This window comes from Phaseolus vulgaris, chromosome 1 (assembly GCF_051622355.1).
Source record: "Phaseolus vulgaris cultivar YP4 chromosome 1, ASM5162235v1, whole genome shotgun sequence".
Classification (NCBI taxonomy): Eukaryota; Viridiplantae; Streptophyta; class Magnoliopsida; order Fabales; family Fabaceae; genus Phaseolus; species Phaseolus vulgaris.
Genome location: NC_143498.1, coordinates 4,925,698 through 5,052,624, shown reverse-complemented (window position 1 = coordinate 5,052,624; position 126,927 = coordinate 4,925,698). Strand labels below are relative to the sequence as shown.

Sequence of the window (126,927 nt, the reverse complement as noted above, 5' to 3'; positions counted from 1 at the left end):
TAACGACTCATTTTATTTAACTCTTACTCAATATTGTATTTCTCAGTTGGTGATCTTTAATTTAATCACATTTGTTTAAAATTCAAAATATTTTTTACTTGCAAACTAATATTATTTATAAAGAGAATGAAGAGTGTAAGAGATATTTTTTTAAGGATAAAAATCGATATTACATTTAAAAGGGATTAACTTGCATCTGCATTTAGTTTGACCGAAAAAAAAAATATTTTTTTTTATCAACAAAGAATGAACTAAATAAATTGTGACCTTTATAAGGGATGTCTACATCCGTGTACATAAAGATTCCTACTTCAAATAAGAGTTATTTCTATACCTTTATCCAACTCCTCTTCACTCGGGGCATCAAATCCCTCCCTTGACAAACTAGTTACAAATACCTCATTGCAACAAATGAAATGATAATAACTTAGTAGATAATGTTCATCTAATGTTATGTTGGAGATTTTTGAGTAAAAGTACGTAGGCTTCAACTTCATAGGTGTGCATAAGTGTCAATATTACACCACAAGTTCCTCTCTTGCTATTTTGCAGTTGTTATGCCCATATCTATCATTATCCCTCATTGTTGTATGCCTCATTGTCTCCAACTATTGTATATGTTTTGGTCTACAAGTAATTCCTTTCATCCACTTTTGCAATGGACTATATTGGTCTAGACTGGCTTTGTTTATGATTTGTGAATAACTATTCGAACTCTTCCTTCCATCATGTGTCTTGTAACCATCTGCCAATTTCCTGTACAAAATGGTCCTATACATACTAGCTCATTCTCTACCTTTGGTTACCTCCTAGGTTGTTATTGAAGTAAGTGGTGCACTATTTACAATTGTCCTTAAAATTTTGATGTAGCTTAGTGCTTATCTCCAAATCTTCAAAGTGTTTTTAAACAAATAATTGGGCATAGGCACTAATCAGAAAGAGAAAAAATTGCTTTAGGGTACATATTGGTTATCCAATCCAACATTTTAGTTGTGTCACTATAAAGATCTCACTCGGATCCACCACACCATTTCTAAAATTTATATTATTTTTATGATTCTACATCACCTAAATCACTCTCATCCATATACCTCTTCATGTCAAATTTTGTCTATTGTTTAGGTCGTCTATACAGAATTGAATGAAATGTTGTTTAGCTTTACAATGTTACGTGTTACTGATTCCTATCCACCTATTACACATATTTCATACCTCTCATGCAACATTACACATGAAGAACAAATTATTAACACTTTATTCTTCTACTTTACACAGTGGACATATCTATTTTCCACTAAGATCCCTTTTCTCTCTAACTTATCCCTACTAAGTATTCATTCTATCATAACTGACCATGTAAAACGATGAGCAGATGGTACTAGAAGGAAGAAAAGTTGATATTTTGGTCCATGTTTGGTTCGTTTTCTGTTGAGGCTTGGTGGGGTCTGGTCTTGTATGCTGAAATAACTGACCTAGTTGTGAAATTTATGTTGTGTCCTTGGTCATCTATTTTTCGAGTTGGGTTGTATCATGGTAACACTTTAATTCTCCAAAGCTTTATGAAAACCTCCTATTTCTCCCTGTAGTAGATTCTTGCAAAATTCTATTTGTTGCACGCAGTGTGTAAAAATTATATTTTGAATTCTTTCGCTTCCACTCATCACTTTTATTTCTATTTAACTATTTAGAAGTAATATTATTTATCATATTATTTAATTTATCCACTTCTCAATCAACTCATTCCCTTTTCCATTCCAAATTCCAAACTCATGTGACATTATTCCACTCGTTTACCTCTCTCATTGTTGTTTCTCTATTTACTCGATTAATATAGAGTCTAGGTTAACTTTCAGCCAACATCACCTCCCCCACCCACCTATCATGCCAAAAATAGATTTTGTTTACATTACCTATTATCCACTCAATATTATTTTGAAACCATTTTCCTTGTTTTGCTTCACTTCTTATTCTTCTCAAATCCCTCCACCATCTCGATTCCTTCTTCCCATTCTCGCTATTGTTTAATGTTCTCGAACTCCCATACTTAGATTCTAAAATTTTCTTCCACAGTCCTTCTTTTTCCATACCTAATCTCCACCTCCATTTCTCAATTTTAGTCATCTTCTCTCCCTACATATTTCATCATTTCCACACACACACACACACACACATATATATTATCAGTAAAGAATAAAATAAATTAAGAGGGACATTTCAGGGATGTCCCAACCCTTATAGTTTAAGGCTTCCAAACCCAAAAAAAAAAGATGAACAGCACAGTAGACCCCTACACGAGTGGGGTTCCAATATAATTTTCACACATATATTCATGTAAAAAAAAATCCATTCTTGAAGTTGGACCCTGATTTACAAAAGATTGTAACATACTAGACCTCCTAGGATACAAATGCATTCCCAACCGGAACCACTTGCAATTCCTCATACAAAAAGTTGTCTTCTAATATGATAACAAATTCATTTCACCCATATAGGAACCATTAAGAATTAGTTGTCCTAAGTAGATGCACTTATGGATTATGTACTTGTGATTTTCTTGTGTGATTTATTTGGCAAAAGTTGATGTCGTTCTTAATTTTTTGTCTTCATACATTTTCCTTTGCCCTATTATATCATTGGTAATTAATTGGTAGTTAAAACCTTGGTAGCTAATTAGATACCAATTTAAAAAGTAGTTTATAAATTTTATTAATAGTAGAAACTACTTTAGATATCAATACTTTTTTTAGTTTCTAAAATAGTATATAATTTTGTCAATATAGCAACTAATTATTTTTTATCTCTAAAATTGGTTTTTATTTAATGATTTTCTTGTAATGTCATGCGTAATTAGTCTAAAACAGTAATGCAATAGAAAACCAAATATGGTGGTATTCAACAACAAACATGACTTCATTGTGCAAAGTAAGGTTGCTTGATTTTCCTAACTAATAAATTCCCCTTCCTAGCCATTTGTGGATCTACAAGGATTTGAGACATATCAAAGGACACAAATCTAAGTAGGAAAATTTGGCTTTAGGATATTTATTAATTATCCGACCATAACACCTAAGTTCTGCAACTATGGATACCTCGATACAATCTTGTCACTTCATCGTTAAAAATAATTATACCATACCTATGGTTCCATATGACTCAGATGATGGTCATCCACATACTTTTCCAGATCTTATTATGTTTAGAACTCATATCCACTAAACTAGATTAGTTGAGATGTTGTTTTGCTTGTGAATGCATAATATTACTAATACCAACTCATTTACTACATATGTCCCACACTTCCCTAGCAAAGGTGCATGTAAAAAATAAGTGTTTGACCTTTTTGCCACCTTGTACACAGAAAGGATACAAACTATTGTCTACATTAGTATCTCTCGTGGCTAATTGATCTTTGATAGGTAACCTATTAAGCATAATCCTCCACAATATTGAGATAGATGTTTATGTTTACGATGTATCTTAACCATGATTATCTCTTAAATGTATATGATGAAAAAATATGCATAAAAGATGAAGTTTTCTATTCCAATAATACATTAAATATAAGAGTTTGTATTTGAAAACTCAAGAATCACTTATCTTATCCACTACTTTTAGTAAATATGAAAGTTGTGGCTTAGAATTGAATTTATAAGAATAGTAAGAATTAAGGATATTTATAATATTTGTGGAGTATGAAGGAAGAAGAGAGTGAGGTTCCGTGGGATGGTGGTACCATTGGCGTACCATGTTGGTGCATGGTTTGTGGTGGGGTCCATTGTTGGTGAATGAGGTTTTGGCATTTTGGAGAAGAAGAAATGGAAGTAGGAATTTAGGGAAATAAGCATAGCACGCGCGTAAAGTTGGGGTGTTGTGGTGATATTGGGGCGACATGTACACGTGGGCACCAAAAGTGACACTTGGAACACAGTTGTTAGAACTTGTTTCAATCCAAAGGAAATTTTAATGTGGTGGGGACCTATATATATATACATGTATGCATCTCCATTAATCATATTCCACCTTTTAATATAATTAACAAACTACCCATTCATTCACTTATCCATTGTTGCTTGTGTTGAGGTTGAGGGTGGTCAAGCCAACCTTTGATAATACCACCCACCATGCCTTCCTCTTGTCCATAGTGAGTCTAGATAGTGGGGTGAACTATATATATACTATCCTATATATTGGACTTCTTATTCATCTACATAAAATAATTAGTGTATAAGTTATCATTTAGGGTTTAATAAAATAGGATAAGGTTATTAATAAATAATTTACAAATGGTCTCGACCTCAAGTTCGTTAAGATAGTATTGTTAAGATTAATATCACATTCAATATATTGTTTGTTTTGAAGTTCGGAGCTTTATCATAATTTTATTTTTAAAAGACGTCTTGAAGGATTTAGTGAGGAATGTGTATTTGAATTACAATTGACCTTAATTCCTAAACGACGTGAGACTATTGGACATATCAGATAAAACTATTAATAAATAATTTATATATTGTTCCGACCTCTAGTCCCTTAAGATGATATTACTAGGGTTAATACCACATTCGAGGTATTATCTGTTTTGAAGTTCGGAGCTTCATTGCAGTTTTGTTCTTACAAAATGTTTCAAAGAGTTAAGTGAAAAATGTGTATTTGAATTGTTCTTAACCTTGACTCCTAAATGATGAGATTCTTAGACATGTTAAAAATCAAAGAATATTAGATTATTTCTAATTAAATAACAATATAAAAAAGATAAATCATAAGGATTTTAATCATGTACAAATTTTAATTTACTCGTGTTGTTTGATTTGCTGATACCTACCTAGAGTCTTAGTTTCTTTTTTAAAAATATTTATCCCAGCAAAAGAAATGAAATACGTTAATGATTTCTCAAATGACACTTTTGTTGATATCTTACATTTTTTTTTATTGTCATAGTTAAAAAATATGTTGTGATATAATAAGTAAGTTATGCAATGAAGAATTTTATGAAAAATGTGAAAGTATTAGTTGGAAAGATAAAGAATGCAAAAAGGTTAACATTGAGGACAAAAAGAAGTGAAAAAATGTGTTATTGAGATTGGTATTATAATGAAAAAAAGCAAGGGAGTGGCAATTAGCATGGATGAAAAGGAGAAGTACTTGGAATGCACCAGGAAGAAAGGCGTGACTTTATTAGATGTGTGTGGGAATGATAAAATCGAAACGTGGGTATGAAAACAATGTAAAAGTAGTTAGAATAAGATTTGGGAAAATGAATGTGTAGGGCCATGAAGGCAATAGATTGAGGAGTTGAGTTGAGCGTGGGTAAAGTCCACTATGGATTTTGTGGAGAATCCACTCTTAAATTTGCATGTCCTAGCTAGTGACTACTTACTCACTTCTACTGTCCTTATTCCTCATCATCACCAACAAACTCTCTTTTCCTGTCAAAACAAATTCCATTTCTTTACCTCTTTCTCTTTCAAAATTATATACCCCTAATAACTATTTATTTATATATATATATATATATAAATAAAAGACTCTCGATAAGTTCATAGTAAAATAGGTTGTTATATAATACGTCATTTGAGTTTGTATCTTGGTAAGGTCCTTCAGCTTGATGACAATGATCTTGTTTTGTTGTTGGATGTATGTCTTTATTTGAGGGTGTGACCGCTTTGGTGGGGTGAGACAACTGTATCTGGTGGGTTTCTATATCTTGGTTTGGTTTGGTTTTTTACCTTGATATGTAGTACAATGTTTGTCGGATCCTTAGTTGGTAGGGTTTTAGGATCATGTAATTTGGGGTTTTGTATAAGGGTTGAGACACGCTTGAAGTATCTCTTTTTATTTTATTTATTATTTGCTGATAAAAAAAATATAATATGTCATTATATAACTACTGACGTAAACAGAAAAATTAATTTTTTACTGAAATGAGAATCTTACTTCGCGATTTTTAATCTTTTAAAATTAAATTATGTTCGTTGAATAAAAAAATTATTTTTTATAAGTCAATAATCTATAATAATATGTAATATAGTGAGACATTGTACTGTTCAGTTGTTAAATAACATTTTCGATGAATAAATTATAGAAATTTTACAAAAATATTTTATCCAAATATATTGTGATCATAAAATATGTTTGACACTAGTCACATTTGGAAGGGGTTTTCTAAGAGATATTATCTTAAATCAATTTCAATATCATAAAAAGTTAGTTTTAAGTGTACGTTAAGTGGGAAAATCAGGTTTAGGGTTTCTTATATTTTTCGTGAAGGGAATGCGTGTGCTGATAAGTTGACTAATTTATTATTTATTTATAAATAATCATTTCATTGGTATAACATGTTTCCATCTAGTCTATTTTTATAATTCTTTATGAATAGGTATAGTTTACCTATATATCGTTTTTGTTAACATATGAGTTTTGGTCTAGTCCTCCATATTTTTGTATTTTTTTTTAATAATATTTTTTTATGTGATGGCAGATGATTGTTGTTACTTGAGGTGTCAACCTAACTGAGATGTCAAATTACATAGTAATACCTAACATAAATTTTTTTTATAAAAAAAATAGTTAAGAATCTGATGATTTTCTAGCAACAAAGAAAAAGAAAGAAATGGAGGAGGGAAGAAAATATTAGGATAAGTGAGACACTTCTTTTTCTTATTAGTGATTTTGAAATTTCAATTAACTACCTCAGTTTCATGCTTCAAGAATCTTTGAAGTAAAAGTTTTTGGAAATGGTGGTTCGAGAAGAGGTATTTGTGCGATCAACAACATAGAAGATTGTAGTAACAAGGACAAGAACCAGATATTAGTTGCTATGTTGGTGGTGAACACTTTATCAAAATCACAATAACAATAATCATATAAAGAAAAAAAATTGTAGTGGGGAGTACTATTAGTAAAGTGATAACAGTGAAATGAATGTAAAACTTGTTTAATTGAGTTAGTTTGATTTAAATGATAGAGTTTGCAGATTCACATCTTTTTAGCGATAAGACTAAACTAAATTATAACATTTTTTATCGGTAAAAAATAATTAATGTATATAAAAATTATATTAGCTATTTTAATTCATGTACAAAGTAGTGGAGAAGAGGAGTTGACACCAATTTAGTCAATTTTCTTTTGTTATCCTTTGTATTCTATCTTTATATTTTAAGTACAAAATAAAATTTATTAGATTTTGTGTCATCTCTTATGTATTTCTCAGTCTCATAAATACTACAACATTGTTAAAGGTTGAAAAAATCTTTAGAAACATATGGAATTTTCTTTTACTATTTTATAACTGCCATAATTAAAAAAATTAGCACACTATGTGACATATTTTAAAACTTTTTAATTTCTTGAAATAAAAATAAGATTAATTTTTAAATAGAAACTTAATTATGCTTATTTTGAATTTTTTTTTGTATACTTATTTTCTCATTGTTTTGTTTAAACACTATAACAGAAATTATTGTCTAAAATAAGCAATTAACTTGTAAATAAGTTTTAAGAGGAGTGGCACGTATATTATTGACCAGTAGGTCAGCATGTTTTAATTGGAATTGTTATATTATTATATAATTATCACATTCTTGTATTGTATTTTATAGTTGTGTGAATTATTATTATTATTACTATTATTGTATCAATTAATTCATTCTAATACCTTTTATTATTTATGATAAAATATTTGCATGACGATTATATAATTGTTCTCAAATTTCGTGAGAACTGTTTTCAGATATAGATATCTATTAATAGATAGATGATTTAATTATTGTATGATTAAAAAAATGGTAAAAAAGACTTATGTTTTAGCTTTTGAAATTGTTTTTCTTGACCATAATATAAAAATATATTAATTCTTAAAACGTAAGTAGAACATTTTTATAAGTTATTATTCGTAAATAACGTACAACGGCTAGTTCAACAGCTACGCGATATGAAATCAAATACAAATTCATTTATAGTCCATGAATATTGTTTTAAGTAGGATAAGCACAAAAGTCTTAATAAAACAATTCAAATTTATTAAATTTTAAATTTTTATTTTAATTACCACAAAATATAATAAATTATTTTAACATTGAACAATATATATATATATATATAATAACTTAAAAATGTCAGTTAATGATGTCTTTCAATTTTGAACTTATTTTTTTATAAAAGTCTACAAGATCTTTTTATCTATTATTAAGAAAGGTTTTGGTGTTATTTTTATTTGATCTAACACTGATCAACTTATTTTTCTTCAAGCTTTTTTGACCATATTTTGATTTATTTTGATTAAAGAATACTCCGAACTAAAATTTACCAAAATAATCCTAGTTAAGAATGACCGAAAGTTTCTTAATGTTAGGTTAAAAAATTCTAACCAAATTAGATAAAAAAAAAGTGGTGACGTGGTTGACGTTGATAATTAAAAATATAATCTCTACAACATAAACTAAAAAATAATCACAAAATATGTCAACTAGAAAAAAACTTGTTAATATTTGTTAAAAAGTAGTTCTATCAAAATTGATTGAAAAAAATTCTGATTAATGTTTACCCAGAAATAATATTGGTTTTCTTTAATAAAAAACAATTCCAATAACATGAAAATTATCAATGTTGACCAAAAATCATAACCTACCTAAGGCGAAAAATAATTTCATTGTCAAATCAATAAAAATAATTGGCTAATATTAGTTAAAAACATTTATGTCAATATTAGTAGAAAATCCAAATGAATATCAGTCACGAAATAATCTAGATCAAGCTAGCGAAAAATAACTTTAGATGACATTGGCTAAAAAAATAACTCTTATTGGTATCAATTGAAAATAATTTCAATTGGCATCAATTGAAAAAATTGTATTTGAATGTAATTGAAAAAAGTTGTTGAAATTGACAAAAAAAATTAATAACTAATTTTGATAATGCTGATCGAAAAATAAATACGATCTTCTTTAATTTTAAAACGAATATCGTTAACATTAATCGAAAAATATATGTCAAGTCAGTGTTATTTCAACTTTAATCGAATTGGGGATGTCTTATTTTTAACCAATATTAAACATCAACTAATTAAAAATCTTAGTCTACATCAATAGATAAATAATTTCAATAATGTCAACTAGAAAATAATTCATATCCACCTCAATTAAAAAACTCTAACTTACATTAACCAAAAAATAGTTTCATTTGTCTCAATAAAAAAATCATAGCTGACATTTGTAAAAAATAGCTCTACAATGTTGGTCAAGAAAACTCTTATTAAAATTCATAAAAAATAACCATAACTTATATTTTTATCAACATTGGTCGAAAACCATCTTGACTAACTTTAATTGAAAATAACATAATATATATATATATATATATATATTGATGTTAACTAAAAAAATAATGTTTGATATTGTCCAAAATCACAATTATTGTTAACAACTTTTTTTTAACTAATGTTCGTTGAGAAATAATACTAGTTTATATTGGAAAAAAATTAATTATGACGATAATAAAATAAACATTATTGACTCTAACATGAAAAAAAAAATTGTCTTTTAACATCAATTAAAAGAATATGTCAAATTAATGATAAGTTAACCTCTGTTAAGCAAATAATATTCTAATCAAAATCAAGTAAATTAAGTTGATGATGTTCTGACTTATATTTACTTTATATATATATATATATATATATATATATATATATATATATAAAAAAGAAGGGAATATAAAAATTTTCAAATTCTTTCTATTTAAGTTAAATTTAAAATTCTTTGAACTCGAGTAATGAAATTATTCTTATAAACTTTTAAAACTTTTCTTTTCAAATATCCTATCCAATCAATATATTAGTATTTCATTTTTTTCTAACAAAATAAACTATCTCTAAAATTTCTTATTAAAAAACTAAGTAAATCTTTTAATATTTTAATTTAAATGTACACACAAATTTACTTATATTATGCAATATTCATTTACATATTTATTTCCAATATTTTACTTTCATCCTGTTTCTAACAAAATAGATCATAATTTTTTTATCTAGTGTTAATAATAATTTTTTTATTGTACTTTGTTCCGGTATCATAAATATACTTTCACGTCACTAAGGAGTTGAGGTTAAGGGTATTTTATATACTCCTTCCTCCTCCAACCCACTCAGACACTTTTTAAAACAAAACTGTGACAGAGCACCAATCAACAAAACAGTGACGCCGTTTGTAGGAACGAAAATATGTCATAAGCCCTTAGCTAGGGTGAATACATTCCCCTTAGATCTCGACTAGGGGGCTTGTTCCGATATCACTAATATAGTCACACATCGTTCATTGTTCCAATGACATTTTATATACTCTTTCCTTCTCTAATCCACTGAGACGTTTTTTAAGGAAAAAACCAAAGTAGAAATATAGTTAAACTTAATAAGTGACACTAAGCTACATTATGTATATTGGATTTTCTAACCACTAAATGTGGGTATATATTATTATTATTATGTGTAGATGAAAGTAAAAAAAAAAAATATAAAAGAGTGACGTCTTTTACACACATAATTGATATTTTTTTTTATCTTACACTAATAAGGATGGTTTAAAAATGAGTTAAATATATTTTTCGTCCTAAAAAATTTTCACGAAATTGATTTTTGTTTCTAATTCAAAACTTTAAATTTCTTGGATACTTGTAATTTGAAAACTATTGAAATTGGTCTTTGTCCAGTTTCATTTTGTGTACGTGACAAATAGATTTTCACCATGGATTTGAATGTTGAAATATTTTATGCTGACTCATCACTGAAGTGAATGTTATAATATTATAATACAGTTTACACTAAAAATTCATTTGTTACGTAAAAAGAACACGATTCATTCCAATAATTTTTTCACCATAAGTATTTAGGAAGTCTAAAGTTTAGATTAAGAAAAAAACTAATTTCATGTTATATAGTACAAGGACGAAAAATATATTTAACCCTTTAAAAAATGTGTATATAAAAATTGCTGAAAAAAAAATACAATAATAGAAAATTTTGTGTAATGTGAAAACATATTGACTAGTTTGATGGATTTTAATTTAATTAATGATGTGGTAGATGAAATAATGAAAGAAGTGTAGTTGATGATAAGAAAGATTGTAAAAGTGATTAATTAGAAGTTGGAGTTTCACACGGGTTCTTTTCCTTGATAATGTGGGGAGACAAAGAGTGGAAGGACTTTTGAAGACAAATCCACAAAACACAAAAGGTTGTGTGGTTTATTTGAACCTTGCAAAACAGCCAGAATCATTTTCACCAACTTTATGACCAAAATTCAATTCAAATGCTACAACATACTTTTACACACTGTCTCCCTAGAGTCAATGCCTTTCATCATTTTCTTTTACACATTTTAATATGACTTTCAATTTTGTCAAACCTTTTCTGATTTCACTTTCTTTTCAAATATCATCAATAACTTTCTCTACATTAGCCATTAATTGGTGCTTCTGTTCATTTTGTGTGCGCTACACAATACAACTTGCTTTACTTAATTACACATAATCATATTAATCTTTAAATATATGCTCTTAGATTCATTGCATTTTTCTAATTTCCCATAAGTTTTAATAAACTATAGTGTATTTTAAAACAAGTGCTTTTACTATTTTTATTCTTCATTTAATAATAAAACATACTGTGCCGTCCTATTTTATAAGTTCAGGAAGATAAGATCAAATAGTACATTATATAGATTTTTTTTTAGATATTATGAGAGATTTTATGTTTATGCATGTACCAAGGACAAAGATTAATTTCGTAGTACAAATCAAATCACTAAGGAAACATTATTCTTTTGTTATTATAACCAAGACACAACAAGCAAAAAAAAAAAAATACTTCAATGAAATTATGTGGGTGGTGCCTACTTCTTAGAATCGTCTAACATTGAAAATAAATTAGGTTAATTCGATTTGGCTCAATAAGGAAAACAAAACATGAAAAAATATATAAATCATTAGATCTATATTAAGCTTGTTTTTATTTTAAAATTAGAAAACATTGATTGAAAAATATTTGAGTTGTGGTCGGATTTGACCAACCACCAAACTAAACCAAATCATAAAATTTAGTTTTTAAAAAAGGCTAATCCACTTGATAACTTAACATTTTATAGATTTCTTGTCACCTTGTGTTTTTTTTTTAATTTTTTAAATATTTTTAGGTGAAAATAAGCATTCATGCTCGATAGAATATTAGAACTGAGAAATGTGAATTAAACAATAACATGTAATTTTCATTCATTGATTAGAGTTCCATATATAGCTTGTAAGATTCTTTGTTGAACTAAATCTTGCCGTGACAACAAAGACAGATTCCACATTAATTTATTTCATTTGTTGAAAACAAGAGAAAAAAAATTCTTAAAGTACGATTGAACATTTCTACACTTACGTAGGACTAAATCAAATTTTAATATAGAGTAGAGAATATTCATGAGTATCTGCAAATTGATGGTTTGAAATCCAACCACAGCAACTTTAATTATTTGAGTATAATCTTGATAGCACTTGAAAATTGAATTTCCCATTGATTTTCGTATCTTGCATGATGTCAATAACAAATATATATCACATCCAAGTTTATCTTCTATCCAAAACTATTTTTCAAATCTTCTTTCTTCCAACTCTCTCTGTCAAGGAATATCAATTTTTTTTTCTCAGCACCAAGGAATATCAATCTTACAACCGAATCATCCCAAATTCATTAAATTTACAAATGCTAATTTGTTGAAGTAAAGATTGGATTAAGATATTTTCTTCGCTAAAAACAAAACAAAAACCCTAATGTAAATGTCCTGTTAAAGAAAGATGCTTAGGTTTAGTCATTAATTATTTATTGTGCCGCCATACTCAAGCAAATTACTCTATTAATGGTGCAGAATAATATTATACACATATACATCTTCCTTCTGGTACCGCCAATCTTATACATCTTTCTTCCGGTACCGCCAATATAATTTAATATGGTTTAGAAATCAAGGTTAAAGACAGATTAAATATATATTCTTCCCTTAATTCATCTATGTGTTTTTTAAGGACAAAACTATGATGGAACACTCTCGAGTTGGACAATACTTCAAATGTGATGATTGACCAAAATATCCCGAACTTGAGGTCGAAAAATTGGTGTCATCTGTGAGATTGAAAAGGTTTCTTAGTCCTTCCACTAGGGAAAAACCAGTTCCCTTAAACTTCGACTGAAGAGCTTGTTTTGGTATCGTCAATATAATTTCACATCGTTTAAGAGTAGAGATTAATGACAGTTTAAATACACTTTCCTCCGCAAGGTGCCCATATATATATATATATATATATTAAATTGTTAATATTTTGATATTAACTTAGTGATTACGCAAATATAAAAATAGTCATGTAATCTTATACTATTTTTAAAACTATATCATTACATTAAATTGAATTTATCTAATTAAATAGTTTCAAAAAAAATTAAATTCCATCTATTCAAAATGATTTTTCCTTTTAATTCGTTGGTTCAGATATTAAAATTTAGTAACTATAAGAACCTATTGAGTCGCTGATAAATAAAATAAAATAAAATAAACTATTGAGTAGCTTTACGAAAGATTACACGTGTTAAGAAATTTAGAGTTATAATGTTCTAAAATATTCATAATCAAATTATATATATATATATATATATATATATATCAACGAAATTTGCTAAATTAAAATTTGATAATTTTTAAGAAAGCTTCCGTACATGGGAAAATTCTATTTTTTAATTTATATATATATATATATATATATATATATATATAGACACACAACTTTTATATTAACTTAATATTTCATTCATATACTCTAGAATTAATTTCATATAAAAATATTGTATGTAAAGTATGAATTTTATTATCATTATTATTTTATTTAAATAAAATTTAACTGAAATGAGTATTTAAAATTTGACGTTAGATTAATAAAATATGAATTTTGTGTTGAAAGGATTAAGAAAGAATATTTTTGATGATATTAATATTAAAATAAAGAAAAGATGGATTTGAGAATGAATTTGGTTATGGAGATTTGTGTGATGAAATATGGAGCATTGAGGTATGAACAGCAAGCGTGCTTGGTGCTTACTGGTTACTGCTTTTCTGCTGTCTGCCCACTATCTTCCTTACCTCTCTCCACTCCCAACATCCCTTTCATAAATATCTCTTTCTTTTCTTCATTCTCTACAAATATCCCATTCACTCTTTCAATCACATTTTATCAAACTCTAATCTCTTTTAACACTTCTATGGGTTGGTGAATCATTCCATCATTTTTATTTTTTAATATCTTTACATATTAAACTATTTTATTATAATTAATAATTATAATTTAGTTTCTAAGTACTAATAAATTAAATAAAAAATTTATTATGAATTTGTATCACTCAAATAAAATAATATAAAAGACTATTTTTTTAAATTATTTTTTTATTCTACAAATATTTAAAATCAAAACATAATCCTACAAATAAGTAAAATTACTCTATTATCTTTTAAGTTTTGATAACAAGTTTTGTTCTGATCTCAAATCCGAGTGATAGTATTGTAGTATCAAAATAAGTATCTAAATTGATATTTAAGGGAAGTGAATTCTTCTTAATTAAAAGACTTTGCGTCATTGTTCCGATCTTAAATTTGAGAAAGAACATAATAATCACATATGAAATATTGTCTGCTTTAGAGATCGTATTTCATTACACTTTTGCCATTAAAAGATATCTCAATAGGTTGGAGGAAAAAACATATATTAACTATTATTAATTTCAACTCCTAAATGATTCTATTAAAGATATAGAAAGATATTTTTTTTATATGTACTTTTTTTTTATATATATACAAAGTGGCTATAGAAACAGCAAACACGAAACCAGACAAAGTTGTTGTCTAAATTCTTGCTTTCACTGTGGTGGCTGCTTAGTGCTTCTTTTGGGTGCTCCAAATGCAAATTTACATGTTTCATGTTTCCTTTTTCTTTCTTTCTTTATTTATTTATTAAATTGTTATCTCATTGAGTTGTTGATTTTCAGTGACGCGCCGTCAATTTGTCTCCACACACACGTGCTGCTACATCTTCATCTTCCATTTAGCCTTTTCAATAATCCATGCTTATTACTACTACAAAACATTCTTACACCAATTTTTTTGACCAATGACGTTCTGTTTTTAAATTCGTTTGTGTGTTGAATAAACAGGTTAAGTGCATTTGAATTTTGCCAAAGAATGTGTTTTATTCCTTAAATTTAGAAAAAATGTTAAAAATTAAGAATAAAGTAATATTCCACTAATCCAATATCATCAATTTATTTTGATAATTAGTTTATAAGATCCAACATCAAGAGCCTTTTTTACTAACCAAGGGCATTTATATACTCTCAAGTTTTGGATTCGATTCGATTTGAGATCAATTCATTAAACACATATAACATAATAGTAAAATTTAGCTAAGGTATATTTGGATTAGGAAGGAGATACGTAAGAATTTGAGATAATGAATTTAGAGTGGTTTGTTAGAAAAGTGTGAAAAAATATCAGATTATTTGTATTGAGGTCACTAGTGTACAAAGATGAAAAGAATGCAATTATTTTAAATTTATAAGGGTGGTTGTATAGTCGCATTTGATTAGCGCACACTTGTAAATCAAAGAGATAAGAGTGCAGCTATATAACCGCACTTGAAAATATCATTTATAAGTGCGACTATTTCTTATAGTCGCACTTGTATATGCCAAAACATTAAAAAAAAATTCAAAAATTTAAAACATCGTCAATCTTGTGTGAAGGCAACGTTGATGAAGAGTGGCACGAGAGTGCCAGCAACGACAGCGGACAGGGAAGTAACGACGGAGCAAACCAAAAAAACCCACAAGAACCCACGAAGGGAGTGAAAGAGTACTGAGCAATGCAAGAAACCAAACAATGTAAGAAAAACAAAAAAAAATGTATACATGAAGAGTGGCACGGGAGCACCAGCAACGGCGGCGGCGGATAGGGAAGCAACGACAGAGCAACGAATGTCAGCCAATGAAATAGTGCTTCGAGACCACCAATGCAAGAAAAAAACATATATAAGAAAAACGAAAACATCTATGCATATATTTGTGAAGATGAAGAGGAAGAAAGAGAGCTTAAGAAACTTACATTGACACAAATGGAATGCAGATGCAGCAGAAGGAGATGAACTCAGAGCGCAAACTCGAAACGAAAGCAAAGACGAGAAAGAAAGTATGAAATTGTGTGTGGCACGCTTCAAAATTTAGGGTAAAAAATGATTTACGAATGCGGTTAAAGGTAAAACCGCATTCGTAAATCAAAATATTTTGATTTACAAGTGCGGCTATACAAATAGCCGCATTCGTAAATCAAAATAATTTCAAAAATGTCACCGCATTTTTTACGAAAGCGGATAGCGAACCACACTAAATAAAGAGTACCTTTTTCTTCTTTTTGCACGGGTATGTTAGACTTCAAATTTATTTTCTAACAATATTACGAAATGGACTTTAAGCCTAACTCAACCCCATAAAACCGGCTCATGAGGTTGAGGTTTGCACCCACTTATATATTATGAAATGTCTTTATCTCTAGTCGATGTGGGATCTCCAACAAACAATTTTTATATATTATATAATTCTTTGAAAAAAGAATTAGGAAATATATTTAAATCATACATAAATCATATGCACTAATCCATAAATAGTATTGATTGAAAAAGGAAATTTTTAAAATTATTAGTCAAATATATTATTTATTGAAAAATTAAAAAAGGGCATGTTGTGTTGTGTGAGGGAAAATGTTTAAAACTACATAAACTAAAGAAAGCAAACCCTTTTCTTAATCAACATGACTTTTGATACAATGTCAAACTTGATAAGATTTAGTGTTAGGCTAAGTGTATGGTTGAATAAACGTAAAATCACATTAGGGTTTGAATCACCCAAACTAGAGGCTGAAAAATCTGGATTGAGATGTTTGTAAAGTTGGTCCAGAAACAACATGATCCCAAAATAAAATATGATAAGATTTTGATCTTGATTTTGCTAAACCTAGCTAGCTTTCCTGAGCCACCAAGCGTCACAAAAAAATTGCTTAATGCAAGATATACTCAGTGTGAGTGACATGAGCATCACCCTCTTACTACTTTTGTGTTTGTTTATTTTGATTTTTTTAGTGTGGTGTTGTGAAATTTATGGAAGAAAAATAGAAATTGGCTTTTGGATGAAGTGGTTGATGTGAAGTCGATAAGGTGTATGCATTGCAGAGGTCTCCTCGGACACCAAATAATCACTATGTTTGGTCTCTAATTGGTCACTGTTTCTAATTTATGAATAAAGTGACCAAAAACAAAGAATATGGCCTTCCATGACATTCACCATCACATACATTTTTTCATTCCCTTCGCTTTTCTAGTGCCGCCCACCCCAATAATTAATGCAATTTGTAATTAATTAATCAAAACACCAAATTTATCTTCATTCTTAACTGTTAACGCGTGCTACCATCTACAAACATATTCAAACAATTTTCATATTCCTAATAATTTTACATCATCAAAAACAGATAACACATAAATTGAAAAAAAAACATGATGTGTTTAAGACCATCAAAAAGAGATAATAAATAAATTTAAAAAAAAAACATAATGTGTTTAAGGTCATGTAGCACAAACACTAATACGACAAGAATATGGATACGACACGAACATGGATACAACACGAATACGGATATGAAAATACGTATAATCACTGAAATGTAGGACACGAAAACACAATCTATATATTATATAATTATGAAATTATATAAATTGATAAGTATCGATATCCAATATGTGTGTCTGACTCGTCATTTAGAGAGTTAGACTCATAGCTTCAAGAGCTTGAGCCTAAAAATAAAAATATTAGGGAATGAAGCATGTCCTTCCAATTGCCGTCCTAACCAACGTTGCATCTTAAACAACTCTCCACTTTCTTCATATGAATAATTTGGAAGAAAAATAATAATGGGAATCCATCACATATTTTAATTTTCTTATATGCAATATTCATTTTGGGCACAATTTTCTTGCTATGCCGTCCCTGCTCAAGAACTATTAATTTTAATGTCTCAATCAGACGATCTTTTATTCATATGATGCAAAATATCTATAGAGAGTATTTGACATTCATTTTGAACCAATTATGAAACATTAAACTCTGTCCAAGCAGCAACTCAAATAAACACTTTTTTTGTTTGCTTCACCTATAAACATAAGCAGCTATTATTTTATGGTTCGGAATAAAATAATGCAATTTTGATTGATTTGTTGTATATAATAGAGATAAATTTTATTAATTTTAATTATATAACGCATAGAAGTCAATTATAAACATTAATACCTATCTACTATAGACAATGACACGGACATTGATACAACATGGATACGGAGATACGTATAATCTCTAAAATATAAGACACAGGAGACATATATTTATATAGAACCATACTAAAATTGACAAAAATTTAACAAATATTTTTTAAATTGAACACTTTATTGATACGTGTCTTACGAGTATCGTATAAGTGTATGTATCTGATACGTGTGTCCGACATGGACATGTCATTTAAAAGAGTGTCTGAACCTCATAATTAATACACTAAAAATCATTAAATAATAATTAATTATAGAGACTCCAAGTTATATATATATATATATATATATATATATTCTTTATTCTATCTTTTTCTAATGAGACTCGAAGTTTAATGAGTAGTTTTCATGATGCAGTGAGAAAAACAAAAGGCCGAGAACAAGCCACACAAAGACGTAAGTAGAAGAAAATGAATAGTAAAATTTGTTATGTTGTATTTTGCATGCCTTGAAATCAATAGTCCCAAAGATATATACAACAATAGTCGAACAACAAAATGAGTTAATAAGAGTTCGAACCTAGAAAAAAAAAACTAAAACAAAATAAGACTAAAAACAAACAAATCAAGTTAAAGGATGAAAGCTCATCAACCCAAATTTAGAAATGATAGCGTTGAACATGCTTCAAACTACTTTAAATCATTTTAGAATTACTTCTAATAACCATTTTAAATCATTGTTAAAAACAATTTCTACAGTGATAAGTTATTGTAGTCAAACTATAATCAATTATAGAAATTGATTATATATCACACTCAATTAGTTATAACTAAATATATCATAAGTTAGTAATTAATTAAATTTTTAAAATTAGTTTTAAAAATATTATATATATATATATATATATTTTTTTTTTATATATATATATTTTTTTTTTTTTAATTCAATAATTTCATATACATATGTTATTCATTACATAACAACACCTCTTTAGTACTTTAAAACATGTACCTAAAATGAGAGATATTCCTCGCTTAAATAACTTATCTTACCTAAAACAAGGAAAAAAAAAATCATCGCTCAAGTTATGAACACAACTTAAGCAATACCTCTTATCCATCCCTTTTCATTGTCATCCCTATTTCATATAAAGTATAAATATAACTAAATTGAGCATGCAAATATAAATATGTCTATCTGTATATGTTTGTATGTGTTACACTACAACAAAATTATGAAATAAAAACCAATTTTTAGAGACAAAAAATAATTAGTTGCTATAGTGATTAGATTAGAGACCATTTTAGAGACTAAAAAATATTTTGTTTTTAAATTAGTTTATATTATTGTTAAATAATTTTTAAATTGGTATCTAATTAACAACCAAGATTTTTGCTACCAAATTTAGAAACTAAATAGTAGTTAGAACTTGGTAGCTAATTATATATCAATTTAGATATTTTTCTAGTAGTGTAGGGTGATTCCTTACACCTACTATGAAAAATTATTATCTAAAAATTTCATTTAATTTCTCCCCTTATAATATTTTAATCTATATAATTTAAATTAGTAATAAAACTATAATATCTCATTTCCGTAATAATCTTTTTATAATTAAATAAAATTATGAACATAAGTGCCACGACATCACAAGTAACAAACATTTCTCAAATTCAATCATCTTCTTATATATAACCAATTCATCATATAATTTCATATATACACATGTTACTCATTCCATAATAATACACCTTTAATACTTTAAAATCAGAGATAACTCTTACATGAATGACTTATATTATTAACTGATTATTTTCTATCTTTAAAATTTATTTTATTATAATATATTTTTTAATTTGATTATTAAAAAATATTATTTGAAAAACTTATTTTAGAAAAATTATTTATGTTTATTAAAATTAACCCAATATATTATCCAGTAGTTAACAACATTATTATTTTTTATCGGCAAGCCAGTGATTAACAATATGTATTTGACCTATATATCAAAATAATAAATGTTAAAAAAAATTAAACATTATTATTAATATCCTGTGTAAATAAGTAATAATAATAATATTATTATTATTATTATTATTGATAGAGATGTAATTGTTTTTTGTTAACAATTGGATGACATATTAACAACTTATAAAAATTGCTTAATTTTGAAATTAAATAAGAAATTATTTTTTTTATAAAGATGACAAATTTATAATCCCGCATTCAAATCTTGGTAATGATATTTTGAGGATGAAGTAAACAAGGTTAGAAGAAGAATATTCCTCTTATCCGTGTTCAAGATCTCCAATAATATTAATTAATATCATCCGCACAAAATCATGATTAAAAAAGAATTCAAATCTTATTTAAATGGAATTATAATTTTAATTAAAAAAACATTATAGTAAAGAAGTGCCAAAATTAGTTCCGTTTGGTAGAAGGGCACTTGAAGAAGTGATTAATTGGACAGTTAAGGCTAAAGATGTAAAAGCACTTATTTTGTAGCCATAAACGGCATAGTCACTTCAAGTCAACTATATTTGTTTAAGGTCACCATTCTTTTGTTCAATTTTAGTTATACTGGTAAGTGGGCTGGTACGGTTTCGTTATCCTATTTTGAATTTATTTTTAAAAGATTTTCATCATTACTTTCGATTTTTGCTAGTCGGTCGTAATCGATTCTAATGATCTCCCTTTAATCTTTAGTCATTCAAATTTTGGAGAATTTTTTTTTTTTCTACGATGACATTCTGACGTTTTAAGTCAATAAGAACACAATATGTAATAAGTATAAGAATATGAGTTGAGAGTACTCCATTTGTTGTGTATTAGATGTTGTTTATTAGATGATTCATTTTTAAGAGTGTAATCTGGTATATATAAACTGAATTATAACTTCTTCATCTTTAGTCATGATTATGTTTTAATTTAGTCATTAAGACTAACTGATTGAGATCTCTTGATTTGTGCTCTCTCATAATGTTAGAAACATAGATCGAGAAACAATCATAAATGACTAACTATCGGGTTAGGTCCATGACCTAACACTTTCATATCTTTTTTTATGATTTTTTAATCTCATTCTCATCTCTATCAGAAAATGGATATACACGTATATACATATTTTTAATATTAATTAAATAATTTTTATAAAAATTAAAAACCATAAATAAATATGATATTATCAAATATTTAATGTTAATTTTTTTTTCAATGTAAAATGTCAAAAAAAATAAGAGTATCAAATAGAATAGATGTCAAATAATCATGTTTTAGAGTAAAAACTATTAAATTTATGACATAAAAATAAGTTCAAATAAAAGAGAAGTTAATATAAGTGTTGTTAGATTTTTTTTTATTGGTGTCTTCATTCATTGATTTGTTTGTTTATGATCAAGAGTTTTTGATAGTTTAAGTAGGTTAGTTTTGAGTTGACAGCTTTTGGTAAGCATTGAGGGTTTCTCTTTTGAAAGGAGTTGTTAATTGTTTCTGTTTTGTTATATAAAAGGGTTGGACCACCCAAAAAGTGATTTTTATTTATTTATTTTTTCTTGCTGATAAAAAAAATGTTGTTAAATTACCTAATAAATTAAAAGTGTTTTAGTAAAGGATGAGAATGCGTATTAAGACGAGTACGGGGACAGGAACAAAGCAAATATGTATGTACACATCCTCATCTCCATACCCCTCCATACCCAATTTAAAAATTTGAATATCACTCATATTTATATTCGTACTTAATCAGTATCGATATTTTCTGTTAAAATTGGAACGGGTTGAGACAATACTCATGATGATGACGAGTTGATTTGTAATTCATATATATATATATGACAAGCAATGTATTAGCGAATGTATAAGTAATGTTATTTCTCATAATTAAAAAAAAATGTCTAATTATTACTCAGTCAAGAGAATAATAAACATGATACATGTTTTTAAAATATAAAAAATATAATTAATATTTGTTTTTACAAGTATATTACTTGTCAAACATAAAAAATATATCGAAAGAGAGATATTAAACCTTATCATGTGACATGTACTAGTTGCAAGAAGATTCCTTCGGGTGCACAAGAAAAAGAAAATTAAAATATTATGCAGATCATTTATTGTACTTGAATATTCTTTTTCAACTAATCTCATTATAAAAGAAATAAAAAATAAGTAAAAGCACCTTAGGGGAAAAAAACTTATTAATTTGAATAAAACTACACCTGAATGAAGAAACACCTGAATGAAATTTGACAGATATTAGTTATTATAAATTTGTTGAAAACTCGTCTTCTTAAATAACCTTATTTGTTTATTTCTCTTGCCATTTGTCGTATACTGATGCATTAAAAAAACAAAAATACATTTGTCTTATACTCGTATTCCTAGGTTATTTATGTATAGTTTTTTATATAATTCTTATATTATCCTTGTTGCATACATAATAAAATAAAAACAAATTTCAACACAATATATTTTGATTATTTTTCCAACCATAATAAAATAATTTAGAATTTTTGTTTACGGGAACGATTCAGAAATTTAATATGCAAATAACAACGCCTTTCATGCTCCTCTGCACTTTCTCTATCGATACTGTTAAAAGAATAAGGTAATTTTTGTCGAATTTAAGAAAAAACAAATTAAAATAATTTTTTTAATATAAAATAAATTTGCATACAAGTTAAAAATAATTAGAGAAGTTAATTTTTATTTTTTAAAAAGAGTTTATAGAGAAGTTATTCCCTTTAAATTATTTCTAAAATATAAAATTAAAAAAATAAATTAGTTTATCTTTGTTAGTTAATTATTACAAATATTCTTTTTTTTCTAAACTTTCATTCTAATTTTGGGATGTGTTGAACAAGTTTTTTTCACAAAGATTTCTAGGAAAGAAAAATAACAAGAAAATAATTAAATAAATTTATCCAAAAGTCCAAATTTGTAAAATCCTTGTAGTATAACAAACATTGATTAGCATAAGTAATAACGACCTATTTTATTAATGAAGTTATTCAAATTCAAATATTGATAATAACATTTAGGTATGAAATAAATTATGTTAGAAGGAGAATACTTATATTTTATTGTTAAAAAAGTTATAAACAAGCATTACAAAATAATAGAAAATTTTAAGTTTTTGAAACAGTGTATTAATATTTCTAATTGGCTACTTATTTCAATCTACCAGCCTTTATACAAATAAATTTTAAACTTCTTTAGGTTTGATAGTTTTTTTTTTTATTCTATTTTTTTTTAACTTCTTCTCATTATTTGTAAAAAGTTTCGATTCTATTTTTTTAATTACTCAACTTATTCTCTCTCATTAAATTATTGAAAACATCATTAAGATAATGAGTACATCTTTCACTACAACAAAATCATGAAATAAAAACCAATTTTTAGAAACCAAAATAATTAGTTGCAATAGTAACTAGATTAGAAACCATTTTAGAAACTAATAAAAAGATTGGTTTCTAAATTAGTTTCTATTATTGTTAAATAGTTTCTAAATTGGTATCTAATTAGCAACTAAGGTTTTAACTCCCAATTATTTAGTTTCTAAATTTGGTTTCTAAAACCTTGGTTGTTAATTAGATACTAATTTAAAAACTATTTAAAAATAATAGAAACTAATTTAGAAACGAATTTTTTTGTTAGTTTATAAAAGGGTCTTTAATTTAGTTACTATTGCAACTAATTATTTTGGTCTCTAAAAATTGGTTTTTATTTAATGATTTTCTTGTAGTGTTTCTATTCTCTATGATGTGTTAATTTATTCCAAATGAAAAAATTAGAAAGAACTAAATCAAACTAAGATAAAGATATTTTGATAAAGAACTCTAACAAATCATTTTTATGGGTTTAACACTACAAGAAAATCATTAAATAGAAACTAATTTTACAGACCAACATAATAAATTACTATATTGATTAAATTAGATACCATTTTATAAACTAAAAGAATTATTGGTATCTAAAGTAGTTTCTAAAATTGATATATAATCATTAGCTATTAATTAATTTATATTCTAAATTAGTCTTTATTAGTCTTTTTAGAGACTAATTTATACTATAAAAATTTTAGTAGGTAAAACCTTGGTAGTTAATTTAGATACCAATTTAGAAACCATTCTATAAATTTTTATCAATGACAGAAACCACTTTAGATACCAATAATTTTTCAGTCTCTAAAATAGTATCTAATTTAGTCAATATAATAAGTAATTATTTTTTGTCTCTAAATTTAATTGCTATTTAATATTTTTCTTGTGGTGTAAAGACTACATTCCAAAATCATTCAAATTCCAGCTTCTCCGATTAAATTATTTAGCCCCCTTCTTTTAGGGTTTTTATCAACAACTTTTGTTACCAAATTTTTCATTGATAGCATTTGCAAGAGCAATATGTGAGCATAATTTTAATTTTCTTTGTTTTTGGTATTGTGAAGATTGGTTCAGAAACATAGATGTTCAAAGGTTCTTAGATAGTTTCATAGGTAGTAGACTGTCTAGGGGCTTTAGACCGTTGAATGGTTCAAGATTGTTTATTTGAACCAGGACTTTTATTCAAACCCTTTACCATTTATGTATAACTTCCAAGCGTTAATTGACGTTTTGCGCTCCTCAATCTATCATTGTACACATAACTTGTTTCTATTTTGAATAGTACAAAATCTTCATATCTTTATCTTTTTCGTGTTAGACGCTCATTTATTTTCGCTTCAAATTTATTTAAGAAACTTATCCAAAAGTATTTACAGTATGGGTAAGTATGAACAAATCAAAAACATAATAAAAAAAATCATATCATTCCAAATAATGTGTGATACTTAAACAAAGTATTTTGAGATTTTCATTTTTTTCAAATTGTCTTTGTTTAAAAAAGATTTGGAGTTATTCACAATATATCAAGAAGATACTTGCAACACTTATTCGAAGACAAATATTTAGAAAAAAATGAATTTTAAAAGATATAAGAAAAATAGGGATGAACATATTATTTGCACTAATTCAAATCTTTGTGTTTTTTGGCATAAAAACTCTTTGATTGAATGCATTTTCAGTAGATATATGATTTCAGAAGATTTCGTTTAACATATGTAATCAAAACATATTACTCTTTCAACATGTTCGTTAGACCGTCTAGCATGAACAAAATTGTAGATGCTTGAAGGGATTATTATATTCGAGTTGTACAAATCATGGTTAGAACCATGTAACACATTCCATCTAAATTATGTTATGCATTCAAGAATGTTTATCAGTTCGTCTAATAAATATAAGTTATTGACATTCATACCGTCAATTAGACCGTTTAATATAAACACTACAATTATAAAAAAAAATTATTAAGATCCTTTTATACAAATTATCCAGTTAATTTTTATTATTATTAAAACATAATATACAATATTTTGACCATCATATTGTCTAATGGTTTGTGCAATAACTAGTGTCTCAACAAAACTATTTAGGAGCTCAACCACACAAACATGGAAGAGGATTCTTTGATATTAGAATCAAGAACCACCACGCTATGGTGAATGAAAGAGTATTTTGTGTGAGGAAAGATGTGTGAGAGAGTATACCCTTGTCTAATACTTATAAAAAAAACATTTTTTATGAGAAATACACATGTAAAATACTTGTTAATATAATACTTTAATCTCTCAAATAAAAATAAATAATATATATATATATTATAGCATAATTAAATAATAACAAAACAAATTTTTTTAAAAACGTTACTTGTAATAACCTCGTAAGAATGGTAGTTTAACTGAAATGAAAAAAAAAAATATTCCTTAGGGATGTAATTACCCATCCTTTAGTCAATTGCTAATGATAGCAAAACTTCTATCACTCGGTTACTTTTATAATTTTACGAAACTATTATTGCAATAAATAAATAGTTTAAATTAAAATAATAATTAAATATTAAGTTAAAATGACACATTTTATTATTAAATATAATTAATAACCAATATTTTTTATTTTTTAAATTCTTATTATCCATAAATCTATAATATATATATACATTAAAAATAAAAATGGTGTAAAATAGGTTGTCAAAAATTACTGTAACCTCGTGGAAGATGAGTTATATTTAAAATTTGTTATAAAAGTATTACAATATACTCTTTAATTTTTTCATTCTTACGTAACATCGTGAAAATTATAAATGGTAAGTAAGTGAGACTAATTATACAAACACAGTAAGAAAATTATGAAATAAAAATCAATTTTAGATAAAAAAAAATAATTAGTTGTTATATTGACTAAATTAAAGACCATTTTAAAAACTAAAAAAAATAATTTTTAAATTAATTTATATTATTTTTAAATAGTTTATAAATTGATATCTAATTAGCTACCAAGTTTTAACTACAAATTATTTAGATTCTAAATTTGGTAACAAAAACATTGGTTGCTAATTAGATACCAATTTAAAAACTATTTACCAATAATATAAACTAATTTAGAAACCAAAAATATTTTTAGTCTCTAAAATAATCTCTAATTTAGTCATTATAACACCTATTTATTTTTTGTCTCTAAAATTAATTTATATTTCATGATTTTCTTGTAGTGAAATGATTCTAAAAAAAATGTTACAAAGTTTAATAAAATTTAGATAACAGTTAAAAAAATTCTGATTAAAGCATTATCAAAAGGAATTACAAAGGATGTTAATAACAAGTTGTTATTTTGAAATCTAAGTGCATGAAATGATTACTGTGAGTGGGGTAAATATTAAATGAAATATATAAGCAGTTCTTATGATGGGTATATGGACTCTTTACCAAAGGATGGCATTGTTGGTTTGTTCTTGTGAATGTTGATGGCTGAGTTTGAAAATGTGAAGCTGTAAAAGACAACATTTTTCTACATACAATCAATAAGGGAAAGAAAGCATGGGTATATGTTGAGCAAGTGACTCACAACCCTGTCACCCTAACCAACTTTAGTGCTGTAACTTCCTATTGTAGGTAGGAAGTTTCCTAACTAGAACTCCCAAAATTAGCACTAGGTGTATGGATGAAACCATGGTAGCTTATTAAGATTGAGTAAAAGTGTCAAATAGAGTTCGAATATTGAATATGGAAAGCTATATGAAATATTTGACTCTCTTCAAATATGGTAGAAAATATTCATATAAGAATTTTGTTTGTGAAATATGTAACATAGACACTGATATGATACGGATACCGCCACCAAAATACGTATAATTTGTAAAATATAAGACTCGGAAACACAATCTATATATTATATAATTATGAATTATATAAATTGACAATGAAAATTTATGTGCACAAATATATTTCAGTTTTTCTGTAGCAGAAAGATATTTTGATGACTAATTCAAAAAAATTTGTTTCTTATTTTTATTTATAATCATACTAAAAAATTAATGTGTTTCTTTTTTTTAAAATTGTGTTAAAATCATACTAGAATTGTCAAAAATTCAACAAATATTATTTTGAATTGGACACTTCAGCGATACATGTCCTATAAGTACCTTTCAAATGTCGGTACACGGACACGTAATTTAAGAAGAATGTCCGAACATCATAGTTAAAAATTCTTTGGATCAATCACATGTACAATTGTGTGAAAGGAATAGTTTTTAGTGCTGGATAGATTGGTGATAAGATAAAAAAATATTAAATATTTTATTGGAAAGATGAATCTCACTAAAATAAATTAGTTGGATCAGATTTAGTTCATTAAAGAATTTACCTGACTTAAATTAGTCCTGCACCCAATCAATTTGAACATGAAACTTACCGATTTCTGAAATTTCAGAATTGCTTTTGGTATATTTAAGAATTGGAAATTCAGAATTAGGAAATACGTAAGAAAATCCACAATAAATCGTTTTGTGTTCTAAAAATGAAATTATGGAATAAAACTGAAAAATCAAAATTTCATTCTTAAAAATAGAAATTCTAGGAAACCAAATCCAAAAACATATTTTGGAAAAACAATTTTGGAAAGACTATTTCGAAAAGGGAAATGATGGTTTGACAATGTAAGAGTTGTATGTAAAATGTGTTTAGATATAAATATATATAATAAAGAGTAAATTTATAATTAAATAATATAAAAAATATTAAAATAATAATATTAAAAGTTGTAATATGGTTTAATAAAAAATGTGGGTTATAAATATATCATTACCCATTCCAAAAAACTATTTTAGAAATAATTTGTAAAGGTGTTCTGGAACCCAAATCTAAAATTTTATTTAAGAACCAAATCTAGAAAACATTATGATCTACATTCTATCTAAAGAGAACATTTTTCTTTTTCATTTCACATTAGTGATATCGTACAAGTTTGAATTTGATAGGGTGCAGGAAGAAAAGGCATTAATTTGTTTATCAAATGGGTCAGATGTAGGGCTGCTTCTTCATGCACCTCCATAAATTCTTGCCACACCCCCATACTACATGTGAAAATACTCCTTTTTTTTCCTTCAATAAAAAAAAATTAACCTTTGCAATCCCAAACACCCTTTTTATTCTTCAATTTTATCTCACCCGAGCACCCAAGGACCTCCACTCTTTTCTTGCATTAGTTTTATCACCAATTTGAGTGTCTTTCATCTTTTTTTAAAAAAACATTCCAGATTATATAATTCAAAAAAAAAAATCGAATCCAAAATTTTTCTCAAAATTTATAAAATAAAATCCACAAATTTATATACAAACATAATTCAGAGAAGTTAATCTCAAATAAAAAATAACTTCATAATCTGACATATATACAAATTTATAAGATGTCTAAATTACGTTGACATATACTGGATTTGTATCCTTCATTTTATAACTTGCACATATAATTTGAAATTTATTAACCTTCGTGATCATCTCAAATTTAAATAATATAAAATAGTAAAAAGAAAATGATCAAATAAATTAACAAAACTTAAATTGAAATAAATAAAAAATTATATATTAAACTACATCAATGAAGATGACAAAAATATTTTGAAACACTAACTAAATAACAAATTCAAATTGTTCAGAAATGATTTACTTACAAACTGTTTTTAATTACGTACTTTTTGTCTCACTTCATTAAGATTTTAACAATTTATGTATTTCTTATTTATATTTTATTTACCTTTTTTTATTTACACTATCTTTTCCATTTATATATTTATATGCATTCTATTTTTACTTCTTTGTACTTCGTACTATCCATGCTTATTAAATTTAGAAACATTTTCTCACCTTTTATATATTAGTTCAACTAATTATCTTTCAATTTATAATAATTAATACATTTTTAGCAAATATCTTAAATGTGTAATTTTAAAAATGATTTATTTTTAAACTTAAATAAGTTAGTTTCATTAACAAAATTACCATTTCTCTACAAGACTTAACCCTAAACTATTTATGAACACGAATGGACCCTCACATCTCTCATTTGAATGTGAATGAAAGGGAGAGGATCAACATAAATAAACAGTGAAAACCATTACCTTCTCCTTTCATGTGCACAATGTTTGCAGATTCAAATGCACATTCAGATCAGAGTGCTTCTAATGTTTTCACTAATCTATCCTTCTTGTTTCTTACACTTTCATATTTATATACAAACATTAACTTTGCAAATATTAAAAAAAAATAAACTTGAATAAATTTTATGTTTTTAATTTAATTATTCATATATTTATTAAAACAAATATTTTGTAAACATACATTTTACACTTTTGTAAAAAAAAATACAAATTTCTCACAACCAAACTTATCTAGCAAATTCACTGTAATAGACTAAATCCAAACATTTTCACTTTCATTTAGAAAGTAAAAAGCATGACTAACTCCAACAAATCTTTATTTTAAGCATCATTTTCATTATTTAACTTCTCTCAAGACTAATGAAAACAACCAGAGGAAAGAAAAACTCATAAGATGATTATTATGGAATATGGGAGTATATTCCAAACTCCAAGCACATCTAGAACAGCACAAGAAGCCTGACTAACTCCAACAAATCTTTATTTTAAGCATTATTTTCATTATTTAACCCCTCAAGGCTAATGAAACAACCAAGGAGGATAGCAATGCTCATATATGTCAAGAAGTATATGCTAATCTTAGCACATGCTGTACAAGAAAAATTATACATGAAATGTGAGAATATATTCCAGATTTATAACAGTAGAGTAGAAGAAGCCTGATCAACTACAAAAATTAAAAGAAAATGTTTGCAAAAATGAACAATTATTTTAAAAAATAAACCGATCTTAAAACACTCATTGGTAACATACATTTTACACTTTTATAAAAAAATACAAACTTTTCTAGCAAATTCACTCTACAAATTCTGAATCCAAACACTTTGACTTTCTTTCATTTAAAAAGTAAAAAGCATGACTAACTCAAACAAATCTTTATTTTAAGCATCATTTTCATTATTTAACTTCTCTCCAGACTAATGAAAACAACCACGGAGGAAAGAAAAACTCATAAATGTCAAGATGCAGGTTTGTAAGATGATTATTATGAAATATGGGAGTATATTCCAAACTCCAAGCACATCTAGAACAACACAAGAAGCCTGACTAACTCCAACAAATCTTTATTTTAAGCATTATTTTCATTATTTAACCCCTCAAGGCTAATGAAACAACCAAGGAGGATAGCAATGCTCATATATGTAAAGAAGTATCTGCTAATCTTAGCACATGCTGTACAAGAAAAAATTATACGTGAAACGTGAGAATATATTCCAGATTTATAACAGTACAGTAGAAGAAGCCTGACTAACACAAAAAAAAAAAACATTACTTTCATAATTGAATGCAGCCAAAGAGGACAAAATGCTTATATTTCAATAATCTATGCGCTAGAATGAATTTTCTCTCAACCAAACCATTACAATCAAAAGATCCTAGAATCGAGTATTGGGACCAAGATCCTTAACACTAAGTTTGGAAAAACAACCCGTAATTTTTTTCAAAAATTATTGAAAATGTTTGCAAAAATAAACAATCATTTTAATAAATAAACTGCTCTAAAAACACTCATTGGTTTAGATTCTCGGCAATCACGAATTAAACTCTTATTTCAAATCGATAATTCTAACTTACATTATGTACTCAAAATCAGAACCATCAAATCTTTAATTGAGAATGCGAGAATGCAAAAAACGATTTTCGAACACAGAAAATGAAAATGCATTTTACATGTCCAGATACATCGACGCACCATTGTAGAATCAAACATGAAATGTAGCATTGGCACTAAAAGCACAAGGAATGTGCAATCCATTTCGTTCCTCGAGTAAACATCGCGTCAATGAATGTGAAAACACCATCGTCATCCTCAGACACGAGAAAGTGTTTATAAAGAACAAACTCGCTCTAAAGATGACTTAGGTTTTGGAACTTGAATTGCAGCAAAATGAAAAAACGATTTGACAGATTAAAATAGTTGAATAAATTAAAAGACGTAGAAAACATTTTACCGGTGAGATCCAAAATGAACCCTAAACGAGAGCGTAATTCTGTAGCCTAAGAATGAGAGAATATCATCAAACAGGTTATGGACAAATAAATTTTACAGAAAATAGAACCAACAAACAAATTAGAGAGAAGAGAGAGGAAGAATCCATCACCGTCGTCATTTGGATTTCGATTCGAAAGATCGAGAACATTTCCCTGCGATTGAGGTTTCTGCTTTAACCTTTATCCCAATATATATAGTGGAGCGCGACGGTAAACCCTAGGATAATGCCGTTACCTAGCTTTCAAATAGTAAATATAAATTAATTAATTTTTAATACTTTTTTTTATAGTACGGTATGTTTCTCTACTGCGTCTTTCATTTACTGAAAAAAATAACACAAAGTAAATTAGCGAGGAAAATGTAATTAATATTCTTATTTACATATATATCAGCATTATTTATAACTTTATAACATGTCTTGCAAATTAGGGTCTTAAGGCACTAAGAAAATTAAGAGAGAGAAAAAATAGTTAGTATTAGCATTTGGCCTACAATGTATCCTTCACTGTTGTTTCTTTGTACTTGTGATAAATGTTTAAAGTCTGTAAAAAATAAGGAAAAATTAGAATAGAGTTAACAAAAAAGTTATTAATACTATTTAAAGCTTCCAAAAAATTAAATAAATAAATAGAATTTAAATATAAAGATAAAACAGTAACATTAATATAAATTTAAATAATCACATTTACAAAATTTTCTTTTTTTAAAAAATCATTAATTTACATAATTTTAATATCTTTTATATGATTATCTACGTCAAATCACCAACTTCAATGAACACATAAGAGTATTCATTTATAAATAAATAATACAAAGATACAAGTCAAACCTTATATATTTAATATTTTTTTAAAGTAGGTGCATATAAATCATATTTATTAAACTTTTTATTGACATAATCAATCTTAGTTATTATAAAGATTTAGTAAAAGTATTTATTAGTTGATATTTAAATTAATAAACTCAATATTAACATCTTCAAATCCAATATTTTTTAAGATAAAATGATAATCACTCTTAATACATTTGAGCTAATATAAAGAGAGTATAATTATCATATTTAAGTGTTATTTGAGTGACCTCTCTGAATTGTAATTTCTTAAGTAAATATTTAAGTCAAATGAACACAATTAAATGAGATCACACTAGATCTTTGACAACATTTTGTTGCTTGCTCTTCCAAAAACACAAATTATCACCGATGGAGCCACAATATCCGGAAGTCAATATCAATCTCCTATTGGAATGAGATCTTGTCCAATCAACGTCTGAATAACATAACATTTTAATATCTTTATTAATTCATATAACAAGTTTCGTCATTATTTGTCCATATAACAAGTCTTTCCTAGAAATAACTCAGAAATATTTTTAGCTAACCAAACATAACCTCAGCAATACAAACAAAAATTCTTTTAACAAAGACCAGTAGAAGGTTAAAAGAAAGAGAGAGCTCGCAGAAATTGCTTCCAACACCAAATCAACATTTAAGATTCTAAAACCGTCGTTCATTTAGGAATTAAAAATTTATTCAAAAAAATAAAATCTAGATTTTTGTATTTCAAAAATAAATTTCTCAAATAAAATTGGAAAACCAAAATCTCATTTTGCATAAACCATTCCAAAATACCAAAAATACATTCTAAAAAACATAATTCAGAAAACAAAATCCAGAACCATTATGGATAAAGAATTTAAAAACTACATAAAACATTTTGGTCATTTCGTATTAAATTTGTTGGATACAGGAACCTACAGTTCGCATATACGCCAAACTGGGCCTATTATAAGTGGCTCTCCATTGGTACAATTTCACTTTTTCCACTTCCTTACTAAATTTGCAATGAATAGCGAGAAATTAAATAAATGAAAATACAATTTGGGAATAAAAATGCATCCCTTGTACAAGGAAAACCAAAACAAGCCGTCAAGGTCGGACGAATACTGTAGTAGTTATTATGTTTCTAAAACTAATTTAGCAGCATGATTGTTGGCTTATCTCAGTTGCCCCACTTGCCGTGGAAGACACAATTGATTCAGAATCACCATGCAGTGATAGTTCTATTATAATGGTTACTTTTTTTCCAACAACAAGAATATTCAATGCAATAAATATTATACTAAAAAATATGAAACTTGAACCGCAGGAGTGTAATCAAATTGATTATTGACATCCTAATACAAAAATGTTCATACAGTCCTTGTCAGATCCAGGATGAAGAAAATGTTGCCTTTGATGCTATCTTCTATATATGTACATAAAGGGGAGCTGATTCTAGAAGTCTGAATGATATACACAAACTAGACTCGAGTGTGTTATGGGGGTGCGGCAAAGAGGGCACTCTGGCTTTTCGTTGCACCATTCTGTGATACAGTTCCTAAATGGATTACATAAAAAACAGAAGATGAGACAGGGAGAGAATCATGCAAATGGAAAGGAAAGCAGTAAGAAAGCACCAAGACATACCAGCAGAATACATGGCCACAGGAAGTAGCTGTTGGGTATTGACGATTACTAAGGCAAAGTGTGCACTTGCTAACCCCACTAGCTGCATGATGCTGCAAATAGAAAAAGGATTTGTGAAACACTTGATAGTCGAGATGACATGATGGAACAACCTATTCTCTGGAGGCTCTTTATTTAAATATGCCATGTGAAATTCCATAGATCTTAGCATTTGTCGATGAAAATAATTAAGTGTTTTCTTTATCAACAGCATTCAACCTAGAGTAAAACGCCAAAAGTGTGAACAATTCGAATCATAAGAAGAGCACTGATATTATGGCCCATACAAGTTGAGGGCAACCCACAACATAGTAACCACAAAAACGATTATAAAAATTCTAATTCATCAAGAAACAAAACTAGTTGAAACATATCTATATAATCAAAGTATACCCTTTATTTTTGTTACTTCCATCCACCTATATATGCTTTAGCTAACTAGTTTCCCAAGGGCACTGATAAAGAAGTTTAGTAGTTCCATTGAATGATTCTAGTTACATAAAGAAATAAAGTGTTAACTGAATTTTTTGCGTTCTCAAATCTCAGGCGAAAAGAAATTAAAAAAAAAGCATTTAATACTCACCTGCTAAAGAATCCATTTCTTATATATCTGTCTAAAAAATTATCCTTGGATTTCAAAATTTATACTTCTGATTCTATGATTAAACATCAGCATTTCAAACACAACTATGAGCCTGTTGGATGAAAATTCTCCTTAAGATTTCTAAGCTATGAAGCTTGGACACACTTCTTAAATGGTCATTGTGTCCAACACGCATTAGTGAATTATCCAATCTAAAAAAACATTTTTTTGGGTCTCTAACATAGTTCTGACATGGCTCCGACACAATGTTAATAAAGGCAAACACTGTGACATTTTAAAAACTCAGAAACTTATTGTGTAAGTTTCTATTGTGTTTATAGATTAAGGAGCAGATCCAATATAGTTAGGAATATCTAGATTATATATGTATTATTAGGAATTTTTTATTTATTCTTCTGACATATCTTTGTATAATGTGAGATTTTTTAAAGTTGTTAATTTGTCTTTAGATAAATTTGGTTAAAGTGTTTTTTTCAATGATGATGATCAAGAAGGGGATGACATATCTTAAATGAATTAGATCCTCTTTTCACTTTTTGGATTTTAGATAGATAGATAGATTAGATTCATTTTTGTATTAGATGACAATATGTTTAGATTGTTATATTTGACTAATCTTGATTATAGATGATTTTGAATATAAAAACCTTGATTGTCAATTTAAATAATTTGTAATAATGTTCAATATATATATATATATATATAATCTATGTCATGTCCTACATTGTGGAGATTATACATGTCGCAGTATTCAGTATTCGTGCTACATAGCTTCCAAGAAAGAAAAATGAAATCAACTTAAAGCTAATTTAAATAGCTTCTATAATTTACTTTATACATAATCTAATTTTAGCTTATAAAGAACTAATTTCATTTTGTCTTCTCATTTTTCTCCTGTGGAAATACTTATGGAGAAGTTTCTCCAACCAGAGCTTACGTAAGTCAAACGTGTCTATTCTATCCCATTGCATTTTCAAATAATATATTGCATACCAAGCCTCATTTGATTTACCTCAATCAGAGCAACAAGCATGGAGTAAAAAATTGTCAATTAAAAAGGGGTGGGGAGGACATAATAATGTAATGAGAGAACTGAACCTCAGAAGATGAAGAATCAGAGACCCAATTTCCTCTGTCAGTATCAGGAGTTGCCAGAGTACCCTCTTCATTTAAAACAGGTAAACCATGTCCTGTAGTACATGATAAGAGAATCAGGTTATGAAAATAACTAACTGGAAAGGCAGAAAAATCCAACTCGCATATTGGTAGATATATAAATTACAAAAATGAAAAATAATAAAAATAATTGAATAAAAAATCACCAATAACCTGCTGATCTATCGTGGGATGCAAAGGATGCTTGATTAACTGAAGCAGCAATTGAAGTAAAATTTCTTCGGCGGAGACTTTCAGCAGCTATTATACAAAGTTGAATCAACAGAAATACTCCTAGTATTTGGTATCTGCCAAGGACCAAACAGACCAAAATTATAGAGAACAGGATCTGTAAGTCTAAAATCTGAAGAGAAAATAACAACTAAAATGAAAAATGATAGATTAAATTGCGTAGCTGGAACTAAAGAAAGGTAATTTCCATCTAAAAAAATGTCAAATTTATGCTTTGATATGAAACAAACCAAGTGAATAAGAACACAATTTGTCATTCATATGACAGACCTTTTACAAAGCAATTTCAGGGGGTTTCCCAAATTATACACATATTTATTAAATCTTAAAATTTCAAAGACATTACCTAGGTCTTTGGTTTGATGCTTTTCCGATAAATACATAACGGATGCCAGCAGCACGTTTGGATATATGATAATAAAGGCCTGCAAAATGAAGGAGTGGCAAGATTTAGAAAAGTTGTTTTTAGATTTTCCACATTACACAACTGTCATGAGCCTATCAAGTAAAGAATCACCTTCAAAGTAGAATAACATAAGGTTAGCACGAAGAGCCAACTGCAACAACTCACGAACAAAAGGGAGCATCTGGTGGCAGGGAATAAAAACTAGATTCAGGGGAAGGAAACATATAAAGAATTGCATTTATCTACACCAATTAAATTAAGTCAAATTGTTAGAAAACAGATTCTAAGGGGATGACAAAAGCTTTGTCATAGGAGTGGCCAATTATAACCTAACTAGTAAATTCCCTGATAAAAATTATCAAGTCTTCCCAAAGAAGAATATATTCACTTCCAAATCCATGTTTAATGTGAAAACTATCTGCAGGAACTAATATACCGTGGGCCATCTCTGAACCAAATGCAACCAAAATGCACTCAGTTTCCCCTTCAACCTTGACAGAGTTGTAACAGATTGTCCCGACGAGGATAAAGGACCAGAGTCAGAAATCTGAGAACCAGGGCTCCTGTGGGCATTTTCTCCAAAACCCTCGGCAGACTCTGAGTCAGCAAGGACAATGCCTCGTGAAGCAATTCTAGAGCTGTGGAATTAACAAACAATCAAGTCGTCACGAAATTTGACAGGCACACAGCTCAATCACATAAACTGGAATGAAGAGTAAACATCCAGTGAATCAGCAATAAACAAACCTAATCCGTTCTGCCATATATGGAATAGCCGACTGATATACAATGAAAAGGGCACGCCTCGCAGGCGTAGGAGGAAGTCCATAAGTTCCTGCAACCTAATAAACCAATCAACAAGATTCATATAAGAACAATAGGCGAATTCATCAAATCAATTCATGAATACAACAGTATCAAAGCCTTAAAAAATGAACTGTGTAATAGCAAATAAGACCGCACCCTCAAGGTTTTTGAGATATTTGCATCCTATCGGTCGTATTTGTCCACACTTTTTCTCAATATTAAAGTTCGCAGTGAAATCAACCAGTTAAGGCAATTGAAAACCTTGAACAGGATAAAAAATAAAATGCAAATTCAAAACGCAATCCAATCCTCAATCGAATTTCAAATTTTCGAGTACGAAACCTGAGTGATGTCGCAGTATTCCTCTCCAAGGGTTTGTTGACCAGAGCCAGTTGTCAGAACGTAGTAAAGCATCTGCCCTAAGAGCTTCGTCTACGACGGAATCAATACGAAACTGCGGTTACTCACTTCACATTCAAAGTGTTAAAACGCAAATCTCGCCCTAAAGGAAAGAGAGGTTACCTCGTTTTGGTAAGCCACCGCAACTCTGGTACCTGTAGCAAGAGTTACAACAACAACAACGATTAATTGAAACTTCATTCGGAATCGGAAGCATTGTCTTAACGGAAGAAAGAAAAAGCATTATATTAACGGAAGAAAGAAAGAGAGAGAAACCAAAGAGGTGGCGAAAGGCGTCACGACAGGCTTCGTAGACGAAAGAGGCGTATTGATCATCCTTCTCGGCGGCGCGCATCATTTCTGGCTGAGCCGCCAGTGGAAATCGCCGTGGCTCAGTGGCGGCGGTGCTCGGACCAGCCTCCGTGTCGACGCCTGAATCTGAGCCATGCCTTCCGAGGTGACCCCACCCCATGGCCGTTTTTTTTTATAACGTTCTTATCCTCCACTGCTAGTTTTGTAAACCTTTATTAATTTATGAAAAAAAAATGTAGAAAAGTTAAATTAAAAAAATTCGCCGTTGCCGGGGATCGAACCCGGGTCACCCGCGTGACAGGCGGGAATACTTACCACTATACTACAACGACTTCTTGATATACTCTTTAACAAGTAGCTATAAGGCAGTGCAAACAATATCATAACATATTTATACTTTTTCCAAAAACAAAAGGGCTTCAAAATAGCATTATTTATTTTATAGCTATATTTTAAAAATTCTTATTTAATTTGAATTATTTTGTATGTTTTGTCTTCGAAAAAGAATCTTAGTAGAGAATTTTATCCTCACTCAAATTGTTGGGAGCATAACTAACATTTTTTAGTGAATAAATGAGAGACATGTAAAATGACAAAAATATATAGTAAAGTTGGCCAAAATGAAAACCGGTGCGTGTCAATTCTTCTTTCAAAACAATGTATTAAACCCTTTTACAATCCTCATAAAACTAACAGTGTGAAAACTTCTTATTTCACTTATATTTTTAGGAGTTGACAATTCTTGTATTACTTTTACTTTCTTTCTATCTACATGCACTAACCCTAAATCTGAAGAAAATATAATGATCTTCACAAAAAAATTCAATTTTCCAAATTGGAATACAAAATTTCTTTTCTAATCACATGCAAAACAAATTTCAAATTATACAAATGCTCATCCAAAACTGTATTATATAACAACGTTCACATCAAACTAAATAAAAAAAAAATTCTAAGAATTCAAACATCATTTACATATTCAATAAATAATGGTCATGACAAAGAAACAACTTCAAAACGTTGAACACACCCCACAAATACATCATTATATGGACAATCTATCACATCTCCATGCATCCATAACTATTTTCCATGTTTCTACAAAATCCACTAACATTTTACATTTTGTTTTAACATTCTTATTAATATGAAATTAACATAAAAGATTTGAAACTTCATAAAAAATAGTCTTAAATTTGCATTTGTAATAAGTCAAAGATCTTTATCACAAATAATTACTCGGAAGAAGATTTTTGCTCTTAAAAACAACCATCTAAGTCTTTCAAAAATCCAAATAAAGTTGTATTCTCATTTACTTGTAAACAACACAGAAGTGTTAATCAAAGTCAACCATGTGAATGTGACACGAAAGATGTCAAAATATATATATATATATATATATATATTTTGTATGTGTATAATACAATACTAAATGTATTTAGAGTGTGTCAATAAAATATTTGTAAGAATTCACAATGTTTTGTCAAACATAATATAATATAAAGAATACGAATGTACTGGTGCAAAAAAAAAGTTTTTTAATAAAAGAAGAAGAAGAAGACAGGGTGCAAAAAGTCATTGATTATTGTGTTTATAATTCAAGTTTGTTAGGTTAAAACTCAATATTGTATTTACTTCTATTAGATATAGAAGATGCACTTTAGTTGAATTTAATTCACTCCTAGACACTCCTTAAAAAATACACTCCGCAAATTCAATTTTCTAGCAAAAAATAAAAAATAAAATTGCACTAAGTTTTCCAATTTAAAAAAAACAGAGAGCATTCCCAAAAAAAGATAAGGATGTAGTTAATGTTCATATTATTTAACATATATGCACATTATAGTTAATGTTGATATTATTTAACGAATATTAATTGTTTCATATTTAATATAATAATTATAAATATATATATATATAATAAACACATTTAATAAATTTAATAAATTTTTAAAAATATGAATTAAAGTTAAAATAAATCGTAAATTAAAAGAAAATTATTATAAAACCTTAATAAATAAAAAGTAATATATTAAAACAAAAGTATGTTAAAATAAATAATCAAAATTTAATTAGTTTTATTTTATTTATTAATTTAATATTTGTATTTTATTTATTTAACATAAAACATATATTAACAAAATTCTAAATTTATTTTATTTTATTATAAATTTAATTATTATATATTATAAATATTGATATTTTTAAAATAAAAAGTAATACTTGTCACCTCTTTTTAATCTGTTTTTCGATCTTTCCTTGACTCTTTTTTTTCGATTTTTAAAATGAAATGGAATATTATATTCTGCAACACCTTCACCACAATGTATTCTGCCCCAAATAAACAAAAACGCAACCCTAATAACCTAAATCACAAAGCAACCCCCACACCACCCAACGGCACCACCGTCGGCCTGAATCCGCCACAACCGCGCAACGTTGTCTGGCCAACCGACACCACCGTCGCACTCGTTCGGAGAAGACGCACGAACCGCCACCACCGCGCGACCTCCTCCGCTCGATTGCCACAACCGCCGCACTCGTTCAGGTAAAGGCATGTTGTCTAATATGATTCTGAAAGTTCATACTTATGGATGTTGTTGAGTACCTACCTTGTATGGTATTTGGTGATTCAGAAATAGAGAATCTGTTTGATGGATTCTGTTTTGAGGCTACATTGTGAAAGCTTGATACAGCATTGGTAGTGATGGTGGCTGTGGCTGTCCTAGTTTGAAGTGAAAATACATTTTGCTTATTTCCTACGGAATAATAGTGTTATTAAGTCTACAATCAGAATATTTTGTTGTGAATTTTTTGTGGTATAACTTGTTTTGCTAGAATTGACATATTACTGATATGAGAACTGGAGTTTGCCATATGAGTTATTGAGAGAATTCAGATAGCATAATTCTGAGTACGGTATGAAAACCAAAAATAGTGTTGAAAAGGAAATAAATTATCAGATAAGGTATCCTTCTCTGCCACCCCAAAACTACCAGATGATTGTTATAACCAAATTCCCTCTCCTGTCGCATACACATGGGTGCCTAACATATTGATTTACTTCATATTTTGTTCAACTTTCAAATGTAGATTGTAGACACTACTTACTGGTTATATACATATGTTCAGTGTCTAGCAGGTTGTTGAAAACATGGCCAAACATCATCCTGATTTGATTATGTGTCGAAAGCAGCCAGGGATTGCCATTGGAAGACTGTGTGAGAAATGTGATGGCAAATGTGTGATCTGTGACTCCTATGTGCGTCCTTGTACACTTGTCCGAGTTTGTGACGAATGCAACTATGGGTCGTTTCAGGGTCGATGTGTCATATGCGGAGGAGTAGGAATATCCGATGCCTACTACTGCAAGGAATGCACGCAACAGGAGAAAGATAGAGATGGCTGCCCCAAAATTGTTAATTTAGGGAGTGCCAAAACTGACTTATTTTATGAACGCAAAAAGTATGGTTTTAAGAAAAGATGATGAGGGTAGATTACTGAGGAGCGTGTATCTCTTTAAACTTTTTGTACGTGTTTTGTTCGGATATAAGAACCATAGGATGAGACCTTGAGTTTGTAAACTTTTATGTCTTAAAATGCTTGTTTAGATTGCTGCTGAAAAAAGAATTAGAAATTATGGAAGCCATCATCAACTTGAACTACCGTAAGACCATCGTTTGTATTAGTTGCTAATCAAAACAAATGATCTGGCATGTGGGTTATTTACTTGTTCCTTCATTGAGGAGTTGGTTTTGTTTTGAAGTATGGTTATCTCCTCTTTCTGTTCCCTAGTTTCTTTTCCTTGCATGATATTATTGAATTTTTCCTTTGGTTTGGCCATGTGGGTTGGGTCATTGGGGGATAAGTAGGTTTTTTCGTATACATATTTTTGGGACCTTTTCAATTCCCAGGCCTCACCCATTTTTCTAAGCAAAACAATGTGATAATCTTACAAAAATTTAAACAATTCACTTTTAAATAATAAAATTTAAATCTAACTCAATTTTACTAATAATTAATTAATATGAGATTTAGAAGTTATTCTCAACTTTACTTTTTAGTTAATTCGTTCAGTAATTAAAAATACAACCAACTTAAGGTTTTAGAAAAGGTTCATATACTTTGGTGAATAAAAAGAGACTGCCAAAATCTTAGGAAAAAGCTTAAGAAAAAAGTTAACGAGTAATATTGACAGTTACATACTTTTCAATAATTATATTATTTTTTTGTTCTCTAAAGAATGAGATGTATAATTTATGTATGTGAGTTTTACTTTTTATCATTTCGATAATTTTCTATTTATTTATTTCAGTTACAATAATAAAAATATAACTTTGTATGAAAATACATATTCAGTACATGAAAATATATTAACGTTTTTAAAGCATATTTAAAATAATAACTTTAAATTATCTTAATTTAAATATCGTATTATAAGAATTTTTTTCATTATAAACTCAAGGTTGAAAAGGTTTAAACTATAAATTAGTGAAGTTATAAATATACCGGGCCATGGCCCATTAGTAAAGTTGATGCCCAACAAAACTTCGGCTTTTCTTCCTGCATCCCTTATCTTTCTTCCTGCATCCCTTATCTTTCTTCCTGCATCCTCATAATTTTAAATGACCATTTACTTTTTTAAAAGTGATTTTCGGATTACTTATTTTGGAAATTTTTTAAAACAAAATTTTTTTGAAATGAAATTTCTGAAACTCATCAAATATATTATGAAATAAACTTTTTGGAAGTTATATAATACTTTTCAGTTTGAAATGAGGTGATGGTGCAGTAGTGGTGGAAACAGTCACAATAGTGAGGGAGAAACGAACGGAGAACAAAGACAGTAGCAAAAGGAGTAAATGTAAAACCCATGAGAACATTTTTGTCATTTCACCAATTGAGGGAGTGGAGTTCAAAATATAGGGGTTGCAAGAAGGAAAAGCCCAAAACTTTTTCTGTCGGCTTTTTTGGACTCTAATTGTTCTTGAAAGTTTTGTTACTTTATCTCCTTTTACGCACAGGTAAAATAGTTGAAAATAATAAGATTAATCATTTCATCCTCGGTAAAAAAAAAAAAACAATGACAGGTAAAAGTAATTTATTAGAGTGTTTTGCGTTACTTCTGTCATTATCAAACAAATCATAATTGCATACATAATTTGTGTTTTGAAAAAGCATAATGCAAAACAAGGATTCTTAATGCGCACAAAAAGCAAACATGAGTTACAACTTAATATATATACTTGTTCAAATAATTATGTTTCTTTTCCCTATTGATGTTTGGGATCATGTTAAATTTCTAAGGTAATGTTCTAAAATCATTGCAAAAATGACTAACTTGCATACATCATGGGCCCGTTTGAACACTCTCTTTGTTTGTGAATTTTTAATTAATTACTTGACTTTAGTTCATCGACACACTTTGTTTTTATGAGGGTATAATTTTTTTTTCACAAAAAGGTATAAATTTCTATAAATGCGACTACGCAACGGGTCCCATCTAATCAAAACACATGATGTTGATTATATTTATGATTAAATGCTATATCTGAAACATTATTTTAAATTATTAATATGTATATATTTAATAGTTGTCGTTTTGTTGTCAATTTAATATGAATTTAGCGTAAACTTGTCTAACACTAGATAAATGATAGTATAATTGTGGTCAGATGATATCAAGTTGTCTTTCAACGAATCCAATAGTAAAATTAGTTAACTAAATTCAAAACCTATATGCAAACAATGAAAAGTTAAAAATAACAATAATAATAAAAAGGAATTGTGATTGTTAAGCAGAAAAATATAAATGATGATTTAAAACAGTAAACAATGCAAGTTGACTCCCAAGTTCTTAGATTTTGTAAAGATTAATCTTTTCTCAATCCTCCAACAGAGTTACACCAGATTGAACATGCGCCAATCTAATTCAACTGAAACTCACTAGTAAAACATGCATCAACTGGTTTAATCAATACCCACTTTGTTTCATGCGTATACTTCATGGAAATGCTTATCTCACTAACTAAGAAACCAAAGTTTAAGATAAGCAAGACTCTCAATCATGCGTTCAAGTACAACCTCTCAGAAAAAAACTAGTTTTCCAAGAGATTAGACAATAAAAACAATTGTTATAAAGAATTAAAAATCGAAACTTTTATTGATCAAAACCTCATAACTCAATGGAGAATTACAAAAGAATCAACCAAAAAGGTTTAGCCTTCTATGCGAAGGCAAAACAAAAAGAATTACAAAGAAGAAAAGAAACTAAGAAAACCTTATGAAGCTCTCTCTTTTCTCCTTGATGCTTGTGTCCTTTTATAGACTTTTATGCTCCAAGGATCCTGGGAAAATATTGTAGTTTATATTTTGTTAACAGTTTCCAAGTTTCCAACTTTACAAAATTCTTGTATTTTGCAGAAAATTTGCTTCCAATTCTGTTTATGAGATATCGTAGATTTTATTTTCTTTTTCTTCTCCTCAGAAATTGTTTTCTATTTTGGTTCAAGAAGCAACTTGGACTTTTGCATATTTGGCACATTCTTAAAGGTAGATGTTTCCTCCGGATAATTTACTTTAAAAACACAAAGTTAACAATAATAATATTTAAAGTCCAAATAAATCCAATTATATGAATCTAAATTAAAACAATGGAATTATTTATTATTTTAGTTCAATAATCCATTAATAAAGCTATTGAGTGCGAATAAATATATGTCCATCAATGTTACGTGTATGAAAAAATATAAACCATTGTTTTCATCAACAATAAAATAATTATCGTTTCCATGTATTGTGAGACGTGAGTATCTAACTCCTCTAAAATGTTACTTAGCAATAAAGTAAATAATTGATCTCAATCGTTAATGAAAAATATCATTACTAAGTAATATTATATGAACATACACAATAAATCAAACATTCGTTCATCAATTAATTTATTTATCAACAACAACTGAAATTATTTACCGTACTTAGACAAGTTCATTTCATTATGAAAGATTATGGAATAATTTTATTAAAGAGTTTCAGTCTTATAAATTCAAATCATAAAGTAAAATTTGCATTCACTTATATTTATGAGACGTCATTATCTCTAATTGATGTGAGATCTCCACCACACTCCTCACCCCAGACTTGTCAACTCGTACATGAGTTATAGATTTGATATCAGGTGACTTGATAAATTATTTTGATAACATGTTAAGAAGTGAAGTGAACTGTGTTAATTAATTGGTGATCTTAAGAAGTGATATTAAAGAATTATGTGTGTTGATGCATACTATAGAAACTGTGTTTATTGTTGAAATTATTATGTTCAATGTTGGCTAGTATAGTTTATGTAATTATGGAAGATTAAACAAGAGGGTAATTATAATGATTAAAGTTGGCTAGATGTTTTCCTTAGAAGATATGGTCTAATATTTTAGCTATTTGTGTATATATTTATGTCTGATAATTTTACTTTTAAAATATTTTGTATACGAGTTGGAACCTCTCTTACTTGTTTCAATTTATTTAATATTTTTGTCAATAAAAAAATATTAAAAAATAAACTTTAAATATAATTCACATTTATAAAACATGATCATAAAGTAAAATTTACATTCAATAATATATATAAAAATGTTGTTATCTCTCGCCCACTTATAATCCTCAACCAACTTTGCTAATTAATAAAGTAATAAACTCATTCAATATCAAACAACTATTTATAATTTTTTTTATAAGAAAATTTAAATGCAAGAAGAAGATCTCTCTGTAATATGGTTGTGACATGAGGATCCATCATTTAAATATAAATTTCAAAATTATCAAAACAATATCTTTATACTACTACTTTGTTCCCAACGGGATCACTAAGAGAATATAATCCCATTAACTTGAATGAGGAAGTGGGGTTCTTGCCAAACTCGATTGGAGCATAGTGAAATGTAGTCACACTTCACCATCTAAGAATCTCCTTATCTTATATATACAATACAAATTGATAGATTTTCTTTACACATATAAATAATATTTAATTTATAATCTAAATAATAAATTTTATGAATGATGGTTTTTTTCAAATGCTTAAAAATGAATTTTCTGGTTATTTTGCTTTGAAACTTTCGCATGTCTTATCCCCACCCAACCTCATCAACTCCACCAAACTGAGTCCTCATGAGTGGCTTGTGGCATTATTAAGATGCATACTTTATTCAAAAAAACACACTGAGATACAAAAAAATATCATCTCAGTGTTGCTCTTTCTCTTGAGAAAAAAATCATCACACCTCAAATTCTCACAAAATCTTTGACACCTTTCGACACTCAATTGATATCTTCTCACCTTTTATAAAATTAGGAAAGATATTAAACCCTAAATCCTAAACTTAATATATCATATCAAGTTTAAATAAAATATATAAACAGAAAGATACTTGATAGAAGTGTACCGATCGGTCCCGGACGATCGAAAGTTACACATTAAATAATAAAATATAATAAATATGTTTGTAAGGAAACGATTATAATCAGTGTTGAATAAGTCAAAGACACTATGAGGAACACTCCCTTAATACTAGGAAGCCACTACACCCAACTCAATGACCACTACATATGTCTTTAGTAACCGGTTACCTGGCCCACACAAACCAAAGCCCAAGTCAACCTATAAAAGGAACTTTTGAAAGGGGGAAATGTACGTTTTTCATAATATCATAGAAACTAAACTAAACACTGGCAATGACTTGAGCGTCGGAGTGCAATTACAGGTACCCTCCGACCGGACGATCGCACGCACGAAGGAAGAAAGACTCGAAGAATTAGGTAGCTACAAGCACGACAACAATTGTGTATCGACGTGGATCAACATTACTCTGACCCTAACATCCACACAGGTACAAAAAATAATGATAAATAAACTCTAATTATACTTCGACTAACTTGAACATCAAGAGTATTTTTGTAGCTACCACAATCTTTGTAGCACAAGAACTCAAGAGTTGAAAGGTGAAATGATCGAAGAACTATGGAGCCCAAGAAGCACTTACGTTGTAAGAACATGTAAGGTTTAATCTAAGCGTGATGTTGAAGCAGTTTTTGAGAAGTGTTTTTGGTGATGATGTACTACTCTGGATGAAGATGGTTAGGCAGAAGTAGACCAAAATTCTCAGTTCATGCGTTTAGATTATTGACCTACGTACGATGTTACATTGTGGCATGTTTTAGATTCATAAAAGATCTCAATCACATCACTAAGATTTATTAATGTGTTTGGATTGAAAACTCAACTTTTACGTTTAGTTAGGTTCGAATGTTAAAGCATGAAAGGTTTTTTGTTTGCAATTTGTCAATATGTAGTCACAGTCACGATAACACGAGCAACCATACATGTGAACCTCACCTATTACTTCATGCCATGATTGGTTCTTCTTTACATATTCATAGCTAGTACTTTTAATATTCTCCACTTTTCTCCCTTTTTCCTTTTCTCCATCCTCATTTTTTCTTCTTCTTTATTTCTGCAATCACTTTAGCTGTATCAGACTAAGGGAACATTTCATATAGAATTTCTTCACATTTACATCAAGTTTCACCAATTCTTTTTAAAGACACATATCGTGCCACCATGTCAATGGCACTTCAGATGGGTGTAAAATACTCAGTTTCCTCTTTCACATTATTCCTACTTTTATTTTCAACAAAGTTGCATACAAATCTTTAATAGTGTGCCAGCTCAGAAAACCCAAGTTTTCAAAAAACTTGACATGTTAAAAATTTCTATTATTTTCATTTTCATTTCTTAAAAGTTTATTATTAATAAATTCATTCAAACTTATTAACTTTTAAGTTCTTAATTTGGTGGGACAATTTAATTGTACCATACAATAAAATATCATTTTTATTAATAAACTTCATGAAGATAAATATAAAATACCTTTTTAATACTTACTAAGTTAAAAGTATTATTAGCTTATATTAAATACTTAAAATAAAAATATTGATATTTTTGTATATTGAAAAAGGAGACGAGTAGAAGAGATATATGTGAGAAAAGGGAAAATATTAAAACAATTAATTTTTTATACTGTTGTGTAATTTTAAATTTTATAATTTCATCAAAATATTTTCATAAACTTTTGGAATTTTAAATTTTCTTTCAAATAAAAATGATTTTTTTAAATATTTTAGTATTAAAAGAATGAAAATTCCAATTTAATTTACAAGGTCATTTTGTCATAAAACTCTAATATTTAAGCACCAATTTAACAATAATTTATATATTTTGAATGTCAAATTGATATCAAATCATAAACAATGACCAATTTTTCTTTAAATTGTAGAATGGAATTGTCGTATATTTTACATTGAGAGAATAAATTAGAATTTTTGTTTCATAAACTGAAATTATCATTAATTTATATATTTTGAGACCAAAATGGTCATTTATGTTGTTTTCCAAACTATATACTTCACCACTAACTATTTTAATGTGTGTAGAAAAGTAAATTTGTGTTTTAGAATTCTTCATCTAAAATTAAGCTAAGTGTTTTTGGCATTCACTTTAATGTCATCTTGCTTATTTTAAAAATGTATGCAATAAATAAATAGATTATGTATGTAAATAATAATGAAATACCTATACATAATCGATTATGAAGTTTAAATTATATCAATTATAAATATTATTTTATTAATAAACATTCTATATTATAATAAAATAAAATAAAAAATTAATATTATATTAATATATTTATTTTAGCAATAAATAATTAAAATATATATATATATATTGTTAATAGATATGTTTTATATTATAAAAAAACATATAACTAAAAGAAAAATTGGTAGCTAAAATCTTAGTAGCTAATTAAATACCAATTTAAAAACTATTTAACAATAATAGAAACTAATTTAGAAATAAAAAAAGAATTTAGTCTCTAAAATAGTCTACTATAATAATTAATTATTATTTTTTCTCTAAAATTAATTTCTATTTCATGTTTTTATGTAGTGTTTACTTTCCACTTCCTTTCTCCCTTATCTTTGCACTTTCTTTCTCCCTTATCTAGCCACTACATTTTTTATAAGGTTTTGAGATATGGTGGAGGCTAGCTGGTGAATTAAGTAAATTTCTAAATCCACATTTTCTTTTTCAATAGCACATTCTACATTTATTTATAAACTAATGCACCATTCAAAGATTTTTTTAAAAAAAACTATCGATGCATAATTGTATATTCATATGATATAATTAAAAGATTGGTCATAAAGCCCAAAGATTATATTTTTGAATAGTTCAGAAAAATAAGATTTTTGTTTTGTGCAAAAATGTTGTTAGAGTGGGTATGGAAGTTTTGTGTCGTCATGTGGAGGCTTTGCAACTTTTAATAAATTAGTTAAGTGTGACTATTATTGTGATAGATTTTGTAGGATATTGTTTAGGTTCGTTAAGATATGCACATATAAATAATAAAAATGTTTGATGTGATTGAGGTTGAAATTGCTGCATCTACGAACAGGGATCTTAGTTGTGTGCATGTTTGTGACCAATTATAAGTTGATTTTTCAGGGAAACTTAAACCTAAGTTTTATAGATGAGACATTATTGAACTAATCAAGAAATAAATACAATAAAAAGATACTCCCTCTCTAATAAAACCCATTTTATCAGCACAGTAATTTTAAAGGACTTTTTGGTTTCTGAAGCATAAAAGAGTGACACGTTTCTGACGTAGACCCTGTTTAATATTTGTACTACACACGTTGTACCTGTCAAATAATGTCAAAATAAATGTTAACTCATAACACACTTGTTCATTTTTTATTTTATATTTAACTTTACAAAATTTAAACATAATATTAAATATTTACAAATACATAACTAATATAATCTATACAACTCTTATAGTTAAAAGATATTTTTCTGCAAAACCATTTAGTTTAGTTAGAAATAATGATTTTCGGTTAAATTATTGTTATGTGTCTCTCTCTTTATATTTTTTTTTTAAAACATAAATAAATAAAATAATATGAAATATTTTAGAAATATTTTAACTGTTATACAACACATTCAAACATTTATCATCTACTACTATTTCACCAACTTAATATCACATCATAAATAATAAATCCCTTACATTTAGTAGTGTATCTAGTTTCATTTTTAGTTATATTCTCAAATTAACTACAATCACACATATTCATATTCAGTCAATTTCTACTATCACTTCTAATAAAAAAAATTATTATTTTAAATCGACATTATGATCATTTTCATTACACACTACGAGAAAATAATTAAATAGAAATTAATTTTAGAGATAAAAATAATTAGTTGTTATAGTAACTAAATTAGAAATCATTTTAGAGATTAAAAAAATTATTGGTTTCTAAATTATTGATAAATAGTTTCCAAATTGGTATCTAATTAGCTACCAATGTTTTAACTACCAATTATTTAGATTCTAAATTTGGTAGCTAACTAAATACTATAGAAACTATTTATCAATAATAGAAACTAATTTAGAAACAAATAACTTTTTTAGTCTCTAAAATATCTATAATTTAGTTACAATAGCAACTAATTATTTTTTGTCTCTAAAATAAATTTTTATTTAATGATTTTCTTATAATGATATTATTAGATTTGATTCATAACCTAAAAACATACACACACAATCTTACATAAATCATAAGTACATTCTCTATATGTATGAGAATGATTGCTTGTTGTAGTTTAGGTTTTTTTAGTACTGCTAGTGCTTTTATTTTGTGTTAGTTTGGTGGTTTTAGTTAGAAGTTGGTTATTGTATCTTTTGTATATGGGTTGAACCACCCTTGAAGTGATTCACATTTATTTATTTGTTATTGTTGATGAAAAAAATTCTCTATAATTTTATTTTTTTATTTTTTCAAACATTCTCTATAATTTTACATAGTCATTCTTTTGTTACAAATTCAAATTTTTTCTTGTGTACATGCATCCACGTTCCATTAGAGAGTGTGTAATTGTTTTTGATATTTTTTGAATTGAAGGGTTGATAGTGCAAGGGTTGTTATTTTCAAAGTTGTGATGATGCAGTGTTTCAAGTCTTTGGGTGAATCAAAGATGGTGGGAGAAAATAATAGGTAGTGGCTTCTCATCTTGATTCTTCCTATTTTGACACGTTACAACATATGTCCTGAAACGAGCACAAACTTGTCTCATCTATTCGTTCTCATATGAAATTATCTCTTTAAAAAACCATACTGGTCGGAGTCAAATAACTTCTCAATCCAACAACCAATAATATCAACTATGCATATTTCACAGTCCAAATCCAACAGACAAGAGCATATAATTGATAAGTCCTTTTCTCACATATTCTTATCCACTTATCATTTCTCACATCGCAATAATTATTTCACAATTCAGTCAATTTAGAAGCTTGTCACTTGTCAGACCCTATTAAACATAATCATTTCTACCAATGTTAAAGTGCTTCATTTCTCACTTAACCAATGCCTTTTACCAAATCTCACAAACAACGTGCATTTCTTTATGCTATTGCCTTCAAAATTATAAAAATCTCGCTTTTTCATTCTATAATACAAAATTAATTTTTTATTTTTAGTCTAAATTATTGAAATGAATCTTTTTTGTTAGATATAAAGTCAAAACCAATTAGGTTGGACTGACTAGATATCTCATTGTGTCTACTTTATAATTTCTATTTAAAGATATTATTGTAGTTGTAATTGGTGTGCAACAGTACATAAATGAAATCTAATAGTTGTTCGTGTGGATGTAGGTTGCAGTTGACGACCGAACCACATTTTTTTTTATCAGCAAAAAAACAAATAAATAAATATGAATTACTTAAGGGGTGGTCCAACTCATATGCAGAACACAATATATAAGTCCCCTCATCCCTTCTAAACAACCTAACCTTCTAAAACAAAGAACAACAGACACCCCAACCGAAAAAGTACCTCTTATAAAAGCTCACTTAATTGAAAACATGGTATCTAGTGTTTATCCTGTGTTGTTTATTTTCTGCAGTTGACTCGTGATTGTGTATCTTGATTTCGCGTGCGTTTTTTTCCATCATCTTTACCACAAAAACTCATTTCAATAGTTTCATTATAAAATCGAAAGTTTGGGAAGAAAAATAAAACTAATTTCACGTGAAATTATTTAAACCTAATAATTATAACCTCTCTTGTACCTATGACAAAAGAAAAGTTTATATTTCATACTAATATATTATTATTGTATTATTGGTATAATTTGCAGTTTGTTTGTTTCTCGGAGTTGAATGATTGAAGAGTTTGAGTGACTAGCACTTTTGTCGGTAATGAGATAAGTAGCACAAATTTCTTGTTTGTTTTGTTGTGACATTGGTGAGTTTTTTCCAAGTACTGCACCATCTGTTGTAGTTCTCTCATTGGCTATTTTGTGCTAGGTTTACCATTGGAGATTGGCCACCAAGGTTTTCCTTGCTTTGCAATGAAAATGCAAACAAATTATGTCTTATTTGTTTTGTCACCTAACTTACCGTTTGATTCTTCAAAAATGCATATATGTGTATTCTTCTCATTGGCTTCTTTTCATATCAATATATATTTTCATCTAAAATCTTCATCACAATTTTAAGAGGGACGTGTGCCAATTTAAACGTCTAATTTGTGGGTCATGTGAACGTGCCTTTCCCTTAACAAGATTCCACATAGTACTATGCATGCAACTCAAATCTAACCACATCAACTCCATTTCTCATGCTTATTATTATACTTCTTTTAATATAAGTTCTTTATAGATATCTTTCAAACAAAAATGAGATCCCACTCTCATGTTATTTCAATTGTGTGTACTTTTCATTTTTTATTTGTGTCACTGTTTGGCAATGTTATTTGCTACAATCACATTTTGAACTTTCTAATTCTTTTTACATCGATTACAGGTAGGTAGAGTGTATTATAAGAAAATAATGAAATAAAAACTAATTTTTAGAAACTAAAATAACTAAATTAGAGACTATTTTAGAAACTAAAAAAAAATTGGTTTCTAAATTAGTTTATATTATTGTTAAATAAGTTCTAGATTGGTATCTAATTAGCCACCAATGTTTTAACTACCAATTATTTAGTTTCTAAATTTGATAGCAAAAACCTTGGTTGCTAATTAGATACCAATTTAGAAACTATTTAACAATAATAGAAACTAATTTAGAAATCAATTTTTTTTTTAGTTTCTAGAATGTACTCTAATTTAGTTACTGTAATAACTAATTATTTTTTTTTCTAAAATTAGTTTTTATTTCATGATTTTCTTGCATTGCATTCTGTGTATATGTTATATATAAATTTATATTTATCTTAAAAATATTACTGTATATTTTATTGATTACGGTTTGTAAGTTTTTTTTTGTATTTTTTATACCTTTTATAAGTTTTTTTATTAACAATTATGAGATTTTCTATTTAAATGATGACAAGAATGAATAAACTTAAAAAAGAGTAATTGATTTAACTATGTAATTCATTGATGAAAGGATTAAATTTTATAAATAACAATATATTTTTTAGAATAATTAATGAATATACATAAATTAAACTTTATATTTTTATGGATTTTAGTTATATATATTAGAGTTACCATGTGAAAGAAGTATTAAATCAATTTTTGAAAAAGAAAAGTAGTAAACTAAAATAAGCATTTCAAATTCATATGAATTGGAATAATGTAAATACTACCACCTTTTCATTCCACCACTAGGTTATAAGTTTTTAATTTATTTTCTATATTTTTTATTTTTTTATTATAATTTAAAAATATTTGTTAGAAATATATGTTGAAAGTACATATTAGACAAAAAAATAAGTTATAAGTAATAATATATATTAGAAACTTGATCAGGAATAATATATGTTAAATAAAATGTTAGGAAAATATACTTTAGAGATATATGTTAGAAATTTGGATATAAGTTAGAAACTTTACTTGGGATAACATATGCTAAATAAATTTTTAAGAAAACAAACATTAAGAATATATTTAGAAATTAAAAAAAAATAGGAAAGCAAAATTTATTTTATAATTTAGTTAATACAAGTTATTGTTTTTTTTGGAATTGGAAAAAAGTTATGTAAATATATAAAATTTTCTATCTTTTTTAATTCTTTTTTTTAAAACTATCTAATTATAATAATGTGATTTAAAACATTGTATTGGAAAAATATTATATAATAGATTTGGATGTTAAAACATCAAATGTTAATAATTTATTATATTATTATTTTTATAATAATGATTCACATTTCTTTAACATTAGTTTGCATTAAGTCCTTAATTTGAAGTAAAGCAATTATATTGGGAAGTGGCCAAGTTCTAAAGACCCTTTTAGAAATCCCTTTCACAAGTTAATGGCCCAACTTTTGGCACAAAAGAAAAGTTAATGGCCCAACTTTTTGTTTTCTATCCTAAGCTGTGACCAACTAACTCTTTATCTAACATGTCAATTAAATATTTGTACTTTTATATCTTTACTCTTATTAACTAATGTTATCCAAATCTTCATGTTTTTTTTTTTCAACCATTTTTTCCTTCTTTTAAGGTGGGATTGTCCTTGGATTCTCATATCCTCTTTATTTGATTACGATGGTCATCAATTACATCTTGGTTATTTATGTATATAAATCCTTGAGGATTACGTTTACGAAGAAAATTTCTTCTTTTGGATGGAACTAATGCATTAACTCACTCTTAATATGTAAGCATTTTCCCTCTTTTTATGTTATGAATAAAGGAAGTTTAAAGTAATGAATTAATGTTATTCTCAATGAGTTTGTCCTATTCTCTTATTAGTCCTATTCTCTTATTAATCTAATTGTGTAGGTTTAAGTATGATTTTGTTGTTGTTGCTAAAACTCCTCTTAACAAAATACACATTATTTCTAAAAAGTAAATTCAAATATTAGTACAATTAAAAAATAATGAATAATATGTATTTTGAATATAGGTAAGATGGTGAATGGTTTCTTTATTATGGGGAAAATTTTACAAGATTATAATTAAAATGAGGTTTGTTTAAAAAAAATCACGAATTGGGAAGAAATCATGTAAGGATGACATGATTTTAGTCATGTCATAGTAAAGTCTTATCAATATGGCACGATTTTGGTATTGAGTACAAAGTTGTGCTAGTTTGATAAGATTTTTTCACAATGATATCATTTACGGTTATAAAATTAAAAAAGTTTTGTAAAAAAAAAATCAACATAGGAAAAACTATTAGACAAGTTTTATAAAGTTTTGTTAAAAAAAAAATTCAAACGATTATAACTTTTGATAACTTTTGATAGAGAATTTGGATTGAAATATTTTAAAAAAAAGTTAATCAAAATGAGATAAGAAAAGTTACTCGAAATGGGAATACCAAATTAAAAAAAAAATCAACTATTTATTAATAGTTTTTTTTTTTTGGTATGTTTTAGGCATTTTTGTATATTTTAGACTTTTAGTTTAAGTTTTAGATTTAGGATTTTAACATTATTTTTTACTTAACTTCTCAATTAAAAAATAAATAATTCTTTCTTTCTATAAATTTTTTCAAATTAATTATTTCAATCTTTTTAAAACAAAACAAAAAATACAATTTATTTTAAAAAAATCAATAAAGATGAAATCGTGCCACATAGGCACAAATTTAGTGCAACCTTAAAAAAAAGTCAATCAAACTCGTGTCACCTTAACAATAAAGTTGTATTACATTAGCATGATTTATCCCAACTCTAGTTTTATCAAAAATCAATCTCACTTCAATAATAAATATGGTAAAATTATCTTTAACATGATTAACAAATAACTATGATTAACAAATAACTATGTGAGAATATCTAATAATCTGTTGGAAGGAAAATATATGAATTCTTATTTTACCAAAATAAATTAATATGGATAAAGGTAATAATTTAATTTATTTTATTTAAATTGTGTTTATTAGAAAAAGGTTAAAATGTTATTTATTTTATTTTTTAATTTTTTCCTAAATTTATATTATAAAAACTAAAAAGACTTCTTTTACAAATTTTAAATTTAACGAAGAATAAATATTTTATTATTTAAAAATTTATAAAAATTATATTTATAGATATATATAATAAAAACTTATTTTTCACTTATTTAAAATATTTTATTTCTCTCTGTATTTTTTTTAAAATATCTTCATTTTTTTTATTAGAGGACACATCAAAATGTGACAGATTATAAGATAATAAGATGAATCGATTTTCTTTTCCATTCCCATAGGTATAAGTTTTTGTTTGTAAATTTGGTTGCATGTGGAGGTTTTATTTATCATTGTATACAATGTTTAATTTGAATAGATGAATTTATATATTAGAATAAGTTTGTAGTGAAATGTTTAATTTTTGAATTATGCTTTTCAAATGCAAGGTTTAGGACTGTCCTAATCTTTTTAAGTTTTTGAAGCAACTTCTTTTAAGGACACATGGATAAGTTTAGAGAAACTAACTTAATTAAAGTATTGAAAATGGTTAGAATGGAACCACATAAACTCCTAGGACAATTGCGGATTTAGTTGTTTGGTTCTTGAATTATTCAATTTTTCTAAAAATGAAATGAGAAGTATATTATAGAAATTAAAATAAGAAAAAAAACTAAAACCTAAGATACCATTAACTCAACTTAATTAAACTAGTTAAAAATTATAAAATATGATCTAATCCAATTTATTATTTTTTATTAGGTTTTGTGATGGATTTTTCCCAGTCCAACTCGCCACACATGTAAACTTTTAACTTTTTTACGTTGTATAAAACATTCTTCTTTTCATTTTTCATTATTTGCATATTAACAATGAAATATTTTTAAGATTTATAAATACAATTCTTACACAATATGAAATGGAAAATCAACAGAAATATTACTCTACAATTATGACATTTTTTTTATTGTTACCAAAATAAGAAAAAAATGGAGTAGTGCCCTATACACTGATTTTTTCTTGGCATTATATTTCATGCTTAATACTAAGATTAAGATTGTATTTCAAATTTAAACTTAAAAAAAAATAGTGTTTTTGTGTGAGCATAAGTTGACAATTAATTGATATTATCAATATACACTAAATGTAATTATTTATTTTTTTATTAAGCCCTTGATAGTTTTAGTAGGTGGATTTTGTGGTGTTGGTTGGTTTTGAGTTGAGAGTCTTTAATAAGTTTGTAGGGTCTCTATTTTAGAAAGGAGTTGTTTTATAGAAGATTAGATCATTCCTAAAATAATTTATATATATATATATATATATTTATTTTATTTTTATTATTGTTAAAAAAGTTATCATGCCACCACAACTTTTATTGTGAAAATTGTGAAAAGAATGTAAAAAAAAATGTAAGTTTTTTTTAATTTTTTTTATTAATAAAACTATATATATTACTTATACTTTATTTGACCTCATTTTTTTTTTTAGAAAATCAGTCAACAAATTAATTGATTTGCTTGGAAGACTTAGTGTTTATTTAAAACTTTGAAGATTTTAATTGAAAAAATTACATGTGTTTTATAAATATAAATTTCTCTTAATTTTTTTTGAAATTTGCTTCCATGAGAAAGGTGGAAGATTAAACAAATTATCTCCTCCAAGTTTTGGCATTATTCTATAAAGAATCACAGTTAGAGAATACAATTTTAGTAATAGGTAAAATATTCTTAAACAACCGTATAAAATATCCTTAAAATTATATATTTTTAACGGTGAATTTAATTGGTCATTAATATTATCCTCACAATAATAATTATAATTTAACTATCATCTTATGTATCATATATAATATAGAACCGTAGTTCTATGTAGTTGAAATTTCACTCTTGCATAACGTTTAATTAATATAATATATAAATTTGTCAAAAGTTAGTCACTACAATGCTTTAAATACGAATTTCTCAAAAACTTATGCAATTAAGGCCAATATCAGTATGTCCAATAACAAAAAAGTGAAAATAATATTAATTTAAATAATACTTACACCACAAATACAAATATAGGAATTCACAATTTTACGATCTTCCACGAATAGAATTAGTGTGATATAAACATTTCTTCATATGTATCAGTAAAAGTAGTGTATAAGCCTTCTTTATTTTGAAAATTTACCTAAACAAAGAGACATGTAAAGGTAAGATAATGAACTAAATTTTCATCATAAGGAAAAAGTATATAAAAAGAAAATATTTTAATTAATATATTCCAACCATTTAATCTTCTTCAAATCAATAACCAACGTAAATTACACATGTATCTATATAAATAAGGATATTTAACAAGCAGAATACTAATTGACAACATTATTCGAAAGACCCATATTAAGTATCATATATAATAGATTAACATCTGATCCAATACCAATACTTAGATTTATAAGAAAACCTAAGATAAATGATCAAGATAAGTACAATAAAACTAAAATTACGTGGTTACGGTGTGTATGAACTCTTCCATTAGTTTCTCACCACCGGATATCTTAGTTTATGTGATGTAGACTATCAATGAAGGTAAAGTATATAAATTATCACATAGGAGTCGATACTTAATACACAAATAAAAAAAAAGGTTCACATTTTATCCCAAATGTAAGACTTCAATCTCATACAAATTCCATCAATCTCAGTAACCATTTTCATACATTAAATAACATTTAAAATTTCATAAATTTACTTGTTTTAAGCACATGCATGAATTAAATCAAATATTGTTTAGATAGTTGTAATCATTTACAACTTACAAAATTTTCATAAATATTCAATTAAATTTCATGACCAATAGAAATGAAAGAAGAGACAATTGAGAAGGAAAAAGGCTTATTTAATCTAATTTCAAAGCATGCAATTATATTTGAAAATTTTCTGGAGATTTCAAAGTTGAAACAAAAGCTTTTTAATAATTTTTTTTCCAAAAAACACTAGTCTCGGATAATTTGGTGAGTAGAACCAAAGTTATGAATATTTTTTTAACTTATACTCATCCAAAGTCCAAACTAAAAAGTTTTTAGTCTCCCCTTATTCTGAAAAATTTTCCAATTTAAAATTAAACATAATAACATTCAAACCTATCAAGAAACTATCCAAAAGCATAGAATAATCAATAGTTAGTATATAAACCAAAATAAAAATTGAAAAAGGGTAAAAAAAAAAGAATCTTTTCTCATTCCTTCTTATCTTAGACAAGTATAGATGATATAAAAGAGTTGATAGCAAAGAGAAAGCAAAACTCTTTATATTTTATTTTATTTTATTGAAAATAATGTTGCAAATATAATTATTTCGGTTATAATATGAAAATTCATAAGATTTTCATAATCAATAAGATATCAAATTTTTAAGCATCATATCAAAATCTTAACATTTCTTTTGAAATTCTTCTATATCTTCAAAAACAATAATAATATGAAATTAAATTAAGGGTGTGGAAGTACATAGGAACTTATGTCAAAGGTTGTGGACCTACGAATATTTTTTTGGTAAAAAGTGGACCTACGAATATTTAATTGACTCCCAATCAACGAATATTATTGACTTTTGTCTATATAGTATATATTGACTATTTATTTTCGAAAAATTTAAGAGAAATTTTTAATTGCCAAGCTAATCACGCGTGATAATTTTAATGTTCATCTAATCAAACTTAACTTAAGTCTAACTTTTATCACGATTTGCATAATCTTATTATATATTTGTATTAAATTCATGCAATGAATCTTTGACTTATATAAGTTTTGCATTGTTGAATACTTAGATGTGAGGATAACGGTCCGATAGCGGGTAGTTTGATAAGACCAACAAACACTCATCGGGATAAGTTTGAAATGACTCTGATACCATATTACGAAATAAACTTTAAACCTAACTCAACTCCATAAAACCGACTTATGGGTGAGATTTGCACTCACTTATATCAAATGAAATGTCTCTAGTTGATGTGGGATTTCCAACTTTATTATTACAAACATCCTGAATTCACTACTAATTATGATTTTTTAAGATAAAAATTTAGAAATAATTATAGCAAATTTTGATACTATATTTGTATGTATATATATAAAATAGATAATATTATATTAAAGGTCATACTTTTTCATTACATTGTTTAATGTTATTTTAATCATAGATAGAGATTCTTATCACTATGTTTATATGTATAAAAAAGTAGATTTATAAGATATACACTTTAAACAAAACAAAAATCTTAATAAAAAAAGAAGGCAGAAAATTACATAGAATTTTAAAATTAGTTTGAATGATGTGTGAACAAATTATATCGACTTTGGTTGAAAAGTCATAATGTGATTCCCATGTGTCAAGGAAAAGTCATATCATCAACCTAATCAATTAAAAGTCTAATCCAAAAATAAATTATATAATTTTGGAGAGACTAATCAACTAGAAAATGGTGTTGACATTTATAAAAACACATGATTTATTCACTAAATATTTCTTAAAAATTATGATTACACGTGTTTATACTTTTCTAATCTCATTTTTAGGTCGACATGCCATTCCAACTTGCTACAAGAAAATCTATTAAAAAATAGACTGATTTGAATTTTTTATTTTTTATTTATTATAGGATAAGACAAGAATGTCAAATAGTTTTATTTGTTTTCAATTGATGCAATCTAATTAGATGCTGATCCATCAATTTGCCTACTATAATGACACATCATGATTAAACAAGAATTCGAACACTGATGTGCCTTATATTCAACATATATGGAAATAAATAAATAAATAAACTTCATTTTTCAACGAAGATGTGTTGATTAATTAACAACTAATAACTATATTAACAAATCTGATCCAAATTTAAGGAATCATAACTTGTTAGTTGTAATACGTTCAGATCTCTAAAATATTTTAAATTTATTGTTTTTTTCTCTAATAAAAAAGTATATTAAAAAATATGTGTTTCTTTTGTGCCTTTTGGGAAAATAAACTTTGTGTGTTTCTTCAAAGAAAACTGATAATATTTAGCAATTAATATCATATATTTTTCATCCAGTGTAAGATATATCTGTGGAATTTTTTCGGCATGCATATTAGTTGAATTTGAAAGACCACTTTCTTGTCCTTAATTTACTTTAATTCCATATCTATTTTAGTATTGCAAAATGGTATGTTAAAATAAAAATATTAAAATAATTAATAAAATAAAATAAATATTTTCTTGATATATATTGTATATTATAAAAAAAATTACGTTTTGATTATTTATTTTAATATATTGAAATATAATTTTTTGTTTATAATAATTTTTATTTTAACTTAAAAATATTTCAACTTTAATTTATATCGCAAATTTATATTTTACACTAAATTATTTCTAAATATATTAATATACAACTTCATTTATTATATCACTATCAATCAAATCTACTTTAAAATTTCCATACATTTTTTACTCATTTCCATTCTTTTCTTTCTTTTCCTAATATAATTTTACTTTTATTGAGCATCATTGTGTGAATACCAATATCAAACACCATTTTCAATATTAATCTTTACTAATCTTAATAATTCTTTCATTCTTTTTTTTCTCTCAATATGTATTTTTCCCAATTTTCTTATCATTTTAAGTTACAATAAATTGCTAATGGGAAACTTATCAGTGAAAAAAACTAATATTACTATTTGAAAATAAAAATATACTTACTTTTTTAAGTTGTTTTTTCCTTTTTTCTCAAATATAAGGTTTACTATGAGAAGACTTATGACTTTATAAGTTGGAAGTTTATCTATTATATGTTTTGAAGAGTTAGTTTTTGTGACAAATGGATAAAGTCTTGTTTAGAATCTGCCTCGGTGTTAGTGCTAGTGAATGAAAGTCCTTCTAAGGAGTTTATTCCAATGAGGAGGTTGCGCCAAGGGGATCCATTAGCAACATTTTTGTTTCTTATTACGGCTGAAGGTTTGACAAACATGTCAAGGATGGTCGTTGAGAAAAAAATTATTAATAGTTTGGAGATAGGGGATAAGAAAGTTAAGGTAAACATGTTACGTTATGCAGATGATACCCTATTCTTTTGTGAAGCTAATACCAATAATGTGTTTAACATTAAGGTGGTGTTGAATTGTTTTGAATTATCTTTTGATCTTAAGATGAATTTCTTGAAGAGTAGAATTAGTGGGTAGGGGATCGATCAGGTTACAATTCAGTGCTTTGCGGCTATTCTTAATTGTGAGGTGATGACAACTCCTTTTAAGTACTTGGGTATGATGGTAGGGGAATGTCATAAGAAAGGTGTTTTTTGGGGTGGCGTGGTTGAAAGATCAAAGACTAGACTGGGCAAGTGGAAAGGTAGTCTTCTTTCTATGACTGAGAGGATTTGGCTGATTAAGTTTGTGCTTTCATCTATTCTGTTATTATTATTATTTTTGTCTTTATACAAAATGCCTATTGTGGTGTTAAAGAAGATAGAGAGAATTAAGAGAAATTTTTAATGAGGGTGGAAGTCTAAAGGGAGGAAGATGGCTTCGGCTTCTTGGAAAAATGTTTGCGAGTCTTGTGAGACTAGCAGCCTTGAGATTCTTGGTTTAAGAGTTTTCATGTAGTTTTATTAGGCAAATGGATTTGGCGTTTTGGGACAGATAAGGGCGACTTGTGGAAGGATAACCTTTAGTCTAAATACGGAGTTGGAAAAGTTTGAGAGAGCGAGGGAATAATAATAAGGTGTCTCTTTGTTGGAAAGACTTGAAGGAGGTTTGGGTTTTGGAGAGTCGGGAAGCAGGTTTAAGATCGTTTCAAGTAGAAGATTGGTAACGGGAAGAAAATTAGTTTTTGGGAAGATAATATAGTGGATTGTGGTGATTTGAAGAGCGTTTTTCCGAGGTTGTGTTCCTTGAGTATTTCCTCTAGTTCTAAGTTGGTTGAGTTTGGGGATTGGATTAACAGGGTTTGGGAGTGAAATTTAACTTGGAGAAGGAGTTTGTTTGAGAGGGAAAAAGTTTTGGAGAGTCAACTTCCTCATAAACTTAAAGGTTTGAGGATCGAGTTGAAAATGTTAAAAAGTAAGGTTGATTAGTAAATCGTTTTAAACAAATTAATATTATTATATAGTATTGATTCGATACATATTCACCACTTGTATCGAGTGAAAAAAAAAGCTAATCGAATAATTTAATTTGATAAAGTAAAATGACAAAATAACATTGGTCTTTAGTTTTTAAAAAAGAAAAAAAATAGTCCTTTACTTTTTATTTTATTGAATTGCATTAATTCATTAGTTGAATTTGACTTTTTTATTGTTACATATTTTATAAAGTTAATTTTTTTATACTTCATCAATAAAATATATTTTAATGCATAATTTCGGTTGAATAAGAGTAAATATTCAATGTAAGAAAATCATGAAATAGAGATCAATTTTTAGATACCAAAATAACTAGTTGCAATAGTAACTAAATGAGAGACCATTTTATAAACTAAAAGAAAATTTGGTTTCTAAATTAGTTTCTATTATTGCTAAATAGTTTCTAAATTGGTATCTACTTAGCAACTAATATTTTTGCTACCAAATTTAAAAACTAAATAATTGGTAGTTAATTATTTTAGTTACTATTGCAACTAATTATTTTGATCTCTAAAAATTGGTTTTTATTTCATGATTTTTCTTTTAGTGACTGATTATTGATTAATTGCTTATAAATACTTAATTATCAAAAAAATTAACATATATACTAAAATTATATAATCATGATGTCATATCACTTAATTTAACAATTAAATTGATTTTCTAAGAGATTATTAAGTGACAAATATTTTGAGGGCACCATCCTTTTTGTTAAAATTAAAGACACGGGACAAGAGTAACGGGATTGAATTTATTGTCTTATCCGTTACGGACCCTCTAAGGGACCAGATAAAGACTTGACTAAGGGGCCCCTAAGACTAAGGTACTAGCCCTATGAAAAGGGTAAAAAGAAGAATTTTCACCCTTAAACATTATCTTTTACTGGAAAATATATTTTTAACTTTAACTAGAATACTAAAAAGTAACATTGAACAAAATTCGTAAAGTAAAAAAAATAACTATACTTTAATTTAAATTAATATTTCAGATATTCGTGGTTTCTTATCTTCTACACTTGCTCATATAAAGTAACACATGTTTCTTATCTTCTTTGATTATAATTATAATTTATTAATTAATTGTACATTCTAATATTAATTGTTTTTTTTTTAATTAAGGATCGAGATCGAAAATGTTTTATCATTTAAGAGAAGATGAATTTAACAGATATTCATCATTAATTAATATTGGTATAAGTTTAAACCATCCATATATTTTATTCATATAATAATGTTAGTGAAATGAGTTAACTTGGATCATTAATAGTTGTACTTTATTTTCTTATTTTACTTATTTATTCTTTCATAAAGGAATTTATTCCTAGCAAAGTGTATACTTTATATTTTGGGATATATTTTTAAAATATATACATAAGAAAGACGAAAGAAAATTATATATCAGCATGTTATAAGATGAATTACCTTATTGCTTTGTAAGTAACAGTTTTTACAAGTTTAGAAAGAAAAAATTTAAATAAATAAAGTATAAATATATTATGTTAAAGGTTATAACACTACAATAAAATCATGAAATAGAAACTAATTTTAGAGGCAAAAAATAATTAGTTGTTATTGTGGCTAAATTAGAGACCAGTTTAGAAACTAAAAAAAACTTTGATTTCTAAATTAGTTTCTATTATTGTTAAATAGTTTATAAATTTAATTAGCTATCAAGGTTTTAACTACCAATTATTTATATTCTAAATTTGATAGAAAAACCTTGATTGCTAATTAGATATCAATTTAGAAATCATTTAACAATAATAGAAACTAATGTAGAAACCAATTCTTTTTTAGTATCTAAAATGGTTTCTAATTTAGTCACTCTAGCAACTAATTATTTTTAATTTTCTAAAATTGGTTTTTATCTCAAGATTTTCTTGTAGTGTAAATAAAAAAAATGAAATAATTTTTTTATTTCTTTAAATATTAATTTCTCTAAAACTTCCTTTGTCAAAAAATTATAAATTGAGATAATTTTCCAAATATGACTTTGGCATTTAGGTTGAAAATATCCAATTAAATTTTTCATTAAAATGATTTTTTTTCTTAATTTGACCTCTATTTTTATTTTATATACGTGGATTGGGATTAATTTCGCATCTGCAATCTGATAAAAGAAAAGATAAATTTTGATTGGTCTAATTCTATAATAATGTATTTAGTTCTTGAATTAGATTCCTTATATGTAAACTGAGACTCTCCTATAATTTTTGTTTCTTTCATATTATTTGCCTTTAAGAACTATTTTGACATAAAAATAAGTTAATTAAAGTTCATAATTGGAATTTATTTGAAATTTTAAAAATCCTATGTTAATTATGATGCGGGTTTTCGATGGATACCCAATTAATTAATTAATTAATTATATGATGATTATATTAAATTTATAATTTTTATTATAAAAGTTGAAAGAATTTATTATTTTAAGTCAATTGAATATATATATATATATTATTTTTATAGAAGAAGCATTTAAAAATAAGAATAGAACTTAATTCAATTCAAATAAATTAAAATGTAGTTTATATAATCATGTATGTCACGTAAGTGATGGTTGTTATTGTTATATTAGACTATATTGTTTAATTGTGAAATAGATTGTTCAAGCGATATTGGTCATCACTCAAGTTACAAATGGTTGTTCGAGTAATTTCTTCCTTTAAAACTTTTGGATGACTTATCTTTCAAATAAAAGACAATTCACCAAAAATCTCTCTTTCCAAAATCTATAACACTAAAAAAATTAAGTATATTGCTTAAACAACAAAATATGTCGTTCAAACAACATTTCATGGCTTGAGTGAAGGAAAGTAATTAAATTTCCTATTTTCGAGTGAAGAATGTCAGTTAAGGAGAATATTGTGTTAAAATGACATTCCTCTATTTCAATTATTTATATTTATTATTTTAATTATTTATATTTGTTGATTTAGATGAACATTTTTACAAAGTTTTTTCATATAATATATGCTTATAAGAATGATGTGGAAGTGATAAAATGAAATAAGTGTGAGTTTTATTTGATGGTTTGAATGAGTTGTGAATGTAGTAGATATATTTGTTTATAATTATATTACAAAATGACAAATAATTGAGATGGTAATCTAACTTAGTGTTTAATTTGTGATGCTAAATTTTAAGATTTATTAATAAAAAAAATGACATTAGCATTACAATACTCTAATAATGTAGATTAAGATATTAGGTGATGAGAAATTGAAGAGATTTTTTAGATCAAATTTATGGAATAGATTGAATGAACCACCTTAATTATATTAAGCTATTATTTTATATAAATTTTTCTATAAGTCAAATATTAGTCTCAATACATTTTTAATAAAAATGAAAGTGAGAGACAACTTTAGCAATATGTATCTTTGGATCTATATTGATATCATTTTTCTTGGACCTTGAAACAAAAATGTATATAATTTTTATATGAATTACTAATAACTTTCGTAAAGCTAATGATAATTAAGTAATTTTCCACAATAATATAAAATAAAATTGAATAAAAGTGGCACGTTATGTATTTTGTAAATTCTTAAAAAACCCGTCTTCTATATATTATTATATTTTATAAATTTTAACATGTTTTGATAAAATTTCTCATAGTTAATATACATAAATAAGATTTGATAAGTATTTATGGAACATTGCATGTTTAGTCCTAAAGGACAATGATTAACCAAGTTTTGAATTTATTCGTTTGCATAAGAATATAGATTTTGTAATAGTGGTGACATAAAAATCAGATAAACTCCAATTATATGATATTAGAATGAGTGTGTTTAATTCACTCTTGTGAAAATATATTTTTTAGATATGCTTCTGTTCTATCTCCTACATGACGTCTTAACACATGTCATATGCGATATTCTATATTTGGTTAATGCAACCGATTCTTAATTCTTGTGCAGCCTCCTTTTTAACAGTAATAAACCCTACAAAAACATGTAAGAGAATTTCATTTTTCACAATAATAATACTATTATTAATATTATAATATTTATTATCATTACAGTGTCAGACAGTTGATATAGACATGATTATTGCGTCAACACTTCAATTAAGAGAGTGATCATACCATAATTTCATCGGAGATAAACTAGTAAATATTTTCAAAATATTATTTATGATTTAGTATGTTTCTATTTTGATTATCGCTTTCTTTTTCTTTCTTTGTTTTTTATCTCTCTCTTCACCCTTTAAGAATGTATGCACTGTTTAAAGTGTTAAACATCTTTGACCCTTTTATACACGTGACGTTAGGTTTGATTTGCGATGTATACAAAAATAAAATACACTAAAAGAAGTTCCATGTAGGCTCTTACAATGATAATATTCTATGAGGGAAAATAAATAAATAAATAAATCAGAGGTTTTTAGATTAAGAATGTCTTTAAAATTAATTCTGTTGTCACATCTCCATAATCACTTTTGTACTAATTAATTTCGATAAACGCCAAAAGAAAACCAATAAATGGCAAAATTTAAAAACCTTCTAATTTCCTTAATTTTCTAGATTCGCAAAAAAAATAAAATAATAACGAAATGGCTTTTCTTTAGGACAAGAAAATTCCAAGTAAATCCAAAGCGGCCGCTATATAAAGCCCAACTGCGCCGGAGCACGCACACAACACTCAAAAACTCTCAAAGCCTCATCAAACTCAAACGCTACTTTCAAAAGAGAGAAAAGAAAAAAAGATTATAAATCTCTCACCATGATAGCTTACTTAGAGCACTTCGTGCACGGAAATGACACGGAATCCATGCCAAACGACGACGTTCTGGGCGTCGAAGGTTCGTTCCACTTCGGCTCCACCGCCGCCGCCGGAAAGGACTTCGGCGGGATGAAATCCGCGAACCCGTTGGCGGTGATACGCCCCGCCGTTTCCGTCGACGTCGTCAAGGCGGTGAAGGCCGCAGCGCGCACAACCCACCTCACCGTGGCGGCGCGCGGCAACGGGCACTCCATCAACGGTCAGGCCATGGCAGAGAACGGGCTCGTCCTCGACATGCGCGCCATGGAGAACCGCCTCACGCTCCTTTCCCTTGACGGCTCCCTATACGTGGACGTTTCGGGAGGGGCATTATGGGAAGAGGTTCTCAAACGCTGCGTTTCGGAGTTCCGTCTAGCACCGCGCTCGTGGACCGATTACCTCGGCTTAACCGTCGGCGGCACGCTCTCCAACGCCGGCGTCAGCGGCCAGGCCTTCCGCTACGGCCCGCAGACCTCCAACGTAGCGGAATTGGAAGTCGTCACCGGAAAAGGCGAAACCTTAGTCTGCTCCGAAACTCAAAATTCAGAACTTTTTTTCGCAACTCTCGGCGGGCTGGGCCAGTTCGGTATCATAACCCGAGCCCGGGTGGCAGTTCAACCAGCTCCCGACATGGTACGCTAATAAACACTCGCACAACTAAAATATTAATAATTAATATTTGATATTCCTAACATAAATCTTAATTTTTAATCATTATTATTAGGTGAGATGGATAAGAGTGGTGTACTCAGAATTTGAGGATTTCACTAGAGACGCAGAGTGGCTGGTGACTCTGAGAGAGGGTTACGGTTTTGACTACGTGGAAGGATTCGTTTTGGTGAACAGTGACGACCCTTGCAACGGGTGGCCCACTGTACCCACGGGCCCAAACCAACGCTTCGACCCGGCTCGCCTCCCTGCGAGCGCGGGCCCGGTTCTGTATTGTTTAGAACTCGCGCTTCATTACCGTCACAAAGACCACCCTTCCGCCGTTAACATGGTAATTAATATTTAAATTTATGAATTTTGGTATTTTTGGGGTTTCATTATTGAGCAGGATGTGATGTGTGTACACACTCTCTAGCTGGCGTTTGAGATTTTTGTCTTTTATCGGGGATTGTACGGGTCGGGCACAGTACACGCCGGGGCACCGTTGATGGGTCAGTTTTGACCTAGCGGCTCGCTTACTTTAAAAATAAAAGACTTGAGCATGGTAGTGAAAGTAAGTAACCTTAGGTAAATTAAAAAAAATAAAATAATAATAATAATTTAAAATGAAGTTAGCCTGAGTGGGTCCCTGGTAAAAAGTCAATATACCCAGATTTTCACCTACACATGTACGAAGTTAAGTGGAGGGAGGATGGGTTATTTAATTCCTGTCTGCCACGAGGTTCATAGATAACGTCACATTTCACTTGGGTTATTTATTTTGTTTAAGTTTTTAAAAAAATTTGGTGGTGATAATTTGATTTTGTATTGTTCCATGAAAATGGCAATGGTTTTGGTGAAAACTGACTATTCGGTCATCATGTATCTTCCATTGGATTTTCTGACACACAACCTCGCCTAAAATGGCCTATGTTTTGCGTTTTAAATTACCAAAGGGGACTGTACCTTCCGCGGGTTGATACCTTAGCAATTAGCATAAAATGGCAATCTACACTTCCTTTGTGGGTAAGGCTAAAACGGTCATCTAACATCACTGCCTGCTCCATTGCTCTCATCATTCAGATCTCGCTGACGTTACGGTCCCCACACTTCCCAAATGCCCAATTACCCATCATTTTCTGGAATCTCTACAAAAATAATATATCTTTTTTTTTTTTTCAGGAGGTGGATAGATTACTTGGACGACTACGATTCGTGGAGGGTCTAAAATTCTCCCTGGACCTCACCTACATGGACTTCCTCCTACGTGTGAAGCGTGTGGAGGAGGATGCAAAAGCCAACGGCATCTGGGACGCACCCCACCCATGGCTGAACCTGTTCGTCTCCAAGTCCCACATCGCTGAATTCGACCGCGAAGTCTTCAAGAAAATTCTCAAGCACGGTGTTGGTGGCCCCATCCTAGTCTACCCTCTATTGCGATCCAAGTAAATCTACAACCATCAACTTTATATGCCTCTCTCACTCACCTTGGATTTTTCATAAATATCCATTTCATTTTATATTCTTTATCAGTTCCTTTCGTTTCCTTCAATTTCACCACCCACAAATATTTATTTCAGCATTAATTACTTACACACCCCAGATTTGGCAAAATCTTTCCTTACCTTTGTTTGAGGGGATACCAAGCTAAGCTACTAGCTACATTACATTCACGTCAGTCTCTAATTTTAATGCGTTTGTTGGGTTGGTTGGTTGTGTCTCATCTTCACCTTCACCTTCACATGAATCAATTGCTTTTATCATCATCTCATCACAAATTACTGTTAGGAATAAGATAACTTTTCAATATATTTAACCCCTCATTTCATGATGAGGTTGTGGTATAAATGAATGAAGTGTGACAGTGTTCTACTGGGTTGACACGCAAGAGGTAGGGGACAAGGGTCCCACAGGGGCACCCAGTGTGACCTGTAAGCCACGTATCTGAGTCACCTGAGTCCTTAATTTGTTTGCCTTGTGTTGTATTGGGTATGTGGTGTGTTTGGACCACGAAATTGAAACTGGGGGTGGTTAAGATCTTGAGGGTGGGTCTGATATATTCCACTCAAAGGGTCAAGCCATGGTGGGACCTACTTCCATCCCCATCTTTTGGTCGTAAGGTAACCTCAGCTCAGCTGTTTCATCATACTGCGCTCGTACCTTTCTTCCTCTGCCTCTCTCCGTACAGTATTAGTAGTAGTTTTATATTACCATCACCCTTTTCTATTTCTTTATTTTCTCTGTTCCCTACTTCTTCAAATACCTTCAACTTCATTTTGTTCCTTTGCTTCGGACACCCTCCTAAGGGGGTGCATGGGTTAAGTTTTTTACTTCAGTTTTTACATTTTGTCTGTCTTTGGTTGGAAATCTTCACTGACAAAGACTCAGATCAGTTCTCAACAAAACACCAATATTTCAATATTTTAATTATTTTTCTGTTGATGTTTGTAGACTGTACATATAATAATAATAATAAATAAAAAGGGTATTGTAAATTAAATATTTTGACCCAAAAATTACAAGGGTTAGTGTGGGTGGAGTGTGCATGAAAGTGGTAGTAGTATTATTGTGCAGAGTTTGTAATTAAAGGGGATGGTGTGTGGATCTGAGAGAAGGGGATTGGGATTGATTTTGAGCATTAATTCATTCATTCGATGGGAAGAACGTATCCTTGATGGTCAGTGTTGGCATTTGGAATGGACAAGGATATTTATTGGCCAACCGGATTACAGCGACACCGGTCTTTGTATGGACTCTAGAAACGAGATTTGATTTCTGACAGACAAAACAAAATCCATCTTCTGGTTCCACACACACAGGGATTCAATGTGTTGTGGTGCTCCTTTTCTGGGGATTACAATTTGGTTCCTTTTAAGGGTCCCCTCCCTCACCCCACCTTCCCCCATCTGCTACTGCTTCAAGTCATGCGCAATCCATCATCAATGCATTACACTTATCATCACACACATTCATCTCATCCAATTTTTTAACATAAAGTACCTACTTATTATGTTGTGATAATTAAGGACCACCACCACCACCACCACCCCAATTGATTAACTCTTTCTACTTTTGTTTGTTTTGTGTTAATCAGGTGGGATAGTCGACACTCGGTAGTGGTGCCGGACAGCAACATTTTCTACATTATAGCCTTGCTCCGATTTATTCCACCACCACCAAAGGGACCACCTACTGAACTGTTGGTGGAACAAAACCATGAGATTATTCACCTCTGCTGCAATAGAGCCTTTGATTTTAAGTTGTATCTCCCTCACTACCAGTCACAGGAGAACTGGATGCGACACTACGGAGGTAAGTGGACCAGATTCGTCGAGAGAAAGGCCAATTTTGATCCCTTGGCTATTCTTGCACCTGGACAGAAAATTTTTTCCCGAATCCCTCAACCCTTGTCCATCACATAAATAAATAAATCAACACTATTAATTAATTTAGATTAATATATTGTTTTTCTTTTCCCTTTTCATTTCATTTTTTTTTTCTCTTTATCTTTATTTGACTACCCCATCCTTTTGCTTCTGTCACCGTTCGTTGTACCCATATTGTAAATGAATATTTTGGGGGTGAAATTAATATGAATCTTGATCCTTTCATGCTGAATTTGACAGTAAACTTTAAATGGCTTTGTTGGTAAAACCCAAACTAGAACAACGTAACACTGATTCAATTAAGCATTAAGCAACACAACATATGTAGATGTCTGTGTGGGGGCAATGGCCAAGATGAATCAGAGGCGTTAAAAAACACAAACACCTAATCTGTTACTATAATGTGTTTTGGGGCATTAAGGTAGTGGTTGACAAATGTCGTTTTCCCTTTGGAATTTTAACCTTTGAGAAGAAGCTACGTGGCAATGATGAATTCGGAGGAAGCACTAGAGGTACATATGTGTCTTATCTGGGACAATATTAACTGGCCTTGATCTTTCACTTCATGTTTGTTTGGTCCTTGGCTAGCTCGATCGTTTTTGAATTAGTATTTTGTTTGGGTGCAATGTTGAAATTAAGTGGAAAAGTGGAAAAAGTAAAACCGAGAAAAAGATATAGAAATGTGAAAGTGAGGCCACTTGGGTTTGGAGTTAGGTACGTGGGATTCTTTATTCCCCTTTTGTAGCTTTTTGAAGTAAAAAGAGGAAGTCCAATCCAATAAAAGAAGGTAAAAAATCTGAAGGGAAAGGTTTGGGTTTTGTTTTGTTGGTGGCCCTTTGAAGTGGTTTCAACAAATCCTCGGGGTGTGCAATGAAAGAAAATGTATTTTGTTTGTTGATTCTCCTCCAGCTCCACTTTGAAATAGATGTATATTATTATTTGGGAAGTTTTGTTGTGTGTTGTTTGGGGGTGTAAGTTAGTTGCTTTTACTGGCATGAAAAGTAGAGAAAGGTAGAAAAAAACTTGGTGGGTGGGGGTCCCCTACGTAGCTTTAGAAGGCAATAATAAGATCATGATTTCTTGTAAGAAGCACCAGCCAATGAGAAAGCGTTACGCGATTAGACTCATGCAAAAGTAGAATCTACGTTCTATGGTAAACGTGTCATGCACGGACGTGCTTTTTTCTCTCTATGTATATTTCGACTAACACAGTACGGACGCGTAACTCCTGCGCGTGTCTAACTATACTCTCTTTTCACTTCTCCCATCCTGCTTTTTCAAACACCACCCTTTATGCTTCCTTCCTTTCTTTACTTCAAACCACACATCCACAAATTCTTCAAAAATCACAAAAATAAACAATGCTCTTATTCTCTTCAAAACAACTTCTTTTCATATCTTCAATTTCACCAACAGATACATTCAAAACATTTCAATTCTTAGCTTAGAGAATTGTTACAATCTCGAATACATTAAAATATATTGATATGGTCAATCATTGTATATGAAGTATCGTCGGTTACTTGATGATTCTTCACAATTTTGTTCTTAAAATACATATTGAACGGTTAAAAGAGGAAGATGTATATGAATTGTGATTAATCTTGACTCCTAAACAATACGAGACTATTAGACGTATTGTTTAGGATCTTATAACGACTAAAGATGAAGACAATTCATTGTATATAAGTGGGTGCAAATCTCACCCTATGAGCCGATTTTATGGGGTTGAGTTAGACTTAAAGTTCACTTTGTAATATTGTATCAGAGTCATTTAAAGTCTATTTTAACGAGTGTTTGTTAGACTTATCATGTCACCCGCTATCGGTTCATTATCGATCACCCATAATATGTTATCCTATGCACGAGCGGTCTCCCTTTATAATACGTACATAAATAAATAAAAAATTATTGATTACAATCTTATTTCTTATTATTGATAATTTTTCTAAAAGTATTTTGAAATTTATTTAAAATATAGATAAATTAGAGTAGATTGAAAATGACATATTAATAAGATGTTGAAACTAAAATTGAGAATAAATGTAGATGCTTGAAAAGAATATTGAGAATAAATGCTTGAGAGAATGGAAAAAGTGCAATTTTTTTCTTTTGATACAATACAAGATTCTATATTATTTAGGGGGGAAATGAAAAATAATAATAAAGTTTTTGTTTTGTAGTTGAGAAAAAAAAACATAGAATATAGAATTAGGCAATTGGAATTTTGATAGGAACCAAGTTGGGGATATATGAAATGAATGGAAATTGGGAAGGCAATGTCACTTCGAAGAAACAGAGAATAATGAGTATCCTAATGACATTATGTAGCTCAATTCACAAACTCTGTCAATTCTATAAACATCCAAAGGAGACAAATTCCTAATGTTCAACACTGTTCTTAGTGCACGGATTCTCATGTTCCACTCTTTTTCCTTCACCAATGCTTTTACTAACTTCTTAATCTTTTAATTTAATCTTATCAAATATTAAATGAAATACCCAAATTTATAATCATCATAAACAATTGTTTTTATCACCTTCTTTAATTAAATCTTCTTTCATTTTATAGATTCTTCAGGGTCTCTTTAGATGAGAAGAAAGAGATTATTTTTTTATTTAATTTATTGAAAAATATAATCAATTGATAGAATAAAATTAGTCATTACTTTAAAACCTGTTTGATTGAGAGGGAAATAAATAATAAGAAATAATTTATTAAATTAAAAATAGATAAAAATAAATAAAATGAGAATTTGGGGTTTTTGGTTGGATGAAAAAAAGAAAAGAAATGCCATAAGTAAAAATAGTATATTATCACCCTTCATTTCTTTTAAATTAATTTTCCTCCTCTTCCATCTCACTAAAACATCACCCAATACTTTTTCTTTTCCCACCCTCCCTTCACCCATGACTAAAAGTATTTTATACTTTATATTACAATAAAATTATTAAATAAAAATTAATTTAGATACTAAAACAAATTAATCATAATTAAAATAGATATTATTTTATAACTTAAAAAATTATTGGTATCTAAAATAATTTTTATTATTAATAAAAATTTATAAAATAATTTTTAAATTAGTATCTAATATTATTTATCAAAATTTAAGTTATTATCTAAATTAATATTTATTTAAATTAATATACAATATAAAGTAATCAAATATAACTTAATATTTAATGTTAAATAATAATTTAAAAATTATTTTATAAACTTTTATTATTAATAAAAATTATTTTATATACCAATAATTTATTATTTTATAAAACACTATCTAGCTCTTTCTCTAACTTAGTTACTATTTAAAAATATATATAATCTTAAGTGAAATTTCTTTCTCAAAATTCATGTTTGTAGGACTTAAGAAATGGATTATACATATTCCTCTAAGAGTTTAAATTTTGCAAACACAGGAGATAAATATTATGTATGTAATTATTTGATTTTTAAAATTGAAATTATTTCACATTAAAGTAATATAAACATATTAAAATTTAAGTTGATCCTACTCGTTTAAGGTGGTAAAGTCAGATGAAAAGAAGGGACATGTAGTTCCATTCTCCAAGCTTGGTTAATGGAGAATCAACTGTCAAAATGATGGTTAGATGCTCTTTGATTGATAAATTGCTTTATCTTGTTCTGAGGATCTTTTCGGGTTATTAACAATTACTAAGCATGTCTTTTCAGTCACAAATATTAAACCAACTTCATTATTAAGAACGAATTTGCTCAATAATTTACCTGGATACACATCAATTCCTTCTTTAGCTTTGGGGCGTAGAATGAAAGTATATTTGAAGGTGGAATTAATGTAAAAAATTAATGAATTATATTTGATCCTAAAAATATTTTATCCCTAAATTTTCATTAGTCAAATTTCTATACTCGATTTCATCCTTAGAGTAAAAGGGAACGTAAAATGATGATGTTAAGATTAAAAGGGAATGTGGAGTCTTCATAGTGTATATGTAAATTAGTCTTATAGATTATGAGTGCATCAAGTTTTGATGAATTCTTAAATTATAATGTTTATAGACAAAGTCAAATACCTTCTATAGTAATGGTCCAAGTTACTAAAAAAATGTTGCTTAATAATAATATAAATAGAAAATTATATTAAGATGTCGAAAAAATATTGAACGTCTTCCGAAGTCCTTCTAGTTAATAGAATATTATAATCCAATGAAAAATCTAGATGTAATCTACACATACAATTTTTTTTTAAAAAAAATAACTTTTAAGTATAACTCTTCATCATAAAATCAATTTAATAAGATGAGATTAGTATATTTTTATATATTATAATTTGATTTTTTTTTCTATTTGATGTAATGTTGGAGATCTCATGTCGACTAGAGATGATGACATTTCATTTTATATAAGTGAGTGTAAACCTTATGGAGTTGAGTAGTTAAGTTTAAAGTTTACTTCGTAATATGTTATTAGAGTTATTTTGAATCTATCCTATCGAGTATTTGTTGGACTTATCGTGTCATCCGCTATCGGGTCGTTATCGGACCACCCATAATATGTTATCCCTCGAGTCAATTTTATGGAGTTGAATTAGACTTAAAATCCACCTCGTAATATGGTAAGATTTTCAATACAACATCTTATATATGTTTTTAATGACTCTGATATTATATTAAGAAGTAAGTTTAAATCTAACTCATTTTTATAAAATCAATTTAGTAAGATGATATTTTCTTCCATAGTATTGCTCCAAATTTGAATTGGCAATACCCTAAAATAGATTTTGATTCAAATGAGAAAGATGAATATTCAGCAAAATAAATACAGTTTTAACACCTAATCCCGTTTTCTCCATTTTTATACATCCCAAGCTGTAATGTGAACTTTGTTCTGGCTCTAATTATTAGAGATGATAATGATGGTGTGATCACTAGGAGTCCATTGAGGCGTGGAAATTTTTCTTTATCAAGTTGGCTTTGAAGGAGTGGAACCGAATTAGACCTTTCAAGAATTGCTTTTTGTTTCACGGATAAGGATAAGAGGTGAATTGTGATTAGTCATCTTCTCCACCATGACTGTGTCTCTTCCTTATAATGGAAGATTTTCTAAGTGCTCACAGTCTGGTTCTTCATCCTGAAAGAATTGCCTCCCAATATCATTATCATGAACCTATGAACCTTAAAAAGTTCAATAACATCTAAATATTTCAAAATAATTAACATATAAAGAGATTCTGAAACAAAAACTGAAATTAACTTTCTCTAAGTTAAAATTAATTTATACATAAATTACTTTATCGAAACTCTCTCAAGTAATTTTATAATTGATCATTTTTGGACAATGGTGATTAAGGAGCACGTTGATTATTAGGGTTATTTTGAAAAGTGAATTCTAGGGTTTCCATGTATAAAAGGGTTGGATTTGCAGGATTTGGGAAAATTTTGAATGTTTTTGTTAATTACTTGATCCATGTAGAAGCACGTGGGTTATGTTCTTTTGTTGGGAAAAAAAATAGTATGAGTTTGAATGCTCAAAAGCAGAGGTGCTTTTTGTTGCATGGAAGACTATTTAGCAGCAGTTCCCATTTTCTCCATTTGGCAATTTATTGTACGACTCTCAATTTTTGATAAGATTGTAGGATTTCACTTTACAGGACTCTGCTCCATCATCGATCGCTTCCATGTTCTCTCTGTACAAAGAATATTCCACCTTTTTAGCTCAATAAAAAGATAAAGCATCATATGAGAACATGCTCTCACTCTATTATTCATTCATGCATGCTCAACAAAAACATCCATGCTTTCATTATAACATCTCTCACCAAGGCCTCATAAGGATACACTATTCTCATTTATGTATTATTATAAATAAGTTTCATCTCTAGTTAAGATGAGATCTTTTACATATGAGTTGTCCGAATAAGTTCAATAAATTTGATAAGAATATCTCATATCATCCACTACAAGAAAATCATTTATTAGAAACCAATTTTAGAGACAAAAATAATTAGTTGGTATAGTGACTAAATTAGGAATCATTTTGGAGACTAAATTTTTTTTTGTTTCTAAATTAGTTTCTATTATTGTTAAATAGTTTCTAAATTAGTATCTAATTAACTAGCTACCAAGGTTTTTGTTACCAAATTTAGAATCTAAATAATTGGTAGTTAAAACATTTGTAGTTAATTAAATACCAATTTAGAAACAATTTAACAATAATAGAAACTAATTTAGAAAAGAAAAAAAAATTTAGTCTAAAAAATGGTCTATAATTTTGTCACTACAGTAACTAATTATTTTTTGTCACTAAAATTAGTTTCTATTTAATGATTTTTTGTAGTGATAATAGAAAGTGATTTTATGTTTAGCTTATTTTTACTGTTAGAGATCTCACATCAACTAGAGATAAAAAAAAAACATTTTATAATATATAAGTGAATGTAAATCTCATTTTATAAAAAATTGTGTTATGCTTAAAATTCATTTTTAATATGATATCAGAGTCATTCAGAATGTATTATAATAAAATTTGTTAGGTTGATCGGATTATTCGACATCGGACAGTTATCAAATCACCTGTTGACGATGTGAGAGAGTGTATTAGAGATTTTACATTAAAAATAAAGACAAAACTGTATTTATTTATTTATATATTGTAAATTAATAATTAATACGATTAACCGGCATGGTGAAGAGGTAACAATCACCCAAGGCACCAACCAAAAGGGGATGAAACCCTAAACAGGGAAAAGGGAGAAACAACAGACAAAAACGAAGTGAAGTCTAAATTGGAAAATTGAATGGCACTGAAAACTAATCTTATTGAATTCAAAAGAGTATATATATGTATAGTGCAAACAACAAAAACACAGATGACAAATAGAAAAACAAAAGCCCAAATAAAAGGCCCAAAATAAAGAGTACAGTTATTTTATCAACCCCCCTCAAACTGGGAATATATGTTTCTCATTCCCAGGTTGGACTGGAGCTCTTTGTATACTGTTGGAGCAAGGGGTTTGGTAAGGATATCCGCAATCTGCATAGAATAACAAATAGGAAGCAACTTGAGAAGCCTAGTGGTGATCTTGTTTCGGACGATGTGACAGTAAATTTCAATGTGCTTGGTACGCTCATGAAACACTTGATTTGAGGCAATGTGTATTGCAAATTGGTTATCACAGTGGATGGTTGTTAGTTGAGTGTAGGGAAGTCCAAGGTCTTGCAGGATATAGGTTAGCCATTGAATCTCGCAGGTGGTTGTGGCTAATGGTCTATATTTGGCTTCAAAAGAGCTCTTGGAAAGGGTTTGTTGTTTCTTAGATTTCCATGAGACAAGAGAATCACCTAAGAAAATGCAATAACCGGTTACAGATTTTCGGGTTTCAGGACAGGTAACCTAATCTGAATCACTGAAACTGCGAAGTTGGAGAGTGTTGTTGCTGGGAAAGAAGATTATGTTGTCAGGGTTGCCTTTCAAGTACCGAAGAAGACGAAAAACAACTTGTTGATGAAGGTTGGTAGGAGATGAAATAAATTGGCTGAGGTTGTTAACAACAAATGCAATGTCAAGCCATGTGTTTGTAAGGTATATGAGCTTGTCAATTAGTCTTCTATATGCAGAGGTTTCAATGTCAGTGAGTTGTGTGCCAGCGAAGGAGGAAAGCCGAGATGAGTAAACCATGGGTGTAGGCATAGGAGCAGAGTTGATCATACCAGTGTCGTGAAGAAGGTCTAGCATGTATTTTCGTTGACAGATGTGGAGCCCTTGGCTGTTTCTAGCCACCTCCAGGCCCAAAAAATATGTGAGGTCTCCTAGATTCTTGATCTTGAATTGAGTGTCCAACAGAGAAGTGATATGGGCAATTTCCTCATGATCGTTTCCAGTAAGCACCAGATCATCAACATACACAAGAATAGTGGTGATGTTAGGACTGTTACGGTGTAAAAATAGATAGTGATCAGCGGAGGATGAAGTGTATTTATGTGAAAGTAAAAATTGAGACAGTTTTGCATACCATTGGCGGCTGGCTTGGCGAAGTCCATAGAGTGATCTTTGTAATTTGCAAACATGTTGAGGAGATGGAAGTTTGAGGCCTGGTTGTGGTTGCATGTAGACTTCCTCAAGGAGGTCCCCAAGGAGAAAAGCGTTCTTCACATCAAGTTGTTTAAGAATCCAGTTTTGAGAAGTGGCAACAGCAAGTAAAAGTCTTAAAGTGGTTAGTTTTGCAACGGGAGCAAAAGTATTTAAAAAATCGAGACCTTCTAATTGTGTGTAGCCTTTTGCTACCAATCGTGCTTTGTGGCGATCAATGGTGCCATCAGATTTGTGTTTTACCTTAGAAACCCATTTGCAGCCAATGGTTTGCTTTCCTGGAGGAAGAGTAGTTATTTGCCATGTGTTGTTAACATTAAGAGCATTAAGCTATTCTAGCATTGCTTGTTTCCAGCAAGAATGCTTAGAAGCCTCAGTGTAGGAGCTGGGTTCAGTGTTAGAAGATATAGAAAATATAATCTTTTTGAAAGATGGTGAGAGAGCAGTGTAGGAAAGAAATTTATGAATGGGATACTGATTGCTTACAATGTTGGCATCAGGTAAACAAGTCTGGAAGTCCTCTAAGTAGGCAGGGAGTCGTCTTTGTCTGCTGGAGCGTCTTTGTGGAATGATGTTGTCTTCAGAGTGAGTGATATGAGTCTCGTGCTCATGATTGTGACAGTTATAATCCAACAATATATCATCACAAAATGTATTATAGTTAGCAGAAATGGGTAAAGATAAAGTGTCGGGGCTCCGTGTGTCATCATGATTCAATATGTATGGAAAATGATGTTCATGAAATATCACATGTCTTGAAACTTCAATGCGACGAAACTTTAAATTTAAGATGATGTAACCTTTGGTATTGTGTGGAAAACTGAGAAAGATGTCATGAACAAATCTAGTATCTAGTTTCTTTCTATTAGCATGAATGGTAATAGAATAACAAGAGCAGCCAAAAACACGTAAGGAAGAGATATCACAAGGTTTTCCAAAAAGTTTTTCATATGGAGCAATATCTTGTAAAAGGGGAGTAAGTGTGCAATTTATGAGGAAAACAACATGTTGGACAGCAAAGTCCCAAAAAATGAGGTAAATTAGCTTGAAACAGTCAAGCGCGAGTGACGTTTAAAATGTGTTGGTGTTTATGCTCAGCTATACCGTTTTGTTGAGGGGTTTCGATGCAAGTAATTTGGTGAATTGTGCCTTTGGAAGCAAAAAAAAGTTTTCATGGAAATTTTAGCGCCATTATCAGAACGAATGCATTTGATAATGGTTTTAAATTAATTTTCAGGATAAGCAAAAAAAAATATGTGATGGGTGCGAACTTCAGATTTAGCATGCAACAATATAGTCCATGTATAACGAGAAAAATAATCCACAATGGTCAAAAAATAACGAAAACCTTGCATAGATGTAGTAGAACAGGGTCCCCAAATATCTACATGAATGATGTCAAAGATAGCAGTAGTGTGAGAAGTGCTTAGAGTAAAGGGAAGTTTTATTTGTTTTGCATGATTACAAAGATCACACATACGTGTTTTATCAGCAAAAACAAAAGGGTATTTACTTTTTAATACATGCAACCTTTCATCGGAGGGATGCCCCATTCTATAATGCCACAAATTATTTTCCTTAACAGTGCATGAGACAAAAGGAATAAAGTGGTGTGTGGCAGTGTGAAAAATAGAAGAGTTAAAGATGTACAAGCCAACCTTGGCATTAGCTAAACCAATATGCTCTTTGGAGAGGTTGTCCTGTATAAGACAGTGTGTGGGGAAGAAGATCAAGTTACATTTTAAGTGTAGAGACAATTTAGAAGCAGATATAAGGTTGCATGTAAATTGAGGGATGTACAACACATCAAGAAGATAAAGTTTATTTGTAAAATCAATTGTCCCATAATAGTTTGCAAAAACATGTTAGCCATTTGGTAAATTTATCAGGACAGGTTTGATGGTTTTATAAGAGGTGAAAGCAGACAATATAGTACAAACGTGATCAGTGGCGCCAAAGTCAACAATCCAGGAATTATGACTATGATTTAAAGAGGAAAATGAGTGCTTACCTGTTGAAGACAACTCATGTGCGTTGGGGTCTGCAGAAAAGGAGCCCACTTGATTCACTTGAATAAGATTAGGTGGAGTGTCATTGTTGTTTTGCCTTAAAACATCATTGATAATTTGTATTTGATGAGCAGTGAGTTGGTAATCACGTTTTTCATGTTCTTTTGGACTAAACTCAGAGAAAATACCATTAGTGGTAATAAGACTATTAATCTGATTAGTCTTATTGTTGTTATAGGATTTGTACCTAGGTGGGTAGTCATGTTTCTTGTAACATGTATCCACAGTATGACCATTTCTGATATAGTACGTATAAACTTTTCTAGTGTTGGATTTTGAGTTCCTATGGTCTTGATTAGGGAACCCAACCTTTCTAAAACAAACATTTTCAGTATGCCCATACTTACCACAAAAAGTGCACAGAATAGATGAGGAAGTCCTAGTGGAATCAACACTATTAATACTAGAGATGCTAACAGAAATGTGATTTGCTAATTGTCTTTCTTTTTGGGCAACGAGAGAAAAAATCTTTGATATAGGTGGGATGGGTTCCATGAGTAGAACGTGTGGTCTAATATTACTATACTAGTCATTTAACCCTTTCAAAAATTGCATAGTATGATCTTCGCATTTTCTTTGACTTATGATAGAATTAACTAAACAAGAACATTTGACAGAACATGTGCATATGGGGATAGGCCTAAAATTGTCCAACTCGCCCCAAATGATCCTTAATTTTGTAAAATACTCAGTCACAGATAAATCCCCCTGATTTAATGAAGCTACTTCTAGTTGAAGATCATAAATTCTAGATAGGTCACCCTCAGAGTATCTGGTTTTGAAATCATTCCAGATGTTCAGGGCATTATCCATCCAAATAATGCTTTGTCAAATAGGTAAAGAGACGGAGTGTACTAACCATGAGACTACCATATTATTGCATTTGTTCCAAATTGGGAAATTTTGATGATCTTTCGCTAAGCAAGGATGTGTTCCAAGAACGAACTCCACTTTGCTTTTCGCGTTTAGTACCGTCAAGATTGAGCGGCTCCAGGAATGGTAATTGGAAGCGTCCAACACCGGCGAGACGAGCGGCGTCGCGGGGTTCTTGCTAGGATGAAGTTAGAGGTAGTTGTTCGCCGGATCGGCTTGAGACGATGCAACGATGCGTTCTTCCGCCATTGCTGCAACAGAAAAACAAGAAAAAGAAAATCAAGGAGAAGAAAGAAAATAGGGAAAATTTCAGAACGCGCAACAACGCTCTTCAATTGAAGAGCTCTGATACCATAATACGATTAACCGGCATGGTGAAGAGGTAACAATCACCCAAGGCACCAACCAAAAGGGGATGAAACCCTAAACAGGGGAAAGGGAGAGAGAACAGAAAGAAACGAAGTGAAATTTGAATTGTGAAATTGAATGGCACTGAAAACTAATCTTATTGAATTCAAAAGAGTACATATATATATATACACAATTCAAATAGCAAAAATACAGATGACAAATAGAAAAACAAAAGTCCAAATAAAAGACCCAAAATAAAGAGTACAGTTATTTTATCAATAATTTATCAATAATTGATGTTGGATTTGATTAAAAATAGCAAAAGACATAATTATTTATAATATAATCAACATGTTAAAAATATAATTTACTTTATTTATGTTCAAAAAAAATTCTTAGGATGCTTTAAATGTTACGTCTTTTTAATAACTTACATGCTTACAAAAAAAATTACCTTCTCTCTTTTTGCTCTTCAGATCCAAACAAAGAATTAGTATATTTATATTTATATTAAAATTATGATTTTATTTTCAGCTTAAAACAATTAAAAAAATAAGTGTGGAATTTATTTTTTCTTGTGCGTTACTTTTACGGTTGATTTTTGCTATAGGTTGTATTGATTTTTGCATAGCAAAAACTTTGTCTGACTTTTAAATGCTTTTTTTTATACATTCACACTGTCTTTATATTAATCAACTTTATAACAACTTTCCCGTTTACAACGTGATTCTCCCACGCTAAGGAAACTTATACTTTTACATTTCTATCTAATCATAAACTATGTATGATAAGTTTGTTAATTATTGAAATAATCATTCTAAAAGTTATATTAATAATGATTCGCACGTAATATAGAAGTTTTTGCGTTTTAGGTGATTTCTTAAGATATTAAGTATGAAATAATTTGTTTAATTTTGATTGGTTGAGAGTAAAAAATACAGAGAGAGGGGTTAACTGATATAAGTTATTTCAATTGTATTATAAAATGAGTTTACTTTTTATCATTATTTTATATTTTCTTTTAATTTCACTATACCCTATTATAATTAAATAAATTAATGGTGGCAATAAAGAATAACTTTAAACTCTTTTAATTTACTTAGGGACATTTGGTAAAAAAACAATAATTTCTTAAGAATTTGAAGATTGAATTGAAGATTTTGTTTCGGCTTTACTTTTTAAAAAGTTGTATTTTTTTATAAAAAAATCGCTAGCATCTGTTTAGCTATTTTCCTCATAATTGATTTCAAGGAAGAAATTTCCTCATAATTATTTTACTATATTAAAAATATCATGTTACTTTTTTATATCATTTAACGTGATAATAACTAATGTTTGTAATAAAAGTACTCTGTTTTTTTTATTTCTGGAAAATTTATACAAATTTCTCAAAAATATGTATAACCAACCAACTACATTGTTAAGAATCATATTTTAAAAATTGATGATTCTCTTATTTTTCGTACTAGACCCGTTCATTTAAAAAATATAATGCAAGTGATATAGTGTGAGTATTATGCCTTTGTCCAAAATTGTTCTTTGTATACCTGTTAATATTACGCTTGGGCTTTTATTGAAGCTGATGATCCTTTGAGTTGGACCCAATGTTTGTAGGCCCATTTATGGCTATTACTGTTGACAATTTCTCCCTGCACCTCCATCTCTTCTTCCTACACCTTCGTATTTTTTTAAAACTCATACCCTACCCTTCTTAGTATACGTTAGGGTTTTTTTATTAGTGAAGAGTGTGGTGATTTATTCTTAATTTCAAGTGGTCTTAGGTGTTTGTGGTGGTTGGTTGTGGATGCTTGTGGTGTCCGATGATGGTTGATGGTGAACATTGGTTTTGTAGTAAGTTTTACCGTGTTTTCAGAGTTCATTTTCTGTTCGTTTATTTTTTTTCATTTATTTAATGTATATCGGATTCTACAATCTATAAGACTTCTTAGTGTAATATGTATTCTGGATTGTACAGTTCGAAAGGTAAACCTAGATTTAGAATTTTCTTTCGGATTCTACAATCCATATTGTAAGTTCAAAATATGTTATAGATTGGACAATTTGGAAGGCACTCCGGGTTCACCTTCCGAATATACAATCCAAAATACATATTATATGAATGAGAGGTTACAGATTGTACAATCTATAATATATTTTTAGATTCTATAATATTTTCTAGATTATGTAATCCATAATATTGCTGATAAAAAAAAATGTAATCCATAATATATATATTTTAAAAAAAATATTCTAAATTGTAAAATTCAAAAATATCTTCATATTAAGAAATATCTTCTATATTCTATAATTTGGAAAGTATAAATAAAAAAATACATTTCCAATTTATAAAATCTAAAATGTATTTTTTTAAAAACAAATAATCTTTTAGACTGGCCTATTGAGGTGCAATAAAAGCTATAAAGGTGCCGGAAGAAATAATCATTTCTCTTTCGACTCTACTTAAAATGTATTGTGAAACTCGGCCCGGTTAGTGAGGGGGTGAGGGCGTGGGTTAATAGGTTACATGTTAGAAATATTTTAACTTGTTTTTTTATAAAATTCATAATGAAAGTGTACAAATTATTTTTTTATTCTTGAGGAAATAATAACATATGCAAAGGAACAAAATCACTGACAGCTATAATGAACCCTAACATAAGAAATAGAGAGGGCATAGATGATAAACCCAATTTGGACACTTCTATGTTTAGGGTTTGATTGAAACTTATTTAGCAAGAACAGCTGCATACTCATGCAAAGGTGAACATCTTCATGAATGCAATGAAGCAGAGTTTTCTATTTTTAAAATATGGATCATATAATATCTTCAAAATGTTGATTAATATCTTGTTAAGAACGTTTAAGAATAATTAAAAGTAATTTAAAACATAAATGTTATTTATTGATGTAAGTTGATTTTAGGATTGCACATTTTATAAGTTACACTTTGTTTATGATTTTTTGAATTAGCAATTATGGTGAGAAACTCAAAAAAATTATCATTGGACACAAACTTAACCAAGTGATTAAGTAGGTGTGAATGTTCACTTTTTATACGGCAAAGAGAAAAACACAATGTATGGTGATGATGATGAGGTGCAATAATTAAAATAACATACGATGGAAGGAAACAAGATGATGACCAAATAAAAAACTGAAGAACAAATAGGCAAATGGAAATGGAATTATGGAAAGCGTAATGGAAGAAAGAAACAGAGAAAGATGAGAGAAAGTTTATGGAATGGAAGATGGATCATACCACTTGGAAGGATGGGAGCTTTCAAGATGAGTGGTGAAGAGTCACTTGAAGTGCACTACACTCACAAGAAAAGACCCAAGAATATTTAAGAGACTCAACTCACTAAACACTTTGATAGAGTTTCTTTTCTATTCAAAATTCAATGTGTAAATTACATGAGACAATACACCATTTATACAAGAGAGTCATTTGGGAAATCATTAAATAGAATAATTATTTAATGTACAAAAGGTGATAGATTTAGTGCAATAAACTTTATACAGGGAGAGTCACTTGGCATAAGTAGTAGAAGAAACGTTCGATTTACCAACACCTAGTCAACAAACATTTGATCAGACCTATCTGTCTTTGCATCTCAATGAGAATCTTAGAATTTGCCTAATATCACCCATTCTTGATTCAACGAATTATCATTCCTGGAGTAGATATGTCGTGCCAGCTTTTAGTGCGAAGGATCACCCTACTTATGCTGCATGGAATCGTTGTAACAACATGGTGGTATCTTGGCTAGTGCACTTTGTCTCTGTTCCAATAAGAAGGAGCGTCATTTGGATGGACTCAACAGTTGATGTGTGGAACGACCTCAAAACAAAACATTCTCAAGGTAATCTTTCTAGAATTTATGATATGCAAATGGAAGTTGCTACCCTATGTCAGGGAGATCAATCTGTTACCGATTATTTTACTAAGCTTCGTATTATCTGGGATGAAATTGAGATTTTTAGACCTAACCCAACTTGTGCCTATAAGACAGATTGCTCTTGTTATTGTGTTGTTACGACTCTTATCAATTAAAGAAAGCTTGAAGATCAAGCAACACAGTTTCTTTGTGGGCTAAATGAACAATATCACAACATCAAGTCTCGCGTTCTTTTGATGGAACTTATTCCTCCCATCAGAAGCAACGACCATTTCAAGAAGCTCATCAGAAGTAGAGTACAAAGCCATGTCAGTTACTATATGTGGAATCCAATGGTTGATGTACCTTTTCCAAGACTTTCGGGTTCCTTATTTTCAGTCTGCCATCCTCTATTGCGACATTGGATCTGTTATTCAAATAGCCAACAATCATGTCTTCCATGAACTCACTAAGCATATCGAAATTGACTGCCATATTATTCATGTAAAGGTTATAACTAGGCTTCTCAAACTTCTTCCCATTTCCTCTTCCATGCAAGTTGCTGACATTTTCACCAAACCCCTTCCTCCCAACACATTTATCTTAATACATTCCAAGCTGAGAATGAAGAACATCTATTCCCAGCTTGAAGGGGTTGATGAACTTTATGTTTTTTCTCTCTTGGGTTGTTTGGCTGCGTGTAGTCTCAAACCCATTTTTCTTTTTACACCTGCATTATATATTATTTGCTTGTACCTTGCTTAAAAAATAGATTAATAAAATTTTTCCTTTATACGCTCTCTTCTATTTTTCTCTATTCCAGCTTTCCTTACAGCCGTAGGAAGGAGCCTTGCAGCACATCATCATCAACTCACCATCACAAGAAACGCTACTCTCTTCTGCTCTATTTAATGACATTTTCCAATATGGTATCAAAGTCATTTCAAGCCTATTTTAGAGATTGTTTGTTGGATTTATCAAGCCACTCGCTATCGGACTATTATCGGACCACCCATAATATATAGTTTTATGTACGAATTGGTAGCCTTGGTGTGAGGGAGGTGTGTTGGGGATCCCACATCAACTAGAGATTAGGACATTTCATAGTATATAAATGGTTGCGAACCTCACATTATAAACCGATTTTATGAGCTTGAACTAGACTTAAAATTCACTTATTAATATTTATACATTAGACAATGTTAAGGTTGATATTTGTGTTTTTTTTAATAAGATAAAATTACAACTATATTATTTCAATAAATATTGGTATTACTCCAATGCATTTAGATAATTTGGTACATTCCCCATTTTAAATTGGTATTTTTATTTTATTTTACACAAGAAATAAAAAATTAAGAAAATGTTCCAGAAATGTAAATGATATGAAAACAACAACAATATATGTTTATGAATGCAATTAAAAATGTTATAATAACATTAATAATTTTATCAAGTGTATTAACTTGTATGGGGACATAGTTTTGTACTAGTTTGGTATATATGTTAAAAGTGTCCTGTCTTGGACAAACATGTGACACTCTTATTTATAAAACCACTAAAATCTTAAACCATACAATAAAATACAACAAAATAATTAGGAAAAGTTAAGAAGTTACAATATTCTTAACTAAAGATGATAAGAAAGAGAAATTCAAAACTTAAATTATCTGAACTAATTAACGTTAATCTCGAAGTTAATTAGAAGTAATTAATGACACCTAATTATATAACATTATAACAGGTGAGAAACTTTTAAGAATTTAAAAAAAAATGATTTAAAGTATTCTATAAAATTTATTTAGAAAACATATTTAATTTCAAAGTATTTTAAAACAATAAAAAAATAAAATTTAGGAAGCTATATTCCAAACTATTTTTCTACGTTACTCTTTGTCTTCTTAAGTTATACACATGACTCATTATCCTTTTAACAATAAATTTTGTAGAATGTTTTGGTGTTTTGCTAAATTATTTTTACAAACACAACATAAAACGTTTTAACTTTACAAATGAAAAAACAGAATAGGTGAAAATAAGCAAGGTAAAACAAAAATCGAAAAGAGATAAAAGCAAAATAAATAAGTAAAGAAATTAAAAACGACATTTGTAAGAACTAAAAAATAGGTGTTTTTTCAGTATGATAACAAAAAGAAAAGTTTTTATAATTACAAAGACCAAATTAGTAATTAGTTTGACCTATTATGAATTTTCAAAGAATTAATTTCAGCAAAAGAAATGGTAAAACAAAAATAAAAAAAATAAAGAATGTTATTATAATTTGATTTCTTACAACAAATTATAATGTGTTGCAGTGTTAGAAAAAGAGTACGAAATGAGGAGAGTGTTGATAGTCTCACCATTCGGCAGAAGAAACAAAAGACCCCCCCTAAAAGGACGAAACGGCATCGTTTAAAGGGGTTTTCTCTCTCACTGAGTGTCTCTAATTGAGTTTTTTGGCACAAAAAGTACGAATTTCTGAGTTGCTGAGATATAGAGCAACCCCAGAGGAAGAACATCCCAAGAAAAAAGCAGCAGCAGCTCCCGAGATCCGATCAGATCCATTTTACCATCTTTCTATCTCTTCACTTCCACTCTTTTATTTTCTCTCTCAATTTTTCTCACTGCCCCAAATCGTTTCGGCTCCAACCGCTTAGGGTTTCCCCAAATTACCTCTCCAAATGCGTAGGATCCACATCCAGCCATCGCCAAGTTCAAGTGCATGAAGCTTTGGTGCTGTCTATGCTTCACCGAGGAAGAACAAGATAACCTAAACCTCATGAAGGAAGAGGACATTTCCGAAAACGACGTCGTTCCCGCCGTTGGAGCCATCGCCGTCTCTGACCACGATGCTAACGACAACCGCGAAGATGGACGATTCGCGATGGCGCCGGTGCCGCCGCGCGCCGAGACATTGGTCTCCTGGTCCGGCGAGTGCAGCGCCGCCGCGTGCTCGGACAGCACCGTCGCAGGCGGCGTCGAGAGCCGCGATTTGAGCCACAAGCGCGCCAAGTTCTACGCCGATTTCGAGTGAGTTTCGCGAAACGAGCGTGTGAATGTCTTCCTGAGTGTGTGCATTGTTGTTGTGACGATGGTGACGCGCCAGTCCACTTTCGTTATGTTGTTGCGTGTTGCGAGCTTTGGTTTTTATACTGGAAACTGTTTTTGAGTGTTTTTCTTTCGTTTTTCGTTTCCTGCAGTTTTTCTTTGGCGATTGATGGGTGCTTGTCTTTTTTTTTTTTTTTGCAGGGAGCGTTTCTTTTCGACGAATGCAGGGAAATGCGGTGCGTCTAATGAATGTAGAGATTATGACTACATTAAAGATTCTCTTCGACCCAACGGTGAGACTTGTTGTGATACATTTGCATTGATGGGCGCTGGTGAGGATTGTGGCTTTGATTCCGGCATTGTGGAAGATGGTGAAGGAGATAGCAGTGATATCTTGAAAGTTGAAGATGTAGAGGTCAGAATGGATCTTACCGACGACTTGTTGCATATGGTAATTCTCGTGGATTTTTTTTATTTAGTTCGCTTTTAAGTGCGTATAACTTATTCTGGTACTGTGTAATGTTTTTTTGAATTTTTTATATTTCCCGGTATGCTTTTTCTTTTAACTCTTGCGTCCTCTTTTGCTATATGTGAAATTTAGGTTTTCTCGTTTTTGGATCATCCCAATCTTTGCAAAGCTGCCAGGGTTTGTAAACAGTGGCGAAGTGCAAGTGCTCATGAAGATTTCTGGAAAAGCTTGAATTTTGAAGACCGGAACATTTCTGTCGAACAATGTGAGCTTGTATATATGTTGTAGTAAGCTGTTTTCTCTTTTCTTTTTTAGTTTTATGTTGTGTCCGTAGGTGAGCCTTCTACTAGTGGAAGCATATCTATCAATCCTAGAGAGTTGTGCGAAATAACTGGTCCCAAATCCCTGAATGAATGCTATAGCAGTATGGATGCTTTACCTAGATTGTAGATCCAACTGAAATATTTGGTCACATACATGTAAATGGTAAAATTAAAAAAAAAATCCGAAATTAAAGCCATATTCGTTAGTTAGTCTGACAATTGAAAGTTCAAAGTTGGGCAACAGAGCATGTGGGTGAAACTGAAAAGAACAAGCCCCTCAAGCTTCAATATAGAGTGAGTTGTGAGCTCAAGCATGCGAGGGTGGCAAAATTAAAAATTAAAATCTAAATTAAAGCTATATTCATTAGTCATAAATTATAGTCTGAAATTGTAGTAAGTTGACGAAAATGAAAAAAAAAAATAATGAACCTCTCATGCTGCAACAGTGAGGGTGAACAGTGAACGAGATGAACTGAGGTTCACTTTAAATGTGAAAGAGCAGGGTTTTCTGATGCAACATATGTTGGGTAAATTACAAATGGAAGAAAATTGAAACGGAAAAGTCAGACAATGGGAGAAAAATTGGGTTACTTTAACATCTTAGTGGCCTCCGTCTGCATCATGCTATTAGGGCACTATTGCAATGTTATAGCACATTCTTGATGACTATAAGCAGAACTCTTGCTTCATTTAAAGTTTGCTAAATATGCTTAATTTACAGTTGAGGACATGTGTAGGCGTTATCCCAATGCCACAGCAGTGAGCATATCTGGTTCTGCTATTTACTTGCTTGTCATGAGGGCCATCTCTTCTTTAAGGTAGGTCTTCTACATGCGGTATTGCAGTCAATAAAGTTATCTGCTGGACGCCAGCTCTGATTTGTTTTCTTCATTGTCAGGAATCTAGAGGTTCTTACATTAGGAAGAGGACAAATAGCTGACACTTTTTTCCATGCTTTAGCTGATTGTTCTATGTTAAAAAAGTTGAATATCAATGATTCTACACTTGGCAATGGAATTCAAGAGATAACTATAAATCATGACAGATTGTGTCATCTTCAATTAACAAAATGCCGTGTGATGCGAATAGCAGTCAGGTAAATATGCTCTGTGGTTTAACTGACATTTAGGTGTCACGTTGCTGAAAAATTAAATATTGATTATTTATTCATTTTTCAGGTGCCCACAACTTGAAACTATGTCATTGAAGCGCAGTAACATGGCACAGGTTGTGCTCAATTGTCCACTTTTGCATGAGCTTGATATAGGCTCTTGCCACAAACTTCCTGATGCTGCAATACGAGCTGCTGCAACTTCATGCCCTCAACTTGTCTCACTGGACATGTCAAATTGTTCTTGTGTCAGTGATGAAACACTGCGTGAAATAGCATTGAGTTGTGCTAACCTTAGTTTCCTCGATGCATCATACTGCCCAAACATATCTTTGGAGGTGTGCTATAGAGTCTATAATCACTTTTGTATGTATAGATTAAATAAGAGTACGTGACTTTGTTTGACATGATTGCTCACTTGTTTGTTTTTTCTTTGAAGTCTGTTAGACTGCCGATGTTGACAGTTCTAAAGCTTCATAGTTGTGAGGGGATCACTTCTGCCTCAATGGCTGCAATAGCTCATAGTGATATGTTGGAGGTATGTTACTTGTCTTAGATAGTAGAAATTAGTAATGTGTCTGAATTACTTAGTATAGACTTCTAGGATCAACAAATGTTGCCACTCTGCTGCTGCAGGTTTTGGAGCTTGATAATTGTAGCCTGTTGACATCAGTGTCTTTGGATCTTCCCCATTTGCAGACTATTAGATTGGTACACTGTCGCAAGTATGTTTCTTCTTTCATCTTTTGCCCTGGAAAAAGTATTGTAATTATATTGTTGGTCTTTGCCTTTTCTCAGTTGCTTGTGTAATTGTTGTTTGACTCCACAACCCTTTCCCATTTTTGTGTATGATATTTTCTAATTTATTTTCTTGAATTGTTTAATTGGCAGGTTTGCTGATTTGAACTTGAGGACTATGATGCTTTCTAATATTCTGGTATCAAACTGTCCTGCTCTTCATCGAATCAATATCACTTCAAATTCACTTCAAGTACGTCTTGTAATTAAGTCTGCGGTGTTTTCTTCATGCCACTTATTCTATAGTCGTGTAAAGGATGGACTTTGTGGTGATGCAGAAATTAGCATTGCAAAAGCAAGAAAGTTTAACCACGTTAGCTCTGCAATGCCAATCTTTACAAGAAGTGGACCTCTCAGAGTGTGAATCCTTGACAAACTCTATATGTGATGTTTTTAATGATGTTGGAGGATGCCCTATGCTGAAATCACTAGTTCTTGCTAATTGTGAGGTACTTTGTAATATGTCCCCTTTTTGTGGCACATGCTGGGTCAATTTGCTTATGTATGATCTGTGCTAGTAGTCTATGCTGAAAATTACAGGGGTTTTGTCCTACATATTGGTGCTATTTATCATATTCTACTTGTGTTTAAGAGGCCACATATGTAGTGGGTGTTTCATATAGTTTATAATTTTATATGGGATTATGCCTCTTAAATTTTCTGCTGGTTGCACTTGTGAGAGATTAGTTTCCTTTGAATTCCTGCTTTTGCTTATCGCTGTTTTTACTGGTGAAATGTTCTGGATTTTACTGAACTTTGGTGTTATACTGAATTTAGAGCTTGACCTCAGTTCGGTTCTTCAGCACCTCTTTAGTCAGTCTTTCCCTTGCTGATTGTCGGGCAATCACTTCTCTGGAGCTCACATGCCCTAACCTTGAGAAAGTCATTTTGGATGGTTGTGATCATTTAGAAAGAGCATCCTTTTGTCCGGTAAGTTGTATTGATTTCTTAGTTACTTGTTAGATTTTGCGAGTTGATTTTTTTTAATTCTTATGCTTTTTTAATTTGACCATTTAACCAAATATGTTAAATCTATAATTGAAATTGAACTTTAACATGAAATCCGCCTGTGGATTTTGCTGTTTCATGGTTTAAGAACAAGTCAAGTTTGTGCACATTCCAATCAAAGGGGCTGCTTTTGGGTTAAGGCTTGGGACTTGATGCACATAGTAATGTTTGTGGTATGTATGATATAGGTTCTAAATTCATTACTTCATTTGCTTCTCAGGTTGGTCTTCGATCTCTCAATTTAGGAATATGTCCAAAATTAAATATACTGAGCATAGAAGCCATGGTTATGGTCTCACTTGAGTTGAAAGGTTGTGGTGTACTGTCTGAAGCATCAGTTAATTGTCCACTCTTGACATCTTTGGATGCTTCCTTTTGCAGGTGAGGTTTCACTTATTATTTGCTTTGGTATCCTGCTTGTATGTGGACTGATGTTTATGTTTTTGACACAGCCAACTCACTAATGAATGCTTGTCTGCAACAACTGCTTCATGCCCATTGATTGAATCATTAATATTGATGTCATGCTCATCAATTGGTTTGGATGGACTTTGTTCTTTGCAGCGGCTCCCAAATTTGACCCTACTGGATCTGTCATATACTTTTTTGGTCAATTTGCATCCTGTTTTTGAGTCTTGTACGCAGCTAAAGGTTAGAGTTGCCATTTATTTCCATGCTCATATTTTTACCTGTATGTAATTTGTTTTAAGTATACAGTTATAGTAGAGTGACACCACATAACATGCCCTGAAGGAAAGGACAGCCAATTTTATAAACACCTAATGAAATTGTGTGCGCATGTGTCCCATGTCCTCTAATTTTTTGAAATAATTAGTTGGACTCATTGTCCTTTAACTCAACAAAATTGTGATATTATTTGAGTTCACTTGCACAAATAAATAAGTAGAAGTATTATGTCCACGTCTGAGGGGTGTGTTCCTTGTTTTTACCCTCTAATGTTTGTAATTGTTGGTGATCTCATATTCATTAGAGATAAAACCAAGTTATAGTATATAAGTGTAAATCTCACCTTACAAGATAGTTTTGTGAGGTTGAGTTAGGCTTAATAGTCCCACTTTCTAAGATGGTACCTGAACCTATCTTTGCAAGGTTTGTGGGTCTATCATGTTGTTTGCTATTAGGCCACTTAAAAATATTTACTTCTATGCTCGATATTGATAGTTCTTGGCATTAAGAGATCTGTTGGACATCCCACATATAGATATCATTAAATTATTGTATATAAAGGCATCTCCATTGTAGGGGTCATACTCATAATTTTAGGACTTGGGTATTATAAGACTCTCCTCATTGGAGTAAGCTAACATGACATTAAATTTAAGATCTTGGGTCATAAGAATAAAACCATATATTTTTATCTTGAAAATATTAACCACAAAATAAAACATAAATTAATGTGTCGGTTTATAAGACTTCCATAGGAGTAAAAGTTACAAGGGGTCTTAAAAGTGACGTGGCACAAGAAAACCCAAAAAGAGTAAATTAGAACCTTTGATAATTACTCTTGCAATGGAAATGACCGAATTCGATGCAAATATCACCTTACAAGTCAATTTCGTAAAATTGAGTTAGATTTAAAGTTCATTTTGTAAGTGGAATAATGAGTTGAGTTCATTGTCTTCATCCTAAAATGTATTTACATCTATTAATAGTACAACAAAAGTGTGTTATTAACTGTGTTTACTTGAAAGTTGCAAGTATAAAATAATTGAAATAATATTTTTAGGTGTTGGGTATATTTTCAAACGATGTTATTGTGTAATCATTAAGTTCTATTAATTATTGTTAAGATGTCCTACAATGGAGAGGAATATAGATAGTATGCCTCTAATAAGTCATGTGCAATCTTCCTCCCTTGATCTAGCTTTTGGGAGTGAGTTAGGTTTGATTCATTTCAATTTAGTATATCCTCATTTTATATTGTTAGAAAAGGCCAATTGAGTCTTGTGTAAGGAAAATGTCTTTAAAGTTTTATAGAAGTTATTTTGTTTATGTATTATGAAAAACTTTCATCCTTTTTTTGTACTTCATTTTGCTGGTATATATAAACAATTGCCAAGTGAACATAAACTGAAGCTTTTTCTCTTGTTCAAATATTCAAGTTGGTGTCAGAGTGGGTTTGATATTTTTGTCATCTTTGTTGTCTATCTCTGATGGTCGTTGTCCTTGAATAACCTTTTTTTTTTTTTTTTTTCTGGCGAACCTCAGTTCTTGCTTGTCAGGGTTACAACCAATGTTGTGAAACTCGAGGATTGGAAAGGAAATTAAAACTCATAACTCGAGGGTCGTAACTCGATTTGGAAGAGTCACTACTACTATATAGAAAAAAATATTTAATATATAATATAATTAAAAATAGGTTCATAATTTATAAAGTATTTATGTATAAAATAATCATTAAATTCATCAACGTCTAATAAAAAAAAATACCCAATAAAAAGCTAAAACAAATAAGAGGAACAATTAAAAAGAAAAACTATTTAATAAAAAGCTAAAACTAAAGAGAGGAACAATTAACGACTGAAATAAATAATTAGAAAATAAAAGAGGAGCTCTCCTTCCATGACATTACAAGATAGTTGCAAGCGACGAGCGTTACGATGACTGCTATGGCGAGCGGTACGCGCGATCTGGAACAATGGTGCAACACTGCCAAACAGGAGCAAGGAGATCAAAAGCGACACCGAGGTGACGTGAGTGGCGGCCTCGTGAGCGGCGAAGACACAAGCCAAGTGTGCTTTCAATTTGTGAGGTTGGATTTGGGGGTGTTTTTAGGGTTCAGTGATCGTGATTTCAAAGATGCTTCGAGTAACGGATCAGGTACAATCACCAATCCTCTGATTTGGCTACCTACTCAAACTCTTTCCAATCCGCTTAGCCAACAATCCTCCATGAGAGTCAGCTTGGTTTCTTCTAAAATATTGTTGAATTGTGCGAGTATACGAGTATACTCATGATTTTCACAACATTGGTTACAACCTTGACAAACCTCTTCATGTGCCCCTTTGCATAGATTCTTTGTGATCTCTCGCCAGGTGTGTGCATCACTGAAGGTGGTGCCTTGTCATAAGAGCTTCGACATGGTGCCACAATTGGTTACATCGCTCTTCTCTAGTCCTATTTCAAGCCTTTCTTTGCATTTTTTTTTCACTTGAAGAATATCCTTTCTGATTTTTCGTTTTACATAATTACCTCAACATGCCCAATCTTCATGTTCCTACTTGTATAAATGGGTTGATGAATCTTGAATATGTTAGATCTTTGGCAATGGTGTCCACTTGTGGAAGGGGAGGTTGTGAAAATTGAGGAAGATGTGGTGGTAGAGATGGTTGCCCTCAGTTTTCCTCCTGTAAGAGAAAGGGTTATACTAGGGAAATTTACTCCTCACATGACTTCCTTGAATGGCAACAAATGTTTCGAAGTTAAAGCGATCCAAGCAACAATTTTATGAAAACGAATATAAAAAATATCTTCTCTTCAAGTCCAACAACTAATCCCAACCATCTTCAACCCTTGGTGTTTCACCAACATGTATTTGTTAATCTATGGGTTGTCAAGGTCCATGGACAATTGATGAAGTTTTTTCTAGTCACATATCTAGCAATGATTCCCTATTCACCTTTGTATCCCCATTTTATTACTTGAGCAAATAGATCCAAGTTTGTTTCCCAAAGAGTTGGAAGTCTCTTTTTCTTCGTCCTTACACTTGAAGTACATCATCCTCTTTATTCCTAATTGTCCCTTCAATGTTCTCTCGCTAAGTCATCTTACTAGATTTTTAAACTGTGTTGTTACATTTGATGTTGAATCTTTTTTTCATACAAGAATGTGGTATGGGTCATTTGATTGGGGTAGTACATGAATCTTGAGGCCTCTATTGCTCGGAAACAAGTCCATATTTGTAGCTCCATCACCAAAGTTTCTTCTTGATTGCTTGGATCATCCAAATTTGTTCAAGTTGAAGAAAATGGTTTCTGGTCTCTACAAACTGCAAGTGGAGCTTAATCATGTGAATTAGGCAAATATGTTCAGTCTTTTTTTCTAGGGAAACAAAGTCATGTCACATTATGGGTTCAAATTACAAGTCACTTGTATTAATGAATATTCTTGATGTACTTCAGTAAATATCTAAACTTTTTGTCTATTTTCATGTCCTTTCTCAATGAGATCAAGCATCAATTTGGAAAAATAATTTATTTTTTTGAGTGACATTGATAAAGAATATTTTATTCTGTACTCTCTTTTTATCCTCAGAAGGGATCTTGCATCAACCCACATGTCTCCATACACCGAGAAATATTAGAAAGGAAAAATAGACATTTAGTTAAGACTGCGCGAGCCTTGTTACTTAATGCAAATCTCCTAATTCCCCATTTGGGTAATGCAGTTCTCATCGCCTACTTTTCTCTTGGAAATAAGATTCCTCATTCAATCATTTTTCCAGATGAATCATTACTCCATGTATCTCCTGTGTTTTTGGTCGTACTAGTTTTATTCATAATGTTTCTCCAGGTATAGCATAACATTTTATGCAAGGGCAATCAAATGTGTTTTGCTTTGATACTACAGGTTTGCTGATGATGCCAGTATTGGGACCGAATGAGTAATTAAGCCTAATTCGTTTTATTTTGTGTTGTTGCAATCTGGTAATTAAATTATGAAATTGCATAAAATGATTAGAGAAGAAGAGAGAGAAGGAGGATGCGTAAAGTGTGAAAGAAAATATTTATGTTGTTGAATCAAATATAATGTTATTGTAAATACAATATCTTCATCAGTACTTGGACAATTGGCATTAAAATGGTTAATTTACCTTTGTGTATATATTCTCTTTGCCATTTTCTGATTGTATTATTCCTTCTTTCTTGAAGGTATTAAAGTTGCAGGCATGCAAATATCTCACTGACTCGTCACTTGAACCCCTCTACAAGAGGGGTGCTTTACCAGCACTTCAGGAGTTAGACTTGTCTTATGCAACACTGTGTCAATCTGCTATAGAGGAGCTTCTTTCTTGCTGCACACACCTTACACATGTGAACTTGACTGGCTGTGCCAATATGCATGACTTAAATTGGGGATGTAGTCGGGGGCATATTGCTGGTGTAAATGTGTTATCCATTACAAGTTCTTATGAAAATGTCCATGAGCTAAGTGAGCAACCCACTCGATTGCTGCAGAACTTAAACTGTGTGGGATGTTTGAACATTCGGAAAGTTTTCATTCCATTAACGGCACATTGTTCCTGTTTGTTGTTTTTAAACCTTTCTCTATCAACTAATTTGAAAGAGGTTGATGTTGCTTGTCTCAACCTAAGCTGGCTTAACCTAAGGTATGATTGGCTTTAATAACTTGGTTAATTTCCATCCTTCTCATTATCATATATCTATGTGTGTAAACGTGAGTTTTTCCTTTTCTTGAAAAATACTCTTTTATGTGTATGGGCTGGCTGTGGGCCCAGGATAGCTTTTACTCTGTATATAGATAGACCTCTGTGTAATGTAATATAATTCTGCTTATTTTTTTATAAAACAGTTATGTTCATCTTTCGCATCTCTAGATAAATTATATCACTCCTAGCAGTGTTAATGTTTAAACTTTTCTATTCAGCAATTGTTACTCTTTGGAAGTTTTGAAGCTAGATTGTCCAAGATTGACCAGTCTATTCCTCCAGGTAATTGTTTTTCTCTTACAATTGAAATAGATTGTTGAACTCATTATATATTTAGTTCTTGTTGTCAAATTTTATGCTAGCTGTGCTCGATTATGTTTAGGCATTGTGTCTTAGGTTTATTATGCATTATAGCTGTCAAACTATGATGTTAAATTTTTCTGTTGTGTGGGCTGCAAACACTATTTTCAAAAAAATTGCATGCGGGGTTTGCCCTAGTCCACTTGAAATTAAGCACGAATGAATGGGTTTGGGCCGAGTGACATGACAATTGGGAATTCATCTTAAATTTATACTAATTCTGACAACACATCTATTGATTCATTACTGTACCACAAGTTGCTTGCTTTTTTAATTGTACTAACTTTTTGATGGAGTGGTATTTCGAATGTTTTAGTCTTGCAACATTGATGAAGAAGCAGTAGAGGCTGCTATATCCAAATGCACTATGCTGGAGACTCTTGATGTCCGCTTCTGTCCGAAGGTGATAGCAACTACCAGTAGCGTGTGCACTTATTCTTTAATTAATTTGAGCCTATTAACCTTTTCATACATGATAGAATCTGTTGATGTTTTTATTAATTGTGATATTTTATTGTGCTTTACAGATTAGCTCAATGAGCATGGGAAGATTGCGTGCAGCATGTTCTAGTTTGAAGCGTATATTCAGCAGCTTGTCAACTTCATAAACATAACCAAGGATCGTCTAATTTACTAGTGGTTTTCACTTGAAGTGAAGACACACTTGGTAATAAATCTGGTTATTTACTCAATGTATTGTAAATGTCAACTCATTATTGTTTCTGTATGTTTGTCATATATAGTGTCAGGTTATCTTTTTCGGACTGTTGTAATAAATTGTCGTTCCTATACTTGTGCTCTTGTAAATTTTATATTTCAATTTTGTTGATACATATTTTATTCTAAAACAGTCTAACCTTTTTTCTTGGTTGTAAATAGGTGATCTGATCCTTTGCCATAGTATTCCATTGACTATGCTGTAAATTGTTCTATCATGTACTGACATTTATATTTTGAGATACGCATTTTTCTTCTGGACCTTGCCTTAGACAAATGATGTAATCCCTCCCCCTTCCCCAAATAAAAGGATATTGATTGTGTCGGGTATTCTGTCAAGTTTACAAGTTACTGTAAACATTTGAGATACGCATTTTTCTTCTGGACCTTGCCTTGGACAAATGGTGTAATCCCTCCCTTAATAAACGGATATTTGTTTGTCAAGTTTAAAGTTAGTGTAATATGGACAATCATCTGTATAGATTATTAACGGATGTCAGAAATAAGTGCTTGTCTGAACAGCCAGGCAATGCATTGAGCGCCGTAACCACCGAGGTGTAATCCCCAACAGCAGTGAAGACTGACAATACGAAGCCCTCCCTCACCGTGTACTCAAATTCCCTTCAGATTACTAAGCCCTCCTTACGTCCCCGTCCTCGGTTCAGAAATAGCAGGTATGCATTTTCTGATGTGATGTAATCCTCGCTGTGTATTTTCTCAATTCTCCTTTATGAAATAATTAATGAAACATGCATTGAAGGTAGGCCAACTGGTAGATGGTTTCTGTATTCTTTAGCAGTGGCAAACATAAAGTTAGCGTTGCCTTTTAGGAGTGGTGTGATTAAAATAACAAAACATGGTTATTTTTGGGGAGCTAATGATGAGTCTGCTCATGGGATGTGGGCCATATGCTCTACTTTAGTTCTGGTTGCATTTAGTTTTATTGTCATTATAAATTTACAGAAATTGGATGGATTACTACTTAAGAAGAATATTTTCTTTTTTTGGAAAAAGATGTTGTAAGGACATTCAACCAATTGGTTCATATAATTTATGCCTGTGTACGAAACTTATATGTTCATGGAAGATATCTCCATTATATGTCCAAAAGCATTCTGCACACATTCTCTGAAAATCCATTTTTACGGTTTTAAAATTGTATTTCGGATATTACATTTTGAAATACATTATTTTCGAATATTTATATTTTATTTAAATTAATTTCAAACACAATTTAATTTGAAGAGTGTTTTTTAATAAACAAATAATTTATTTTAATAGTAACAGTATTCACCAAAAGTAAACATTTTACAATGTTGATAATATCTCATTAGTGATAAATTTTTTTTGCAATATAATTGTGAAATTTTATAATATAAAACCTATGCACTAGATGATGGTCCATGTTGCCTGTCCCAAATGATCTCATCCATTATGTTGCGGGTTAATTACAATGCACTGTTTAACAATACTCTTACATATATCCTACATTTATTGAACAAGTACATTAGGCACTAAAAAGATGAAAACAATAAATCATGGTAATATAATAATGAAAATAATTCACCGAACAAGTATGTTTGGGTTGGGACTGTGGATTCAAGAATGTATTTCTATATTAAAAAATAGATTGCAAATAAATAACAAATATATTTAGATTGCAAACACAGAACAAATATATACCTTAAATGCGTTCAACAGTGGTGCAACGGGGGGTGCTCAATGAACTTCCAGCAGCCTCTCACACTCATGAATGGAGGAAGAAAATTCTCAAGGGGTGCAGCGCGGTGGGTAGAAGAAGTGGGAGAGAAGAGTGTTTCTTGTTTCGAGATTATTCCCGTTAAGAAAAATAAAAGTGTATTATTATAAGAACAAACCATTAATGAAATAATTGAGTGTTTATAATCTTAGTTGTTGAGGGCTCACAAATATGCTTTGGCTCCTCTTCATACATTCTTTTTACTGCTCTGGACTCATTCTGTCTTCTCGTGGAGTAGCGGTGATATATCCTATAAGGAATAAAAACTAGACCAAAATGCTTCTAAAATATCCTTTAAGCCAAATATCAAGCGGTTTCGTATGTTTCTTCATAAACACGACACAAAAAGACGTTGGAGCATGGTAGCTTGTTACACAGACGCTTTACACTTCAAAACAAGAAACAGGACAACAAGAATCAAAACAATACCTCCAGAAGAACCACCAACTCTATGAATCCAGTGGCGATCAAACCTCGTGAAGTTCCGGTCAAGAAAAGCTGATAAAGCTATGGCTAAGATCAGTACAAAGAGCAGCAAGGGCAACAAAAACCCCAAGTTTATGGATTGCTCATCATCTAATTCACTCTCTGGTCTACGGTCTATATAGAGAGGAGAAGCCACTGCTAGAACCACCAAGCTTATGGCTGCCACTCTCTCATAAGACGAAAGTCTGCTCCTCCTCCTGCTGCTTTCTCCAAGATCCATTCAGAAGGTAGATGATGAATGAATTACCTTGCTTCTCTTGGCCTTACCTTTGTTATGCTATAAAATGTTAATGTCGTGAAGGGAATCATGCTTTTCAAAGTATTCCTTTTTCCAAAATGTTCCTTCTCTACTTTTTAAATTTACCACATTCACAGACCGTTTTACCATGCGTATCTTGCAAGACACAAACAAGGATTGGACCGGCTGTTATAGTGTATGGATGTGAACGAGATTCTCCACTGTAAAAGCTCAATATTATGTGGAATCTGATGCTGTTTCTTCTGCTATGGATGTCCATTACAAGGATTTTATTTATGTATTTTGACAAAACAGTTTAACAAAGTTGGTGGATGGGGATACTTGAGTTGTTAGATGTTGATTGAAACTTACTATTCAACTCTTGGACACAAATATAAGTATTACAATATAATAGACAGTGTTTTCCATGAAATAGTTCTATTATTGTTATGCAATCATTCCACTTCATACTCTATTATGGTTGGATTTTGCACAATTTTCGTTAACTTCGCATGAAAAGAATGATAGCTTATAATAGTTTTTTCATACTTCCCAGTCAAAATTGAAATTTCACAATAGCTACATGGTAATAAACAGCATTAAAATATAGCTATTAAGATTAATGAACAATACTAAAAAGAACAATTTGAGTATGACAGACATATCAGTCACCACCACCATCTGCCCCAGACTCCCCCCCATGGCCATTACCACTTCCATCAATGCCACTCATCAATGACATATGAACTGCAATCATCTCAGCAGCAGCCACTCCTGTGTCTTTGCTAGCAACTATGCTGGCTCCATCAACATTGATCTCACCACCATCAACAACAAAAGTTCTTGGACCACACCCTTTGGTTTTCACCTTGTGATTAGGCTTCACATGTTTCTCTAGATCTTCCACTTTGTTTTCCTTTCTCTTGCTCTTGAGCCCTCCGATGCAGAAACAGATGGTTTTGCTTTTCATATTTGGAGAAAAAGGTTAATTGAGAATGGTTATGAGAAAAAGAAAAGAAATGAAAACAGACCATGCTGTCAACTTTTCTTCTTCCTTTCTCTTATAGCAAAAACGGTGGCTAATCACCAATTTTTGGTCTTCAAATAATGTTCTAACAATTTTTGGCCTTTTTCACTATCCAAAAAGTCAACAACTAACTTCCATTCATTATCACACCATCTACCTATCTTAAATTTCAAATTTACATCTTTTAAAAAAATCATATTGGAATAACTAATCAATTCTTATATTTAAAAACAAAAAATTATTTTAATCTATGAATTTTATCTTTCTAGAAATTATTATTCTGCGTTAATACTGGTTTTGATATTCTTTACATTATATATCATTGAGATTTTTAATTTATAAGATTTTTTTTTCTCCAAATTTTTTAAACATGTACTCATTAAGAATGTTTTTAGGATTAATTTTTCGAGCACGTTTGTTTTGAAATAGTCTCGGACTTTAGCTTATGTGTTTCTGCCCAAAAGTATTTTTTTTAAATAATAATAATTTGACATCCATTAAATAAAATAATCATTTAACAATTTATTATATTAATATTTTAATTATGTTTTTTCTATTTTTTAATTAAATTATTAGTATATATTATTATTTTATTAAAATAAAAGTTTCAAATGTTTATTTTATTTAAATATATGTTAAAGTATCATTGTTTTCTTTTCAATAAGATTTTGCATCCATCTAAAGTGATGTAGGTAAAAATGCTTTATTTTGGGTTAAGAAATTAATATGAAACACGTGAAGCACGTGTATTATATAATATAAAAAAAATACTAGTTGGCATATTTTGAATCCAAATCTTATTTTTTTATTTACAAAGTTTATATGAAACTCGTGATGCTTTGTTATTAATTAAAACTTGTTTAAAATTATAAAATTATGTGAGCTTCTTCTTTCTTATTTACTAATTATATAGTTTCCAACAAATTTTAATCGATAAAAATATATTAAGAAAATATTTTTAACACTCAATTTTTTAGTTTTTCTATTCTACCGTAAGTTTCCTCAAATTCATTGAATCATTTATCTAACAAGTTTTAATATAAGACATAAATTAAGCATTGTGCATATTTAATTCATATTACTTTTCGTTATAAAATAATTATATTTTAAAGCTTATTTCTCAACATAAGAACAACAATAAATATATCATTTATAAATTATTTTACTAAGGTAATTCATTCTCATTATCTTAATAAATGTATTATGTATTACTCTTATCTGGTATAAATATAAATGTTTTAGAAACAAATAACTAAAATTTCATTAAAAAGTGAAAATACAAATTTAATTTATTTCTTCAAAAGATAAAAGTGCAGAAAGAATATTGTTATTGCGATTATGTCTTGATTTAAAAATGAACATTATGAAAATTGAGAAGAACATATTGAAGTTATCGAGAGGGTATTTCAAATATTTTAATCCAACACGGTCATAAAAATGCACATTTTTTTCACAAATTATAGTAGAAAACTGTAAATAAATAAATAAAAGTGAATAATTAACGCATGTTTTATTTTACATTGTTTAACTAAGGGTGAGAAAATTTGTGTTAGGCGATTTAAATTATGAAATAATATTTAAAGTTAAACCTAAGCAAGGTAGCATTGGGTTCATGCAAGGTTTTGTTGAGTTTACAAGGGCTAAGTCCACACAAGTCCAAGTTGAGTTGAGTTGATCCACATTCAACTAGTTAAGTTGGTCTTGATCCACATTCAATTGAGTTGAGTTGGGAAGGTTCACATTCATCCAAGACAGGGTTGATCTACGTTCAACCAAGTTTGTCAATCTTAGTCTGATTAAGACCAGTTTGGGCATAGTCCAATCAAGACAAGGTCGGTTCGAACCTAGTTGAGTCGAGTCGGTTAGGGCTCAAGCTAAGTCAAGTAAATCCAACCTCAAATCAGGTCGAGTTGAGTCAACCCAACCCTAAGTTGAGTTGAGTTGGGTTAGAACCATGTTCAACCAAGTCGAAGCACGTCCATATTCACCAAGTTGGACTATGCCCATGTCAAGCAAAGTTTGGCTGAGTTTGGCCTATGTAGGATCAAGATAGACGAAATTTTGTCTAGCCAAGTCAAGTTAGGCCCATTTTGGGGCTGAGACGAACCGGGTCAAGTCTACTCAACTCGTGCTAAGAAAATTTGGGTTTAGGTCGCTCCAAGTTGGGACGGGCTCATATTCAATTGAGTTGGATTAGCCCATGTTGAGTTAAGTCTAGTCAGGTCAAGCCTAGGTCAAGTCTAGTTTGGTTAGGTCCTGATCAAGCATGGTTTAGGTGGGAATGAGATGGACTGGTCCAAGTCAGATCAAGTTGAATCGACCTGTGTTGGACTGAGACATCAGATCTACATCGAAATGAGGTAATGTCAAGTTGAGTTGGATTGATCTTACGTCAATTAGATAGATCCCACCAAATAAATTTAATCTTATTTAAATATGATTTTTTAAATATGATTGAAGAAATCCAAACCAATTTAATTAAATTAAAATAAATCTGAATTTTAAATCTAATTTATTTTATTGAATTTGGATTAAATTGGTTAAAAAAAGAATTAAATCGATTTTTAATTAAAATGGTTCTAAATTTTAGATTCATTTTTATTCTTTTGGATTTATATTTGATGTATGGATGGTGTTGATTAGCAATATCAAATAGTAAAAACATACACCTTACATAATAATAAATTAATATTTTAATATTTTTTATTTTTTAATCTAAAATATTATTATATTATTATAAAGATGTGTAAAGTGTGTGTTATTTATTATTTGTTTGTGATTCAAGAAAAAGTTTTCCATGATGTATACTGAATTTTAAAAACTCCAATTCATAATCAAATTAGGTGGAACTATCATAAGTATTTGTAACGCACATGTTTCGAGGCTGAGGACAATGATTAACATAGATGTTTCGTAATATACAAATAATTGTCCTTTTAATTTCTGTGTTTTCATGATACTCTTGACTTCTCCCTTATTTTTTTTAAAGAGAATCATTTATAGTATAAATTTCCAAACTTAATATTTTTAAAGGGAATCATTTATACTGATTTTCTTTTCCAGTCATTGTAAATCTATTTTCTAGTACAAAATTTATCTATTTTGTTTTTGTTTTAAAACCCTTGTAATATTTTTTTCATTGAGTTCCTAAAAGTTTTTGTTCATTTTGAGATAGTCCCTTTGAAAAAAGTTGTTCACTTATTAAAAGGACAAAAATATAGAAGAAAAAAAGGTATATTACAGGAACTAAAAAACTCAGCAATGAGATGTTTTATAAGGATAATTTTATAAGGACCAACATTAAATAAATATATTACAAAGATTAAAATTATATTGTTCACTCAATGTGATGAAACGTATTAATTTTCATACATTATTTCCAATGTAGCACTAAAATCTATCTAACCACAATACCAATCAATGAAACTTTGTTTGTCATAACAGATATAAAAAAGATGAAAATGTCTTTGAACAACTTTATGAGGCTGTGCTTATGCAGAAACCAAAGTGAAAGTTACAGTGAATCCAACTAATTGAAGAAGAAATATGAAGGGAAATGCATCTGAATTGGAATGAAATAGAAAGTCATAAGTACAATGAAGAATTGATGGCAGAAAAATGTAATTAATAAAAGTCAGAAAACAGTTGCATCCTTTGGGGAGTAGGGGACCACTCTTGGTTAATGTATTTCTTCCACCAATTTTGTTTTGTGGCTTTCAAGAACTTATATTTATGGATATGTTGTTGTCATTAAGATTCAAAGATGGCATAAAGTATCCATCAAGTAATGGATTGGCAGCATGTTTTGTTTCTTCAAGCCATTACAGATTTAATACTCAAGTTTTCATGAGCTCAACCTGCACCCTCTGTAGATATTGAGTTAAGTGTCTCATCCACCCTTACTTTTCATACACCACTCATCCTTTTGTTACCTGTTCCTGCTATTGCTGCTTCAACTGTGAAAGCTGTGTTTAAACAATTTTTTGCATAAACAGATAAAAAAAATGAAAAAAAAAGAATTAGGTAGTGTACCCTAAATAATCCGGTCCAATAAATAGCACATATTTTATGATTCAAGTACGTCATCATTGCTCTAACAACCGAGAGTCGAACACCTTTATTAACTTGAGCATCATAGTGTCTTCTGCAAATACCATCCAAACATGTGTTACGAAAAACAAAAAATTGCGACGAGCAGGAGGAAGGAACTAACAAGGAGGAAAGAACTAGCAAGGAGGGAAGTTGAAGTAAATTATGACTGACCGACACAAAGATAAAAGAAGAGTGACCTCAATAATTCTTTAGATCCCAACCCATTTAAAAAAAGAAAGAAAGAGGTTTCAAGTGTAAAATACTATTTGATGTTTAAGTTAAGTAAGTAAAATGTTTGTGAATAAATATTCTCATTTATAGATGTGGTGAGAGATAATGAAGACTTAATAAAGAGTCATTATAATCATTGAATAGCTGTTTAACTGTAGTCTCATTATGGCATTAAACCGACTCAGGAAGGATGTACCTTGTTACTGTTTAGGGTAGGTACAAGAACTTCTTATTTTTGTTCTAGTTGTCTTCACTTAATCATCATTAGAAAAAAGAAATACGAATATGAAAATCAAAGAAGAGGTGACATAATGTGAAAACAGTACAATCATAATATCAGCTGCAGTTCCAATTTTAAACCAGCTATCTCCTGCACTAATATTTAAAGATGATCTCTGGTGGAGTACCAAGTGATATGAAATTGCCTTAAATGTATTAGTCATAGCATGTTGATGAATTAACTCTCCCAATACTACTGCAACTTCCTAAGCCTAGAGCAAGGTAACAAAAAAATTCTAAGAACAGAAAATGGTCCTTCATTACTTTGTGTTTGGTGAAAAAAAGTCTCCACACAGTTCAAGGTACCAAGCTACTCTGAAAAGTCCTGCACTTAGGGTTGTTCAAAAAAGTATTAATGGTCCAAATCTATTATAAAATCTGAACCATTTTCAATAATCATGAATACTGTACCAAACCAAAAAGAATCAAGGTTTTGGGGCTTCTCCAAGTGACACATCATCCTTCATTAGCTTTGTTGAGAGATAACACAGTATTTTTATTAAGAATCGGACTTTAAGCCTGACTCAATTCCATAAAATCGGTTCATAGGATTGAAGTTTGCACCCACTTATATATAATGAAAGGTTCTAATTTCTAGTCGACGTGATCTTCTAACATTTTGTTTTAACTTGAATCAAATTGTGGTTAACTGAGATACACAAGTGTTAAAACAATTCCAAATTCTACACATGGAATGTTGTAGTTACTTGGATTAACTGCATTGTTTGCTTGCTCCAAGTTCATGTTTTAACGTGGTCTCATTTACTATCAAATTTTTAACTAAAAAACCATTCATCATCAACCATTTTTGTTTACTAGAACATTCAACTGCCTGCACATTGCACCATCACCAAGCTGCAACAACATAAAAAATATCAGCCTAATATTTTTTTCCCCCTCGTAAATTAATAAAGGTTAAACAAATTATTCACTGTATCTTTTATGATTTGTTGTTTTAACATTTTCACAAATTTTCATGAGATTTATAGAGAATAAATGTTGCACAGAAACTTGTACGGATATTAGACACAGTATGTAATTTCCAAAATATAGGATGTGAGAATACAAATTTATATATTAAACACTATGAATTATATGATAAGAGATCATTATCATTGAAAAATACACTTTAATTAAAATTTATTTAAAAAAAAAATAACAACTTTAACAAATTTCACATTTATAAAAAATTCTTAATAATACATATATAATTTAAATATTCCTTATTATATATAGGATTTGTTTTTTATTTATAATACAAACTTATATAATAAGAGTTTTTAGAAAATAATTATATTTAAAATTATGTTCAACAATGGCAATCATAAATAAACATAAATGAAATGTAATTGTAATGTAAAATTTGAATAACAATATTTTAAAACTTAAATAATTAATTAAAGAATCTTATTTCGAGTAATATGATAATTAGAAAAAATAAACCTTTGTAAATATAAAAAAAAAAAGTAAAATATGTTGACTGTCTTTATAAATTTATTAAAGCATATATAATATTGTCTTTGTAATATTTCTAAAATTCGGGTTCCCGGTTGAATCCAAACCCGTACCCGTGAGAAAACGTTGATGTGGCTGGGAATGACTAGCATGAAAGACAATGTTAAATTGTCACTCTTATTTTGGCAAAAGTAGGGCCTGCGGGCCCGCTTGATGGGATTGGGCCGAATGTGATGTTGGGCCTATGAGTACGTCTAACCGCCTGTTCTATTTACTTGGTACCTACCAAGAGAGGTTGTGCAATCAATACAATCAATTATTGTCAAAACTTCTCTTTTTATTTTCTTGTTCAAACTAAAAATAAACACCAGAAAAAAAATTATGTACAAAAATAATAATAAATATACACTTCAAATTGTAAATAACTACTCTAAGCTTTTATATCAAGAAACTTATCGTACATACACTAAATCTTATACCCTTTTAACATTAGAATTTTTTTAAGTTATTACACATAGTAAAAATATTTATATAAATTTTATCTTATTAAGAAATAGACTTTAAACTGCTGTAAACTCTGCATGAAACTATATATTTATGGTTGATTTGATAGTGTTATGATAGACTCAACATGACTCTGATACCATATTAAGAAATAAACTTAAAACTCAATTCAACCTTATAACATCGATTTACAAATTAAGGTTTACACTCATTTATATACTATGAAATATTATAATATTTAATTTTTGAATTTATAAAGACATTTTTTTTGTCATATACTATATAAAATCATGAAAATTACACTTATTAATATAACCATAAATATTTATTTATAAGATTTGAATTTGTGATATCAAGAAATCCTTAGTATTGTTTTAATAGGACTAAGAACATATTGCTATGTTATACATGTTTAATATTGGTGAATGTTTCACTTAATTTAAAAGAATTAAGAAACACAATAAAGATGAAATTTGAATGAAATATACACATTTCCTGAGTGATGCATAAAAAAGTTGTATGAATGAATTGAGGGATGTTTGGCATCTCTTTTTTTCCAGAACAGAGAAAGAAAAGGTTAGGAAGAAAAAGGCAATGGATTGAAGGGTTGGTTGTAAAGGAAAAGAAACTATAACCTAAGTTGTTGGTGTTCCATGTTTCACAAACTCTATCCCAAAAAACATGTGTGTCAATGGAGCTTTCTCTCAAAGTTATTGTCTCGTTAAATTCGATGATTCCTCACTTCTCTTTCCCTTTTTTCAGATCCCAATATCACGATCTCATGCAAGCGCCATCAAAATGAAAACACCTTCTTCTTCTTCTTCTTCCTTCTTACTTGCTTTGAGAATAAAAAGAAGGGAGAAAAAAGACAAAGAAACATTGTGTGATTTTTCATTCTAAAAATGGACAAACTATTAATCTACCACTGTTTTCATACATGGTTAAATAGATATTTTAGAGTACACAGTTAATTGGTTATGTTCCAAAGTGTATGCATATTTTGGGGTGGGTTTATTACAAATTAAAACTGCATTTGCAGTTGAGAGGGAAAATTATGGGACCCAAAAAACCTTAAATGTTCACATTTAATGGCCACGTGACTAGGAACAATTGTTGTTGAAGGGGCCTTCTGCCAAAACGCTTTGCATGTGATTGTTGGGCCACATTCACAGTCCTACAATTTTTTTTTTCATTTTCATTTTCCTAAGCTTAATTATGTTTATAAAAAAAAAAATATTTGGTGCTTGGTGGTTTTTACCAAAGTTTAAAAAAAGATGAACAAAAGGGGTGGTAAAAAAAATGAAGATTTAAAAAGTAAATAATAATCTAATAGTCCCAATCCTAAGAAGTAAGAATAGGTTGTAGGGAGAAAGGAAAATAGAATTGGTATGGTGTTCCCCACCTCATTTATAGGGTTTAACTCTCACCTAGTAATCATTGCCTTTTAAAAGATGGCTATATGCCTATGCTGCATCCTTTGGGGCTTAGAAAACATCACTTTCAACACTTTCTCTATAAGAAATTCCTAGTGTGAGCCTATAGTAAGATTGATTAAATAACTTGGCTACTTTTGGTTAGTGGTTCTTGCTAAGTAAAAGAAAAAGCTCTTTTTTTCATTCTCATTTTTTAAATGTTCAATATAACTTTATCTTACAAGAATACAATTTACTTTCCATGTTAATGCTTCTTCATAGACATACTAGTTGAATTATGAGCTTGATAAGAGAATTTTATGTTAGTTAGATTCACTAGTTTAAAAGCTAATGGTCATTATTTTTGTTTTTCTAATTTAAGTCTTTATATTTTTAGTTTAACATCTTTTTATAGTTGTCGGTTTCTAAATTAAACATATTTGGATCTTGTTAACATTTCACATTAAATCTTGATATAGTCTAATACATTATTCAACACCTTTTTCAATTTGGTAAACTCAAATCTTAATTCAGGAAGAATTTAATATGATGGAGTTGAAATTCTAATGTGTGAATATGAGATAGCGAAATTTTACTTTATTGTGTAATTTGAGTTGTGTTTGATAATAGTTTTTAAAATCTTTAGTATTATCTTGTTTTGTTTTTGAGTTATAAAAGTTTAGTTTTCTAAAGAATCGGGTTTGTATTAGTGGACAAATTTGAGTAGAGTTGGAAAATTTATATAAAATTGATATTTGTATATTTTATTTAAGTAAAAAGTGTCAAACTAAGATATAAGGAGTGACATTTAATCTCACCACTGAATTGTCCAATTCGTTGTTTGTGTCCAATGCTCAAGCGATCTAATGGTGAGAAGTCATAAAAATTCTCTCTCATTTATAACTTAATTACATCGGTCATGAATGATTGTTTAATCAAAATAATAAGTTATAAAAATTATTTTTTTGAAGAGTATAACACTCAAGTGTTATAAGAGTTGTTTAAGTGGTGATTCCACAACTTGAGAAATGATGAGTCATTGTAGATTCTCTCCCTTCTCAAGAAATATTGTTCAAGCAATGTTACATCAATTTAGTGATATTTTTGCTATGATAATTATACATATGTATATATTTTTAGTTTGATAAGTTTATGATTTCATCTTGATGAGTTTGAATTAGATATGTATTGATTTTGGTTGATAAAGGATAATTATCCAAAATGATATTATGACGAAGTTTAATAATTGTGGTATTAAGTATACAAATTTAGGGTTTAGTGGAAAAAAATACTCATTGATAAATTCACTAATATAAAAAATTGTTGACATTGAAACTACCTCGACATAAAAGACTCATAAATATTTACAAGTTTATTACTATAATTTATTCTATGTTAAATATAAAAGTGTAATGTAAATTCTTTTAATGAATGAGTTAGTTTATTTATACTTAAAAGGAAATAATGTTATATCAGTAGTAATCAATACAAATTTTTTTATGATAAAAACTAATTTTTAAAATTAAAAGTGATTATTCTTATAAAAATATATTTTTCTTATACTATTTTTTCTAAATATGCTAAAAGTCGCATCCAAGTGTTTTTTTTAATTAAAAAGTATTTTGTATTAGAAGAATATCTAACAAGCCAATCCTATAGGCAACAGAAAAAGGGGTAAAATCAGGAGTCTCTTTGTGAATTTTTTTCATAAATAATACATTTTAAAAAAATTAACGATGATTCACGCGTTGAGAATTTGGTATTCAGATAGTCAAACTTTCACCTCTGTTTTAGATTCTGACATTTGAAACTTATTGGAATTTGGTTTCCGAAGTCCAATTATGGAGAGGTTTCCTTTTTTTAGGTGAAAAAGGAGGAGAAAAAAAAACTATAAAATTTTGCAATTAGGAGTTTGATTACTCCTATCTCCAATTTTGGGCTTTCAATGTCTTAAATCCTCTCAAAATTCAATTACCACAAATCAAATTTGGTGGATTCTCATATCTAGAAGCATAAAATAAAGATGACAGTTAGGTTATCAATTGGAAATTTCGAAAGTAAACAAAAATACTTTATAATATATATATATATGATTATTATAATATATAGATGAATACAAACTCATTTTATAAATTATTTGAAAAAATTAAGTTTGATTTTAAATTTATTTTTTAATATATTATCAAAATTATTTAAAGTCTATTTTAACTAGAGTTTGTTGATCTTGTTAGATCGTCGTTATTAGAAAATATAAGGACATTTCATAATGTATAAATAAGTTGACTTTTTAATACGTTCTAAACAATAATTTTGAAAAAATAAAGTTCTCTTTTAATTAATTTTTAATTTTTTTTATATAAAAATTTTCATGTTAAACATTATTATGCAACTTGACATCTCAACTATGTTGATATTTCAAGTAAAAACAATCATCTGTTATCATATGAAACAAATATTATTATTAAAAAAATACAAAAATATGGAAAATTAAACAAAAAAATATAGGTTAACAAAGTAAATTATACATATTCATAAAGAATTATAAAAACAGATTATATAAAAGTCTATTATATCAATAAAATAATTTCCTATGAATAAATCATAAATGAATCAACTTATCATTTCATCTCATGCATTCTTATAAAAAAAACATGAGTAATCCTAAATTTAATTATGAGTAATCCTAAATTTGATTATTAAAAATTGTATTGTTTATGAAAAAAAAAATGGTGTTTGAGGAGGTTGAAGAAGGAGGGTAGAAGTAGGGATGATGGAGAGGTTTTGTTCCTAAATAAGGAGCATGACTTAATACGGGGAACAGTAGAGGGATTAATAAAGGTGTTTAATGTCCCACCAGGCTTGTTACGGGTACCCAACAAAATAGTTGTTTAAGCCATGTTGTCATCTTGTTGGATAACGGAATTTTGGTTAGGAAGAGAAAGAAGAGTGTGTGAAAGGAAAATGGTAGAAAGCATGGAGCATGGTGCATGCACAAAATAGGAATCATATCAGATATCAGATATATCACACAATTCACCTTCCCGAGACTCTCTTATTATTATATTATTATTGTGTCTCTCTTCCACTACTCACATCTTTAATCACTTCATCAAACCCTTTCAAATGAAATTTCAATAATGGATTCTGTATTTTCTTATTTAAAACAACACCTCCTTTAAATTCCTACCTACACTAAAAACAATAAAATATCCTCTTCATTCAAATAATATTATAAATACTCATATATTTTTACTTTATATAATAATTTTTTTTTAAATAAAAAATTTCATATTAGATATAAAACTTGATATCTCAGTTATGTTAACACATCAATTAACAATAATTATTTGTTATTACATAAAAAAACAGTTATGGTAACACATCATTTGGAAAATAGATTATTGGAATTTAACTAATTTAGTTCTTTGAATTCCTACAATTTGTTTTAAAATTCAAACCAAAACTAAATTAATCATGTGGATGCATTTTATTAGTTAAGTAAAAAGGTTTATAAATTTAAAATTTTAACTATTCAAATAAAAAATATAATCTTTCTAAAACAATTTTTATTTGTTTTTTTAAGATCTGACATCATATTAATGAAATTTATATTTAAAGTATGCTATTTTATTTTATTTTATTTTATTTTCTTCAATTGATTGCATTTGTACCTTTATAGTGAAAATGAATCTTTGCAAGTTTGAAATTGTAAAATATTTAAACGGTATAGATGTGATTTGTTCATAATGATGAATTTTTGAAGAGTTATGTATTGATATGACTTCATTGGATTGTTTTACTTTTAGATGTAAAAGTAATGCAAATTATGAGTTTGTGACGTTAAAAGCTCTTCTAGGAACTTGTACGTGTTTTCATGTGAAAATTTATGAACACATAAATATGAAAAACTATATTTTTGAGATGTTTAGATTTAAGCTTATTGCATGTTATGTTATATATATATATATATTAAATTTTAATTAATTTAATTCTTAACGAGTTAAAAAAATTGTTAGATTTTTAAAAAATTTTAAACCCTAAAATCCTCTACAATAACTCAAATAAAGAGAATTTGCGTAAACATTTATAATTAGTACACAAGTACTTCACCGGTGTCACTTTCAAATTAAATATTATGTCATATAAAAGTATCATACTAATTATATAAACAATATCATTCAAAATATCCTAAAAAAACATATTTTAAACTTTAAAATTAAAATAAATAAAAATTGACTTAATTTAATATTGAGTGGGCACCCACGCCACTTTTATCAAAGTTTATTTTTTAATATTTGTTGTACTAATTCCAAACCAACTTTGTGACTAAAATAAAATTGTAATTCCTTAAGTAATAATTAAATTACTAAACATTCAATCAAATCCATAAATTCTACTCATAAAATACACATTAACACTATAATATTCATTAAAACTGTTAAAAAAGTGTAATAAAAGCAGTGATTAAAACGAATTTGTTCTCATTACAGCAGTTTCTTATACAGAAACAAAAACAGTAAAAATAGTTATGCAGAAAAAACATTAGAAAAAGAATCATAGTTAAAGATTATTTATATGATTAGTGTGTTAAGGGTTCATGTGGCTCTACTGAATTAAAAGCATAAGTAAGAAAAAAATGGTGAGTTTCTCTCTCCAAATTGGAACCACAAGCAACTACGAAGAAACAAGAAGAAGAGGGTGTGTTTGTTCTTAACAGCTGAATGTCACTATTCAGATAATTGCTTGATGGGGACCTGCAGTAAATTTTGTCACCTTTGCTTTCAACCTTTACCCCTTCCTACCTTCCCAATGTCAACAAACACTGCTTTTTGGACCAAAATACTTTATATTCATATTTCTATTATATCATTTTTTTTTTCAATTAACTTCAAAAATTTGCACAGAACAAAGCACTAGAGAATTCCTCTGAGCAATCATAGAGACTGTGTTAAACAATCAATAATTAATACCAGGAGGCATAACTACCAAACAAATAAGATAAATAAATGAGACCATGAGAGATAGAGATAGAGAGAGGGGTGAGATAAATAAATAAATAAATAAAAGAAGGAAAAACATAATATCATGAACATGAATCCAATGCCCAAGAGATTGGCAAAAAAAAAAAAACAGAAAGAGAAAGATGTCCCTATCACCTCAAATGGATTGCATTACTCATTGAAAATGACATCTTTTTTATTCAAGCTATTTATGTTAGCTTATTAATTAGAAAATGTAGAAAAAATTTATTGGTAATAGTTTGATTTTAGTTTTGTAAATTGGATTTTTAAGCATGAAGTTTTGTAAATTGTGCAAATTAAAATTTCAAATGTAACGGTCTAATGATTTTAATCTTCCCATCAATTAACTCATAAGATTAATGGAAGAGTAAAATTATATAAGGATGAAACATGAGTGAAAAGTGCAATTTAGAAGAAAAAATATTGAAAGATGATTTTTTTATTTTATTGGTTGATAAAAAATGATGAAATAATGTAACAAGAAATCTATATCAGTGTCCCCAGTTCTTACATAGATGACACATTTCCCCATAAACTCTTGCAGATAATGCAATAGCAAAAACCACACAGAAAGTGACCCCTGGGAATCAAAAGTTAAAACCAATGGCACAGCATAGCACAGTGTACAGTGTTTATTTACTATATGGCATAGCACTGGCATAACAGTTTAGGAAGAGAGAGAGAAAACAAGTGTAAAAAGAGAGAAAGTTAGGAGGGTGGAGAGAGAGTGTTGTGTGTGTGCAGAGTGTGCAGGTTTGTAGCAGAAATGGTGGCAGATGGTTTTAACTTTATGTGTGAAATAATTTTCTTCTATCTCTCTTCTTTTTTTGTGTGTGTTTTTTTTTCTCTCTCTTTTCTTTTTCCTCCTGCATCTTGTGTTAGGGAGTGATGTTTGTGGCAGAACGATGTGATTGCACAGCCAAAGCTGTGGACTTGTTCTGTTATATGGAAATCCAATTGTAATTGTAATTGTAATTACATAAAAAGCTTTGAAGGCTGCACAGAAGAAGAATACCCATCTTATTACAACTACCCTTTTATCTCAAGCCAGAATTAAGTTGAGTGGTGCTCAGTGTCACTAAGCGTAACACCTTTTTTTGTTCCTGTTCTCTGGTTCCTTCTGTATGAACAAGAGCTTGGTGGTGGTTGTGAGTGGTTTCATGCTTAGGCTCGTGTAAAGTTGAAGTCCTGCAGTTGCAGCCATGGCATTTCGATTTGGGCTCCTTATTTTGCCTTTGCTAATTTGTTTGAATGTTAACTCTGTGGAATCTGATGATGGTGAGTGTTGTTTACAGTTTCAAGTTTCTGTTTGTGTGTTTGGATTCTTTGGCATGGCTTTTGCTATCAGTTTTTATGGGGAGGGAGAATGAGAGCATAACAATGTTTAAAGTAGTTTTGGCTATGTGGTTCTTAACAAAGAGGTGTATGACTTGTGACTGCCATTGTTAGAAAGCCTAGTACCCTTCGCGTGTTCTTCTCTGTTGTTTCCTTTTCTTGGTGAAAGGTATTGGAAAAACAAGTTTTTTTGTTCTTTCTCTCTTTCTTCGCAACCAAACATGGCACTTCCTCTGCTGTTTTCAGTTGGTCCATTTATTTTTAAATGTCAGCGCTTTTGTCCCGCGAATTTTGAGTTTGACTTGGTTGCTTTTGGGATCTTTTGCTTCTTCTTTTTAATGCAGTTGTCTACTACTTATGCTTGTTTTCTGCATGGTTCACATTGTGCAAATGAATTTTCGCTAAAATGAGGTTTTGCATAGCATAATATACTTACTAACTTGTGTATAACATGGTGTTAAGACAACAAATTTACTAATGTTATGAAGAAGAACTTGGTTTCCCCTGATTTCAAGCTTCTAACTATGTTCTTCATGGTTTAATGTTTGGAATTTGGATATTTCCATAACAGGAGCAACGCTGTTGGAGATGAAGAAGTTATTCAGGGATGTGGATAATGTTCTATATGATTGGACAGACTCGCCATCATCAGATTATTGTGCCTGGAGAGGGATAACATGTGATAATGTCACATTTAATGTTGTTGCACTGTGAGTTACTGTGTCCTTGGACATTGCATGTACCAGTTTTCATTTTCTCTTACGCTTTTATCTTTTGCAGCAATCTTTCAGGGTTGAATCTTGATGGGGAAATTTCACCTGCAATAGGGAAGCTTCAGAGTTTGGTCTCTATGTAATTTTTACTATCCTTCGACCATTTTTTTGATACAGTGATGTAGTTGGGGCATTTGTATTGTCTTGCTTATGCCTTGTGCCTTTTTCCTCTCTTTTTTATACAGTGACCTGAGAGAAAACAGGTTATCAGGGCAGATACCAGATGAGATTGGTGACTGTTCTTCATTGAAGAACTTGTATGTTTCTCCCTTGAAGAACTGAATTCAGTTTATATTTATACCACCTAGAGACTTACTTGGAACTTTGATATTTATTGTGTTTTCAGGGACTTGTCATTTAATGAAATTAGAGGGGATATACCATTTTCTATTTCTAAATTAAAACAACTGGAGAACCTGTGAGTTTTTTTTTATGGTATTTCCTTACAAATGAAAACTTTCATTCTCGGAAGAGGTTATGATCGGTTTTCGATTATGTAAATTATATCTCAGGATTTTGAAGAACAACCAGTTGATTGGACCGATTCCTTCAACTTTGTCTCAGATTCCTAATTTGAAGATTCTGTAAGTCATTCTTGTATATCTCACTCTCCATTCCTCTCCTCATGACACTATTTTAGACTCTATAACTGACTTTCTCGACTACTGGAAAATGTTTTCTAGAGACCTGGCTCAAAATAATCTAAGTGGTGAAATACCAAGGCTTATATACTGGAACGAAGTTTTGCAGTATCTGTGAGTATAAGCAATTTGCAAATGAAATTGTTATTTCATAAGCTTAGTGTTGACTTTTCTCCTTGTTTCCTTATCCATATGACAGGGGCTTGAGAGGAAACAATTTGATTGGTTCACTATCACCAGACATGTGCCAGTTAACTGGGCTGTGGTATTTGTAAGTTGCGAAATCACAGTCTTTTATAATCAAAGCTGTAAAAATGTTTACGCTTATTTTTCTTCTATTTTGTAGTGATGTGAGAAACAATAGCCTGACAGGAAGTATTCCAGAAAACATTGGCAATTGTACTACCTTCCAGGTTTTGTATGTAATCCAATTGCATGAAAGGCTCTGCCATACTTGATCTTGTTTTCTTTTTACCTTTCTAATGTCTTCTGTTGATGCCAGGGATTTATCCTACAACCAGCTAACTGGAGAGATACCATTCAATATTGGATTCTTGCAAATAGCTACTTTGTATGTGTTGCTGATTTTTTAAAGTTATTCTTATAAGCATGAGATTTGGTCTTTCGCTTTCTTTGTCTAGGAATTTCTTGATAGATTTTCTTGACTTTGGTAGGTCATTGCAAGGCAATAAACTCTCTGGGCATATTCCATCGGTGATTGGTCTCATGCAAGCACTTGCTGTCTTGTAAGCATTGTTTGATAGTAATTTCTAAAATGTGACTAGGGAAATTTGATCATTGACTATGTTTCCTCACTGATGCTCCTTTAACATTGGTTTTATTCCAAATTTCCTGTGCAGAGACTTGGGCTGTAACATGCTAAGTGGACCAATCCCTCCTATCTTGGGAAATTTGACCTACACAGAAAAATTGTATGTATAAGCAAGTGGTTTTTCATTTAATCTAATGGATGACTTTGATGTAAATTGTTCATACCGAAAACTATGAGAAAGCTTCTAGACTTATGTGTTGAGCTTAATTTTTTAATTGTTTGTAGATACTTGCATGGAAACAAGCTGACTGGCTTCATCCCCCCGGAGCTTGGAAATATGACAAAACTTCACTATTTGTAAGTTGATTGAGCAAGTAGTTGCCTCTCAAACTGTTTATCAGTTCATTCTGAACTTGGAAAGCATGTTTTACCTAAGTTTTCTTTGAAAAATGACATACTGGCTTGAGGCACTTCTTGTAAGTTCACCGGTCTCAACTGGATGGAATTTGGTTGTTGAATTAGCCTTTGATGTTTTTCCTGTCGCAGAGAATTGAATGACAATCATTTAAGTGGACATATTCCCCCTGAGCTTGGAAAGCTTACTGATCTCTTTGACTTGTAAGAGTGGTTACTTTGAAGTGTCAATTTTGTTGGCTTTTGTTGCAAGTTTTATGAGTCATCCATCATTCTTGCAGAAATGTTGCCAATAACAATCTCGAAGGAACAATTCCTAGTAATATTAGCTCATGTAAAAATCTCAACAGCCTGTAAGCAACTAAACTTGTACTAGTACTTTGTTACACTGCAGTTTATGTAATACGTTAAGGTAACATTTTTCTACACATTTAGCAATGTGCATGGAAACAAGTTGAGTGGAACAATTCCCCCTGCTTTGCAAAGCTTGGAGAGCATGACCTCTTTGTAAGTTTCACCTTGATACATGAGCAGCATTTGCTTGAATAGGCTTGCTATTCTGTTGTTTTTGCTTTTATTGCCGTCTTATAAACATGTTGATGCCACACACTAAGCACGTCTTGATTTCTACCATGCCCCAACCAATTACCCTTTTGTTTAATTGGTTCTTATTGTTTCATGACATTGCGATGGTCATCCTTAGGAATCTTTCTTCCAACAATCTTCAGGGTGCAATTCCAATTGAACTGTCACGGATTGGTAATTTGGATACACTGTGAGTATGAATTATTTGTTATCTCTTTGTGCCAACATCTTTAAATTTGTACTAAAATATGATTTCCTCCACAGGGATATTTCAAACAATCATTTAGTTGGATCCATTCCTTCTTCCCTTGGCGACTTGGAACATCTTCTGAAGTTGTGAGTTATCTGCGTAGTCATGTTTGGAATATGGACCATTACATCTTACTGATAGCTGATATTTGTTTTGTTAGGAACCTAAGCAGAAACAATTTGACTGGAGTTATTCCTGCAGAATTTGGAAATCTTAGAAGTGTCATGGAAATGTAAGCCATTTCTTATAAAGTAAATATTATTTCTTTGTTGTTTTTTTCTGATTATTCTACATGCTTCTGTGTCACAGTGATCTTTCAAATAATCAACTATCTGGCCTGATTCCTGAAGAACTTAGCCAGCTTCAGAATATGTTATCCCTGTAAGCTTTCGTGTGCATCTTTTCCATTTTTGTTTCATATTCTCAAATGCTTTTGTTAATAAATTCTGTATCGTTGATGGTATTTTTATTGTTATGGCTAATCTCGTTCTGTAATTAAAGTTGCCTTGTATTTAATTGCTCATAAAGATGTCCAAGGGTTGAATACTGCAAATGACTTTTGGAATTCTCTCTTTTTGGGTTATATTGATTAGTTGATAAAACATGCCCAATTAGTACTTATTCATCTTCATCAAACTTAAATATAGACTTGTGTTTTGGTGACATAGAACTTAATGGCTTCAAATTAACTGTGTTGTTTTTCACATGTCACTGTGGTGGATGATACTTTGGTAATTGTACTATTCAATTGATATTTACAATTATTTTGGTTTAAAATGATATGCAGGAGACTTGAAAACAACAAATTAACTGGTGATGTGGCGTCACTTTCGAATTGCCTTACTCTCTCTGTGCTGTAAGTTTAGCTTTCAATTTAATGATTTTGTTGACATTTCTAATATACCATGTCTCTCTGGCCTAATAAGTTGAAGTTTTCTTGTGAAATTTTCAGTAATGTGTCCTATAACAAACTATTTGGTGTTATCCCCACTAGTAACAACTTTACAAGGTTCCCCCCTGACAGGTGAGGCTCGTTCACTGTTGACATTGTCTTTATCACCTTTTAAGTTAAGAAACATGTTCTGGATTCACTAGTACAACCTTTTATTTTGCAGTTTCATCGGAAACCCTGGTCTTTGTGGTAATTGGCTGAATTTGCCGTGTCGTGGTTCTCGACCAGCAGAGCGAGGTGAGCTGCACTTTGCAGGAATTTCCTGTTGCTTTTATCATTCAAAATTCATTAAAAGGGTTTTGGATTTAAATTACACAGAATAAGCTAATGCATTTTATCAACTGTGCAGTTACATTATCTAAGGCTGCCATTCTTGGAATTACTCTTGGTGCTCTTGTGATTCTTCTAATGGTATTACTGGCAGCTTGCCGACCACACAGTCCTCCTTTTCCAGATGGATCACTTGACAAGCCAGGTACTTATCTTTGTTTCTTCCTTACATTGTAAGCTGTAGCCTTCAATCAGCACAGGTTCAAAGAGCAAGCTGGGTTTTTTTTTGTACATTTTGAACTGTCTTTACTCACTTTATTGTACCTGACCTTAAGCCAGCAGTGTTAGAACATCAGAAATTGATTGGATTGTGTAATTATATGCATTAAAGTTTACATGCAAACTTTTAACTGTATAGGGTTTTGTAAAGTTTATATTCTGACAGTATTATATTCCACTCTACCTATTGAAACATGATTTGACAAGTTACTGACTTCGTGAACTATGGAATTGACAGTTAATTACTCACCTCCAAAACTAGTGATTCTTCATATGAATATGGCACTTCATGTGTATGAAGATATCATGAGGATGACAGAAAACCTGAGTGAGAAGTATATAATTGGATATGGTGCGTCAAGTACAGTTTATAAATGTGTTCTCAAGAATTGCAAGCCAGTGGCTATCAAGAGAATCTATTCTCACTTTCCCCAATGCATTAAAGAATTTGAAACTGAACTCGAGACTGTTGGCAGCATTAAGCACCGGAATCTGGTCAGTCTCCAAGGCTACTCTTTGTCCCCTTATGGCCACCTTCTGTTTTATGACTACATGGACAATGGCAGTCTGTGGGATCTTCTTCATGGTAAATCCAAGCTATTTCTCTTTCTGAACTTCTGTAGATATGCATGGAACATCCTTCATTGAGAAGTATCTGCCTCAATCTTCTGTTAAATAGCAGATTACTGTATGATTAGCAAAGCAATATATCCAATGTGTATGACTAAGTCATGCATTGAAGTTTCTTGTTTCATGTTTGGCTTTTGCTTGCGGTTCCTGAGCCTTTCTGCTATATTCTATTTGGTTTGCTGCATTCAGCCTGAACGTGTAAATAATGAAATAAATAAATACTGTTAAGAAACCATTGTTAGAAGGTATCATAATATCATATAGTGCTACCCTACCCCTAGCTTTGTTATGGGTAAGTAGGTTTCTGCATGCCACATTACTAGCCTTATCACTGCATCCATGATTTTATTATGTATGACTTGTGTAGCTTTTTTCAGGACCTACTAAGAAGAAAAAGCTTGACTGGGATCTGCGTCTAAAAGTAGCACTTGGAGCAGCACAAGGGCTTGCCTATCTGCACCATGATTGCAGTCCTCGAATAATCCACAGGGATGTGAAATCATCAAACATTTTATTGGACTCAGACTTTGAGCCCCATCTTACTGATTTTGGCATTGCCAAAAGCCTCTGCCCCTCAAAGTCCCATACTTCTACTTACATAATGGGCACAATTGGCTACATAGACCCTGAGTATGCTAGAACTTCCCGTCTCACCGAGAAGTCTGATGTGTACAGTTATGGCATCGTTTTACTCGAGTTGCTAACTGGAAGGAAAGCTGTTGACAATGAATCCAACCTCCACCATCTGGTGAGTTTACTACTCATTTTCAACACATGTCCGTGCACCTCACAGTTTTCTATGCTTAGCCTTGGTCTTTCATGGACTTAGGTATATATTTTGGATAAAATTTAGATACAATTTCATAGGTGTTTTAGGTGCTTTTTCCCAATTAGTTTCTCCTTCGTAATCAATGTTAACATTTAGTGACAACATTTTAAGCAGATTACTGAGATAAAAAAAATCAATTTTTGATCGGAGGACAACACCAAATACACATCCATGGAACTGCAATTATATTTTGCCCATATAATTTTGCTGGGCATGGTAGAATGTTTGATATTTTTTTTAGAACTTTAAATTTCACCTCTAGGACTCACTATTGGTTGAGCTTATGATTCAAGATTGAAAAATCTATTTGCTATAACATCACTGTTAACTTCTTGGTAATACTTGAACCTTGTCCTTTTTGTTACTAATGGCTCATGTTTGTGTAGATTTTGGCCAAGGCAGCAACCAATGCTGTAATGGAAACAGTTGATCCAGACATTACTGCCACATGCAAGGACCTTGGAGCTGTAAAAAAGGTTTACCAGCTCGCTCTATTATGCACAAAGAGGCAGCCCGCTGACAGGCCGACAATGCATGAAGTGACACGTGTACTTGGGAGCCTTGTGCCATCAAACACCCCTCCAAAACAACCAGCAGCACTACCTCCTGCTTCAAACCCATCTGCCAAAGTGCCATGCTACATGGATGAGTATGCAAACCTCAAGACTCCACACTTGGTGAACTGCCCTTCAATGAGCACCTCGGATGCACAGCTCTTCCTCAAGTTTGGAGAAGTAATCTCTCAGAACAGTGAGTGAGTGAGTGAGTGATGAAAATAAATTCCAACAATTAATCATGTATATTAAAACCCAAAAAAGAGAAAAAAAAATGGGATGAAGGGTACAAGTTAAGGAAAATGTTTATAAAAGTTTTAGTGTACTAGCTTTAGTGTTGTTGATTTGAACAGGAAAGATATGGATGTATCACCACCACAATTTGAAAGGTGTTTGAAAGGTGTAGTAACCAAATTCTTGTACTTGTTGTTTGGTAGCACACAAGGTTGCAGAAGTAAAAGTTAAGGTTCTGGGGCCAATGTGCACAGGGTGGGGTAGCAAAGGTCTTAATGGTAGGGGGAAGAAGCATTGCATAATGTGTGAACATCAATAATGCACTGATTCTTAGCTGGCCTCGGATCAGTTATCTGTCTGAATGCTGGCAGTTTTCAGCAGAGTGCATCCATTACCTCTTTTATTACCTGAGGCCATTTGCTCAGTAAAGTGCTATGAAATTATTTCATGAAATTTTGGGTCATTGGCTTGGTCTGGGGAGGGCTCAGATAATGCCATCGGTTTCCGTGCCATGTTGACTCAAAAATGTTTAATGCGTTCAGTGTCATCAATTGAACAATTCTCAGCAGCTGAAAAATGAATGCAGGTTCTGTAACTTTTGTTGGTAGTAAAAAGGTTGCAGGATAAAAACAACAGGCTATGGAATATTCAAGTCTTCATTTAGGATCAGTAATGGGTTTTCCTGAAAATTTCAAATCTTAGAGGCACAATTAACTTCAGTTTTTTAATAGTTTGAAAACTGTAGGAAAGTTAAACTGTTTCCATTTTATTTGCCAGAGGTGTTACCTTTGTAGTGTCAGATGTTTACTTTTGAGATATAGTTTTTAGCAAATATTATTTTTGGTGATTAGATTTAAATTTAAGGCACCTTGACACCAATTTATTTTGTGTACACATGTTGAGTTAATTTTAATGTTTTTAATCTCAGGTAACTTGACACCAATTACTAGATAATTTTTAACGTTTTTTTACCAAAAATATTTGTATATTGATCTGAACTATTAACTTCTTTTTAAATTTTAATTTTCCAAAGTAGAAATATTCGAAACAGAAGTTACATAATTTTAAAACTAATTCTGCAAATGTTCAGTCTCAAACGCAATTGATATGTACTTTTTAAATTACAAATGGAGTGGGCTCTATAGTTGAGATCAAGTCTA

General features: G+C 29.9%; 7 protein-coding genes and 1 non-coding gene across 10 annotated transcripts; 4 read left to right on the top strand and 4 right to left on the bottom strand.

The window, feature by feature from the left end:
* Positions 1-34,030: 34,030 nt before the first annotated feature.
* PEX10 (peroxin 10) lies at positions 34,031-38,624 on the bottom strand. Of its 2 annotated transcripts, XM_068620007.2 has the most exons (11): positions 38,306-38,624; positions 38,153-38,184; positions 37,973-38,062; positions 37,571-37,665; positions 37,260-37,461; positions 36,935-37,004; positions 36,764-36,842; positions 36,340-36,473; positions 36,109-36,200; positions 34,368-34,459; positions 34,031-34,278 (listed from the first exon to the last, which is right to left on the bottom strand). In XM_068620007.2, the coding sequence occupies exons 1-11, from the start codon at positions 38,499-38,501 to the stop codon at positions 34,176-34,178; spliced, it is 1,185 nt and encodes a 394-aa protein (XP_068476108.1). In that variant the 5' UTR covers positions 38,502-38,624; the 3' UTR covers positions 34,031-34,175. The 2 variants fall into 2 exon arrangements, with proteins under 2 accessions (XP_068476108.1, XP_090154797.1); XM_090298671.1 differs by lacking the exons at positions 37,973-38,062; positions 38,153-38,184; positions 38,306-38,624 and adding an exon at positions 37,787-37,891.
* TRNAD-GUC (transfer RNA aspartic acid (anticodon GUC)) lies at positions 38,602-38,673 on the bottom strand. Its single transcript has one exon. It is a non-coding gene; the product is annotated as a tRNA-Asp (tRNA).
* A 2,074-nt stretch (positions 38,674-40,747) lies between these two features.
* LOC137816734 (PHD finger-like domain-containing protein 5A) lies at positions 40,748-42,106 on the top strand. Its single transcript, XM_068620008.2, has 2 exons — positions 40,748-40,889; positions 41,474-42,106. The coding sequence occupies exon 2, from the start codon at positions 41,496-41,498 to the stop codon at positions 41,826-41,828; it is 333 nt and encodes a 110-aa protein (XP_068476109.1). The 5' UTR covers positions 40,748-40,889; positions 41,474-41,495; the 3' UTR covers positions 41,829-42,106.
* Positions 42,107-68,032: 25,926 nt separating this feature from the next.
* Positions 68,033-72,491, top strand: LOC137816735 (cytokinin dehydrogenase 7). Its single transcript, XM_068620011.2, has 4 exons — positions 68,033-68,858; positions 68,950-69,225; positions 70,056-70,318; positions 71,968-72,491. The coding sequence occupies exons 1-4, from the start codon at positions 68,187-68,189 to the stop codon at positions 72,293-72,295; spliced, it is 1,539 nt and encodes a 512-aa protein (XP_068476112.2). The 5' UTR covers positions 68,033-68,186; the 3' UTR covers positions 72,296-72,491.
* Positions 72,492-89,807: 17,316 nt separating this feature from the next.
* LOC137816736 (F-box/LRR-repeat protein 15) lies at positions 89,808-100,904 on the top strand. Its single transcript, XM_068620012.2, has 17 exons — positions 89,808-90,531; positions 90,751-91,000; positions 91,151-91,283; positions 92,063-92,159; positions 92,240-92,437; positions 92,520-92,790; positions 92,892-92,990; positions 93,089-93,177; positions 93,344-93,443; positions 93,529-93,699; positions 94,028-94,180; positions 94,479-94,639; positions 94,711-94,909; positions 99,151-99,608; positions 99,887-99,950; positions 100,345-100,431; positions 100,556-100,904. The coding sequence occupies exons 1-17, from the start codon at positions 90,224-90,226 to the stop codon at positions 100,634-100,636; spliced, it is 2,919 nt and encodes a 972-aa protein (XP_068476113.2). The 5' UTR covers positions 89,808-90,223; the 3' UTR covers positions 100,637-100,904.
* A 1,718-nt stretch (positions 100,905-102,622) lies between these two features.
* Positions 102,623-103,333, bottom strand: LOC137816737 (uncharacterized). Its single transcript, XM_068620013.2, has one exon. The coding sequence runs from the start codon at positions 103,208-103,210 to the stop codon at positions 102,875-102,877; it is 336 nt and encodes a 111-aa protein (XP_068476114.2). The 5' UTR covers positions 103,211-103,333; the 3' UTR covers positions 102,623-102,874.
* A 418-nt stretch (positions 103,334-103,751) lies between these two features.
* Positions 103,752-104,318, bottom strand: LOC150029467 (uncharacterized). Its single transcript, XM_090298657.1, has one exon. The coding sequence runs from the start codon at positions 104,196-104,198 to the stop codon at positions 103,893-103,895; it is 306 nt and encodes a 101-aa protein (XP_090154783.1). The 5' UTR covers positions 104,199-104,318; the 3' UTR covers positions 103,752-103,892.
* Positions 104,319-117,766: 13,448 nt separating this feature from the next.
* On the top strand, positions 117,767-126,230 carry LOC137816740 (LRR receptor-like serine/threonine-protein kinase ERECTA). Of its 2 annotated transcripts, XM_068620015.2 has the most exons (27): positions 117,767-118,527; positions 119,156-119,294; positions 119,365-119,436; positions 119,543-119,614; positions 119,704-119,775; positions 119,870-119,941; positions 120,041-120,112; positions 120,198-120,269; positions 120,345-120,416; positions 120,501-120,569; positions 120,673-120,744; positions 120,859-120,930; positions 121,056-121,127; positions 121,317-121,388; positions 121,466-121,537; positions 121,620-121,691; positions 121,888-121,959; positions 122,034-122,105; positions 122,180-122,251; positions 122,329-122,400; positions 122,807-122,875; positions 122,972-123,043; positions 123,135-123,208; positions 123,321-123,446; positions 123,759-124,106; positions 124,528-124,898; positions 125,366-126,230. In XM_068620015.2, exons 1-27 carry the CDS (start codon positions 118,452-118,454, stop codon positions 125,735-125,737), a joined length of 2,940 nt encoding a protein of 979 aa, XP_068476116.1. In that variant the 5' UTR covers positions 117,767-118,451; the 3' UTR covers positions 125,738-126,230. The 2 variants fall into 2 exon arrangements, with proteins under 2 accessions (XP_068476116.1, XP_090154771.1); XM_090298645.1 differs by lacking the exons at positions 117,767-118,527; positions 119,156-119,294; positions 119,365-119,436; ... (3 more) ...; positions 120,041-120,112; positions 120,198-120,269 and having other exon boundaries at positions 120,345-120,411.
* The last annotated feature ends 697 nt before the right edge of the window (positions 126,231-126,927 follow it).

Coding starts and splice junctions, on each gene's coding strand:
- PEX10 (XM_068620007.2), bottom strand. CDS start 38,501: ATGGGGTGGGGTCACCTCGGAAGGCATGGCTCAGATTCAGGCGTCGAC. Junction 37,462..37,570: donor TATATGGCAGAACGGATTAG/GTTTGTTTATTG, acceptor TTAATTCCACAG/CTCTAGAATTGCTTCACGAG. Junction 37,005..37,259: donor TGGTTCAGAGATGGCCCACG/GTATATTAGTTC, acceptor CCCTGCCACCAG/ATGCTCCCTTTTGTTCGTGA.
- LOC137816734 (XM_068620008.2), top strand. CDS start 41,496: ATGGCCAAACATCATCCTGATTTGATTATGTGTCGAAAGCAGCCAGGG.
- LOC137816735 (XM_068620011.2), top strand. CDS start 68,187: ATGATAGCTTACTTAGAGCACTTCGTGCACGGAAATGACACGGAATCC. Junction 69,226..70,055: donor ACCCTTCCGCCGTTAACATG/GTAATTAATATT, acceptor TTTTTTTTTCAG/GAGGTGGATAGATTACTTGG. Junction 70,319..71,967: donor TACCCTCTATTGCGATCCAA/GTAAATCTACAA, acceptor TGTGTTAATCAG/GTGGGATAGTCGACACTCGG.
- LOC137816736 (XM_068620012.2), top strand. CDS start 90,224: ATGAAGCTTTGGTGCTGTCTATGCTTCACCGAGGAAGAACAAGATAAC. Junction 92,160..92,239: donor AGGGCCATCTCTTCTTTAAG/GTAGGTCTTCTA, acceptor CTTCATTGTCAG/GAATCTAGAGGTTCTTACAT. Junction 93,444..93,528: donor TCACTTCAAATTCACTTCAA/GTACGTCTTGTA, acceptor GTGGTGATGCAG/AAATTAGCATTGCAAAAGCA.
- LOC137816737 (XM_068620013.2), bottom strand. CDS start 103,210: ATGGATCTTGGAGAAAGCAGCAGGAGGAGGAGCAGACTTTCGTCTTAT.
- LOC150029467 (XM_090298657.1), bottom strand. CDS start 104,198: ATGAAAAGCAAAACCATCTGTTTCTGCATCGGAGGGCTCAAGAGCAAG.
- LOC137816740 (XM_068620015.2), top strand. CDS start 118,452: ATGGCATTTCGATTTGGGCTCCTTATTTTGCCTTTGCTAATTTGTTTG. Junction 119,615..119,703: donor TGTTCTTCATTGAAGAACTT/GTATGTTTCTCC, acceptor TTGTGTTTTCAG/GGACTTGTCATTTAATGAAA. Junction 120,113..120,197: donor AACGAAGTTTTGCAGTATCT/GTGAGTATAAGC, acceptor TCCATATGACAG/GGGCTTGAGAGGAAACAATT.